The sequence below is a fragment of the Notolepis coatsorum genome (assembly GCF_963971535.1).
Source record: "Notolepis coatsorum genome assembly, chromosome: 8".
NCBI lineage: Eukaryota > Metazoa > Chordata > Actinopteri > Aulopiformes > Paralepididae > Notolepis > Notolepis coatsorum.
The window spans coordinates 53,694,303-53,838,481 of record NC_140172.1 but is presented as its reverse complement, the minus strand read 5'-3'; the positions used below and the strand labels follow the sequence as shown (position 1 = coordinate 53,838,481).

The 144,179-nt window shown below is 41.7% G+C and overlaps 1 protein-coding gene across 1 annotated transcript; it reads left to right on the top strand.

Moving 5' to 3' along the window:
* Nucleotides 1-35,731: 35,731 nt before the first annotated feature.
* On the top strand, nt 35,732-116,132 carry zpld1a (zona pellucida-like domain containing 1a; the record flags this gene model as incomplete). The annotated part of the gene is made up of 10 exons (XM_084319846.1): nt 35,732-35,840; nt 36,036-36,256; nt 37,299-37,480; nt 39,700-39,772; nt 75,176-75,273; nt 98,665-98,745; nt 98,837-99,008; nt 112,918-113,020; nt 114,747-114,776; nt 115,960-116,132. The coding sequence occupies exons 1-10, from the start codon at nt 35,735-35,737 to the stop codon at nt 116,130-116,132; spliced, it is 1,239 nt and encodes a 412-aa protein (XP_084175972.1). The 5' UTR covers nt 35,732-35,734.
* Nucleotides 116,133-144,179: the final 28,047 nt, after the last annotated feature.

Sequence of the window (144,179 nt, the reverse complement as noted above, 5' to 3'; positions counted from 1 at the left end):
TGAGAGGCAGAACACACAGTGAATGTATCCGTTTTGTTTATTGCACTTTTATTACACTTTGCTGAAAAAGAAGTGCTGCATTGGGTAAATAGGCAAAAGATGGCTGCGCCCGCTTGTTGACATTTTCTTTGCAGGAAGTGTATTGGCACATTAAAGTTCTGATTGGTTGAAAATTGCCTTCATGTTCGCGACCTACTGCCACCTACTGCTTTGGCAGTGTACTACATCACTGTGCTCAGGTGACAAAACGAAAGTGTGACTCACCACCCATACGTTGCGACGAAACTCACCAGAAAATGAAACGAAAATAAAACGAAAGTCTAACCGCAGCCTGAGAGACATTGGGGGAGAGAACGAAAGGGGTGGATACCTTTCCTTTTATAGTTGCCATAAGGTAGGGTACCTGGGTGGCTCCGCCTAGAGCGCCCTTTGGTAGGAGCAGATATATACGTATATACAACTAGACCATATGCAGGTAAACAGTTACCAGTGTAAACAGTCATATTGCACAGTTAGACAGTTCCTAACAATCCTATACAGAGCCTCTGATCTCAACACTCCCACTTTTTAGCATACTGGCTGACTTCTTGGAAAAACATTTTAACAAAGGAAATAATATATAAACCCAAAAACATCCATATGGTATCATGACATTCAATATCTTCACATTAAACATGACCTTTACAAACCCCATCAGTTTTAATTTGAAAACAGGTTCCCTCATAGTATCTATTACTGTGTCGTCCGTGGGACAGTAAACCGGTGTCATTCTTTCTTATCTGATGGCATACCTGATGAGATGATATTATTTATAATGGCATGTTTACATCTATATTGACACCTTAGGTTCCTAGTAATCACAATGGTCCCCTGGTTGTCCTTATAAACAACAGTCTCCATATATACACAATGTTCATAATTTTAAACGGTTTTGACAGAACGCCCATTCTTCAAAAACACCATATTTGGTATAGAGGATATGTTTCAATTACCCACTGCATCTTGAACAATACATTCATAACCTTATCTTCATCACTTCGAGCAATTGCTCTAGATAAACACATTTTACGTTGTCGTAGCTAGAAACATATACTCAGCTTCACAGGCTGATAGTATCCCTGTAGGCCCTAAGCCCTTAAACCTTTGTCGTCTTTTCTGAAACACCGCTGTCCGTCTGCAGCACCTCTGTGATAACGAAAAACATATTTTTGACGTAGTTTAATTATTCTCTGTGGGGTCAATAAACATACTCCGACACTCTTACCCACTACAGAACATAGGTCAGGGCGAGTACAGGTTGTCCAACTGAATGAAGCTACCCACAGTTTATCTACACATTTCTTACTTTAGTCAAAAACATCTCAGGACCTTTCCCCACATATCTCTTGTAGGATATTTTTACACAGTTGGCAGACTGTTCGAAGTCCATACCTATAAAATGGTTTAACCTGCCTAGGTCTTTCTTTTGTGCCCTGGAACGATGATCAAATCCTCCACTTCTGTATTTTTAAACATTGAATCACCACTAACATTGTAAACTACCCACCTTTGTACTTAAACATGGGATTAAACATAAGATCCATTTCAGTATTTTAAACCTGGTAACTCATCCACCTCTGTACTTAAACATGGGACCAAACATATGGCTCAATTCTTCAGCATTCAATAAATGTTCTATGAACCATACTTTGTATTTACCGTGGTCTTCAATACCCTCCTGGATCGAATACAATCATTTCCCTCCCACTGTCTGTCTGCCCTCTTTGGGGGACAATGTGGCCTCCTTAAAGGTCGGGTTTATCCCACTGGCTACCCTGTAGTAGTACTCAACGGGGGTAGGTGTACTGTTCTCCTCGTCACTCCCTTTCCTGGCATGGTCTGGCAGATATTCTGGGGGTTTGTGTTCCCTTGGGGGATACCTCCCACTGCTTGAGGCGCTTGACGTCACCCTCAGGTGCTTCTCGTCATCGCCCTTTGGGGGTTGCTGACTGTCTGTCTGCGCAACTGTAATAAGTACACTGGGGTGTTGTGTTTCTATTTCTACACACCTTGTTCTGGAGTCCAGCTCTGGCTCCTCTGTCTGTGTCTCGCCCTCACAGGTTGCCTTCGTGACAAACTTGACTAGCATGTGTTTCAGCACTATCCCTTTACCGGGATGATAAACTAGGAGAGCAGGACTTCCTCTGTCGTGTCCTACGAAAAATCCTTTTACATCCTTGGACTTGGGTTTTCCCCTGTCCTGCAGGTACACATAACACACTTATCCAAATCGGTGCATTCTGGCTAGATTACACTTCTTTCCTGTCAGCGCTGTATACGGAGTGGTGGCTGAGTGCTTATTAAAGCACCTGTTTCTGGTATAAGCGGCTTCTTGCACAGCATAATGCCACAGGCTCTTTGGTAAGTTACTATCTGCTAGCTTACACCTAGCCATTTCGAAAAGGGTGTGCCATTCCCTCTCTGCCACCCCGCTCTGGTGCGTGGGATATGGACGTGACGTCTCGTGTCTTATCTTATACCTTCCCAACAGTGATTGGAACTCTCTGTTTGTGAACTCGGTTTCGTGGTCGGACCTCAAACATCTTACTGTACCATAAGGAGCTACATCTGCCAGGATTTTTTCCGTGGCCTGGAGTGTGTCACTCTTTTCTTTGATAAAGTAAACAAACACTGCCCCTGTGCACACGTCTGTAAAAGACTGTACATATCTAAAACCTCCTATGGACTCGTTGCTTACTGGGCCGGCTAGGTCCATGTCAACTAGTGCAAGTGGTACCCTTACTCCGTCTGTGGGATTTCTGTATCTCGGTTGGGTAAACTTCTCCGTTTTGCACATTGCACAATTTTTGTCAGGTCTACGCTTCTCCCCCTCAATGTGCATACCCTCTGACACTACTTGCAGTTTCAGTAAATCCTCGTAATTACAATGACCCATAATCTCGTGCCATGTCTGAATATCGTGACTGGCCGTCCCGCTACACACATCATCATTATCGTTACACTGGTCGTAGTCATTACACTCCGTTTTCAGATAAAATACTCTCTGGTACATCTTTATGTCAAACGGGGTACCGTCAGGTTCTACAAGGAAATGTTTACCTTTATCGAAGAATACCTTGGCGCCGCTTGCAGTAGCAGCTATTACAGAGAATAGTCCTTGTGGGAACGATGGTACATATAGAGCGTTCTTTAGCGTCACCGTACGCCGGCGCCCCCTGCTGTCCGTGAGGCATACCTGTGCGTCTCCCCTCTCTTGTGCCAATCCGTAGATGCATCTACCATCCACCAGCTCCATGCAGTGCCTCTCTGAGTGGAAAGTGTCGTCAAAGTTCTTGTCTTGCGCCCGTGTCCACGATCAGTCTCCTTCTCTGGGCCCGCTGCATCTGGGCCGGTCCGGCGATGCTCGCTGTCCGCGCTCCAAAAGCGCAGTCTTCTTGTCCCGTTATCCTCCGGGCGTCGTCTCGACTCGCCTCACGTCGATCGTCGCCGCCATCGATTCTCCGGGCGTCATCTCGATTCATCTCACGTCGATAGTCGCCGCCGTCGTGTCCGCTGTCGTCATCCTGTCCACAGCCATTATCTTGTCCATAGTCGTCATTCCGTCCGTGGCTTTCGTCTCGCCTGTAGTCGCCATTTTGTCCGTGGCTTTCGTCTCGCCTGTAGTCGCCATTTTGTCTGTGGCCTCTGTCTCGTTCATGGCCGTCGTCTCGTCCGTAGCCGCCATCTTGTCCATGAGCGTATCGCGTGCTCTGGTTGTGTTTCTTCATGCACACTCTGTCTGTGTGCCCCGTGGATTTGCAGAAGCTACACCAGACAGTCTTTGTGCATTCGCTTCTCCGATGGCCTTTATCTCCGCATCGCCAACACGCCAGGTCCGTCGTGGTCCTGGTTCTCTCTCTTGGCGTCACTCGAGTCTTTAGCACCCTCTCCCATTCCTCCGCGGCGGCTGGGTGGGTGTCTTCTGTGACGACCCCCACTCTACCTGCTAAATGGAGAGTCTGACTCACCAGGAAGCATGGTGGAGTGGGTGGCTCGTTAACTGTATGAGACTCACCTGTGCAGAGCAGAGCTGCCTGCACCTCAATATATGTGTCTCATTCTAATTCCCTCTCTGTCTGCTTTCTCCACTCCCAGGCACAGGTTGTACCAACACCCAAGCTGCATCCTTTAACATATTGTAACACGGATACTTACACCAAACACACACCACAGCATATATTTTTTTTTTTAACAATATATTTATTGGGTTTTAGTTTGCAAATTACAACATGTATATCAGCAGAGCAGTATTCAGCAAACATTTTCACCCCGTTCTCCCTCCCCTAACCCCACCCCACAAAATAATAATTAATTTCAAAAACAGGTTCACATAGGAAGGATACAGATTTAAATAAAAAATAAACATAAATAAATAATAATACAACCAAAATGTTTTACACATTAAGTAAAGGGTGTTTCTTGTCGTTTTTACACAATGATAAGAGTTGTCCCACAGTACTCCCCCTAATCCCGTTCTTGTTGAAGCAAGTTCCCAACATTCGTATTATGCTTTAAGAAGTACACAAATGGTCCCCAGGCATTATCAAAAATGTTTTGTTTACGTCTAACAATATACACCATCTTTTCCATTGACATATTTGAAGCCATTTCTTTAATCCACATACCAATTCTTGGTCCATCAACATTTTTCCAATTAAGAGCTATTACACGTTTTGCTTGTAATATGCACATATCTATAAATCTAAACTCTTTGCGTTGTAGATGTGGGGTGGTAGGATATAAACCAAGAATAAAAAGCTTGGGATTCAATGGCAACTTCTTTGATAAGATTTGATCGATCAGATCAATAACATCTTGCCAGAAGGTTTTCACTTTCACACATTCCCATATGCAGTGGAACAGTGTCCCCCTTTCCTCACTACACTTAATACAAGTATCTGGAATATTATCATTAAACTTATGCAATTTAACAGGAGTTATATATGTACGCATGAGCCATTTATATTGTATAAGTTTTACGTTGCTACTGACTGTCTGACTCTGTGCCTCTTTACATGCCACGCTCCATTCTTCTAAAGATATTCCCTCCTCTATGTCTTCGTTCCATTGATTCAGTTTTGATTCAGATGATTCATCTGAACCAGATACAAATAAGTCGTATAGCATTGAAATTATACCTTTACCATAACAGTGTCTAGTGACTGCTACCTCTAAGATGGAAATGTTCGGTATATCCAATGAATGGTTCTGAGATGATATAAAACTCCTTAGCTGAAGATATTTAAAAAAGTGATGTTTCGGAATATCATATTTTGTAGATATTTCCGCAAAGGACATGAATACTTCATCCTCCTCCCTGTATACGTCTTGCACTTTCCTTAACCCCTTTTCAGCCCATACTTTAAATCCACTATCGTTTTGCCCTGATTTAAAATTGGCATTGCCCCAAATAGGACTGAACCTGGATCGGGACGAATTTATATTCAAATATTTGAGTGCGTCAAACCACACATCTATCATGTTTAAAATAATGGGGTTGTCTGTATTTTTCTTCAGATATTTACGGTCTCCAGAATACAAATACAGGTGCAAGGGTAAGCTCGGTTTAACAGAGCAGGATTCTGAATGGATCCAAGCAGGGGGATTCTCCGATGAGAAGTAAAACATGATCGTCCGCAGTTGTGCTGCCCAGTAATACCATTGGATATTTGGGCATTTCAGGCCTCCTCGGTCATATGGTAGGTAAAGTAGAGATAGACGTAATCTGGGGCGTTTATTTTGCCATATAAAGTTGGTAAACAGTTTCTTGATTCTTGTGAACAAAGACGAGGGGGGGGGTAAAGGGATATTCTGGAATAGGTAGAGAAATTTAGGGAGTATATTCATTTTTAGAATATTAATCCTGCCGATAATTGAGATGGGTAGGGATGTCCAACGCTCTATTGAAGAAGTACTAGCTTCCAGAATTGGGTCATAGTTTATCTGAGAAATCTTATTCACCTCAGGGACAATTTTTATTCCCAAATACGTGAATGTATCTGTTGAGTTGAGAGTAGAAGCACAAACAAGCCCATCCTCCCTCTCTCTTTCATTGAGTAACATTATAGATGATTTGGAGTGATTCACTTTATAGCCAGATATTTTCCCAAATGTTTCAATAAGACTTAGGAGTGCTGGGATAGACCTGTGTAGATTTTTTAGCATTAATATTACATCATCGGCGAAGAGGGCTATCCTATGTTCTATATGACCTTCTCGAATCCCATGAATATCACTGTGCATCCTCACCGCTATAGCAAATGGTTCGATCGCAAGAATGAAAAGTAAGGGCGATAAAGGGCTCCCTTGTGGGCAACTTCTACTAATTTTAAAGGGTTTAGAGACCTTGCTATTCGTCAGAACTTCTGCCGTAAGCCCTGTACAAAGCAATCTAACCCATTTGACGAATGTGTCTCCAAAGCCAAATCGTGTTAACACCTCAAACAGATAAGGCCACTCGACACGGTCGAAGGCCTTCTCTGCATCCAGTGAGAGTAAGGCAGTGTCTGTCGCCCCCTTGTGGTTATATAAAATATTGAGCACACGTCGGACGTTATGAAAACCCTGTCTCCCTTGAATAAATCCATTCTGGTCTTCCCCCACCACCCTAGGTAGAAGGACCTCCAGTCTTCTTGCAATAATTTTACTAATAATCTTGGTATCCGAATTTTGGAGGCTGATTGGACGCATATTTTCACATTTTGTATTAGGTTTCCCTGGTTTTGGAAGTAAAGTGATTAGGGCTCCTCTCATAGATGTGGGGAGAAGACCATTCTCGAAGGATTCCTGAAACATCTCCAAGAGGGGTGATATTAATTTAGTTTGGAATTTCTTATAAATATCTATGGGGATGCCATCTGGGCCTGCTGCTTTTCCAGCCTGCATACAGCCGATTGCATCAGCAATTTCAACGCCAGTTATATTTTGATCTAAAGCCCTACTCTCCTCCTTTGAAATTTTGGGAATATCTAGGTCGTCTAAGAATTGTGTTTGCATGTCCAGGTTAGGAGAACATTCAGAGCTGTATAATTTCCCATAGAAGACTCTAAAAGCCTCATTAATCTCTGTTGGGTCCACTATAGTTCTACCATTTGGGGCTTCAATACAATTGATGGATCTTTCTGCTTGTTGTTGTTTAATGCGCCAGGCGAGAAGTTTTCCAGGCTTTTCCCCCTGATCATAGTAGGACTGTTTGAGTCTTATTAGGTCGGCAGCGGCTTTGTTAGCTGCTAATTCATTGTACTGTGATCTAAGCAGTAGTAGTTTTGAATGAGCATCTGTAGTCGTATGTTTGTTATGATAAATTTCCGTTTCCATTTTTTTTATATCCTGATCTAATTTCTCCATTTCAAGTCTTGTAGCCTTTTTCTTTGAGCTAGTGAAAGAGATTATTTGTCCCCTAATAAAAGCCTTGAAAGCCTCCCACCTTATGCCAGCAGAGGTCTGGGACTTGTTGCATTCAAAATACAGGTCAATCTGTTTCTCCAAAAAGTCTATAAATGTGTGATCCGTGAGCCATCCTGGTTGAAAACGCCATCTTGGTGGGTCATTCACTAGGTTAGTATCTTCATAGTTCAAGGATACCGCTGCGTGGTCCGAAAGAACTATACTGCTATACTGACATTCACCTACTTTGGAGGCAAGCAGTGCTGAGACTAAAAAGTAGTCTATGCGTGAGTGTGTTTTATGAGTGCTGGAATAGCAGGAATACTGCACTGCATTTGGATTGCCATGCCTCCAAATATCCAACAAGTTTAATTCCTTCATAAAATGATGGATTGTCTTTCTCGACTTATTGTGAGTGCCTTCTAGACCAGTTGACCTGTCCTTTGAAGGGTCCAACGTACAATTAAAGTCACCAGCTATTATGTATTGTCCAGGAAGAGTTGAGGCTGTCAAAAATAAATTATCATAGAATTTAGGGTCCTCTTCATTGGGACCATAAACATTTATCAGCGTTAACGTTTCAGACAGTAACCTACCCTGGACCATAATATATCTACCTGCAGTGTCCCTTACTACATTATGTACCTGTAATGGGACAGACTTATGAATTAGTATCATAACCCCCCTGGCATGAGTGGTGTAGGGGGCAGATAACACTTGGCCCTGCCACCTTTTTGCTACTTTAGGAACATCTTCATTCAAAAGATGCGTTTCTTGTAAAAAAACTATTTTTGATTTCAAATATTTTAACCTGCTCATTACCCGTTTCACCTTTGTAATTTTGTTCAAGCCCCTACAATTCCACGAAGTAAATTTCACCTTGCAGTTCTCTGACATTAGTTAATTAATATATATATATCCCTTATGAAAAGGTACACAGACAGCCACACCCATATGAGAGAAGAAAAAATAATAAAACACATCAGGAAAAAACACCCACCCCCCACCCCCTACTAACCTGATGCCCATGCATCTCCCCTCACCCCTCATTTCACTACTGGCCAAACGAGTTTCTCTAACTTGTCTTCCCCCTAAGCTCAAACTAGCTTTAATTTTTTCTAAATACTAATCACAAATAACATATCTAGTGTTGTCTTGAACTGCGCAATGCTTGCAACTTGTAGGTATAGTATCCATTAGGTCAGGGGCTTACTTTAAACGCCAAACACTATTATTACAAATCTGAAACACTTTTAGTACAAACCTGGAACGCGCGCACGCAGGCTGGGAGACGAGGAAAATGTAAAAAGTTAAATGTTTGTAGCCTGCCCCAGAATCTGCAATGCGTTGTAGGAAAAGTCTAAACCAGTGCTGATTTTGTCCATTGAACTAGACTCAGTCCTGTCCGAATAAGAATACAAATAAAAATCAGAGGAAAACTAAACAGTCATAGTCCAACCACGCCTCATTTCGTGGAAATGGCTATTTTTATAACGTAATTTATATATTCACGTATAAGAATACAGTAGGCTCAGTATGACTGTTACTTTCCTTTCGGAGCCTTCCAACGCCGGGACCGTCTCAATAAATCAAATGCTTCGGATAAACTTTTCCACCTCCGCCGGTGTTTGAAAGGTGCGGGCTCTCTCTTGTTGTGAGTTACCAGCAGCCGGTCTGGAAAGATGATTCGGTGCGTGTGGATCCCCCGGTCTCTTAGCTTCTTCCGCACCTCGTCGTATCCGCGCTGCCTCTTGTGCACACCTGCACAGAGGTCTATGTGAAGACGAACCGGCTCGTTATTATAAAGGACCCGTCCCTTGGTCCTAGCCGCCCTCAGTACTCTCTCTCTGTCCTTGAAGTTCATGAACTTCATGATTAGGGTCCTTGGGCGTTGAGAGTCAAGTGGCGCACCGATTCTATGAGCACGCTCCAATACTAAGCCCCCTGGTTCAATATTCAGAGCCTCCGGTAACCATTTCTCCAAAAATGCAGTTGCATCCTGGCCCTCTGCCTTTTCCGGTAGCCCCACCAACCTGACGTTATTTCTTCGACTCCTGCATTCCAAGTCCTCCACTTTGTCGAGAAGGTTTTTAACGGTGTTCTCCAGAGTGCCAACCTTCGGTATCAGCTTATTAACGTTGTCCTCCGCGTCAGAAATCCGTTGTTCAGTCTGCTCTATGCGGCTTATGCAATCTTGTATCTGTTTCTTTATTTCCGTAATTGTTATTTGCATTTTGTCGAATTTCTTATACAGTCCAGTTTTCATAGTCAGTATGGCTTTCATGATATCTTGGTTGTCTGGACTCAACTTTTCATCATCAGATTCGTCGACGTCCTCGTGTGCGTTAGCCATCTTATTTTCACCCGACTTGGTGGCCTCCTCCTCCACCTCAGACTGTTCAGCTTTCTTTCTATCCTTCTTTGCTTTTTCTTTAGCGTTTTTTCCTGACATTTAGATTCCGGATATTCTTATACTTATACTGCGCGACTTTGAGTGATATTTTGATTAGTTTTGTAGGATTAAATTACATGCTAGCAGCTGAGCCTAAAATGTGCGACCTCCTAGTTACTCGTCATGCCCGGAAGTCCACCACAGCATATCTACTCACTCATCCACACACTGCACTCACCACTGATTCTAATACAAAACATTCCAGTGTTCATGTGCTTATGCTTTTGTTTGTTTAGATAGGTTTAAATAAATCATTCTTTGTTAAATTGTTATCACGTGTGGACTCCCTATTTGTCATAAATTACCTGTTTGTGACAAATTGGGGGCTCAGTCCGTTTGTAGGGCCTTTTTGTAGGAGTTGGTGCATTTGTTTGTATTTGGCCTAGTGTGGTTGAATTTTGGTTGGATTCATGCTAGCATTTGGTATTTGTAGTTTGATTAGCATTTGGTATTGTGTATTTGGCTGGCATTTGTATTTAGGTTCCTATGGGGACGATTTGTTTGGGCTCTGTCTGAGTACAGGAGGGCTATTTTGGAAAGTAATTAGGCTGCTTAATTGGGCTAGTGTCTGTGACCTAAGGTTTGCAGCTAGTATTTGTAGCCTGTTGGCTAGTGTTTGTTTGTAGCCTAATTATTTGTATGCCAGTGTTGGGGAGTTAGCACGTGATTTGTTCTTGGGGGTGTTGGTTGTGTAGGATTTGGGAGAGAGTAGCAGTTTGTTTGTGCAGATTTCTTGTAGTAGAGGTTTGTTATTTTGTTTTATTGTTTTGTTTTGTTTTGGTTACAGTTTGTTTGGTTGTTATTGCTTGTGTTGTGGCTTTGGGGTTTGATGCCTTAAATAATACAGTCTGTGTGTTTTGGGAACCAAAAATCCCCAGGTAGGCGAAGAGGGCAGGTTTCCAATAGGGGGACTTGTCTTGGTTTTTTTTCTCTTTTTAGGCGGCCGCAAAAACGTAGGCAGAGACAGGCACTGGCATAGGCGCTTTTGTCCTCTCGGGAGCACGTCTCTGGCTCGGAGGAGTGGCTGTATAACAGGTACTTTTTCTGCCCAGAGAGTTCTAGTGCATAGATACCCCCTACAAGTAGTGGCACGAAGATTGAGGTTTTGAGGTAGTTAGTTAGTTAGTTAGGACCTGTAGTTAGTCAGGGTGGGGAGGTTCATTGGATCAGACTGTCTTATTATTGGTGTTCACGCTTCATGGTCCCGACATAAGTTTGGTTTGTTTGTAGCCACTGGTACATTATGGCCTCTGTTGTGGAGGACTTTGAGCAGTCACCATCAGTGGAACTGATTGATCAGTGTACTAAGGAGCAGTTGTTAGCGATTGCTGAGAAGTATGAGATTGAGATTCCTGTTAGACTGTCAAAAGTGGCGGTCAAGGCCAGTTTGAAGGCAGAGTTGGTGGAGAAAGGTGTTCTCAAGCCAGCTGGGGTACCGCCTCTCAGTTTTGAGCAGCAGAAGGAACTTCTGTTACTGCAGCAGCGTCAAGAGTTGGCTTTGGAGGAACTTAAGCAAAAGACTGAGCTTGCCAAAGTAGAGGTGCAAGCTCAGGTGCAGAATAGAAAGCTAGATTTGGTCGGAGCGGGAAAGTGGCTCAGTTCTGATGTTACTGATTGTAACTGAGGGGTACAATTCCCTGACTGTATTGATAAGTATGGTATCATTAAACCACTACTGAGTTATGTACTTTAATTACTGGCCATACAGTACACAGGTATATGTGATGAACACCCACACAATAACACGGCTTAACAAAGAAAGTCCTGTTTGGAATATTTATTAGAAGAGCAGCAATATTATATTACAGTATTGAGAATTAGAGTCGCGCTTGTAAGGCGAAGAATGTGCATGAATAGGTCAAGAGCGTAAGTCCATGAGCATATTACGATGGGGATAATTAATACCACCTGTAGCATAAGAATTATATAAGGTACACTCGTAGGTCAGCTGGAGATACTAAGGGGGTTCCCTCCGGTTGTAAGCCAGCAGGGGAGAGGAATGTTCGAATGCAAAAGTCTGGATCAACGGGGAATCAATAAGCTCCAGCTATGGGAGTCGGTACATATACTCCCCTCGATCGGCAGACAAAAGCAGCAGCTATAATCCAAGTATGCGGGACAGCATGGATGAAAGCCAGCCAGCCTCTTCCTAGAGACGGGCTCGAGTGATGCTCCTCACGGGTAAATCCCACACAGCAGCGGGGTAGACGGTTCTCTGCTCCAGCAGCCACGGTACCAAAGCAATAATAATCCAGCCGGAAAAGGCTCTGCATTCACCGGTGTAGATTCTCCTGTGCACGGTACTTCACATTTAACTAGGTCGAACTTGACGTTATTTCACTAAGCTCTGATACTTTTACTATCCTATTCGCACGCGGTTCTAAGTGCTCTATTTTAGACGCAAAGTTGCTCACTTCACTTGGTCGTTGACTCGTGATGAAGGCTTTACTTGTTGGGTTAACTCGTTTGAGGGTAACTAACTGCTGTATCCACCTGCAACGTATTTATACGTAAGGTGAATAGTCTAGTGCCAACCTCATTTCTGTCTCGTATTACTGCGCAAACCTGTGCATGTTGAGACATGTCTTAGCGGTGACTTTGAACTAGACATTGGGGGTATGGCCGTTGGCGCCTAGGGGGGTCGCTGTCCAATAGGAGAACAAATATTATGGTCTGGCTTGTGCCTAGGTAAAGGGATATTCCGTGTATATGTACAAAGAATATACAAGGGATATCAGACGATATACAAATATTATACAAGGGATCTCAAGCAATAAATATATATATTCGGTTTAATCTGACCCGCCTCCTAATTAGTCCGCACCTAATTAGATAAACAGAGACAGATTAACCGTCTTGTCCACTACTCAATGTCCGTTGTGAGGAGTAGGGCAATTCACAAAGTCAGGGGGTCATGGTCGTCATTAAGAGAGTCGGGGAGCCTTGGCAACTCTATCAGCCTCGCCACGGGTCGGGTGTATGTCCGTCCCTGGACGAGCACTTCTGCCGCTCTGACCTTTCCGTCGGCACCAGTGATCACTTTGCTTACGCGGCCGGCCGGCCACGCAGCTCGGGGTAGTGACTGGTCTATGATCATGACGACTGTGTCCACTTTTAAGTTGTCCCCGTCCTTGACCCGCTTCTGACGGGCTGGACGGGATGGAGGGGGGCTTAGGAGGAAGCGGGCCTGAGACTGTGGTGATCTGTGCTTGGCTGTGCCTCCACCTCCTCCGTCTGTTTCTCTTGTTTGGTCTGTACCCCGTCTGAGGAGGGGCCGGTTCCGGCCGCCCCATCAAGGAGTCGCTTGGGGTGCTGGGTTCGAGGTCAGCTACGTCTGGAGCGCAGCTGAGGGGGGTGGAGTTCGGAACTCCCTCTTGTGCCCACGGTTCTCTCACAGGCCTCTCGCCTAATGTCAATAGCCTCTCAACGGGCTGTACGGGAGAGTGGCCGGTGTCGCTCACCTTTGTGTGTAGGCAGCGTGTAGACGTGGGTTGACTGTCAAGTCCGTAGAGGGGGCCCTGGAGTGTCCACCCCAGTCGGGTCTGAACCGCGACTGGGCATCCTTTGGGTCCGATGTGGGCCGCCTCAATTGGGAGAATAAGGTCCGCGTGGTTGGAGCCTATGAGCAGGGTCGGTGTGGCGCCGTCGATAAGCGGTATAGGTAGTCTGCGTAGGTGCACGTACTTCGCCATCAGCTGTGGGATGGGGTAGGTGTACTGCGACAGGCCTATGTCGTGGCTGGTGAAGACGTTGGTAATACTATACTGCTTCTCGGGCTGGTCCACCGCTGCTATCTTGAAGGAGACATTTTCACCCTTTATGGTCTTCTGGTCTCTTCTGATGGTACGTATTGTCATTGTTCCTTTGGCACCCCGCAGGCCCAACTGGGCTGCGGCGGAAGCGAGGAGGAGAGTCTTTTCAGACCCATCGTCTAGGACGGCGTAAGTGTCCAGGACCTTGTCCTCGCAGCTCAGGAGCACTCTGACCACTTTGATGAGCACTCGGGGGGTCCCGCTATGCTGGTCTATATGGAGCACTCCTGTTGGTCGGTTGCCTTGGATCTTCTGGAGTGGTGCCGACTCGCGGTCGTCCGAGTAGCACCGTGACTCCCAGTGTCTGCTGTAGCAGTCGGGACACCAGGGGGCGGTCTGGTGGATCTTCGGTACTGGTGCCACCGCCTCGGCCTGGTACATTACTGTGACGGGCCCACTTTGTTGTCCTGGCGGACGCCTGTTGATGTCATGCAGGACCTCCAAGTGGGCGCCGCCGCACCTGCTGCACTTCTTCTTCAAACGGCACTCAGCTGCCATATGGCTGCGCGCACAGCGGAAGCAGCGGCGGTGGTCTTTGATCCACTGACTCACCTCGTCCGTGGTCAGCTTCTTGAAATGGTCGCATTGATACAGCCGATGTTCCCCTTCACAGTACTGGCATTCAATCTTCCACTCCTCTTTCGTCGAGGGGGTGTTGTGGTTCTTGTGCTGCGGTACTGATTCGGCTTGGTGCATAACGGTCACCGACCGGCGGTTATCATTTGATCCCCGAGGTCCTGGTCTTGGGCTTGGTCCACTCCACACGAACGTGTCCAGTCGTAGGCTGCTGACTTCTCTCGCGAGGAAGTCAGATAAGTCTAGGAGGGATGCCTCTGGGCCGTTGGGGTCGCGGTGGTCTCTCTGCCGCCGAAAACGCTCTTGTCGGGCGGGAGGGAGCTTCTCTAATATCCTTTCTACATTAGAGTTAGCGTACAGTTCGTATATCCCTTTTTCCTTTTGGGACCCCAGCATCCCTACCAGGGACTGTACCTTGATAGAGAGGTCATCCAATGCTCTGTTGTCTCTGGCTGGGGGGAGGCGGTCGATATCTCTTATTTCCTGTATCACGTAGTCCCATATGCGTCCATAACGCTGGTCGAGGGCTACTAGAGCCGCGGTGTATGGGGTACTTGAGTTGGAATATGCCAGCGCTATATTGTGCGCTCTGGGCACCTTCAGGTGCTTGAGGAGGATAGCATATTTGTACGTCTCATCGGGGACGTCGGACATCATAGTCTCTAAGCACATCCGTAGCTCCGTGTACTGTGCTCTGTCCTCGCGTGTAAAATCCGGGAACGTCGGTGTGCCAAGGTACGATGCCATGGATGGCTGGCACATTGGTGAGCGTTGGGGAAGAGGCCTCCTGGGCGAGTCTCCCTGTACGTGTTGTCGTGGGTTGGTACTTGGTGGGTACCAGGGGCCGGGTACCCAGGTGCTGTTCCTCGGTGCTGACGGTGCGTCAAACTCACCCGTGAGTTGAGTCGGGGGTTTGTAGCGCAGTGACTCGGGGCTGACGTCTGGGCTGTACTGGGCCTCCTGGTCCAGAGTACGTTGCTGCTGGTCGGGGCTGTACTGGGCCTCCTGGTCCAGAGTACGTTGCTGCTGGTCGGCTTGACATTCCTCCTCTTCCTCTTCCTCTTCCTCTGCTAGGTCCTGGAGTCTTCTGGTCAGTCTCTCGGCGACGTAGGCCGGTTCTTCCCGGTTGCTGGGTCTCGTATGGACCGGCCGGGGAGGGGGTTCGGAGACGTGGACAGGATCCTCCTGTTGGCGGGGTCCCGGGTCTCTTGGTCGGGTAGGGGAATGTGCCCTAGACCCTTGTCGGGATGATCTCCGGGAGCTCCGTGCGGAGAGAGGGGGTGTCGCCATGGCAATCAATTGTTCCATCATCTGCGCCTGCAGCCGGTCGCGCTCTGCCTCGCGCTGGGCATGGGCGGCGTCGCGCACTGCTTCGCGCTGGGCATTGGCGGCGTCGCGCTGTGCATTGGCGCTGGCATGGGCGGCGTCGCGCTGTGCATTGGCGCTGGCATAGGCGGCGGCGCGCTGTGCATTGGCGGCGGCGCGCTGTGCATCGGCGCGGCCTCTTTCAATGTTCTCTTCCGTCTGAAGGCGTCTGGTCTCCAGTCTTATGCGGTCGTCTTCACTCCTTTGTTGCGCCTGGAAGCGCTCTCGCTCGATTGCAGCGTGTTCGCGCTCGCTCGTCTGTTGAGCCTGGAGGCGTTCTCTTTCCATGGTAGAATGTTCGCGCTCACTTAGTTGCTGCGCTTGAAGTCGATCGCGTTCGGTGGAGGCGGCCAGGGTGGCGATGAATGCCTGCGCCAGCATCTTGTCCGCTTCGCTGGGGGAAGACACTGACGGAGGTGATCGGCTTCTGGCAGTGCTCGTTGGAGATTTGTTCTCTGGGCGCGCCTCGAGGTCCGTCTCCGGGGCGCGCTTCTCTTCTGGTAGTGGGTCGGGTTCTGTCCCTGGAGCGCTTTCTTTATCCTGGAGCTCTCCGGGGACCGTCCCGTTGACGTTGTCTGGGGGTATAGTCATGTCATGTCCCCCCTGGTCCCCCCCGTGGGCTTGGTCAGTTTCGTTAGAACCCACTGGGGTTTCTACTGGCAAGGTCGCCTGGTCGGTAGGGTTTGACATGCTTTTACTATCCGCTTTTTCCGCATTTAACGTCTGTATAAAGCTAGGTAGTAGACTGGCAGCGTAGTCCTCTAAGTAAGGAGGTGGCTGCCGTCTGCGCGGCGGGCGTTCTAGCTTAGGAGAGCCGTTTGTGTAGTGTTCACCGCTGGCCATGTCAATATTAATATTATATTAAATATTACACTGATACGCTCCGGCTCGAAGGACCAATTGTAACTGAGGGGTACAATTCCCTGACTGTATTGATAAGTATGGTATCATTAAACCACTACTGAGTTATGTACTTTAATTACTGGCCATACAGTACACAGGTATATGTGATGAACACCCACACAATAACACGGCTTAACAAAGAAAGTCCTGTTTGGAATATTTATTAGAAGAGCAGCAATATTATATTACAGTATTGAGAATTAGAGTCGCGCTTGTAAGGCGAAGAATGTGCATGAATAGGTCAAGAGCGTAAGTCCATGAGCATATTACGATGGGGATAATTAATACCACCTGTAGCATAAGAATTATATAAGGTACACTCGTAGGTCAGCTGGAGATACTAAGGGGGTTCCCTCCGGTTGTAAGCCAGCAGGGGAGAGGAATGTTCGAATGCAAAAGTCTGGATCAACGGGGAATCAATAAGCTCCAGCTACGGGAGTCGGTACATATACTCCCCTCAATCGGCAGACAAAAGCAGCAGCTATAATCCAAGTATGCGGGACAGCATGGATGAAAGCCAGCCAGCCTCTTCCTAGAGACGGGCTCGAGTGATGCTCCTCACGGGTAAATCCCACACAGCAGCGGGGTAGACGGTTCTCTGCTCCAGCAGCCACGGTACCAAAGCAATAATAATCCAGCCGGAAAAGGCTCTGCATTCACCGGTGTAGATTCTCCTGTGCACGGTACTTCACATTTAACTAGGTCGAACTTGACGTTATTTCACTAAGCTCTGACACTTTTACTATCCTATTCGCACGCGGTTCTAAGTGCTCTATTTTAGACGCAAAGTTGCTCACTTCACTTGGTCGTTGACTCGTGATGAAGGCTTTACTTGTTGGGTTAACTCGTTTGAGGGTAACTAACTGCTGTATCCACCTGCAACGTATTTATACGTAAGGTGAATAGTCTAGTGCCAACCTCATTTCTGTCTCGTATTACTGCGCAAACCTGGGCATGTTGAGACATGTCTTAGCGGTGACTTTGAATTAGACATTGGGGGTATGGCCGTTGGCGCCTAGGGGGGTCGCTGTCCAATAGGAGAACGAATATTATGGTCTGGCTTGTGCCTAGGTAAAGGGATATTCCGTGTATATGTACAAAGAATATACAAGGGATATCAGACGATATACAAATATTATACAAGGGATCTCAAGCAATAAATATATATATTCGGTTTAATCTGACCCTTTGTAACACTGATGGTACTGGGGATCCGTCTCAGGGGGGTAAATTTGACGTTTTACGTGAACTGCGTTTGCTTCCTCAGTTTAATGAAAAGGACCCTGATGTTTTTTTTTCATTGTTTGAACGTTTGGCAGATGCAAGGCACTGGAGTAGTGAGGATAGTTGTATGATGTTACAGTGTGTTCTCACTGGTGGAGCCCAGGAAGCGTACTCTGCATTAAGTCCCACGGCCTGTAAGGTTTATGTGCGGGTGAAATCGGCAGTGCTTAAGGTGTACGAACTTGTACCTGAGGCGTACAGACAGCGCTTCCGTACGTGGAAGAAGAGGGACAAACAGTCTCATCTTGAATTTTCACGGGATTTAAGTACCCAGTTTACCCGTTGGTGTGTAGCGTCTGGTGTCGATACCTTTGAACAACTCTCTGATCTGCTGGTATTAGAACAGTTTAAAAACTCTGTTCCTGTAAATGTGGCAACTTACATTACACAGCAGGGTGCGGTGACGCCGGGGGAGGCTGCAGCATTGGCAGATGAGTATGTGTTGATTCACAAGGGTAACTTCGGTGGTTTAGCTATAGAAAAGGCTCATAGCAGAGAGACTTGTTCTCCTCGTCCAAAGTTTGGATCAGAGAGGAGGGGTGATTGTGACACACGGTATAGACAGCCACCTGCGTCTGACACACGGTATAGACAGCCACCGGCGTCTGTCAAAACATGTAACTACTGTAAGCGTTCTGGACATTGGAAGGATGAGTGCCCACTTCTTGGCTCGAGGGGTGGGTTTAAGGCACAAGTAAAACCTGCTCTGCTGGCCAATTCCCTCACCCAAAGGATGGTGTCACCATCTGTACCGTCTGCTAAGACCATAGGACAGACGTGCCTGGAAGAGTATGGTGCGTTTCTTTCTGATGGTTTTGTGTCTTTATAGGGCAGTGACGTTAGGGTGCCGGTCAAGATACTGCGGGACACTGGCTCAATCGATTCGTTTGTGCGTGAGTCGGTGTTGCCTTTTTCAATTGATTCTGACACAGGGGATGTTATCTTGATTCGAGGGATGGGGATGTCTGTGTTCCCTGTTCCTGTGCATAACATTTCTCTTGTTTCAGGTTTGGGGAATGGTGATGTGCAGATAGGTGTGCGTGCTGAGTTGCCTGTTGATGGAGTGGACATCATTTTGGGTAACAATCTGGCCGGGGTACGAGTGTGGGCCGATGGGCCTCTCCCTAATGTAGTCACCCAAAAGTCACCTAGTCCAACTTTGTTAGACACTTGATCTGATGTCATTGTGTATCCAGCCTGTGCCGTTACACGTGCCATGACAGCGGCGGGTGACACACGACGACAGGTGACAGGTGTTGAATCGGTTCATGTGGGTTTGATTCTGCCTGAGCAACTCCAGTCCATGTCAAAGGCTGATTTGGTTGCAGAACAGGTTAATGATCCAGCTTTACGAGAACTGTTTGAGAAGGCCGTGCCGTTTGAAGACATAGGTAGCTCGGCGCAGGGATACTGTCTTCATGACGGTTTATTGTTTCGGAAGTGGATACCGCATGGGGATGCTTTCGTGGGTGACCCCATTTTTCAGTTTGTGGTACCATGCAAATTTCGTCCATTGGTGTTGCAGACCTGTCATGACAATGTGGCAGGGCATCAGGGAGTGAGGAAAACCTATGACCGTGCGCTGAGACACTGTTTTTGGCCCCGTTTAAAGCGTGATATATCCGCATATATCAAAACGTGTCACACGTGTCAGTTAACTGGGAAACCGAGTCAGACCATCACACCGGCCCCGCTCTCTCCTATTCCTGCGGTTGATCAGCCATTTGAACATTTGATTATTGACTGTGTTGGACCATTACCGCGTTCCAAACAGGGACATTTGTATTTGCTTACGGTCATGTGTCAGGTGACCAGATACCCGGCAGCGTTTCCGCTTAGGTCAATAACGACAAAGTCTGTTGTTAAGGCGCTGACACAGTTCATTTCTGTGTTCGGGGTACCCAGGGTCATTCAGAGTGATCAAGGTTCCAATTTCACCTCACACCTGTTTGCGGCAGTTCTCCGGCAACTGCACATCAGGCACAACAAAGCGTCAGCGTATCATGCCCAGTCTCAGGGAGCGTTAGAGCGTTTTCATCAAACGTTGAAGTCGTTGCTGCGCTCCTATTGTGTGGAGTTAGGGGGTGACTGGGAGGAGGGGCTGCCCTGGCTTCTATTGGCCTCCAGGGAGGTAGTCCAGGAGAGCACAGGGTTTAGCCCTAATGACCTGGTTTTTGGTCACAAAGTCCGTGGTCCCATGGCTGTGTTGAAAGACAGCTGGGACATGACAGAACCCCCTCGGAAATTGGTTGATTATGTCAATGGTTTCAGACGCAGGTTGTTTTTGTCTGTTGAGTGTGCGAAGGAGAAGTTGGGGAGGTCTCAGGGAAAGATGAAGTCCCTTTATGATCATCGCACTGAGCTTAGGCAGTTTAAGGCTGGCGATCAGGTTTTGCTTTTACAGCCGGTAGTAACGTCTCCCTTTCAGGCAAAGTTCACGGGCCCTTACACTGTTGTGCGGCGGGTGTCTGACCTGAATTATGTTATTGCCAAAGGCAGGAGGGCAAATAGGGTGTGTCATGTGAACCTTTTAAAACCCTACTACTCTGGCCGTGCTGAAGGGGGGGTGAATGATGGGGTGAATAATGGGGAGACTGAGAAGGTTTCTCTTTGTACCACTACAGTGGACAGGTCCACCTCTCCAGTAGCCGGCCCTGAGGAAGGAGTAAACCCGGATGTGGTGTTGCAAGGGCGGTTGAAAAATTCAGAGTCATTGGGGAGGTTGGATGTGATTTTGTCCGATTTGGATGACTGGAAGCGTGTTGAGTTAATAGCTCTGATTAACCGTTATCCTGCTTTATTTTCAGATGTACCCTCACGCACACATCTAATTGAACATGATGTGGATGTGGGAGAGGCAGCCCCAATAAAGCAGCGCTTCTATCGTGTCTCACCCGAGAAACGCAAGCATTTGGACAATGAGGTTCAGTATATGTTGGACAACCAAATTGCCGAATCATGTTCGTCAAGTTGGGCGTCGCCTTGCCTGTTGGTCGGTAAACCCGACGGAAGCTATAGACCATGTACTGACTTTCGTAAAGTGAATAACATTACCAAACCAGATGTGTTTCCTCTTCTCCGCATGGAAGACTGTGTAGATCAGGTGGGATCGGCTACTTACGTGAGTAAGTTTGACCTTTTAAAAGGTTATTGGCAAGTCCCGCTGTCTAAGCGTGGCCAGGAGGTTTGCGCTTTTATCACTCCCTCTGGGTTGTACAAATACTTGGTTATGCCGTTTGGTCTTCGAAACGCCCCCGCTACTTTCCAGCGCCTTATGAACAAAGTAGTGGCTGGTCTGGATGGGTGTGCCGTCTACCTGGATGATGTGGTGATCTACAGCGACACATGGTCTGAACACCTTCAGCGTATCCGGGCACTGTTCAAAAAATTGGTCTGGGCACGGTTGACTATTAACTTGGCCAAATGTGAATTTGCAAGAGCCACTGTCACCTATTTAGGAAAGGTGGTCGGTCAGGGCAGCGTACGCATGGTTCAGGATAAAGTTGTGGCTATTGTAAATTATCCCCCTCCAGCGACAAAAAAGGATTTGATGCGTTTTCTGGGTTTAGTGGGCTATTATCTGAGTTTTTGTCGCAACTTCTCATCCGTAGTCGAGCCGTTGACTAACTTGTTGAGGAAGGACTCCAAGTATGTCTGGTCAGGCAGATGCCAAGTGGCATTTGAAAATGTGAAGGCCCTATTGTGCTCTGAACCTGTGTTAACGGCTCCACGTTTAAATGACTCCTTTTCATTACAGGTGGATGCCTCCAACGTGGGGGCAGGGGCAGTCCTCCTGCAGGCAGATGTGCATGGGGTGGATAAATCGGTGGCCTTCTTCTCGAGGAAATTTAACACCTACCAACTTAACTACTCAGTTATCGAGAAGGAGGCGTTATCACTGATTTGGGCACTCCAACATTTTGACGTGTATCTGGGGTCAGGGGTGACTCCCCTGGTGGCGTACACGGATCATAATCCTTTGACCTTTTTAAAGTCCCTCCAAAATCCCAACCAGAGGTTGATGAGGTGGGCTTTGTTTTTACAGCCCTATTCTTTGGACATTCGTCACATTAAAGGGTCTCAGAATGTGATTGCGGACGCATTGTCCCGCATACCCTAAGTTGGTCCCATGAGGATACCTTGTTTTGCCTCTCTCTATCTGTTCCCCAATCCCTACTGTCTCCTGCTCTCTTAAATAGCTTCTTAGGGCCCTATGTTGCTGAGAGCGGAGGCAGGATGGTGAGGGGAATGGGTGAAGGGTAAAACAATGTTTATTTTTGATTTGAATATAGGGAACGAAATATTGTGTTACTTAAGTTTATGTATGGATTTAGTTTGGTTAGTCACTTGTATATTAAAATGTGATTTGTTGATAGGGAAGAACCCTTTTCTTTAGGGGGAGGGTGTGACGACCCCCACTCTACCTGCTAAATGGAGAGTCTGACTCACCAGGAAGCATGGTGGAGTGGGTGGCTCGTTAACTGTATGAGACTCACCTGTGCAGAGCAGAGCTGCCTGCACCTCAATATATGTGTCTCATTCTAATTCCCTCTCTGTCTGCTTTCTCCACTCCCAGGCACAGGTTGTACCAACACCCAAGCTGCATCCTTTAACATATTGTAACACGGATACTTACACCAAACACACACCACAGCATATCTACTCACTCTTAGCTTTTACTCTGGTTGGCCTAGCGACTAGCCACGCGGTGCTCCCGGCGCTATCCTAGCCTATAACTTCAGCTAAGCTTGCTACAGTACCTCCACTATTTCGCCCCGGCGTTATCTGGGCCCATAACCTGTTAACAGAACTCAACTTAGGGCGACAATAATGTGGTCAAGAGGCATGTTTTCTATCTTGTGCCTGAACTGGCGTGGCTTCTTTTATTCACATGTAAGCAGCAGTAGTACAACTCTTCTTTCTCTGAGAGACATTGGGGAGAGAACGAAAGGGGTGGATACCTTTCCTTTTATAGTTGCCATAAGGTAGGGTACCTGGGTGGCTCCGCCTAGAGCGCCCTCTGGTGGGAGCAGATATATATATACAACTAGACCATCACTGGTGGAGACAATCACTGCAGGTAAACAGTTACCAGTGTAAACAGTCATATTGCACAGTTAGACAGTTACTAACAATCCTATACAGAGCCTCTGATCTCAACACATTTCATTAGCGGTAAGGTAAACATTCTATGTTTCTCTGAAACTAAACTGGATTCATCAATAGCAGACCCGGAAATAGAATTGGAGAATTATTCAATAGTCCGTAATGACAGGAACAGGCATGGAGGTGGTGTCTGTATGTACATTCATAAAGACACCAAATTAATTAACCGTACGGACCTAGATCATGAGGCTATTGAAACTGTATGGGTGGAAATTCTATTTGAAAGCACTAAATCTGTTCTAGTCGGCACAATTTACAGACCGCCAGACCAAAATGGCTTTTATGATGTGTTGGATGTGTGCTTAGCTGGAGGTGAGGATGCAGAAAAGATTCTTATTGGGGATTGGAACACGGATATGCAACAAAAAGATGCACCCGTCTTCAAATCCTTCAATAGGTTTTGTGATCTGCACGGCCTCAGCCAGCTAATCACCCAACCCACACGTGTATGTGAGTCAACTCAGACTACCATTGACCTCATCCTGACCTCTGACAAGTCCAGGATCTCCAATAAAGGGGTTATAGCATGCAGGTTAAGTGATCATTATATGATATTCTGTACCCGCAAAAAGCTAAAACAAAAGGCTGGCTGTCACAAAACAGTCACATCTAGAGACCTCAAAACCTACTCTAGCAAGGCCTTTAACCTTGAACTGGAGAGCCTGGACTGGTCAGATGAGCTCAATGGTACACTGGTTGAAGAAACATGGCTTGGTTTCAAAACCAAATTTTCAACAATACTAAACAACATGGCCCCCCTAAGAACCACCAGGGTAAAAAATCGCGCTGACCGCTATGAAAACCAGAGACAAAAAATGCTCTGAGTTTCGTCAAAAAGTCAGTCAAAGCTTACCAAAAGCACGAGCAGTGAACTCCAAGCCCACGTGACTGAACTCAAACTGGAAAGAAACAGACTAAGAAATGACGTAAACTCCATGATCAAAACAGCAAAAAAAAATTCATCAATGACAAAACTGAGGAAAACAAAAACAAACCACGTGAACTTTGGAAATTACTCAATAATCAACTAGGCTGCAGTAAAAAACTTAAAACCAGATTCTCAAACATAAACATAAAGACGGACAACACGCTCATCACAGACAAGCTGGATGTAGCCAATTACTTAAACATTTTCTTCACAAAGCTCTGGCTGCAATTGTAGCTTACCACCACCGGTATGACTGTGTATGAACGAATAATGGACTCTGTAAGCGCTCTGGGGTCACTGGGGTGTCATGAAGAGCGCTATATAAATCCAATCCATTATTGCATTCATATGGTGGTGTGAGTGTGGTGTCACTAATTGATGAGTTGTCACTAACACAGTTGATTTTGTAATTAGACACAGGTGCTCCACTCCATATATACACAGACCGGGAGCATCGCCACTGTCTCTCTCACCATTTTTATTTTTGTCCATGTTCATTTCATGTCCTGAACCAAGGAGGCTGGTGTAACCAGTTCTCCACCTTTTGTTATTTAGAAAATGGGTAGTAGTTAATAAATAGTTATTTTTGCTAAAAACGTTGTCCGACTCCATGTGTCCACCTCAGGCTTGGTTGTAACAGTGCTAATGAAGTAGAGTAGCATAGGTCTGAACTTGAGTTGTAGAAAAACTTGTTACTCACGTTTTTCTGTAGTAGTTGCAATATCCAAAAGTAGATTTCCCCAAAAATTGCTATGGCTGAAATAAATAAGATAAAATAAAATAAAAATCCGTTCAGAAATGGGTGATTAGGAGTGATTTTGGTAAAAGGTGAGGGAAAAAAAACACTGCAGAAAACCATTTCCTCATTGACTCTAATGCATTCAGCGGAAATTTCTCTTCCTGTTTGCGCTTGTGACTTTTCACCTAGATTCCTGATTCGCTCATCCCCACGTGGGGTATCATTGAAAAGCCACACTTATTGGTTACAACAACCCTCTAATTTTCGAGATCGCCAAATGTTTGACGGAGCTAGAGCCTCGGGGGTGGTAATATGCTGTGTATTTTGTCGCACACCTCACATATCGGCATATAACTCGAGAACCACTCAACGGATTTTGTTGCCTGAAACGACAATTGACAGACAACAAATAGGGCTTTAATTCTATATATATATGTATTAAAAAATATGCACACCCGGCCGCTAGAGGTCGCCAAAGTGGCGCGTCGCGCCGGTGGGCAAATCGCCCTCAAGAGGTCCCGGGGCCAGGTCACTAAGGTCAGTGCCATTTTAAGAGGTTAGAGAAGTCCCCTGTAGCAGAGTGCTACGGTTTAAATTTGCATCAGCCCGTGCCAATAGGGGCACCGAGGGGGCCAATCAGATTTCAGCAGGGTACGAGCAGTGAATGAATGAATGCATGAATGAATGAATGAATGAATGAATGAATGAATGAATGAATGAATGAATGAATGAATGAATGAATGAATGAATGAATGAAAATGAATGAATGAAAATTTTATTTAACAGATTGCAGAATGGGTACAATACAGTACGGCTCAATACACACAATTGTTAAGGGGATGCAGACCAGAGAAAGACGTTTGTCTTGTTTACATCAGGGTCCCCCATTTTCAATTCATATTGACATTTATGACATACACAACATACATGACATTTTATGGCATAGGGACATACAGGTATTTAGTACTGATACATTTGTGACATAAACGGTATTCAAATATACAGTACTGTTACCCATAGATCCTGACAGAGTATATACATATAATGGGGAGGGGACTGTACATTAGGAGGGGGTGGGTGGGTGGGTGGGTGGGAGAGAAATATACATACGGTGGGGAGGAGACTGTACATTTGGAGGGAGTGGGTGGGTGGGAGAGAAATATACATACGGTGGGGAGAGAATATATACATGCGGTGGGGAGGAGACTGTCTATTAAGAGGGGGTGGGGGGTTTGGACATTTATGGTGGCCAGTTTCGAATTGCAGCCTCCCGTAGGTGCTCTTTTAGAGCGGTTTTGAATGTGGGTAGGGAATGGGATTCACATTCCTTTACAGCTTTGGGTAGGGCGTTCCACATTGATGTGGCATAATTGCGAAACGTGTTTAGTCCCTTGTTTGAACCGAATCTGGGTTTAACATGATTTGTTGAGCTTCCTCTGGTGTTGTGGTTGTGGTATTCACTGACATTTGGGAAGTATTTTGACATGTACATGGGTACCTTAGTTGTATAGTGTATCTTGTAGACCAGGCCCATTGCAAGTTGCTGTACTCTGTCGTCTACTCTAAGCCATCCTAGGTTGTCAAAGTGGGCAGGGATGAGGTGGGTTCTAGGGGTAAGGCCAAGTAGTAGTCTGACCAGTTTGTTTTGTGATGTTTGTAATCTTGTTTTTAGCGCGTTTGAGGTGCTTTGGTACCATGAGGTGCAAGCATAGTCGTAGTACCCTTGAATGAGTGCTCCTGCCAGAGTCTTCAAGGTATTCTTGTTTACCAGAGAGGAGATCCGGTACAAGAATCTAGTTCGTTGGTTGACTTTTTTTTATTACATTGGATGCCATTTTGTCACAGGAAAGATTTGCCTCTAGGATGGAACCCAGGTAGGTAATTTCATCTTTCCTTGTGACAATATTGTCACCCACTGTAACTGAGAAGCCGTCGGTCTTGCTGAGTTTGTTATTTGAACCGAAGAGAATGGACTCTGTTTTGCCCATGTGTAATGATAGTTTGTTATCAGCGAGCCATATGCAGATTTTGCCTAGTTCCGAGCTGAGGGTTTTTTCAACCTGCAACTTGTTCTTGTCAGAGACCAGCAGGGCTGAGTCGTCTGCAAACAGGAACAAGTTGCAGTCACAGGCTGACGACATGTCATTTGCATAAATTAGGAACAGTAGCGGTCCTAGTATGCTTCCTTGTGGAACACCACAGCTCACTGTGAGGGGGGGGGATAGAGTACCGTTTACCTCCACCATCTGTTCTCTCCCCTCCAGGTAGGATTGCATCCAGCTCACTGATAAACTATTGTGGTAAACATTGACTGTATTTCATAACTAATATGTGTGAATAATTAGAGAATCCTGCTTAAAGACAGCACTTGTGTACTGAGTGTGATCTCAGAGCCCTGTCACTGCTTAAAAGCAGAACCTCAGCCTCTCCTGGAATCACTCTGTACTACATTCTGTTGTGGAAGGACGTCAGCTCATTCACTGAGAGACTTACACTGCATCAGGGTAAGACATTTTAAGTAATTTAGTAATATCTTTAAACTGAGACTTGATTGCTGACCTGACCAGCTGACTTGATTAAGGGGCGTGTTTAAAGCGGCCATTTTGTTTCCTTAAGTGACCCATTAAAAGCTGCTTCCTGCTTAAAGACAGCACTTGTGTACTGAGTGTGATCTCAGAGCCCTGTCACTGCTTAAAAGCAGAACCTCAGCCTCTCCTGGAATCACTCTGTACTACATTCTGTTGTGGAAGGACAGCTCATTCACTGAGAGACTTACACTGCATCAGGGTAAGACATTTTAAGTAATTTAGTAATATCTTTAAACTGAGACTTGATTGCTGACCTGACCAGCTGACTTGATTAAGGGGCGTGTTTAAAGCGGCCATTTTGTTTCCTTAAGTGACCCACTAAGGGCCAGGTGTTAGACAGCACTAATTAGTGATAGGGATTTAAAGGCCTGCTGGCTTAGCGTCAGCGAAGCATCGAGAAACGAAGAGGGACAAAGAGGAGTTTTCCTGGAGTTATCTGCCGAAGGATCCGCCGATCCACCTAGTGCTAAGTACACCCTAGTCCTATCTTTCACTCCACTCTGAAAAATCTCCCTTTCCCTCCCACTCTGCTATTTCTCTACTTCCTCCCTGCCACTCTTGACACCACAATGTGTCTCATATCCACAATCTGCTCCTCCAGAACAGATTCAACCCACCCACGGCAGTTTGCTAGCAACCCGGCTAATCTATCCTACCCTCCTACAGCCACTAATACACCTGTCACAGTACGGGGAGGCTTATGGAATTGTCAATCAGCAGTCAAGAAAGCTGACTTCATTACTGCCTACGCCCATAGTCAAGATCTGCAGCTCTTGGCTCTAACTGAGACCTGGATAACCCCCAATAACTCATCAACACCTGCAGCATTATCTACAAACTATAACTTCACTCACACACCTCGACCTTCCAGACGGGGTGGAGGCACTGGCCTCATGACATCTCCTTCATGGACTACAAACTTAACACCCCTCCCAGCACTGTCACTCTCCTCTTTTGAATATCATGCAGTATCTGTCTCTAATCCTTTCAATCTCACCATTGTTACACTCTACCGCCCTCCAGGTCCGCTCGATCACCTCACAGATGAGCTGGACATGCTTCTAAGCTCCTTACCGGAAGATGGTACCCCTCTCCTTCTATTGGGCGACTTCAACCTGCCTGACTCATCTCAGTCAGTCATAGTAGTCTCCCTCCTACAATCATTTGACCTGACTCCCACTGCCATGCCTCCCACCCACAAAGCAGGCAACTCCTTGGATCTCATATTTTCCCGTAACTCCAGCATCATTAACACCACGGTAACTCCCCTACATGTATCTGACCATTCCTTCATATCCTTCTCACTAACTCTCATGCTTAACCGAAAGGTCTTCACCCCAACTCAAACTGTCTCACTCAGACGCAACCTGCCCTCCCTATCCCCCTCCACCCTCTCCTCTGACATACTGTCCGCTCTACCTTTGAGTGACACCTTCTCTGCTCTCTCCACAGAGATGGCAACCTCCACCCTCCTCTCAGCCCTTGCAACCTCCTTCGACAAGCTCTGTCCCCTCGTTGAGAAACCTGCCCGCCGTTCCCCACCCAGTCCATGGCTGACAGATCCAGTGAGAGAACAAAGACAGGTCCTGAGAGCAGCTGAAAGGAAGTATAGAAAGTCACGCCTCACTGCTGACATCGACACATATCACAACCTCTTGTTAACATTCTCCAAAACCATTACTAATGCCAAAGCTTCTTTCTTTCACCATAGGATCGAGGCCTCTGCCAAGAATCTTCGCAAACTGCATGCTACCATGTCCTCCCTCCTCACTCCCCCCCCACCCCCCCCCTCCCTCATCTTTCTCTGCCGAAGACTTTGCGATCTTCTTTGAGGAAAAAGTGGAGAACATCCGCAGCTCCTTCTCCCAACCCCCACCCATTCCAAATGCTGAATCGAGAACCTCATCCTTCACTCTGTCATCTTTCTCTCCCATTACAGAAGCCGAGACCCTGACACTGGTAACGTCGAACCGTCCGACTACATGCCAGCTGGACCGGCTACCTTCCCCACTCCTCCAGACCATAGCACCAGACATCCTCCCATTCCTAACTGCAACCATCAACTCCTCACTCAACTCTGGGGTGGTCCCCACCTCCCTAAAACAAGCCAGAGTCACGCCCCTCATAAAAAAACCATCCCTGAACCCTACCGTCATAGGCAACTACCGTCCTGTCTCTCTTCTCTCCTTCCTTTCTAAAACACTTGAACGTGCTGTATCCAACCAACTTACTGCTTATCTCTTACAGAATGACCTCCTAGACCCTAATCAGTCAGGCTTCAGGACTGGTCACTCCACAGAGACAGCCCTCATTGCGGTCACAGAGGCACTTCACTTAGCAAAAGCGAAAGGCCTCTCCTCTGTCCTGATTCTCCTAGATCTATCTGCAGCCTTCGACACAGTCAACCACCAGATCCTCCTCGCGGCCCTCGCAGGAATGGGAGTGGCTGGCTCTGCGCTGACATGGTTGTCATCATACCTCAATGACCGCTCCTACCAAGTGTCATGGAGAGGGACCCTGTCGGCCACCCGCCCCCTGCGGACGGGTGTCCCCCAGGGCTCGGTTTTAGGACCCCTTCTCTTCTCCCTCTACACTAAATCACTGGGTAACATTATCACGTCTCATGGCTTCTCCTACCACTGTTATGCCGACGATACTCAACTCTTCCTCTCCTTCCCTCCCTCAGATATCCACGTCTCTGAGCGGATCTCGGCCTGTCTGTCCGACATCTCTGCCTGGATGACGACCAACCACCTCAAACTGAACCTAAGCAAAACAGAATTGCTCCACCTGCCGGCCAAATCCTCCCCCCTGACCGACCTTTCCATCACAGTCGAGAATGCAGCTGTGACCGCGTCCCCGACCGCCAAGAACCTTGGTGTTGTCCTCGACGACCAGTTGAACTTCTCTGCTCACATCGCAGCGACAACCAGAACCTGCCGATTCCTCCTGAGCAACGTCAGAAGGATCCGCCCCTTCCTGACAAAAGAAGCCACCCAACTCCTCGTCCAATCAACAGTCATCTCCCGCCTCGACTACTGCAACGCACTGCTCGCTGGCCTCCCGGCCAATGCCACTAAGCCTCTTCAACTCATTCAGAACGCAGCGGCCCGCCTGATCTCAAACCTACCGAAGTCGGCCCATGTCACCCCACTTCTTAGGGACCTGCACTGGCTCCCCATTGCTGCACGAATCCGCTTCAAGGCCCTCGACCTAGAATACCGTGCGGCAAAGGGAACTGCTCCCGCCTACCTCCGGTCAATGGTCTCTAACTACACACCCTCAAGACCTACGCTCTGCATCTTCTGGCCGCCTCAGACCTACTCCTATCCAAGCTCCGGGAGGGTCATCAAAGAGAAGTAGCCTATTCTCAATCCTTGCCCCACATTGGTGGAATGAACTACCCACCCCAGTTAGGACAGCCGAAACACGTCCAATCTTTCGCCGTCGACTAAAGACGCACTTCTTCAACCATTATCAGAATTAAAAAAAGAAAAAAAGAAAAAAAATTATCTAACCCTAACTAACCATACTGTCATGCACTTGTCCTAATAAACTAACCTACACTGTAGCACTCAACACTTTGATGAACATTGTTACTCAGCTGATAGAGTTGTGCCCTTCCTGATGGCTTGTCGTACAGAACTTGTAAGTCGCTTTGGATAAAAGCGTCAGCTAAATGACTAAATGTAAATGTAATGTAAATGTAATGTAAAAGCAGGCCTCAGCCAAAGGTGATATTATTGGAGTTACAAGAGACAGACATTCCAAACCAACCCCCCACTCTAACAGATGTAATCAGTGGAGAACAAAGACTGTATGTAAATATAAGTCACACCCAGCGTCTAACAGAATACAGGCAGAGAAACACAGACCAAACTTGCTTTTGCTAAGAGTTCATGGAAACTAATTCACAAACAAGTTATCTATTAATCAACTGTTTAGTATCAAAATGCACGCAAAATAGTAGAAACTGTGATAATACTGGAAGAAGTGTAATTCATAATCCACTAGAGATATTTGGGTAAAATGTTTAGCTAGGAGATGTCTCTGTGGAAGAAAGCCACAGACCCCCTACTGAGAAAATACCTGAGCAGCAAAGGAGGGGGGGGGGGGTCAAAAGTAGGGATGCACGATATTGATTTTTTGACACCGATAACTTTATGCTCCTCAAGCCGATAACCGATATCGATAACCGATATTTATTGTATTATAATTTTTCTTTTAAATGTATATACCGGTATATATATATATATTTTTTATATATAGGGAAAGGGAGCGCTGGATTTGTGAAAAACTCCCTGTTCCTAAACCACACGCTGTCAGTCGTACCACAGTACTGGCAAAATGGGAGGAGGCTATAATAAAAACAAGCGCCCTTCATCCAAATCCACCCACACCGGATTTCTTTTAACCAAAAAATGTATTATATATTATCGGAGCTATCAATAACGTTATCGGGTTTATCGGGATGACGTCATAATTGCTGATATCGGCCCGATAATTATCGGCCCGATAATTATCGTGCATCCCTAGTCAAAAGCAGACCCCTCAGTTTACTGAAGGAAGACACCGACAAGGAGATCGAGGAGGGGGGGGGGCAGCCAGCCCCCACAGAGGAAACCAGGGGGAGGGGGGGATAGCCCCCAGAAGACCACCTGATTGGACCAAAACGTACTACTAGACTGTTATGATTGGGGGAAAAATTATAGTATTTAAGATCGAACACAGTGTTAATTCAGGAAGCCCAGACACCCCAGGTCTGCCGCTCCCCGACCCATCCAGAGAAGACTGTCTGCTGATTTTTCATGTGAGTAAGCTGGATGGAGCATTGGAGTAGTCACTGGTTGTGATATATAGATTTAGATGTTTATCTTAGAAACCAGGCTTACTCATGTGTAAAATGCTTACAGTAGATTCTCTATTTTCATTGATGTTAACGTGACTGTTTGTATGTACATGTTGGGGTTTGAGATGCAAACCTTGTTGATCCTTTGTACAAACATGTGTTCAATGTCCTCTGATAATCCTTGTATGAGAAAGCAAACTTCTAATTCACTCTGAGCCCCTGAGGCAAATAAATGGGTTTGAACTATAGTTCTTCTTTTGCCTGGCCTAAACAGTTATTTTCTCTATCAGTAGAGAAAGACCATTTGAATCATTGATGACCTTCTTTCCTCCTTCCAGATAGCAACCTCATTGTACTGTAAAATCACCTTAGATATTGAGTAAGAATATACCACACTATCAAAACCAATTGCTTTTAGCTTGTCAATCAGAATGGAGTGATTGACAGTGTCGAAGGCCTTTTGTAGGTCCAGCATGACCATGCCGCAGTATTTGCCCGCGTCCACCTCTTGTTTGATGTGGTCGTTCAAATAGAGAAGGCATGTGTCAGTGGAGTGGGATGTTCTGAAGCCAGATTGGAATTCGTAGATTAGATTTTTTTCCGCCAGGTACTTTTCGACCTGTTCGTAGACAATTTTCTCCATGACTTTTGAGATGGAGGTAAGAATAGAAACAGGGCGGTAGTTGCCTGGGTCTAATTTGCTGCCCTTTTTGTGCAGAGGGGTCACTCTCGCAATTTTTAAGTCGTTGGGGACGTGTCCCTGTTTTATGGAGAAGTTTATTATGTGTGTGATGACTGGGGTGATGGCGGCTGCTGAGTCTCTGATCAATTTGGAGGGGATGTTGTCATGGCCAGTGGCCTTGTTAGGTTGGAGGGCGCTAAAATTTTTTACCTCGTCGGTTGTTACCATTTCTAGTTTGAAGTCGTCTTTGCGGACCCCTAGGTTTTTGTAGTATGCTACTATGTGTTCTACCCCATAATGCCCTGAGTGGGAGGGTAGTTTGTTTACCAGTGTTGTGGCTATGTTTGTGAAGAAGATGTTTAAGTAATTGGCTACATCCAGCTTGTCTGTGATGAGCGTGTTGTCCGTCTTTATGTTTATGTTTGAGAATCTGGTTTTAAGTTTTTTACTGCAGCCTAGTTGATTATTGAGTAATTTCCAAAGTTCACGTGGTTTGTTTTTGTTTTCCTCAGTTTTGTCATTGATGGAATTTTTTTTTGCGGTTTTGATCATGGTGTTTACGTAATTTCTTAGTCTGTTTCTTTGAATTTTTTGTTCAACCACGTGGGCTTGGAGTTCACTGTTTGAGCTTTTGGAAAGCTTTGTCTGACTTTTATGAAGTTCAGAGCATTTTTTTTCTCTGGTTTTCATAGCGGCCAGTATTTCAGTGGGGCTTTTGTTTTCCATTTACATGATCTAAATTAAGAGGTTTGGTCTGAACTCTCATTGCCAAATCCTCTCTATCTCATGTTCCATATTCACAGAGGAGTAATCCTCTGTCTGGTTCTCATTGCATCAAGCCCATCCCCTATACTGCTGTCCATATGGAAGACGGGGTGCAGAACGAGAGTCAACTAATCCCTTGAAAGTGAGGTTTGCTTTCCCTTCATTTCCTCTCCCTGTGTGTGTGGGGGGGGGGGGGGCCTGTGAGCAGGAGTCAGAGTTGAGAGATCAGACGGGAGGCACGGCAGTGGCCCACAGCCCCACTGACCAGATTGCCTGCTGCTGTGCTGAAGGAGGTGGGGCGGACACAAAGCACTGAGAGTGTGGAGTCTCTGGGCCAAAGGCCTGTGTGATGTGCTCTACACTCCCCTCGCTGGGGAGAAAGGAACGGCTCAGTCAGCACGCCAGGGCCACTGAAGCGATGAAAAGATAATTCTCCCCCCTCCCCGCCGTGGACCTCATGCAGCGTCAAACCGTTTGTGAGCAGTGACAGAGCCAGATTGGGCCGAAAGGATATGAGTGGGAAACTTCAAAACCTGCTCATGTTTCTCTGGCTGTGAAAGGATTTGTATAACACATTCAGATTTGATGGACTTTCCCATGTTCACTCCAGACAGCCCTTTTTTGTTGACATGTTCAAATAAAGAAACTCTTATGTGTAGGACCCCTTTTTCCCCCCTGCTCCCATGGTTCTGTTTCTAGTCATCGGGTAGGGATGCTGGGCGAACCATTCTATCACCTGCGGCGGTCCCGAGCACATGGAGAACCACTGGCTCGCCAGCTTCCAGGAACCAGGGTGAGTGGCACGAGCATGAACCATGCTGGGTTTAAACTTTGTTCTTCTAACCACACCGGACAGCACCATCTGCTGTTAGCCAGAGATGCTAACCGGTAAGATTTATTACAGAACATTACTTTGATTTAGCAATTTCGCCACAGCTGTGACTCTAATGTGATACTGACAAGATACAGGAATCTCATGATTATTATCTGATAATGTGCATCTCATAATGATAATCTGATTATGTGCATCTCATAATGATAATCTGATAATGTGCATCTCATAATGATAATCTGATAATGTGCATCTCATAATGATAATCTGATAATGTGCATCTCATAATGATAATCTGATAATGTGCATCTCATAATGATTATCTGACAATGGGCATCTCATGATTATTATCTGATAATGTACATCTCATGATTGTTATCTGATAATGTGCATCTCATAATGATGATCTGATAATGTGCATCTCATAATTATTATCTGATAATGTGCATCTCATAATGATTATCTGATAATGTGCATCTCATAATGATTATCTGATACATCTCATAATGTGCATCTCATAATGATTATCTGATAATGTGCTTTCACAAGACAATGAGATATACATAGAGATACGCCATCATATTTTCAAATGATTGCCATTATCTTTACATTGTCCAGTGTAAATTGGTCAGTTTGATGCCAAGTGTGCAGGCTTTAAAATAGCATTAATTCAAACTCACACAGTTGGATAGTTATACCAAGAGATTCATGTTATGATCTACAATGCAATAATGATTTGGGAAGATTCTCTCTACAGACACCAATACGCCAGAGGAATATCTTCACTTTTTCTGAACAAAAACAAGGATTTAAGAAATTCTAAATGTTGTTTTCTACACTCCGTACCTTTAAAGTTCCACATTTTATTAATTTATTTTTGTTTTTGTGTGGATGGAAGTCCTGAGAAGAAAATGTAGCCTTTTTTTCTTTTTTCTTGAATGTTACCTTGCTCTAACCAGCATCTGCCTTATTCTGGATGTACACATGGATTCTATTGAGCACCTCAGACGAAGAACCATGTAACTCCGTTTTGAGTTTTCAGAGGGACAATGTTTTCAAACTTTATTATCTAAAGATGGTAAGTTAGAATGTTGTGTTCATTTATATCTAAATACAGTAGAGGTATATGAGTAGATGTTCTTGTGATAAATCACATTCACAATCCAAGTGATTTGGATTGACTTTACAAATGCAAAAACAAATGGGCTGTCCAAAGAATTTAAAAACACTGTTATATGGTTCTTTGGCGCAAAGGTTCAATAAAATTTGCCAAATCTTTATTTTATATCTTGTACATAATTCTAAAATACAAGTGTAAAGTATAGACAATTTACAGTTTTTTCCCCATATTCCTTTTTAGGTGCTGAAATGGAACATATATGTTTAATTATTTTGCTATTTAGTAAGGCACTATCAGTTGGAGCTCAGTTCAATGGATACAACTGTGACGCCAACTTCCACAGTCGCTTCCCCGGTGAGGAACTCAACTTTATTTGATTTTTTTTTAAATTTACATTCACACACAATTTTTATCCACACACAAACTCCTGTGTGGACCTGAATTATATTAAATCTCAGCAATAGCTATTTTCTAGCTACACGGTCAGGATCAGTGACTTGACGTTTTTCTATATCTTAGTAAGAGATGTGTGTGTGTTGTCTTTGCCAGCGGAGAGAGACATCAGTGTGTACTGTGGGGTGCAGACCGTCACCCTCAAGATCAACTTCTGCCCCGTGTTGTTCTCTGGCTACACCGACAGTGACCTGTCCCTCAACGGGCGCCATGGCGACTCCCACTGCCGCGGATTCATCAACAACAACACTTTCCCCACGGTCGTCCTGTTTAGCATCAGCCTGACAACGCTGGAGACCTGTGGCAATTCCCTAGTGGTATGGAGACTGGGAATGATGTAGTTCAACAATACAGTATGTCAATATAAAAAAAATATCCTGGAAATGCTTCTTCGAGTCATTGTAAATCCACCGCTGTTCAAATCCCAACTAACTATACTTCCTCCTTTAAATTTCTGTTGAAAAATCAGTCAACCGATAATATTGGCTGCCCTGGACATACGTAGTATTTCACAAGCTTGCTTTCATTTTGAAAAATATTATAATTTTTAAGACAAAATCTTGCCTAGTCATTATTATCCTCATGTCCCGGTTTAGCGTAACATAATTTAAATAATTGAAAACCTTTGAATCTCTACTTTAAAATCGAAATAGAGTATAGGTGTGCTTTTAATTATGTTACAATGCATACCTATATAGAAATATGGTTTAAGGGTAAAGAATGATCAAAATTGCATTTTGAAACTCGGAAATAAGGCGGGCATTATGGACATTAACATAGTACATGCTGAATGAGTCTTCAATTCTGTTTGATGTCTTAGACAGTAACAGACACAGAAGGCATGAGCTATGACAGAGGCTGAAAGCTTTCGAATGGGCAATTCATGCTCACAACTTGTATTTATCCTTCATGGGAGTGAGGTCCAGCAGTATAGGGGGGGGGGGGGCTAGAGGCCCTGCTGAGGTGACTGTCTGCTCTTGGAACAAACTGTTCTACAGAAGGTTAACCTTTCACTACCACACTACAGACGGTTAACACGTTGCCGTGTGGCAGTGAAAGGGTTAACCTTCTGTATTCCCACAGTGAAAGGGTTAACCATTTGTTAGTGTGGCAGTGAAAGGGTTAAAGAGGGAGAGATGGCAGCACATCTTTCTCTCTCCCCATTGAGCTAAGTGCCGAGCTGGACTGAGGGGAAGTGCTCCTGGAAGGGTGATGTTGAGATAATGGGTGGACTGAAGTGGGGATTATCAAGCAGCAATAGTATAATCAATAGTATGGGTGATGTTATCCACTCTGGTCTAATTTCAGTGAGCAAAAAAAAAACTAAAGTGTCACTCACACAGGTTTGGTTTGTTGCAGGTCTCCACGGCCCATGGACCCAATGCTTATGGGAACATGTCACTGGTGCAGATTGGGAACATATCAGGGTACATTGACACGCCAGACCCCCCCACCATCGTCAGCTATCTGCCAGGTCTGCTCTACAAGTTCAGCTGTAGTTACCCTCTGGAGTACCTCGTCAACAATACGCAGCTGGCATCGTAAGTCTTTAAAGCCTAAAAGTGCTGTTTGTCCGTCAACAAACAAGAGTGGAGGATATCCACGCCTGTATGTTAAACTTAAAGGAATACAAGTCGATTTAATCATTCTTACACTTTAGCCGTATATGCTTGTGTTTTAAATGTTCCTGTTATTGTCGGATAACCACTCACCCTTAGGGCCCGCGTCCACCTAGCGCATATTTCTCCGTGAAACATGCTGGGAGTGCGCCGGCAGAGCTGGCTTGACGCGCATCTTGTAGATGACAGAAAGAAATCTACAGCCATGCCGCGGTTTTGCACATATTATAGCATATTTGAATAACTTTATTGTATATTAATTATATATATAGTTATTGCCTGACACCACAGTTCGCCCTTTGCTTTTTATTAGCTTTTTAGTAGTGTATTCGTGTAGTTATTATTATTAGTTTTGTCGCGGATCTCAATGGTCTGTGTGGAGACAGCCAGACAGGCAGGCAGCTCCGGTGTCAGGTTACAAGCAGAGTGGTAGATGACTGGCTGTGATTGGTTGTTTGAATATGCGCTCGGCGCACCGCTCTAGAAAAGTTCAGCCAGTTTCAACTCTTGGCTTGTGCGGCCGCATAAAGGCGCTGAAAAAAGAAGCCGACGGCAGCGCACTTCCTAGAGGCGGCCGCATGGGGCCGCATGCGCTCCCTCCCCATTGTAATACATTGAAAACAGACGCGTGCGGTCCTAAATATGCGCTAGGTGGACGCGGGCCCTAGTCAGTGAAAAGGAGATGGTTTAAAAAGTAGCATCCTAAATCATCAAGATCTGATCTATGGTATGGGTATATAATATGACTCATATTCAGTTTACAGTTCTCATTTGCCTTGTCATTTACGAACCAATAGACTATGAAGCAGCTATGACCTAACTGAACCTTGAGAAAACTATTGGGGTCTAAAAGATGGAAACTCGAATGTTATTAACATTTACAATAACTTACAAATTGTGTTCAACAAGTCAGCAGGAGGGGCAGCTAAGGGTCAGTGGTATTGTTTATCTTCGAACTTCAGTGCTACACTCTAGATATATTAGCATAGTATACACTATAGACATATTAGCATAGTAGGTAGTAGTATAGGCATAATACCATAGTCATAGTACATAGTAGCATAGTGTTATTGTGATAAACAAGGCCAGCAAAGCCCACAAAGGTTGCCCTGTTGGCTAATATGAAGAGTAGGCCAAGAGAGGGATGTAGTGGACGGTAAACATCACAATTTCCGTTTACCTAATTTTTTCTTTGTGAGTTAGAATAGATAATAGAGTTGATTAAGCCTAAGTCTTTATCAGTATAGATTATAGTACTGTAAGTAGTATCAGATTGATGCTTTCAACATGACACCATTTAAAATTTGACCTCAATGTATAAAATTATCTATTTTGACATCTAGGATAATAAGTCTTGTGAAGAAACTAGAGACGTAGTCCATTCAGATGATATGGTTGCCAAGGTACATTCACAAGAAATGTGATTTTATAAACTATTTTCAGAAAGGAGTGTCCAATTGGCCAATTGTTTGAGGTCCAAAAACCTATTTAGTGTTTTAAATTTTTTTATTATTCCCCCAAAGTCTTTGAATCTACATGTCAATATGCAGGGATTGCATTGTTATTAAAAAAAACCCACTCCCACTCTAATACACCTCTCACCGGTGATGTATTTCCAGCTGCTCCCGTCTCTGCATTATCTCCTGAAGCTGTAGGAAAATGTGTGGACTATTAATAGATCGCTCCTTCGTCTGTGGTTCACGCAGGCTGGTTTCAAGGCCTTCTAATATACATTTCTCTCTCTCTGATAAGGCAGGCGATTTAGAATTTCTAAGTGATAGTTAAAATCACCAGCCAAAAATAGCTTAGCAGGTCAGGTCAGGTCACATTCGGTTATTCGGTCATTTAGTGTTAGCAATTTCTTGCTTGTAAAAATTGGAATGTTAATAAAACATAGATTCCATTGGTGAAATGCATTTTTCCCATTAACCCCACATTCAGTATCAAGGACAACATTACTGGTAAACAGGAAAAGAAAACAATTTGAAAAAAGGAATCGGGGGGTTTGTCATAATGACGAAATCGCGTGGTAGGTCTATTGTGCCATGTCAACCCCTCCCCCCAACACACCATTTTGGCTTACATGACACACCTGATAAAGGCTATAATATATGTTCAAAAACTTTTATTTTTTAATGAAGGTCAGCTGCTGCAATCTCGGTGAAGGACAGCAATGGTACTTTTGTCAGCACATTGAGTCTGGTGCTCTACAATGTAAGTTCCCATCACTTTTACTATAATTTAGTGCAAAGGGTAAATTAAATGGAAAAAGTGGAGACATACTGTATACTAAGTGAGTTGTATTTGCGCAACGTTACTGAGAGTCAGAATTATACTAGAATGGGGAGGTACCAAAGGCTCAGAAATTCTTTGTATGCTACTTTGAGTGCAGATAAATGACCTGTAATCCGGTAATGGCGACTGATTATACTCAATTTACCCTCAATTCATTTCAGCCCATGAAGAAAATTCACTGACCAATTTGAATAAATTACTCTATATGGGGAACTATAGAAAGCAGATTATATCATAGGAAATGGGAGATGGCCAGAACTTGTGGGAAAAGGTCTGACTATCTGATGCATATTTAAAATAGATTTGATTAGAGACATAGATTACACAAACGACTTCTCTCAATGGTGTATTCAATTCTAGTATTGTCATATTTCATGACAATTTTACATAATAAGGCTGTGACGTTATGACATAACCGCCAACCAATCAATGATTAGTAGTGGTACATACTGTATGATGACAAGATAATTATTGAATTGGAGAGACTGAATTAATTGGTACCCAGCTCTACTATAAAATAGCCTGTTTTTATACAGAATGAGTTCTAAAAGTAGCCTGTTTTTATACAGAACAAGTTCTAAAAGTAGCCTGTTTTTATACAGAAAGAGTTCTAAAAGTATAGCCTCTTTTTATACAGAATGAGTTCTCTAAAAGTGGCCTGTTTTTATACAGAATGAGTTCTAAAAGTAGTCTGTTTTTATATAGAATGAGTTCTCTAAAAGTAGTCTGTTTTTATACAGAATGAGTTCTCTAAAAGTGGCCTGTTTTTATACAGAATGAGTTCTAAAAGTAGTCTGTTTTTATACAGAATGAGTTCGCTAAAAGTAGTCTGTTTTTATACAGAATGAGTTCTCTAAAAGTAGTGTGTTTTATGAGTTCTCTAAAAGTGTCCTGTTTTTATACAGAATGAGTTCTAAAATTGGCCTGTTTTTATACAGAATGAGTTCTAAAAGTAGCCTGTTTTTATACAGAATGGGTTCTAAAAGTAGTCTGTTTTTATACAGAATGAGTTCTCTAAAAGTGGCCTGTTTTTATACAGAATGAGTTCTAAAAGTAGTCTGTTTTTATACAGAATGAGTTCTAAAAGTGGTCTGTTTTTATACAGAATGAGTTCTAAAAGTAGTCTGTTTTATACTGAATGAGTTCTTTAAAAGTAGTGTGTTTTATACAGAATGAGTTCTAAAAGTAGTCTGTTTTTATACAGAATGAGTTCTCTAAAAGTGTCCTGTTTTTATACAGAATGAGTTCTAAAATTGTCCTGTTTTTATACAGAATGAGTTCTAAAATTGGCCTGTTTTTATACAGAATGAGTTCTAAAAGTAGCCTGTTTTTATACAGAATGGGTTCTCTAAAAGTAATGTGTTTTTATACAGAATGAGTTCTCTAAAAGTGGCCTGTTTTTAAACAGAATGAGTTATAAAAGTAGTCTGTTTTTATACAGAATGAGTTCTCTAAAAGTAGTGTGTTTTATACAGAATGAGTTCTAAAAGTAGCCTGTTTTTATACAGAATGAGTTCTCTAAAAGTAGTGTGTTTTATACAGAATGAGTTCTAAAAGTAGCCTGTTTTATACAGAATGAGTTCTCTAAAAGTAGTGTGTTTTTATTACAGAATGAGTTCTCTAAAAGTGTCCTGTTTTTAAACAGAATGAGTTCTAAAAGTAGTCTGTTTTTATACAGAATGAGTTCTAAAAGTAGTCTGTTTTTATACAGAATGAGTTCTCTAAAAGTGTCCTGTTTTTATACAGAATGAGTTCTAAAAGTGTCCTGTTTTTATACAGAATGGGTTCTAAAAGTAGTCTGTTTTTATACAGAATGAGTTCTCTAAAAGTGGACTGTTTTTATACAGAATGAGTTCTAAAAGTAGTCTGTTTTTATACAGAATGAGTTCTAAAAGTAGTCTGTTTTTATACAGAATGCGTTCTCTAAAAGTGGCCTGTTTTTATACAGAATGAGTTCTAAAAGTAGTCTGTTTTTATACAGAATGAGTTCTAAAAGTAGTCTGTTTTTATACAGAATGAATTCTAAAAGTAGCCTGTTTTTATACAGAATGAGTTCTCTAAAAGTAGTGTGTTTTATACAGAATGGGTTCTCTAAAAGTGGCCTGTTTTTAAACAGAATGAGTTCTAAAAGTAGTCTGTTTTTATACAGAATGAGTTCTCTAAAAGTAGTGTGTTTTATACAGAATGAGTTCTAAAAGTAGTCTGTTTTTATACAGAATGAGTTCTCTAAAAGTGTCCTGTTTTTATACAGAATGAGTTCTAAAAGTGTCCTGTTTTTATACAGAATGAGTTCTAAAATTGGCCTGTTTTTATACAGAATGAGTTCTAAAAGTAGCCTGTTTTTATACAGAATGGGTTCTCTAAAAGTAGTGTGTTTTTATACAGAATGAGTTCTCTAAAAGTGGCCTGTTTTTAAACAGAATGAGTTCTAAAAGTAGTCTGTTTTATACAGAATGAGTTTTCTAAAAGTAGTGTGTTTTATACAGAATGAGTTCTAAAAGTAGCCTGTTTTTATACAGAATGAGTTCTCTAAAAGTAGTGTGTTTTTATACAGAATGAGTTCTCTAAAAGTGGCCTGTTTTTAAACAGAATGAGTTCTAAAAGTAGTCTGTTTTTATACAGAATGAGTTCTCTAAAAGTAGTGTGTTTTATACAGAATGAGTTCTAAAAGTAGTGTGTTTTTATACAGAATGAGTTCTCTAAAAGTAGTCTGTTTTTATACAGAATGAGTTCTCTAAAAGTGTCCTGTTTTATACAGAATGAGTTCTAAAAGTGTCCTGTTTTTATACAGAATGAGTTCTAAAATTGGCCTGTTTTTTTTATACAGAATGAGTTCTAAAAGTAGCCTGTTTTTATACAGAATGGGTTCTAAAAGTAGTCTGTTTTTATACAGAATGAGTTCTCTAAAAGTGGCCTGTTTTTATACAGAATGAGTTCTAAAAGTAGTCTGTTTTTATATAGAATTAGTTCTCTAAAAGTAGTCTGTTTTTATACAGAATGAGTTCTATAAAAGTGGCCTGTTTTTATACAGAATGAGTTCCAAAAGTAGTCTGTTTTTATACAGAATGAGTTCTCTAAAAGTAGTGTGTTTTTATACAGAATGAGTTCTAAAAATAGTCTGTTTTTATACAGAATGAGTTCTCTAAAAGTAGTGTGTTTTATGAGTTCTCTAAAAGTGTCCTGTTTTTATACAGAATGAGTTCTAAAAGTGTCCTGTTTTTATACAGAATGAGTTCTAAAATTGGCCTGTTTTTATACAGAATGAGTTCTAAAAGTAGCCTGTTTTTATACAGAATGAGTTCTCTAAAAGTGGCCTGTTTTTAAACAGAATGAGTTCTAAAAGTAGTCTGTTTTTATATAGAATGAGTTCTCTAAAAGTAGTCTGTTTTTATACAGAATGAGTTCTATAAAATTGGCCTGTTTTTTTATACAGAATGAGTTCTAAAAGTAGCCTGTTTTTATACAGAATGGGTTCTAAAAGTAGTCTGTTTTTATACAGAATGAGTTCTCTAAAAGTGGCCTGTTTTTATACAGAATGAGTTCTAAAAGTAGTCTGTTTTTATATAGAATGAGTTCTATAAAAGTGGCCTGTTTTTATACAGAATGAGTTCTAAAAGTAGTCTGTTTTTATACAGAATGAGTTCTCTAAAAGTAGTGTGTTTTTATACAGAATGAGTTCTAAAAATAGTCTGTTTTTATACAGAATGAGTTCTCTAAAAGTAGTGTGTTTTATGAGTTCTCTAAAAGTGTCCTGTTTTTATACAGAATGAGTTCTAAAAGTGTCCTGTTTTTATACAGAATGAGTTCTAAAATTGGCCTGTTTTTATACAGAATGAGTTCTAAAAGTAGCCTGTTTTTATACAGAATGAGTTCTCTAAAAGTGGCCTGTTTTTAAACAGAATGAGTTCTAAAAGTAGTCTGTTTTTTATAGAGAATGAGTTCTCTAAAAGTAGTGTGTTTTATACAGAATGAGTTCTAAAAGTAGTCTGTTTTTATACAGAATGAGTTCTCTAAAAGTGTCCTGTTTTTATACAGAATGAGTTCTAAAAGTGTCCTGTTTTTATACAGAATGGGTTCTAAAAGTAGTCTGTTTTTATACAGAATGAGTTCTCTAAAAGTGGCCTGTTTTTATACAGAATGATTTCTAAAAGTAGTCTGTTTTTATACAGAATGAGTTCTCTAAAAGTGTCCTGTTTTATACAGAATGAGTTCTAAAAGTGTCCTGTTTTTATACAGAATGAGTTCTAAAATTGGCCTGTTTTTTTATACAGAATGAGTTCTAAAAGTAGCCTGTTTTTATACAGAATGAGTTCTCTAAAAGTGTCCTGTTTTATACAGAATGAGTTCTAAAAGTGTCCTGTTTTTATACAGAATGAGTTCTAAAATTGGCCTGTTTTTTTTATACAGAATGAGTTCTAAAAGTAGCCTGTTTTTATACAGAATGGGTTCTAAAAGTAGTCTGTTTTTATACAGAATGAGTTCTCTAAAAGTGGCCTGTTTTTATACAGAATGAGTTCTAAAAGTAGTCTGTTTTTATATAGAATGAGTTCTCTAAAAGTAGTCTGTTTTTATACAGAATGAGTTCTATAAAAGTGGCCTGTTTTTATACAGAATGAGTTCTAAAAGTAGTCTGTTTTTATACAGAATGAGTTCTCTAAAAGTAGTGTGTTTTTATACAGAATGAGTTCTAAAAATAGTCTGTTTTTATACAGAATGAGTTCTCTAAAAGTAGTGTGTTTTATGAGTTCTCTAAAAGTGTCCTGTTTTTATACAGAATGAGTTCTAAAAGTGTCCTGTTTTTATACAGAATGAGTTCTAAAATTGGCCTGTTTTTATACAGAATGAGTTCTAAAAGTAGCCTGTTTTTATACAGAATGGGTTCTAAAAGTAGTCTGTTTTTATACAGAATGAGTTCTCTAAAAGTGGCCTGTTTTTAAACAGAATGAGTTCTAAAAGTAGTCTGTTTTTTATAGAGAATGAGTTCTCTAAAAGTAGTGTGTTTTATACAGAATGAGTTCTAAAAGTAGTCTGTTTTTATACAGAATGAGTTCTCTAAAAGTGTCCTGTTTTTATACAGAATGAGTTCTAAAAGTGTCCTGTTTTTATACAGAATGGGTTCTAAAAGTAGTCTGTTTTTATACAGAATGAGTTCTCTAAAAGTGGCCTGTTTTTATACAGAATGATTTCTAAAAGTAGTCTGTTTTTATACAGAATGAGTTCTAAAAGTAGTCGGTTTTATACAGAATGAGTTCTCTAAAAGTGTCCTGTTTTATACAGAATGAGTTCTAAAAGTGTCCTGTTTTTATACAGAATGAGTTCTAAAATTGGCCTGTTTTTTTTATACAGAATGAGTTCTAAAAGTACCCTGTTTTTATACAGAATGGGTTCTAAAAGTAGTCTGTTTTTATACAGAATGAGTTCTCTAAAAGTGGCCTGTTTTTATACAGAATGAGTTCTAAAAGTAGTCTGTTTTTATATAGAATGAGTTCTCTAAAAGTAGTCTGTTTTTATACAGAATGAGTTCTAAAAGTAGTCTGTTTTTATACAGAATGAGTTCTCTAAAAGTGTCCTGTTTTATACAGAATGAGTTCTAAAAGTGTCCTGTTTTTATACAGAATGAGTTCTAAAATTGGCCTGTTTTTTTATACAGAATGAGTTCTAAAAGTAGTCTGTTTTTATACAGAATGAGTTCTCTAAAAGTGTCCTGTTTTATACAGAATGAGTTCTAAAAGTGTCCTGTTTTTATACAGAATGAGTTCTAAAATTGGCCTGTTTTTTTTATACAGAATGAGTTCTAAAAGTAGCCTGTTTTTATACAGAATGGGTTCTAAAAGTAGTCTGTTTTTATACAGAATGAGTTCTCTAAAAGTGTCCTGTTTTTATACAGAATGAGTTCTAAAAGTAGTCTGTTTTTATATAGAATGAGTTCTCTAAAAGTAGTCTGTTTTTATACAGAATGAGTTCTATAAAAGTGGCCTGTTTTTATACAGAATGAGTTCTAAAAGTAGTCTGTTTTTATACAGAATGAGTTCTCTAAAAGTAGTGTGTTTTTATACAGAATGAGTTCTAAAAATAGTCTGTTTTTATACAGAATGAGTTCTCTAAAAGTAGTGTGTTTTATGAGTTCTCTAAAAGTGTCCTGTTTTTATACAGAATGAGTTCTAAAAGTGTCCTGTTTTTATACAGAATGAGTTCTAAAATTGGCCTGTTTTTATACAGAATGAGTTCTAAAAGTAGCCTGTTTTTATACAGAATGGGTTCTAAAAGTAGTCTGTTTTTATACAGAATGAGTTCTCTAAAAGTGGCCTGTTTTTAAACAGAATGAGTTCTAAAAGTAGTCTGTTTTTTATAGAGAATGAGTTCTCTAAAAGTAGTGTGTTTTATACAGAATGAGTTCTAAAAGTAGTCTGTTTTTATACAGAATGAGTTCTCTAAAAGTGTCCTGTTTTTATACAGAATGAGTTCTAAAAGTAGCCTGTTTTTATACAGAATGGGTTCTAAAAGTAGTCTGTTTTTATACAGAATGAGTTCTCTAAAAGTGGCCTGTTTTTATACAGAATGAGTTCTAAAAGTAGTCTGTTTTTATATAGAATGAGTTCTATAAAAGTGGCCTGTTTTTATACAGAATGAGTTCTAAAAGTAGTCTGTTTTTATACAGAATGAGTTCTCTAAAAGTAGTGTGTTTTTATACAGAATGAGTTCTAAAAATAGTCTGTTTTTATACAGAATGAGTTCTCTAAAAGTAGTGTGTTTTATGAGTTCTCTAAAAGTGTCCTGTTTTTATACAGAATGAGTTCTAAAAGTGTCCTGTTTTTATACAGAATGAGTTCTAAAATTGGCCTGTTTTTATACAGAATGAGTTCTAAAAGTAGCCTGTTTTTATACAGAATGAGTTCTCTAAAAGTGGCCTGTTTTTAAACAGAATGAGTTCTAAAAGTAGTCTGTTTTTTATAGAGAATGAGTTCTCTAAAAGTAGTGTGTTTTATACAGAATGAGTTCTAAAAGTAGTCTGTTTTTATACAGAATGAGTTCTCTAAAAGTGTCCTGTTTTTATACAGAATGAGTTCTAAAAGTGTCCTGTTTTTATACAGAATGGGTTCTAAAAGTAGTCTGTTTTTATACAGAATGAGTTCTCTAAAAGTGGCCTGTTTTTATACAGAATGATTTCTAAAAGTAGTCTGTTTTTATACAGAATGAGTTCTCTAAAAGTGTCCTGTTTTATACAGAATGAGTTCTAAAAGTGTCCTGTTTTTATACAGAATGAGTTCTAAAATTGGCCTGTTTTTTTATACAGAATGAGTTCTAAAAATAGCCTGTTTTTATACAGAATGAGTTCTCTAAAAGTGTCCTGTTTTATACAGAATGAGTTCTAAAAGTGTCCTGTTTTTATACAGAATGAGTTCTAAAATTGGCCTGTTTTTTTTATACAGAATGAGTTCTAAAAGTAGCCTGTTTTTATACAGAATGGGTTCTAAAAGTAGTCTGTTTTTATACAGAATGAGTTCTCTAAAAGTGGCCTGTTTTTATACAGAATGAGTTCTAAAAGTAGTCTGTTTTTATATAGAATGAGTTCTCTAAAAGTAGTCTGTTTTTATACAGAATGAGTTCTATAAAAGTGGCCTGTTTTTATACAGAATGAGTTCTAAAAGTAGTCTGTTTTTATACAGAATGAGTTCTCTAAAAGTAGTGTGTTTTTATACAGAATGAGTTCTAAAAATAGTCTGTTTTTATACAGAATGAGTTCTCTAAAAGTAGTGTGTTTTATGAGTTCTCTAAAAGTGTCCTGTTTTTATACAGAATGAGTTCTAAAAGTGTCCTGTTTTTATACAGAATGAGTTCTAAAATTGGCCTGTTTTTATACAGAATGAGTTCTAAAAGTAGCCTGTTTTTATACAGAATGGGTTCTAAAAGTAGTCTGTTTTTATACAGAATGAGTTCTCTAAAAGTGGCCTGTTTTTAAACAGAATGAGTTCTAAAAGTAGTCTGTTTTTTATAGAGAATGAGTTCTCTAAAAGTAGTGTGTTTTATACAGAATGAGTTCTAAAAGTAGTCTGTTTTTATACAGAATGAGTTCTCTAAAAGTGTCCTGTTTTTATACAGAATGAGTTCTAAAAGTGTCCTGTTTTTATACAGAATGGGTTCTAAAAGTAGTCTGTTTTTATACAGAATGAGTTCTCTAAAAGTGGCCTGTTTTTATACAGAATGATTTCTAAAAGTAGTCTGTTTTTATACAGAATGAGTTCTAAAAGTAGTCGGTTTTATACAGAATGAGTTCTCTAAAAGTGTCCTGTTTTATACAGAATGAGTTCTAAAAGTGTCCTGTTTTTATACAGAATGAGTTCTAAAATTGGCCTGTTTTTTTTATACAGAATGAGTTCTAAAAGTACCCTGTTTTTATACAGAATGGGTTCTAAAAGTAGTCTGTTTTTATACAGAATGAGTTCTCTAAAAGTGGCCTGTTTTTATACAGAATGAGTTCTAAAAGTAGTCTGTTTTTATATAGAATGAGTTCTCTAAAAGTAGTCTGTTTTTATACAGAATGAGTTCTAAAAGTAGTCTGTTTTTATACAGAATGAGTTCTCTAAAAGTGTCCTGTTTTATACAGAATGAGTTCTAAAAGTGTCCTGTTTTTATACAGAATGAGTTCTAAAATTGGCCTGTTTTTTTATACAGAATGAGTTCTAAAAGTAGTCTGTTTTTATACAGAATGAGTTCTCTAAAAGTGTCCTGTTTTATACAGAATGAGTTCTAAAAGTGTCCTGTTTTTATACAGAATGAGTTCTAAAATTGGCCTGTTTTTTTTATACAGAATGAGTTCTAAAAGTAGCCTGTTTTTATACAGAATGGGTTCTAAAAGTAGTCTGTTTTTATACAGAATGAGTTCTCTAAAAGTGGCCTGTTTTTATACAGAATGAGTTCTAAAAGTAGTCTGTTTTTATATAGAATGAGTTCTCTAAAAGTAGTCTGTTTTTATACAGAATGAGTTCTATAAAAGTGGCCTGTTTTTATACAGAATGAGTTCTAAAAGTAGTCTGTTTTTATACAGAATGAGTTCTCTAAAAGTAGTGTGTTTTTATACAGAATGAGTTCTAAAAATAGTCTGTTTTTATACAGAATGAGTTCTCTAAAAGTAGTGTGTTTTATGAGTTCTCTAAAAGTGTCCTGTTTTTATACAGAATGAGTTCTAAAAGTGTCCTGTTTTTATACAGAATGAGTTCTAAAATTGGCCTGTTTTTATACAGAATGAGTTCTAAAAGTAGCCTGTTTTTATACAGAATGGGTTCTAAAAGTAGTCTGTTTTTATACAGAATGAGTTCTCTAAAAGTGGCCTGTTTTTAAACAGAATGAGTTCTAAAAGTAGTCTGTTTTTTATAGAGAATGAGTTCTCTAAAAGTAGTGTGTTTTATACAGAATGAGTTCTAAAAGTAGTCTGTTTTTATACAGAATGAGTTCTCTAAAAGTGTCCTGTTTTTATACAGAATGAGTTCTAAAAGTGTCCTGTTTTTATACAGAATGGGTTCTAAAAGTAGTCTGTTTTTATACAGAATGAGTTCTCTAAAAGTGGCCTGTTTTTATACAGAATGATTTCTAAAAGTAGTCTGTTTTTATACAGAATGAGTTCTAAAAGTAGTCTGTTTTTATACAGAATGAGTTCTCTAAAAGTGTCCTGTTTTATACAGAATGAGTTCTAAAAGTGTCCTGTTTTTATACAGAATGAGTTCTAAAATTGTCCTGTTTTTTTATACAGAATGAGTTCTAAAAGTAGCCTGTTTTTATACAGAATGGGTTCTAAAAGTAGTCTGTTTTTATACAGAATGAGTTCTCTAAAAGTGGCCTGTTTTTATACAGAATGAGTTCTAAAAGTAGTCTGTTTTTATATAGAATGAGTTCTCTAAAAGTAGTCTGTTTTTATACAGAATGAGTTCTCTAAAAGTGGCCTGTTTTTATACAGAATGAGTTCTAAAAGTAGTCTGTTTTTATACAGAATGAGTTCTCTAAAAGTTGTGTGTTTTTATACAGAATGAGTTCTAAAAATAGTCTGTTTTTATACAGAATGAGTTCTCTAAAAGTAGTGTGTTTTATGAGTTCTCTAAAAGTGTCCTGTTTTTATACAGAATGAGTTCTAAAAGTGTCCTGTTTTTATACAGAATGAGTTCTAAAATTGGCCTGTTTTTATACAGAATGAGTTCTAAAAGTAGCCTGTTTTTGTACAGAATGGGTTCTAAAAGTAGTCTGTTTTTATACAGAATGAGTTCTCTAAAAGTGGCCTGTTTTTAAACAGAATGAGTTCTAAAAGTAGTCTGTTTTTTATAGAGAATGAGTTCTCTAAAAGTAGTGTGTTTTATACAGAATGAGTTCTAAAAGTAGTCTGTTTTTATACAGAATGAGTTCTCTAAAAGTGTCCTGTTTTCATACAGAATGAGTTCTAAAAGTGTCCTGTTTTTATACAGAATGGGTTCTAAAAGTAGTCTGTTTTTATACAGAATGAGTTCTCTAAAAGTGGCCTGTTTTTATACAGAATGATTTCTAAAAGTAGTCTGTTTTTATACAGAATGAGTTCTAAAAGTAGTCTGTTTTTATACAGAATGAATTCTAAAAGTAGCCTGTTTTTATACAGAATGAGTTCTCTAAAAGTAGTGTGTTTTATACAGAATGAGTTCTCTAAAAGTGGCCTGTTTTTAAACAGAATGAGTTCTAAAAGTAGTCTGTTTTTATACAGAATGAGTTCTCTAAAAGTAGTGTGTTTTATACAGAATGAGTTCTAAAAGTAGTGTGTTTTATACAGAATGAGTTCTCTAAAAGTGTCCTGTTTTTATACAGAATGAGTTCTAAAAGTAGCCTGTTTTATACAGAATGGGTTCTCTAAAAGTAGTGTGTTTTTATACAGAATGAGTTCTCTAAAAGTAGTGTGTTTTATACATAATGAGTTCTAAAAGTAGCCTGTTTTTATACAGAATGAGTTCTCTAAAAGTAGTGTGTTTTATACAGAATGAGTTCTAAAAGTAGCCTGTTTTTATACAGAATGAGTTCTCTAAAAGTAGTGTGTTTTTATACAGAATGAGTTCTCTAAAAGTGGCCTGTTTTTAAACAGAATGAGTTCTAAAAGTAGTCTGTTTTTATACAGAATGAGTTCTCTAAAAGTAGTGTGTTTTATACAGAATGAGTTCTAAAAGTAGTCTGTTTTTATACAGAATGAGTTCTCTAAAAGTGTCCTGTTTTTATACAGAATGAGTTCTAAAAGTGTCCTGTTTTTATACAGAATGGGTTCTAAAAGTAGTCTGTTTTTATACAGAATGAGTTCTCTAAAAGTGGCCTGTTTTTATACAGAATGAGTTCTAAAAGTAGTCTGTTTTTATACAGAATGAATTCTAAAAGTAGCCTGTTTTTATACAGAATGAGTTCTCTAAAAGTAGTGTGCTTTATACAGAATGAGTTCTCTAAAAGTGGCCTGTTTTTAAACAGAATGAGTTCTAAAAGTAGTCTGTTTTATACAGAATGAGTTCTCTAAAAGTAGTGTGTTTTATACAGAATGAGTTCTAAAAGTAGTCTGTTTTATACATAATGAGTTCTCTAAAAGTGTCCTGTTTTTATACAGAATGAGTTCTAAAAGTGTCCTGTTTTTATACAGAATGGGTTCTAAAAGTAGTCTGTTTTTATACAGAATGAGTTCTCTAAAAGTGGCCTGTTTTTATACAGAATGATTTCTAAAAGTAGTCTGTTTTTATACAGAATGAGTTCTAAAAGTAGTCTGTTTTTATACAGAATGAATTCTAAAAGTAGCCTGTTTTTATACAGAATGAGTTCTCTAAAAGTAGTGTGTTTTATACAGAATGAGTTCTCTAAAAGTGGCCTGTTTTTAAACAGAATGAGTTCTAAAAGTAGTCTGTTTTTTATAGAGAATGAGTTCTCTAAAAGTAGTGTGTTTTATACAGAATGAGTTCTAAAAGTAGTCTGTTTTTATACAGAATGAGTTCTCTAAAAGTGTCCTGTTTTTATACAGAATGAGTTCTAAAAGTGTCCTGTTTTTATACAGAATGGGTTCTAAAAGTAGTCTGTTTTTATACAGAATGAGTTCTCTAAAAGTGGCCTGTTTTTATACAGAATGATTTCTAAAAGTAGTCTGTTTTTATACAGAATGAGTTCTCTAAAAGTGTCCTGTTTTATACAGAATGAGTTCTAAAAGTGTCCTGTTTTTATACAGAATGAGTTCTAAAATTGGCCTGTTTTTTTATACAGAATGAGTTCTAAAAGTAGCCTGTTTTTATACAGAATGAGTTCTCTAAAAGTGTCCTGTTTTATACAGAATGAGTTCTAAAAGTGTCCTGTTTTTATACAGAATGAGTTCTAAAATTGGCCTGTTTTTTTTATACAGAATGAGTTCTAAAAGTAGCCTGTTTTTATACAGAATGGGTTCTAAAAGTAGTCTGTTTTTATACAGAATGAGTTCTCTAAAAGTGGCCTGTTTTTATACAGAATGAGTTCTAAAAGTAGTCTGTTTTTATATAGAATGAGTTCTCTAAAAGTAGTCTGTTTTTATACAGAATGAGTTCTATAAAAGTGGCCTGTTTTTATACAGAATGAGTTCTAAAAGTAGTCTGTTTTTATACAGAATGAGTTCTCTAAAAGTAGTGTGTTTTTATACAGAATGAGTTCTAAAAATAGTCTGTTTTTATACAGAATGAGTTCTCTAAAAGTAGTGTGTTTTATGAGTTCTCTAAAAGTGTCCTGTTTTTATACAGAATGAGTTCTAAAAGTGTCCTGTTTTTATACAGAATGAGTTCTAAAATTGGCCTGTTTTTATACAGAATGAGTTCTAAAAGTAGCCTGTTTTTATACAGAATGGGTTCTAAAAGTAGTCTGTTTTTATACAGAATGAGTTCTCTAAAAGTGGCCTGTTTTTAAACAGAATGAGTTCTAAAAGTAGTCTGTTTTTTATAGAGAATGAGTTCTCTAAAAGTAGTGTGTTTTATACAGAATGAGTTCTAAAAGTAGTCTGTTTTTATACAGAATGAGTTCTCTAAAAGTGTCCTGTTTTTATACAGAATGAGTTCTAAAAGTGTCCTGTTTTTATACAGAATGGGTTCTAAAAGTAGTCTGTTTTTATACAGAATGAGTTCTCTAAAAGTGGCCTGTTTTTATACAGAATGATTTCTAAAAGTAGTCTGTTTTTATACAGAATGAGTTCTAAAAGTAGTCGGTTTTATACAGAATGAGTTCTCTAAAAGTGTCCTGTTTTATACAGAATGAGTTCTAAAAGTGTCCTGTTTTTATACAGAATGAGTTCTAAAATTGGCCTGTTTTTTTTATACAGAATGAGTTCTAAAAGTACCCTGTTTTTATACAGAATGGGTTCTAAAAGTAGTCTGTTTTTATACAGAATGAGTTCTCTAAAAGTGGCCTGTTTTTATACAGAATGAGTTCTAAAAGTAGTCTGTTTTTATATAGAATGAGTTCTCTAAAAGTAGTCTGTTTTTATACAGAATGAGTTCTAAAAGTCGTCTGTTTTTATACAGAATGAGTTCTCTAAAAGTGTCCTGTTTTATACAGAATGAGTTCTAAAAGTGTCCTGTTTTTATACAGAATGAGTTCTAAAATTGGCCTGTTTTTTTATACAGAATGAGTTCTAAAAGTAGTCTGTTTTTATACAGAATGAGTTCTCTAAAAGTGTCCTGTTTTATACAGAATGAGTTCTAAAAGTGTCCTGTTTTTATACAGAATGAGTTCTAAAATTGGCCTGTTTTTTTTATACAGAATGAGTTCTAAAAGTAGCCTGTTTTTATACAGAATGGGTTCTAAAAGTAGTCTGTTTTTATACAGAATGAGTTCTCTAAAAGTGGCCTGTTTTTATACAGAATGAGTTCTAAAAGTAGTCTGTTTTTATATAGAATGAGTTCTCTAAAAGTAGTCTGTTTTTATACAGAATGAGTTCTATAAAAGTGGCCTGTTTTTATACAGAATGAGTTCTAAAAGTAGTCTGTTTTTATACAGAATGAGTTCTCTAAAAGTAGTGTGTTTTTATACAGAATGAGTTCTAAAAATAGTCTGTTTTTATACAGAATGAGTTCTCTAAAAGTAGTGTGTTTTATGAGTTCTCTAAAAGTGTCCTGTTTTTATACAGAATGAGTTCTAAAAGTGTCCTGTTTTTATACAGAATGAGTTCTAAAATTGGCCTGTTTTTATACAGAATGAGTTCTAAAAGTAGCCTGTTTTTATACAGAATGGGTTCTAAAAGTAGTCTGTTTTTATACAGAATGAGTTCTCTAAAAGTGGCCTGTTTTTAAACAGAATGAGTTCTAAAAGTAGTCTGTTTTTTATAGAGAATGAGTTCTCTAAAAGTAGTGTGTTTTATACAGAATGAGTTCTAAAAGTAGTCTGTTTTTATACAGAATGAGTTCTCTAAAAGTGTCCTGTTTTTATACAGAATGAGTTCTAAAAGTGTCCTGTTTTTATACAGAATGGGTTCTAAAAGTAGTCTGTTTTTATACAGAATGAGTTCTCTAAAAGTGGCCTGTTTTTATACAGAATGATTTCTAAAAGTAGTCTGTTTTTATACAGAATGAGTTCTAAAAGTAGTCTGTTTTTATACAGAATGAGTTCTCTAAAAGTGTCCTGTTTTATACAGAATGAGTTCTAAAAGTGTCCTGTTTTTATACAGAATGAGTTCTAAAATTGTCCTGTTTTTTTATACAGAATGAGTTCTAAAAGTAGCCTGTTTTTATACAGAATGGGTTCTAAAAGTAGTCTGTTTTTATACAGAATGAGTTCTCTAAAAGTGGCCTGTTTTTATACAGAATGAGTTCTAAAAGTAGTCTGTTTTTATATAGAATGAGTTCTCTAAAAGTAGTCTGTTTTTATACAGAATGAGTTCTCTAAAAGTGGCCTGTTTTTATACAGAATGAGTTCTAAAAGTAGTCTGTTTTTATACAGAATGAGTTCTCTAAAAGTTGTGTGTTTTTATACAGAATGAGTTCTAAAAATAGTCTGTTTTTATACAGAATGAGTTCTCTAAAAGTAGTGTGTTTTATGAGTTCTCTAAAAGTGTCCTGTTTTTATACAGAATGAGTTCTAAAAGTGTCCTGTTTTTATACAGAATGAGTTCTAAAATTGGCCTGTTTTTATACAGAATGAGTTCTAAAAGTAGCCTGTTTTTATACAGAATGGGTTCTAAAAGTAGTCTGTTTTTATACAGAATGAGTTCTCTAAAAGTGGCCTGTTTTTAAACAGAATGAGTTCTAAAAGTAGTCTGTTTTTTATAGAGAATGAGTTCTCTAAAAGTAGTGTGTTTTATACAGAATGAGTTCTAAAAGTAGTCTGTTTTTATACAGAATGAGTTCTCTAAAAGTGTCCTGTTTTTATACAGAATGAGTTCTAAAAGTGTCCTGTTTTTATACAGAATGGGTTCTAAAAGTAGTCTGTTTTTATACAGAATGAGTTCTCTAAAAGTGGCCTGTTTTTATACAGAATGATTTCTAAAAGTAGTCTGTTTTTATACAGAATGAGTTCTAAAAGTAGTCTGTTTTTATACAGAATGAATTCTAAAAGTAGCCTGTTTTTATACAGAATGAGTTCTCTAAAAGTAGTGTGTTTTATACAGAATGAGTTCTCTAAAAGTGGCCTGTTTTTAAACAGAATGAGTTCTAAAAGTAGTCTGTTTTTATACAGAATGAGTTCTCTAAAAGTAGTGTGTTTTATACAGAATGAGTTCTAAAAGTAGTGTGTTTTATACAGAATGAGTTCTCTAAAAGTGTCCTGTTTTTATACAGAATGAGTTCTAAAAGTAGCCTGTTTTATACAGAATGGGTTCTCTAAAAGTAGTGTGTTTTTATACAGAATGAGTTCTCTAAAAGTAGTGTGTTTTATACATAATGAGTTCTAAAAGTAGCCTGTTTTTATACAGAATGAGTTCTCTAAAAGTAGTGTGTTTTATACAGAATGAGTTCTAAAAGTAGCCTGTTTTTATACAGAATGAGTTCTCTAAAAGTAGTGTGTTTTTATACAGAATGAGTTCTCTAAAAGTGGCCTGTTTTTAAACAGAATGAGTTCTAAAAGTAGTCTGTTTTTATACAGAATGAGTTCTCTAAAAGTAGTGTGTTTTATACAGAATGAGTTCTAAAAGTAGTCTGTTTTTATACAGAATGAGTTCTCTAAAAGTGTCCTGTTTTTATACAGAATGAGTTCTAAAAGTGTCCTGTTTTTATACAGAATGGGTTCTAAAAGTAGTCTGTTTTTATACAGAATGAGTTCTCTAAAAGTGGCCTGTTTTTATACAGAATGAGTTCTAAAAGTAGTCTGTTTTTATACAGAATGAATTCTAAAAGTAGCCTGTTTTTATACAGAATGAGTTCTCTAAAAGTAGTGTGCTTTATACAGAATGAGTTCTCTAAAAGTGGCCTGTTTTTAAACAGAATGAGTTCTAAAAGTAGTCTGTTTTATACAGAATGAGTTCTCTAAAAGTAGTGTGTTTTATACAGAATGAGTTCTAAAAGTAGTCTGTTTTATACATAATGAGTTCTCTAAAAGTGTCCTGTTTTTATACAGAATGAGTTCTAAAAGTGTCCTGTTTTTATACAGAATGGGTTCTAAAAGTAGTCTGTTTTTATACAGAATGAGTTCTCTAAAAGTGGCCTGTTTTTATACAGAATGATTTCTAAAAGTAGTCTGTTTTTATACAGAATGAGTTCTAAAAGTAGTCTGTTTTTATACAGAATGAATTCTAAAAGTAGCCTGTTTTTATACAGAATGAGTTCTCTAAAAGTAGTGTGTTTTATACAGAATGAGTTCTCTAAAAGTGGCCTGTTTTTAAACAGAATGAGTTCTAAAAGTAGTCTGTTTTTATACAGAATGAGTTCTCTAAAAGTAGTGTGTTTTATACAGAATGAGTTCTAAAAGTAGTGTGTTTTATACAGAATGAGTTCTCTAAAAGTGTCCTGTTTTTATACAGAATGAGTTCTAAAAGTAGCCTGTTTTATACAGAATGGGTTCTCTAAAAGTAGTGTGTTTTTATACAGAATGAGTTCTCTAAAAGTAGTGTGTTTTATACATAATGAGTTCTAAAAGTAGCCTGTTTTTATACAGAATGAGTTCTCTAAAAGTAGTGTGTTTTATACAGAATGAGTTCTAAAAGTAGCCTGTTTTCATACAGAATGAGTTCTCTAAAAGTAGTGTGTTTTAATACAGAATGAGTTCTCTAAAAGTGGCCTGTTTTTAAACAGAATGAGTTCTAAAAGTAGTCTGTTTTTATACAGAATGAGTTCTCTAAAAGTAGTGTGTTTTATACAGAATGAGTTCTAAAAGTAGTCTGTTTTTATACAGAATGAGTTCTCTAAAAGTGTCCTGTTTTTATACAGAATGAGTTCTAAAAGTGTCCTGTTTTTATACAGAATGGGTTCTAAAAGTAGTCTGTTTTTATACAGAATGAGTTCTCTAAAAGTGGCCTGTTTTTATACAGAATGAGTTCTAAAAGTAGTCTGTTTTTATACAGAATGAATTCTAAAAGTAGCCTGTTTTTATACAGAATGAGTTCTCTAAAAGTAGTGTGCTTTATACAGAATGAGTTCTCTAAAAGTGGCCTGTTTTTAAACAGAATGAGTTCTAAAAGTAGTCTGTTTTATACAGAATGAGTTCTCTAAAAGTAGTGTGTTTTATACAGAATGAGTTCTAAAAGTAGTCTGTTTTTATACATAATGAGTTCTCTAAAAGTGTCCTGTTTTTATACAGAATGAGTTCTAAAAGTGTCCTGTTTTTATACAGAATGAGTTCTAAAATTGGCCTGTTTTTATACAGAATGAGTTCTAAAAGTAGCCTGTTTTTATACAGAATGGGTTCTCTAAAAGTAGTGTGTTTTTATACAGAATGAGTTCTCTAAAAGTGGCCTGTTTTTAAACAGAATGAGTTCTAAAAGTAGTCTGTTTCATACAGAATGAGTTCTCTAAAAGTAGTGTGTTTTATACAGAATGAGTTCTAAAAGTAGCCTGTTTTTATACAGAATGAGTTCTCTAAAAGTAGTGTGTTTTTATACAGAATGAGTTCTCTAAAAGTGGCCTGTTTTTAAACAGAATGAGTTCTAAAAGTAGTCTGTTTTATACAGAATGAGTTCTCTAAAAGTAGTGTGTTTTATACAGAATGAGTTCTAAAAGTAGTCTGTTTTTATACATAATGAGTTTTCTAAAAGTGTCCTGTTTTTATACAGAATGAGTTCTAAAAGTGTCCTGTTTTTATACAGAATGAGTTCTAAAATTGGCCTGTTTTTATACAGAATGAGTTCTAAAAGTAGCCTGTTTTTATACAGAATGGGTTCTCTAAAAGTAGTGTGTTTTTATACAGAATGAGTTCTCTAAAAGTGGCCTGTTTTTAAACAGAATGAGTTCTAAAAGTAGTCTGTTTCATACAGAATGAGTTCTCTAAAAGTAGTGTGTTTTATACAGAATGAGTTCTAAAAGTAGCCTGTTTTTATACAGAATGAGTTCTCTAAAAGTAGTGTGTTTTTATACAGAATGAGTTCTCTAAAAGTGGCCTGTTTTTAAACAGAATGAGTTCTAAAAGTAGTCTGTTTTTATACAGAATGAGTTCTCTAAAAGTAGTGTTTTATACAGAATGAGTTCTAAAAGTAGTGTGTTTTTATACAGAATGAGTTCTCTAAAAGTAGTCTGTTTTTATACAGAATGAGTTCTCTAAAAGTGTCCTGTTTTTATACAGAATGAGTTCTAAAAGTGTCCTGTTTTTATACAGAATGAGTTCTAAAATTCGCCTGTTTTTTTTATACAGAATGAGTTCTAAAAGTAGCCTGTTTTTATACAGAATGGGTTCTAAAAGTAGTCTGTTTTTATACAGAATGAGTTCTCTAAAAGTGGCCTGTTTTTATACAGAATGAGTTCTAAAAGTAGTCTGTTTTTATATTGAATGAGTTCTCTTAAAGTAATGTGTTTTTTTACAGAATGAGTTCTAAAAATAGTCTGTTTTTATACAGAATGAGTTCTCTAAAAGTAGTGTGTTTTATGAGTTCTCTAAAAGTGTCCTGTTTTTATACAGAATGAGTTCTAAAAGTGTCGTGTTTTTATACAGAATGAGTTCTAAAATTGGCCTGTTTTTATACAGAATGAGTTCTAAAAGTAGCCTGTTTTTATACAGAATGGGTTCTAAAAGTAGTCTTTTTTTTTATACAGAATGAGTTCTCTAAAAGTAGTGTGTTTTATACAGAATGAGTTCTAAAAGTAGTCTGTTTTTATACAGAATGAGTTCTCTAAAAGTGTCCTGTTTTTATACAGAATGAGTTCTAAAAGTGTCCTGTTTTTATACAGAATGGGTTCTAAAAGTAGTCTGTTTTTATACAGAATGAGTTCTCTAAAAGTGGCCTGTTTTTATACAGAATGAGTTCTAAAAGTAGTCTGTTTTTATACAGAATGAGTTCTAAAAGTAGTCTGTTTTTATACAGAATGAATTCTAAAAGTAGCCTGTTTTATACAGAATGAGTTCTCTACAAGTAGTGTGCTTTATACAGAATGAGTTCTCTAAAAGTGGCCTGTTTTTAAACAGAATGAGTTCTAAAAGTAGTCTGTTTTTATACAGAATGAGTTCTCTAAAAGTAGTGTGTTTTATACAGAATGAGTTCTAAAAGTAGTCTGTTTTTATACATAATGAGTTCTCTAAAAGTGTCCTGTTTTTATACAGAATGAGTTCTAAAAGTGTCCTGTTTTTATACAGAATGAGTTCTAAAATTGGCCTGTTTTTATACAGAATGAGTTCTAAAAGTAGCCTGTTTTTATACAGAATGGGTTCTCTAAAAGTAGTGTGTTTTTATACAGAATGAGTTCTCTAAAAGTGGCCTGTTTTTAAACAGAATGAGTTCTAAAAGTAGTCTGTTTCATACAGAATGAGTTCTCTAAAAGTAGTGTGTTTTATACAGAATGAGTTCTAAAAGTAGCCTGTTTTTATACAGAATGAGTTCTCTAAAAGTAGTGTGTTTTTATACAGAATGAGTTCTCTAAAAGTGGCCTGTTTTTAAACAGAATGAGTTCTAAAAGTAGTCTGTTTTTATACAGAATGAGTTCTCTAAAAGTAGTGTTTTATACAGAATGAGTTCTAAAAGTAGTGTGTTTTTATACAGAATGAGTTCTCTAAAAGTAGTCTGTTTTTATACAGAATGAGTTCTCTAAAAGTGTCCTGTTTTTATACAGAATGAGTTCTAAAAGTGTCCTGTTTTTATACAGAATGAGTTCTAAAATTCGCCTGTTTTTTTTATACAGAATGAGTTCTAAAAGTAGCCTGTTTTTATACAGAATGAGTTCTAAAAGTAGTCTGTTTTTATATTGAATGAGTTCTCTTAAAGTAATGTGTTTTTTTACAGAATGAGTTCTAAAAATAGTCTGTTTTTATACAGAATGAGTTCTCTAAAAGTAGTGTGTTTTATGAGTTCTCTAAAAGTGTCCTGTTTTTATACAGAATGAGTTCTAAAAGTGTCGTGTTTTTATACAGAATGAGTTCTAAAATTGGCCTGTTTTTATACAGAATGAGTTCTAAAAGTAGCCTGTTTTTATACAGAATGGGTTCTAAAAGTAGTATTTTTTTTTATACAGAATGAGTTCTCTAAAAGTAGTGTGTTTTATACAGAATGAGTTCTAAAAGTAGTCTGTTTTTATACAGAATGAGTTCTCTAAAAGTGACCTGTTTTTATACAGAATGAGTTCTAAAAGTGTCCTGTTTTTATACAGAATGGGTTCTAAAAGTAGTCTGTTTTTATACAGAATGAGTTCTCTAAAAGTGGCCTGTTTTTATACAGAATGAGTTCTAAAAGTAGTCTGTTTTTATACAGAATGAGTTCTAAAAGTAGTCTGTTTTTATACAGAATGAATTCTAAAAGTAGCCTGTTTTATACAGAATGAGTTCTCTAAAAGTAGTGTGCTTTATACAGAATGAGTTCTCTAAAAGTGGCCTGTTTTTAAACAGAATGAGTTCTAAAAGTAGTCTGTTTTTATACAGAATGAGTTCTCTAAAAGTAGTGTGTTTTATACAGAATGAGTTCTAAAAGTAGTCTGTTTTTATACATAATGAGTTCTCTAAAAGTGTCCTGTTTTTATACAGAATGAGTTCTAAAAGTGTCCTGTTTTTATACAGAATGAGTTCTAAAATTGGCCTGTTTTTATACAGAATGAGTTCTAAAAGTAGCCTGTTTTTATACAGAATGGGTTCTCTAAAAGTAGTGTGTTTTTATACAGAATGAGTTCTCTAAAAGTGGCCTGTTTTTAAACAGAATGAGTTCTAAAAGTAGTCTGTTTCATACAGAATGAGTTCTCTAAAAGTAGTGTGTTTTATACAGAATGAGTTCTAAAAGTAGCCTGTTTTTATACAGAATGAGTTCTCTAAAAGTAGTGTGTTTTTATACAGAATGAGTTCTCTAAAAGTGGCCTGTTTTTAAACAGAATGAGTTCTAAAAGTAGTCTGTTTTTATACAGAATGAGTTCTCTAAAAGTAGTGTTTTATACAGAATGAGTTCTAAAAGTAGTGTGTTTTTATACAGAATGAGTTCTCTAAAAGTAGTCTGTTTTTATACAGAATGAGTTCTCTAAAAGTGTCCTGTTTTTATACAGAATGAGTTCTAAAAGTGTCCTGTTTTTATACAGAATGAGTTCTAAAATTCGCCTGTTTTTTTTATACAGAATGAGTTCTAAAAGTAGCCTGTTTTTATACAGAATGGGTTCTAAAAGTAGTCTGTTTTTATATTGAATGAGTTCTCTTAAAGTAATGTGTTTTTTTACAGAATGAGTTCTAAAAATAGTCTGTTTTTATACAGAATGAGTTCTCTAAAAGTAGTGTGTTTTATGAGTTCTCTAAAAGTGTCCTGTTTTTATACAGAATGAGTTCTAAAAGTGTCGTGTTTTTTATACAGAATGAGTTCTAAAATTGGCCTGTTTTTATACAGAATGAGTTCTAAAAGTAGCCTGTTTTTATACAGAATGGGTTCTAAAAGTAGTCTTTTTTTTTATACAGAATGAGTTCTCTAAAAGTAGTGTGTTTTATACAGAATGAGTTCTAAAAGTAGTCTGTTTTTATACAGAATGAGTTCTCTAAAAGTGTCCTGTTTTTATACAGAATGAGTTCTAAAAGTGTCCTGTTTTTATACAGAATGGGTTCTAAAAGTAGTCTGTTTTTATACAGAATGAGTTCTCTAAAAGTGGCCTGTTTTTATACAGAATGAGTTCTAAAAGTAGTCTGTTTTTATACAGAATGAGTTCTAAAAGTAGTCTGTTTTTATACAGAATGAATTCTAAAAGTAGCCTGTTTTTATACAGAATGAGTTCTCTAAAAGTAGTGTGCTTTATACAGAATGAGTTCTCTAAAAGTGGCCTGTTTTTAAACAGAATGAGTTCTAAAAGTAGTCTGTTTTTATACAGAATGAGTTCTCTAAAAGTAGTGTGTTTTATACAGAATGAGTTCTAAAAGTAGTCTGTTTTTATACATAATGAGTTCTCTAAAAGTGTCCTGTTTTTATACAGAATGAGTTCTAAAAGTGTCCTGTTTTTATACAGAATGAGTTCTAAAATTGGCCTGTTTTTATACAGAATGAGTTCTAAAAGTAGCCTGTTTTTATACAGAATGGGTTCTCTAAAAGTAGTGTGTTTTTATACAGAATGAGTTCTCTAAAAGTGGCCTGTTTTTAAACAGAATGAGTTCTAAAAGTAGTCTGTTTCATACAGAATGAGTTCTCTAAAAGTAGTGTGTTTTATACAGAATGAGTTCTAAAAGTAGCCTGTTTTTATACAGAATGAGTTCTCTAAAAGTAGTGTGTTTTTATACAGAATGAGTTCTCTAAAAGTGGCCTGTTTTTAAACAGAATGAGTTCTAAAAGTAGTCTGTTTTTATACAGAATGAGTTCTCTAAAAGTAGTGTTTTATACAGAATGAGTTCTAAAAGTAGTGTGTTTTTATACAGAATGAGTTCTCTAAAAGTAGTCTGTTTTTATACAGAATGAGTTCTCTAAAAGTGTCCTGTTTTTATACAGAATGAGTTCTAAAAGTGTCCTGTTTTTATACAGAATGAGTTCTAAAATTCGCCTGTTTTTTTTATACAGAATGAGTTCTAAAAGTAGCCTGTTTTTATACAGAATGGGTTCTAAAAGTAGTCTGTTTTTATACAGAATGAGTTCTCTAAAAGTGGCCTGTTTTTATACAGAATGAGTTCTAAAAGTAGTCTGTTTTTATATTGAATGAGTTCTCTTAAAGTAATGTGTTTTTTTACAGAATGAGTTCTAAAAATAGTCTGTTTTTATACAGAATGAGTTCTCTAAAAGTAGTGTGTTTTATGAGTTCTCTAAAAGTGTCCTGTTTTTATACAGAATGAGTTCTAAAAGTGTCGTGTTTTTATACAGAATGAGTTCTCTAAAAGTGGCCTGTTTTTAAACAGAATGAGTTCTAAAAGTAGTCTGTTTTTATACAGAATGAGTTCTCTAAAAGTAGTGTTTTATACAGAATGAGTTCTAAAAGTAGTGTGTTTTTATACAGAATGAGTTCTCTAAAAGTAGTCTGTTTTTATACAGAATGAGTTCTCTAAAAGTGTCCTGTTTTTATACAGAATGAGTTCTAAAAGTGTCCTGTTTTTATACAGAATGAGTTCTAAAATTCGCCTGTTTTTTTTATACAGAATGAGTTCTAAAAGTAGCCTGTTTTTATACAGAATGGGTTCTAAAAGTAGTCTGTTTTTATACAGAATGAGTTCTCTAAAAGTGGCCTGTTTTTATACAGAATGAGTTCTAAAAGTAGTCTGTTTTTATATTGAATGAGTTCTCTTAAAGTAATGTGTTTTTTTACAGAATGAGTTCTAAAAATAGTCTGTTTTTATACAGAATGAGTTCTCTAAAAGTAGTGTGTTTTATGAGTTCTCTAAAAGTGTCCTGTTTTTATACAGAATGAGTTCTAAAAGTGTCGTGTTTTTATACAGAATGAGTTCTAAAATTGGCCTGTTTTTATACAGAATGAGTTCTAAAAGTAGCCTGTTTTTATACAGAATGGGTTCTAAAAGTAGTCTTTTTTTTTTATACAGAATGAGTTCTCTAAAAGTAGTGTGTTTTATACAGAATGAGTTCTAAAAGTAGTCTGTTTTTATACAGAATGAGTTCTCTAAAAGTGTCCTGTTTTTATACAGAATGAGTTCTAAAAGTGTCCTGTTTTTATACAGAATGGGTTCTAAAAGTAGTCTGTTTTTATACAGAACGAGTTCTCTAAAAGTGGCCTGTTTTTATACAGAATGAGTTCTAAAAGTAGTCTGTTTTTATACAGAATGAGTTCTAAAAGTAGTCTGTTTTTATACAGAATGAATTCTAAAAGTAGCCTGTTTTTATACAGAATGAGTTCTCTAAAAGTAGTGTGCTTTATACAGAATGAGTTCTCTAAAAGTGGCCTGTTTTTAAACAGAATGAGTTCTAAAAGTAGTCTGTTTTTATACAGAATGAGTTCTCTAAAAGTAGTGTGTTTTATACAGAATGAGTTCTAAAAGTAGTCTGTTTTTATACATAATGAGTTCTCTAAAAGTGTCCTGTTTTTATACAGAATGAGTTCTAAAAGTGTCCTGTTTTTATACAGAATGAGTTCTAAAATTGGCCTGTTTTTATACAGAATGAGTTCTAAAAGTAGCCTGTTTTTATACAGAATGGGTTCTCTAAAAGTAGTGTGTTTTTATACAGAATGAGTTCTCTAAAAGTGGCCTGTTTTTAAACAGAATGAGTTCTAAAAGTAGTCTGTTTCATACAGAATGAGTTCTCTAAAAGTAGTGTGTTTTATACAGAATGAGTTCTAAAAGTAGCCTGTTTTTATACAGAATGAGTTCTCTAAAAGTAGTGTGTTTTTATACAGAATGAGTTCTCTAAAAGTGGCCTGTTTTTAAACAGAATGAGTTCTAAAAGTAGTCTGTTTTTATACAGAATGAGTTCTCTAAAAGTAGTGTTTTATACAGAATGAGTTCTAAAAGTAGTGTGTTTTTATACAGAATGAGTTCTCTAAAAGTAGTCTGTTTTTATACAGAATGAGTTCTCTAAAAGTGTCCTGTTTTTATACAGAATGAGTTCTAAAAGTGTCCTGTTTTTATACAGAATGAGTTCTAAAATTCGCCTGTTTTTTTTATACAGAATGAGTTCTAAAAGTAGCCTGTTTTTATACAGAATGGGTTCTAAAAGTAGTCTGTTTTTATACAGAATGAGTTCTCTAAAAGTGGCCTGTTTTTATACAGAATGAGTTCTAAAAGTAGTCTGTTTTTATATTGAATGAGTTCTCTTAAAGTAATGTGTTTTTTTACAGAATGAGTTCTAAAAATAGTCTGTTTTTATACAGAATGAGTTCTCTAAAAGTAGTGTGTTTTATGAGTTCTCTAAAAGTGTCCTGTTTTTATACAGAATGAGTTCTAAAAGTGTCGTGTTTTTATACAGAATGAGTTCTAAAATTGGCCTGTTTTTATACAGAATGAGTTCTAAAAGTAGCCTGTTTTTATACAGAATGGGTTCTAAAAGTAGTCTTTTTTTTTATACAGAATGAGTTCTCTAAAAGTAGTGTGTTTTATACAGAATGAGTTCTAAAAGTAGTCTGTTTTTATACAGAATGAGTTCTCTAAAAGTGTCCTGTTTTTATACAGAATGAGTTCTAAAAGTGTCCTGTTTTTATACAGAATGGGTTCTAAAAGTAGTCTGTTTTTATACAGAATGAGTTCTCTAAAAGTGGCCTGTTTTTATACAGAATGAGTTCTAAAAGTAGTCTGTTTTTATACAGAATGAGTTCTAAAAGTAGTCTGTTTTTATACAGAATGAATTCTAAAAGTAGCCTGTTTTTATACAGAATGAGTTCTCTAAAAGTAGTGTGCTTTATACAGAATGAGTTCTCTAAAAGTGGCCTGTTTTTAAACAGAATGAGTTCTAAAAGTAGTCTGTTTTTATACAGAATGAGTTCTCTAAAAGTAGTGTGTTTTATACAGAATGAGTTCTAAAAGTAGTCTGTTTTTATACATAATGAGTTCTCTAAAAGTGTCCTGTTTTTATACAGAATGAGTTCTAAAAGTGTCCTGTTTTTATACAGAATGAGTTCTAAAATTGGCCTGTTTTTATACAGAATGAGTTCTAAAAGTAGCCTGTTTTTATACAGAATGGGTTCTCTAAAAGTAGTGTGTTTTTATACAGAATGAGTTCTCTAAAAGTGGCCTGTTTTTAAACAGAATGAGTTCTAAAAGTAGTCTGTTTCATACAGAATGAGTTCTCTAAAAGTAGTGTGTTTTATACAGAATGAGTTCTAAAAGTAGCCTGTTTTTATACAGAATGAGTTCTCTAAAAGTAGTGTGTTTTTATACAGAATGAGTTCTCTAAAAGTGGCCTGTTTTTAAACAGAATGAGTTCTAAAAGTAGTCTGTTTTTATACAGAATGAGTTCTCTAAAAGTAGTGTGTTTTATACAGAATGAGTTCTAAAAGTAGTGTGTTTTTATACAGAATGAGTTCTCTAAAAGTAGTCTGTTTTTATACAGAATGAGTTCTCTAAAAGTGTCCTGTTTTTATACAGAATGAGTTCTAAAAGTGTCCTGTTTTTATACAGAATGAGTTCTAAAATTGGCCTGTTTTTTTTATACAGAATGAGTTCTAAAAGTAGCCTGTTTTTATACAGAATGGGTTCTAAAAGTAGTCTGTTTTTATACAGAATGAGTTCTCTAAAAGTGGCCTGTTTTTATACAGAATGAGTTCTAAAAGTAGTCTGTTTTTATATAGAATGAGTTCTCTAAAAGTAGTGTGTTTTTATACAGAATGAGTTCTAAAAATAGTCTGTTTTTATACAGAATGAGTTCTCTAAAAGTGTCCTGTTTTTATACAGAATGAGTTCTAAAAGTAGCCTGTTTTTATACAGAATGGGTTCTAAAAGGGCGGCTAAGTGGCGCAGTGGGCAAGGCGCTCGCCACTAGTGCAGGAGATGCTGGGTTCGAGCCAAGCTCTCGGCATTGCTACCAGCTTGGCTGGTCGTTCATACTAACACAATTGGCAGTGTTAGGGGTGGGAAAGCTGGTGGGTGGGTCCTGGTCGTTGTAAACAGCGACTCCTACAGTTCGGTCGGGGCGTCTGCTCAGCGAGGAAAGGATCTAAGGGGGGTAGATCCTTCCACACGTTACACCCTCTCAGTGAGAGTCCGCGCTGCCAGGTGAAAAGAAGCGGTTGATTGGCTACACATGTGTCGGAGGAAGCATGTGATAGCCTCCACTCTCCCAGACCGACCGTAGGGGGTAGGTGCGCAGCGACAAGGAAGGGGATTGGGAATTGGCATAACGACTAATGGGATGGGAGAAAAACTGAGGAAAAAGGAGGGGGGAAAAGATTAAAAAAATAAGAAAAAAGAATGGGTTCTAAAAGTAGTCTGTTTTTATACAGAATGAGTTCTAAAAGTAGTCTGTTTTTATACAGAATGAGTTCTAAAAGTGGTCTGTTTTTATACAGAATGAGTTCTAAAAGTAGCTTGTTTTTATACAGAATGAGTTCTAAAAGTAGTCTGTTTTCATACAGAATGAGTTCTAAAAGTGTCCTGTTTTTATACAGAATGAGTTCTAAAAGTAGTCTGTTTTTATACAGAACAAGTTCTAAAAGTAGCCTGTTTTTATACAGAATGAGTTCTAAAAGTAGTCTGTTTTTATACATAATGAGTTCTAAAAGTAGTCTGTTTTTATACATAATGAGTTCTAAAAGTAGCCTGTTTTTATACAGAATGGGTTCTCTAAAAGTAGTGTGTTTTTATACAGAATGAGTTCTCTAAAAGTGGCCTGTTTTTAAACAGAATGAGTTCTAAAAGTAGTCTGTTTCATACAGAATGAGTTCTCTAAAAGTAGTGTGTTTTATACAGAATGAGTTCTAAAAGTAGCCTGTTTTTATACAGAATGAGTTCTCTAAAAGTAGTGTGTTTTTATACAGAATGAGTTCTCTAAAAGTGGCCTGTTTTTAAACAGAATGAGTTCTAAAAGTAGTCTGTTTTTATACAGAATGAGTTCTCTAAAAGTAGTGTTTTATACAGAATGAGTTCTAAAAGTAGTGTGTTTTTATACAGAATGAGTTCTCTAAAAGTAGTCTGTTTTTATACAGAATGAGTTCTCTAAAAGTGTCCTGTTTTTATACAGAATGAGTTCTAAAAGTGTCCTGTTTTTATACAGAATGAGTTCTAAAATTTGCCTGTTTTTTTTATACAGAATGAGTTCTAAAAGTAGCCTGTTTTTATACAGAATGGGTTCTAAAAGTAGTCTGTTTTTATACAGAATGAGTTCTCTAAAAGTGGCCTGTTTTTATACAGAATGAGTTCTAAAAGTAGTCTGTTTTTATATTGAATGAGTTCTCTTAAAGTAATGTGTTTTTTTACAGAATGAGTTCTAAAAATAGTCTGTTTTTATACAGAATGAGTTCTCTAAAAGTAGTGTGTTTTATGAGTTCTCTAAAAGTGTCCTGTTTTTATACAGAATGAGTTCTAAAAGTGTCGTGTTTTTATACAGAATGAGTTCTCTAAAAGTGGCCTGTTTTTATACAGAATGAGTTCTAAAAGTAGCCTGTTTTTATACAGAATGAGTTCTCTAAAAGTAGTGTGTTTTTATACAGAATGAGTTCTCTAAAAGTGGCCTGTTTTTAAACAGAATGAGTTCTAAAAGTAGTCTGTTTTTATACAGAATGAGTTCTCTAAAAGTAGTGTGTTTTATACAGAATGAGTTCTAAAAGTAGTGTGTTTTTATACAGAATGAGTTCTCTAAAAGTAGTCTGTTTTTATACAGAATGAGTTCTCTAAAAGTGTCCTGTTTTTATACAGAATGAGTTCTAAAAGTGTCCTGTTTTTATACAGAATGAGTTCTAAAATTGGCCTGTTTTTTTTATACAGAATGAGTTCTAAAAGTAGCCTGTTTTTATACAGAATGGGTTCTAAAAGTAGTCTGTTTTTATACAGAATGAGTTCTCTAAAAGTGGCCTGTTTTTATACAGAATGAGTTCTAAAAGTAGTCTGTTTTTATATAGAATGAGTTCTCTAAAAGTAGTGTGTTTTTATACAGAATGAGTTCTAAAAATAGTCTGTTTTTATACAGAATGAGTTCTCTAAAAGTGTCCTGTTTTTATACAGAATGAGTTCTAAAAGTAGCCTGTTTTTATACAGAATGGGTTCTAAAAGGGCGGCTAAGTGGCGCAGTGGGCAAGGCGCTCGCCACTAGTGCAGGAGATGCTGGGTTCGAGCCAAGCTCTCGGCATTGCTACCAGCTTGGCTGGTCGTTCATACTAACACAATTGGCAGTGTTAGGGGTGGGAAAGCTGGTGGGTGGGTCCTGGTCGTTGTAAACAGCGACTCCTACAGTTCGGTCGGGGCGTCTGCTCAGCGAGGAAAGGATCTAAGGGGGGTAGATCCTTCCACACGTTACACCCTCTCAGTGAGAGTCCGCGCTGCCAGGTGAAAAGAAGCGGTTGATTGGCTACACATGTGTCGGAGGAAGCATGTGATAGCCTCCACTCTCCCAGACCGACCGTAGGGGGTAGGTGCGCAGCGACAAGGAAGGGGATTGGGAATTGGCATAACGACTAATGGGATGGGAGAAAAACTGAGGAAAAAGGAGGGGGGAAAAGATTAAAAAAATAAGAAAAAAGAATGGGTTCTAAAAGTAGTCTGTTTTTATACAGAATGAGTTCTAAAAGTAGTCTGTTTTTATACAGAATGAGTTCTAAAAGTGGTCTGTTTTTATACAGAATGAGTTCTAAAAGTAGCTTGTTTTTATACAGAATGAGTTCTAAAAGTAGTCTGTTTTCATACAGAATGAGTTCTAAAAGTGTCCTGTTTTTATACAGAATGAGTTCTAAAAGTAGTCTGTTTTTATACAGAACAAGTTCTAAAAGTAGCCTGTTTTTATACAGAATGAGTTCTAAAAGTAGTCTGTTTTTATACATAATGAGTTCTAAAAGTAGTCTGTTTTTATACATAATGAGTTCTAAAAGTAGCCTGTTTTTATACAGAATGGGTTCTCTAAAAGTAGTGTGTTTTTATACAGAATGAGTTCTCTAAAAGTGGCCTGTTTTTAAACAGAATGAGTTCTAAAAGTAGTCTGTTTCATACAGAATGAGTTCTCTAAAAGTAGTGTGTTTTATACAGAATGAGTTCTAAAAGTAGCCTGTTTTTATACAGAATGAGTTCTCTAAAAGTAGTGTGTTTTTATACAGAATGAGTTCTCTAAAAGTGGCCTGTTTTTAAACAGAATGAGTTCTAAAAGTAGTCTGTTTTTATACAGAATGAGTTCTCTAAAAGTAGTGTTTTATACAGAATGAGTTCTAAAAGTAGTGTGTTTTTATACAGAATGAGTTCTCTAAAAGTAGTCTGTTTTTATACAGAATGAGTTCTCTAAAAGTGTCCTGTTTTTATACAGAATGAGTTCTAAAAGTGTCCTGTTTTTATACAGAATGAGTTCTAAAATTCGCCTGTTTTTTTTATACAGAATGAGTTCTAAAAGTAGCCTGTTTTTATACAGAATGGGTTCTAAAAGTAGTCTGTTTTTATACAGAATGAGTTCTCTAAAAGTGGCCTGTTTTTATACAGAATGAGTTCTAAAAGTAGTCTGTTTTTATATTGAATGAGTTCTCTTAAAGTAATGTGTTTTTTTACAGAATGAGTTCTAAAAATAGTCTGTTTTTATACAGAATGAGTTCTCTAAAAGTAGTGTGTTTTATGAGTTCTCTAAAAGTGTCCTGTTTTTATACAGAATGAGTTCTAAAAGTGTCGTGTTTTTATACAGAATGAGTTCTCTAAAAGTGGCCTGTTTTTAAACAGAATGAGTTCTAAAAGTAGTCTGTTTTTATACAGAATGAGTTCTCTAAAAGTAGTGTTTTATACAGAATGAGTTCTAAAAGTAGTGTGTTTTTATACAGAATGAGTTCTCCAAAAGTAGTCTGTTTTTATACAGAATGAGTTCTCTAAAAGTGTCCTGTTTTTATACAGAATGAGTTCTAAAAGTGTCCTGTTTTTATACAGAATGAGTTCTAAAATTCGCCTGTTTTTTTTATACAGAATGAGTTCTAAAAGTAGCCTGTTTTTATACAGAATGGGTTCTAAAAGTAGTCTGTTTTTATACAGAATGAGTTCTCTAAAAGTGGCCTGTTTTTATACAGAATGAGTTCTAAAAGTAGTCTGTTTTTATATTGAATGAGTTCTCTTAAAGTAATGTGTTTTTTTACAGAATGAGTTCTAAAAATAGTCTGTTTTTATACAGAATGAGTTCTCTAAAAGTAGTGTGTTTTATGAGTTCTCTAAAAGTGTCCTGTTTTTATACAGAATGAGTTCTAAAAGTGTCGTGTTTTTATACAGAATGAGTTCTAAAATTGGCCTGTTTTTATACAGAATGAGTTCTAAAAGTAGCCTGTTTTTATACAGAATGGGTTCTAAAAGTAGTCTTTTTTTTTATACAGAATGAGTTCTCTAAAAGTAGTGTGTTTTATACAGAATGAGTTCTAAAAGTAGTCTGTTTTTATACAGAATGAGTTCTCTAAAAGTGTCCTGTTTTTATACAGAATGAGTTCTAAAAGTGTCCTGTTTTTATACAGAATGGGTTCTAAAAGTAGTCTGTTTTTATACAGAATGAGTTCTCTAAAAGTGGCCTGTTTTTATACAGAATGAGTTCTAAAAGTAGTCTGTTTTTATACAGAATGAGTTCTAAAAGTAGTCTGTTTTTATACAGAATGAATTCTAAAAGTAGCCTGTTTTTATACAGAATGAGTTCTCTAAAAGTAGTGTGCTTTATACAGAATGAGTTCTCTAAAAGTGGCCTGTTTTTAAACAGAATGAGTTCTAAAAGTAGTCTGTTTTTATACAGAATGAGTTCTCTAAAAGTAGTGTGTTTTATACAGAATGAGTTCTAAAAGTAGTCTGTTTTTATACATAATGAGTTCTCTAAAAGTGTCCTGTTTTTATACAGAATGAGTTCTAAAAGTGTCCTGTTTTTATACAGAATGAGTTCTAAAATTGGCCTGTTTTTATACAGAATGAGTTCTAAAAGTAGCCTGTTTTTATACAGAATGGGTTCTCTAAAAGTAGTGTGTTTTTATACAGAATGAGTTCTCTAAAAGTGGCCTGTTTTTAAACAGAATGAGTTCTAAAAGTAGTCTGTTTCATACAGAATGAGTTCTCTAAAAGTAGTGTGTTTTATACAGAATGAGTTCTAAAAGTAGCCTGTTTTTATACAGAATGAGTTCTCTAAAAGTAGTGTGTTTTTATACAGAATGAGTTCTCTAAAAGTGGCCTGTTTTTAAACAGAATGAGTTCTAAAAGTAGTCTGTTTTTATACAGAATGAGTTCTCTAAAAGTAGTGTTTTATACAGAATGAGTTCTAAAAGTAGTGTGTTTTTATACAGAATGAGTTCTCTAAAAGTAGTCTGTTTTTATACAGAATGAGTTCTCTAAAAGTGTCCTGTTTTTATACAGAATGAGTTCTAAAAGTGTCCTGTTTTTATACAGAATGAGTTCTAAAATTCGCCTGTTTTTTTTATACAGAATGAGTTCTAAAAGTAGCCTGTTTTTATACAGAATGGGTTCTAAAAGTAGTCTGTTTTTATACAGAATGAGTTCTCTAAAAGTGGCCTGTTTTTATACAGAATGAGTTCTAAAAGTAGTCTGTTTTTATATTGAATGAGTTCTCTTAAAGTAATGTGTTTTTTTACAGAATGAGTTCTAAAAATAGTCTGTTTTTATACAGAATGAGTTCTCTAAAAGTAGTGTGTTTTATGAGTTCTCTAAAAGTGTCCTGTTTTTATACAGAATGAGTTCTAAAAGTGTCGTGTTTTTATACAGAATGAGTTCTAAAATTGGCCTGTTTTTATACAGAATGAGTTCTAAAAGTAGCCTGTTTTTATACAGAATGGGTTCTAAAAGTAGTCTTTTTTTTTATACAGAATGAGTTCTCTAAAAGTAGTGTGTTTTATACAGAATGAGTTCTAAAAGTAGTCTGTTTTTATACAGAATGAGTTCTCTAAAAGTGTCCTGTTTTTATACAGAATGAGTTCTAAAAGTGTCCTGTTTTTATACAGAATGGGTTCTAAAAGTAGTCTGTTTTTATACAGAATGAGTTCTCTAAAAGTGGCCTGTTTTTATACAGAATGAGTTCTAAAAGTAGTCTGTTTTTATACAGAATGAGTTCTAAAAGTAGTCTGTTTTTATACAGAATGAATTCTAAAAGTAGCCTGTTTTTATACAGAATGAGTTCTCTAAAAGTAGTGTGCTTTATACAGAATGAGTTCTCTAAAAGTGGCCTGTTTTTAAACAGAATGAGTTCTAAAAGTAGTCTGTTTTTATACAGAATGAGTTCTCTAAAAGTAGTGTGTTTTATACAGAATGAGTTCTAAAAGTAGTCTGTTTTTATACATAATGAGTTCTCTAAAAGTGTCCTGTTTTTATACAGAATGAGTTCTAAAAGTGTCCTGTTTTTATACAGAATGAGTTCTAAAATTGGCCTGTTTTTATACAGAATGAGTTCTAAAAGTAGCCTGTTTTTATACAGAATGGGTTCTCTAAAAGTAGTGTGTTTTTATACAGAATGAGTTCTCTAAAAGTGGCCTGTTTTTAAACAGAATGAGTTCTAAAAGTAGTCTGTTTCATACAGAATGAGTTCTCTAAAAGTAGTGTGTTTTATACAGAATGAGTTCTAAAAGTAGCCTGTTTTTATACAGAATGAGTTCTCTAAAAGTAGTGTGTTTTTATACAGAATGAGTTCTCTAAAAGTGGCCTGTTTTTAAACAGAATGAGTTCTAAAAGTAGTCTGTTTTTATACAGAATGAGTTCTCTAAAAGTAGTGTGTTTTATACAGAATGAGTTCTAAAAGTAGTGTGTTTTTATACAGAATGAGTTCTCTAAAAGTAGTCTGTTTTTATACAGAATGAGTTCTCTAAAAGTGTCCTGTTTTTATACAGAATGAGTTCTAAAAGTGTCCTGTTTTTATACAGAATGAGTTCTAAAATTGGCCTGTTTTTTTTATACAGAATGAGTTCTAAAAGTAGCCTGTTTTTATACAGAATGGGTTCTAAAAGTAGTCTGTTTTTATACAGAATGAGTTCTCTAAAAGTGGCCTGTTTTTATACAGAATGAGTTCTAAAAGTAGTCTGTTTTTATATAGAATGAGTTCTCTAAAAGTAGTGTGTTTTTATACAGAATGAGTTCTAAAAATAGTCTGTTTTTATACAGAATGAGTTCTCTAAAAGTGTCCTGTTTTTATACAGAATGAGTTCTAAAAGTAGCCTGTTTTTATACAGAATGGGTTCTAAAAGGGCGGCTAAGTGGCGCAGTGGGCAAGGCGCTCGCCACTAGTGCAGGAGATGCTGGGTTCGAGCCAAGCTCTCGGCATTGCTACCAGCTTGGCTGGTCGTTCATACTAACACAATTGGCAGTGTTAGGGGTGGGAAAGCTGGTGGGTGGGTCCTGGTCGTTGTAAACAGCGACTCCTACAGTTCGGTCGGGGCGTCTGCTCAGCGAGGAAAGGATCTAAGGGGGGTAGATCCTTCCACACGTTACACCCTCTCAGTGAGAGTCCGCGCTGCCAGGTGAAAAGAAGCGGTTGATTGGCTACACATGTGTCGGAGGAAGCATGTGATAGCCTCCACTCTCCCAGACCGACCGTAGGGGGTAGGTGCGCAGCGACAAGGAAGGGGATTGGGAATTGGCATAACGACTAATGGGATGGGAGAAAAACTGAGGAAAAAGGAGGGGGGAAAAGATTAAAAAAATAAGAAAAAAGAATGGGTTCTAAAAGTAGTCTGTTTTTATACAGAATGAGTTCTAAAAGTAGTCTGTTTTTATACAGAATGAGTTCTAAAAGTGGTCTGTTTTTATACAGAATGAGTTCTAAAAGTAGCTTGTTTTTATACAGAATGAGTTCTAAAAGTAGTCTGTTTTCATACAGAATGAGTTCTAAAAGTGTCCTGTTTTTATACAGAATGAGTTCTAAAAGTAGTCTGTTTTTATACAGAACAAGTTCTAAAAGTAGCCTGTTTTTATACAGAATGAGTTCTAAAAGTAGTCTGTTTTTATACATAATGAGTTCTAAAAGTAGTCTGTTTTTATACATAATGAGTTCTAAAAGTAGTCTGTTTTTATACAGAAGGAGTTCTAAAAGTAGTCTGTTTTTATACAGAAGGAGTTCTAAAAGTAGTCTGTTTTTATACAGAAGGAGTTATCTAAAAGTGGCCTGTTTTTATACAGAAGGAGTTATCTAAAAGTGGCCTGTTTTTATACGGAATGAGTTATCTAAAAGTGGCCTGTGTAGAAAGGTTCTATGATTCTATGATTGATTCTGATCGCCTCCCTATCTGTTGTCTGTTTGCACAGGACTCGTCGTACGTTCAGCAGCTGGCCATCCCTGTGGCTGGACTCACACTCAAGACTCGGGTCTTTGCAGCTGTAAGAGCCACCAACCTGGACAGGAGGTATTGCTCTCTAACTAATAAATGTGGATTAGTGATAGACCAATTCATTGGTCCAGCCCATTAATCGGGCCAATATCTGGCATTTTAAAATAATCAGCACCCTTGTGTCAATCCATGTGTCAACTTTTTTTTTATTTTTTTATTTTTACATCTGCAGAGTGCAGATATACTAAAGAAAATAAGGTATTGGCTATTGAAAGACCTTTGAAAATACATGTGAATGATACGCATGATGTAGCAGAAGCCATGTAACCAGGTCATTCTGGTACCATTTTGTATGGAAAATAACTGAATAATGAATCCCTTGAGTTCTTAGAATGCTCATTTATTATTATATAATTATATAAAATAATACACATTTTCATCACATCATACATCTAAATGAAATAGAACCAAACATGAGCTTGGAAGAGTTGTTGTTGTTTAGTAATGTTAATGTGAATTGTAAACAAAAGTGTAGGACCTGTGCATGTGAACAACTCAGTGAAACAGTAACTGGTGAGCTAGCTTTCTAGCTTCAAGCTTTTGCCAGGGATTACATTTTCTCCTGAAGACAATTTGTTCATTCAGTTGATGTGAAAATGACCATAGATTTTAGATGGATATTACTTTTGAAGTTCATAGTAATGACATGTCCCTCCAAAACTCTATAGGGTAGATTAAAGGTAGATTCTGTAATGTCGTCAAACAGTGCCCTATAGGCAAAAGAGCCACACTTGGTATTGCACTTTTTTTTATTATTAAATTGTTGGTCTTATGTGTGGGGTTGGAGTTGAATGAGGATAGGGGAGAGGTTGCTATTGCTGGCCACACCTCAGGCTCTGCCAGACAGGGGCATTCAGAGATATTTTGGAAGGCAGGTGCTCAACCAAAATTAAAGGGCACACAAGGACATTTTTGGGGTATGTTTCGGCTGTGCCGTCTGGCATTTACCTCATAATCAGCCTCTCTCTTTCTCTTCCTTACTCTCCTTTGCAACTTGTCTTGCAGTGTTGAGCCCTCAATGTCTAAATTATGGTCAAAAGCATCACATAATTGGAGACAACAGACAACATATGAGTTGCATAAATCAATCAATAACTTAGTAATATAGAAGTCAGCACCCAAGCAGCAGGTGCACACACAGGGTTTCATTAAACAATTTAATCAATAAATTGCCAAACAATAGAGAAGTCACTCCAACAAGAAGCACGCTTACCGTTTATATTTTTCATTTATCAAGATGAATAGGTCACTCAACAGCAGGCGCACTTACAAACACTTATAACACCAACACTTCACAAACACTGGTCTTATCATGTATCACGGCAGATGGAGGCTTCATACAGTATGCAATATCAATGTCATCATTATTTATTTAACTGGAATGTAACTCAACATAGTTTCAAATGAGGATAACCAAACTTTTTTTTTGTTAGATTAAAGGTTTGAAATTAAATGAAATTAAATCTTCCGGTCTTCATGTCCGGTCTTCCTGTCAAGATGTTCTAATCTACACTGGTGCCACCTGTCTTCACGGAGGGGAATTGTAGCCTTTTTTGTAAGAAGTGCAAAATACGGGAAATTTACAGGACAATATTGAAACGGAAGGACGGCGGGAAAGAAGGGTCAAATAAGGGAGAATCCGGGGGAAAATGGGAGGGTTGACAGGTATGGTTCTAAGACAGTTTAGGGACCTGCGAAAATATAATTAGTACCGAACTGCATGGTTTTGGAGCATACTTTAGCCTCTTAACACTAGCACAGCCGACAAGGGGTCAAATGACCCCTAGGCATTTTCAATAAATGTATCCTCGTCACTCGGTCGAGCTCCAGCTCTGTCACTCAATGACTTTTCCTAAAAGTACCCGTTTTATCTGGCACGGTTTCTGAAATTTCAAAATGACTTCAGGAAAATGTAATTAGAACGTTATTCCACATAATGGGCCGTTATGAAAGTCACAGTACTTTGTGAGCATCTAGCGCAGGGGTGGCCAACCCATGGCTCGCAAGCTGCATGTGGCTCTTTGCCCGTCAATGTGTGGCTCTTCCATCCAAAAAATTAAAAATAATAATATATATTTTTTTATAACATCTTTTTTTAAATGTCACTCAAACCTACATTTCATTGTGGTAAACCTCATATTTTTATATTCAGAGGTAATTATATAGTTTACACTGTTTATTTTTCTCATATTTCTCATATACCCTGCCTACTTTTATACACTGCCTATCAAATTCATGTGTCGGTTATCACACTTTTTACTTCTTACTGATGACTATTTTTAAACTGAATCATTTTAAACAATTTTTTATTTTTTGTATTACTGAATCAAACTGTAAACAGAGAGCCTATTGGGATGCTAGATCTTAATGTGAAACACTGTGCTGTTGTATGTTAAATACCCTGTTGTATGTCCGTGCTATTTTATAATTTTTAGACAATTTTTTATTACTGAATCAAACTGTAAACAGAGAGCCTATTGGGATGCTAGATCCTAATGTGAAACACTGTGATTTACCATACCTTGCTATATTCTTACCCTACCTACTTTCATACACTTCCAATGAAATTCATATGTCGGTTCTATGATGTTAAAGTGATGCTCTGTTGTGAGGAGAGGATGACTTCTGACCTAAATCTTTTCCTCTGCTAGCAAAGTTGTTTAACATTCCAGTTAGGTACATCGTGAACATCACCACCTAGCCAAGGTTGATTCTCCTAACTGGGCCATTTTCATCATCATATCTGATGTATTATGTTAAGAGCGATGGAAACTCAAAGTACTAAGAGCGATACACTGCTCTGTTGTTATATATTTTTCGTTATTGAACAATCTTATCACACTTTTTACTGTCCGTTCTATCTTATTATTTTTAGCCTATTTTAAACTGAATCAAACCGCACTTTTTTACTCTATCTAATCTATTCTATTTTATTATTTGTATTGCTGAAGAACTGTGATTTGCCTAACCTTGCTACCTCTCTATCTCTTTGTATTTACATTTTACATTTTTATGCTCGCTTATGGCTGTATTTTTTACTGTTGTTGTATGTCCATTCTATTTTATAATTTTTAGACTATTTTTAAACTTAATCATTTTAAACTACTTTATTATTTGTATTACTGAATGAAACTGTAAACAGAGAGCCTATTGGATGATAGATCCTAATGTGAAACACTGTGATTTACCATACTTATGCTCGCTCATGCCTGTATTTTTTACTGTTGTGAAGCATTTTGAACTGCAACCTCTGTATAAAAAGTGCTATACAAATAAAGTTTATTATTATATTATTATATTATATAAGCTGTCGGGTCATCTGACCCGTTCCCGGCGGGAATCAGTGACATTTTCTCCATGGCTGTGCTAGTGTTAACTGGCGCCCAGAAAAGTGGCCATTTTTAAACTTGAACTTGAGGACTGCATACTTTTTTTGAAAAGCGTATCTTTATACTTTATACGTATAGCACATGCATAAGCCTGGTCTCTTTTGAAAGATAACATTCAGAAGTTTCTGATACAATAATCACTTGTTACTCACGTTTTTCTGTAGTAGCAATATCCAAATATAGAAATGAAAAAGAAAAAAATGGGTATGAGCTGGAAAACACAGTGGGTCCTGACGTCTTATGTAGTATGTCCGAATTTCATAAAAATCCGTTCAGAAATTTGTGATTAGGAGCGATTTTGGTAAACTGCGGTTTTGGTAAACTGCGGTTTTTTGTCTTCCTGTTTTCGCTCATGACTTTTCCCCTAGATCCCTGATTCACAGAACCCCACGTGGGGGATCATTGGAAAGCCACACTAATTGGCTATAACCATGTCCAATCATTTTCGAGACCGCCAAATGATTGACGGAGCTAGAGCCCTGGGAGTCGGGGGTGGTAATAAAAAGAATAAAAGCTCTGCCATGTACTTTGGCGCACACCTTAAGGTGCTCCCATAGTCAAGTGGACCGTACACGGAGCGGACTCGCACGGACCCAAAGCGGACTCAATGCAGACTCAAAGCGGACTCCAAGTGCGAAGCTCCTATTTTCTAATGCGTGGACGTCCGCGCCGCTCACTTTGTGTCACACAAAATGTTGCTCTGTGTTTTGGTTGACATCAACCTGTGACGCCGATCTGCATTTTACTCTGACCACTCGCTCCACGCAATGCGTGTTTACCATTTCAGCACCACGCGCTGTCCACCTCGTTGAGCAAGCCTATACGGTACGTTGCACCTCGCTGCCTATATACCTGTTATTCAAGTGTGTAAAACTGCCTGTTTTATTATCGAAATATTGGAAACGGAGATAACAGACTCTTTATTTTGACATCGGATGACACGACATGACAGAAGTTGAACAGCGGGGGGGAAATTGTGTAAACTGGCGCGAGACATGTAGGAAATTGGTCTGCGGAGGTCCGCGGAGGTCCGCTCGACTATGAAAGCTCAAAGAGTCCAGCGGACCTCCACGGAGTCCAGTCCGCGTAGAGTCCGCTCGACCATGGGAGCACCTTTACATATCGGTATGTAACTCGAGAACCGCTGAACGGATTTTGTCTCCTGAAAAGGCAATCGACAGGCAACAAATAGGGCTATAATTCTGTATATATTGCATTAAAAGAAATGCACACCCGAGCCGCTAGAGGTCGGCAAAGTGGCGCATCGCGAATCATCCTCAAGAGGGCCCACATGTGGGCCGTTTGAGGTTAGAAAAAAATACTTGTAGTATCAACTCAAGTTGGTATCAACATTTAATATACTTAAAATGAGGGCTGTCAATCGATTCAAATATTTAATCGTGATTAACTGTTTCGCCTGTTTTATAGCAACACTACTATCACCGACATCTAAGAAGGGAGATCCCCCCTTGAACGGCCCTTCTGTGGTTTCTCCCCTCCACATTGCCTGTGGTGCTTTTTTCCTATTACTAGATTCTTAGTGAGTTTTCTCCTTACCTTCGCATGGGGTATGTCTGGGAGTGTTGCATTTATTTATTTTACATTTTATTTTTGATTTCATGGTGTTTTTGTTTTGTTCTTCAAGTCAAGTCAAGTCAAGAGTTTTATTTGTCACGGCATACAAGTATACAATGAAATGCGGGGGGTCTTGCCCGCAATGATGTGCATAATACAATAGTAATATATAATAAGAATCCAATAGAACGACATTGTGCAATAAAACAAGTAAACAAAGTAGGGCATATCGGTATATCTACATGAGTTATTTACAGAGCATGGTAGGACATGCTAGGTCCTGTGGTAGTGCAATACACTGTTGGCTACGGATGAGGCAAACACTTGTTAGATCCTGATCAAACTGGCCAGTATCACATCTTCGTCTGGTTGGTTCTCCATCCAATTCCTCTGCGTTGTGTCATTTTAATGGTCCTGACGTCTCCGATACTGGCAGATAAGATCCTTATCTCACCCCGTTAGTACAATCCGCAAACCATAATAATTCTCCACCTCCGTAAGAATTCGACACTCCGACAACGTGAAATACCTTACAAGGAAAAGTGTGGTTTTATTGCTATAAACAGAAACCTCAGCTCAGATGTTAACAGATTGTATTGTCCTTGAAGAGTCTATTCTAATGATCTCTCGGTGTGTTCAGATTGTCCTTTCAGTCCAATAGTGGTCAGGCCTAGTCGTTAGCCAAGACCATCCTCGCGGTAGCCGAAGCTAATGATGATGTGGCATTCTTCCTCCCCCCCCCCCCCCCCCTCTCGATGAGAGGAGAGAGTGTCTTCTGTGTGATCTCAGTCCTACTCGCTCTTGGTCAGATTCTAGTCTGCCTTACACCCGGAAACACCGTTCGACTTATAGATCTTCGTCGTAGAAACGATAGCCCCGCCCCTCTTCTGGTTGTCAGGGCGACGCGCTGTCATGACAACCGCGTTTAACCTTTACACACACTTCAAAACGTCTCATTCACTGTTGCATTAAAGAGGTCACCCCTCTCCCTCGCTCTGTTATCTTTGTTCTTACAAGGAATTCATAACAAACACCCTCGCTGACACGGCCTGTGCCTGTGAAACCACTGGTTCCACCACCGTCAATATCATCCCGTGATGATAATGATATTACCCTCTTAAAGCGTCTCTTTATATCAGTTTTATAAACCAAATATACATTGAAAAAACCACCATTTTCTCTCAATCCCCCCTTGATTCTTATCACCCCTTCAGAATCATAAATCATTATTTGTTTTTTTTATTAATTATGCCAAAAATAGCCTGTGGTTGAAGCAAACCCACCTCATCTCTCGTGCACAAGAAATGAAGACGGCCCACGGTCAACCCAGTGATCTTGCTGCCTGATGTCTGTTTGCGCCCCCCCTTCGTGCACAAAGGGAACCGAAACCGACCACCAAAACCAACAACATCCAACGACTCATAACCATTGGAGCCCCCCTGTCTGCTCCCAATAATTATATCCTGTTGTTTTACTGTTCTCCCTCTTATCTACCTTCTATATATATATCCTTCTATACATATATCTTATATATGAATCCTCCATTTATATCTCATACTCCTAATCAATGAACACAGGACTTCTCGCTGTTGTCTCGTCTCTCGATCTCCTGATTGACTCTGAAAGGAAGTCCCTGTTTTGTCCATGATTCACCGCCCATGCTCTGTTGTTTCAAAACGCTCTCTAAACAGCGTCTCGACAGGGAAGCCCCCTCCGATGTCCGCCTCGTTCTCCCCTGGGCAACAACGCCTGCGACCGCTGGACTCCGCCCCGTCGGCCGTCTCCGCCCCGTTGGCTGTCTCCGCCCTGTTGGCCGTCTCCGCCCTGTTGGTCATCTTGGTTGAGGCTCATCTCCACCGCCGTCGGCCCTCTCCAGACTCTGAAAGCAGAAACACCACGCCGGCAGTTTTTCTGTACACTCGACCCTGTGTTTTCTTTTTTTTTTATCCACTTTTTCTCCCATTTTTCTATATTTTCTCCCATCCCAATTTCGTATCATCCAATTCAACCCTCCCCTGTCACGAACGCTGTTTCTTGCCTCCCACAAGCCGGCTGCAATGTGGACTAAGTCATACATAGCACAAGTCCCCTCCGGTACTTGAGGTAACAGCAGTCGCATCTTTTCACCTGCGCAGCTCGATCTCTCAGTGTCGAGGAGTAACGCGTGGGAGGCTCACGCTGCCCCCGACACTTCCTGATTCTACTGCGCAGGCGCACCAACCGACTCGTAGGAGTCGCTTGTTCACAACGTTCGATCCCCACCCTTCAGTTTTCCCTCCCCGTAATACGGCCAATGTGTATTACTGCGGACGACCAGCTAAACTGAAAACAATGTGGAGAGCTGGATTCGAACACGCGAATCCTAGCGTCTCCACACTGGTGGCGAGTGCCTTGCCCACTACACCACCTAGCCGCCCGACCCTGTGTTTTCTATTAGTCTACCGTGGCTTTGGGCCTGCAGCTCGTTCTCTATATATTTCTCCTGCAAGCCCCTGCCATGGCCACGCCCTTTCAGACTGTTGGACGGTGTGAGTGTCCTATAGCCCATGGCGCTATTTGTTCTCTATTAGTCCCCCACCTTCTCAACACCCATATCTAATCCTACAGGGCTGTTCCCTGTTTTGTTGTCTTCCGGCGTGAGACCAGCAGCTAAACGATACCCACTCCGCGCTCTATCTGTTCGTCCCACGGGTGACCCCCAGCGCGCGCCAGTTCTTTCTGGTGACGTGTCCCCTCAAGACTCTGCCTATTTATTAGGTGTGAGAAGGCCCCACTGGAGATCGAACTCCCTCTTATTTCATAATTAAACGTATTTAATTAAACCTGTATATCGATATTATTATTATGATAATAACATACAACAGAGCATCGCTCTAACATACAACAGAGCAGGTTGGTTCCCTGCCCCTAACTCACATACACGTACTCGTACTATTATCTAACATACAACAGAGCTGTCCGTTGCTCTACCCTACGGGGCTGTCTACCGTCGCCCTGGAGCTGTCACGTCGCTCTATACCCTACGGGGCTGTCTACCGTCGCCCTGGAGCTGTCCCGTCGCTCTATACCCTACGGAGCTGTCTACCGTCGCCCTGGAGCTGTCCCGTCGCTCTATACCCTACGGGGCTGTCTACCGTCGCCCTGGAGCTGTCACGTCGCTCTATATACCCTACTTTGAGTTCCTTTACAAAGTTCTCACATACACCACCGTGTATACACACAAGCAGTTGGTAATTTTGAAAAAATTAAACTCCTTAATTAACTTAAACTCTAAATATTCCCCTATGGGTAATGGAAACTCCCCAGCACTACCCCCCCCCCCCTCCGCAATTAAACTCCTTAATTGAATTAAACTCTAAATATTCCCCTATGGGTAATGGAAACTCCCCAGCACTCCCCCCCCCCTCCGCAATTAAACTCCTTAATTGAATTAAACTCTAAATATTCCCCTATGGGTAATGGAAACTCCCCAGCACTACCCCCCCCCCTCCGCCACTAGGTGGCGACCTACTCCTCCTCCATTTGCCTGTATTATCCCACTGCCCCCCTAGATGGCGGCCAAACTCAGTCTAGAGGATTGTAGCTGACGTGTCACTTCCTGGTTCTAAACCCCTCGTGGCTCTGCTCCATTGTCTGCTAAATTTGTTTCCCTTTTTTTTTTTTCACCGTCCCTTTAATGCCTCAAACATTCTCTCGCTACCGACCACACCCGTAACGTTTGTTCACTGCTCCCTTCACGTCACAGTCCCGCTTCCCGCTTTCTGCATTTTGAACAGTAATCAAACTAAATACGATGTTGCCCCTTTAATTGAATGAACATCTCCCCTTTGCCTTCCTTCCCATCTCCTATACAGTGGCTTCTGTGCTCTGTAGATAAGACTCTCGATTTTCAAAACAAAACCCGGTGCCGCTCTGCTGTTATTCAAACACACTATTACAGCTGGCATTCTCTCTGTTTCAAACTAATTACGTTTACGGATACACTATTGTTCGTTTTCTTATTGGCTTGTGAAGTTGTTGAGACTCACTTTATCTTTTCACCGTCAGTTGTTCTGGTCCATGGCGCTGTTTATCTCTCCGGCCTTGCTCGCTGGGTCCATGGCGCTGGCCTTGCTCGCTCGCTGGCTTGGCTCGCGTCCATGGCTACCCCTTCACGCCTCGGCACTGCACACAGTCTCTTCCTTTCAAGCAACTTCAAAGCAAGCAATAATCCGGGTCACGGCACCAACTGTTAGATCCTGATCAAACTGGCCAGTATCACGTCTTCGTCTGGTTGGCTCTCCATCCAATTCCTCTGCGTTGTGTCATTTTAATGGTCCTGACGTCTCCGATACTGGCAGATAAGATCCTTATCTCACCCCGTTAGTACAATCCGCAAACCATAATAATTCTCCACCTCCATAAGAATTCGACACTCCGACAACGTGAAATACCTTACAAGGAAAAGCGTGGTTTTATTGCTATAAACAGAAACCTCAGCTCAGATGTTAACAGATTGTATTGTCCTTGAAGAGTCTATTCTAATGATCTCTCGGTATGTTCAGATTGTCCTTTCAGTCCAATAGTGGTCAGGCCTAGTTGTTAGCCAAGACCATCCTCGTGGTAGCCGAAGCTAATGATGATGTGGCATTCTTCCCCCCCCCCCCCCCCCCCCCTCTCGATGAGAGGAGAGAGTGTCTTCTGTGTGATCTCAGTCCTACTCGCTCTTGGTCAGATTCTAGTCTGCCTTACACCCGGAAACACCGTTCGACTTATAGATCTTCGTCGTAGAAACGATAGCCCCGCCCCTCTTCTGGTTGTCAGGGCGACGCACTGTCATGACAACCGCGTTTAACCTTTACACACACTTCAAAACGTCTCATTCACTGTTGCATCTGTTATCTTTGTTCTTACAAGGAATTCATAACAAACACCCTCGCTGACGCGGCCTGTGCCTGTGAAACCACTGGTTCCACCACCGTCAATATCATCCCGTGATGATAATGATATTACCCTCTTAAAGCGTCTCTTTATATCAGTTTTATAAACCAAATATACATTGAAAAAACCACCATTTTCTCTCACACTGTTATACAATGCTATATTATACAATCTCAAGTTATACTATACTATTCTTAAAGTGACCTTTCCTTTTGTAACGTGAACATAAGTGTGAGCGTGTGCAGCATGAGTGTGTGTGTGCTCATGTTAAAGTGGCTGCTAGTGTGTGCGCGTGTACAGTGTGTGTGTTGTGTGTGTGCTCATGTGTGCTTGTGTGTGGAGAGTTCAGTGTTCAAGGCTCTGATGGCCTGGGGGAAGAAGCTGAGCCGAAGTCTCTCTGTCCTAGTTGCTGGTGTTCGCAGGCGTTTGCCTGACCGCAGCAGCATGAACAGGCTGTTGTTGGGGTGGTGAGGGTCTTTCATTATTCTGCAGGCTCTGGATTTGCACCTCTTGTTGTATAGGACCTGCAGAAGTGGTAGTGTAGTACCCGTGGTACGCTCGGCTGAGCGCACCACTCTCTGTAGGGCCTTCTTGTCCTGTGCCGTTTCCATACCAGGCAGTGATGTTTCCAGTCAAGATGCTCTCTACAGCTCCGGAGTAGAAGGACTGGAGTATCTTCCCAGATACTCTGAACTTCCTTAACTGTCTCAGGTGGTAGAGGCGCTGCTTCGCCTTTTTTACGACTCAGTCTATGTGTGTTGTCCATGTCAGATCCTCTGAGATGTGGACCCCCAGGTACTTGAAGCTGCTCACCCTGTCCACGGTAGCCCCGTTTATCCTCAGTGGTGTGTGTGTCTCCTGCTGTCTCCTCCTAAAATCCACAATCAGCTCCTTGGTTTTACCAATGTTCAGGAGCAGGCTGTTGTCCTGGCACCAGCGTCCCAGTACCTCAACCTCCTCCCGGTAGGCCTTCTCGTCGTTGTCCGAGATCAGCCCCACCACCACTGTGTCGTCCGCAAACTTCACTATGGAGTTGGAGCTGAACTTCGCCACACAGGTCTCAATGACTACAGACCGGTGGCACTCACCTCTGTGGCCATGAAATGTTTCGAGAGGCTGGTCAAGGATCACATTTGTGCCTCCCTCCCCAGCGATATGGACCCTATGCAATTTGCATACAGGCCAAACCGGTCCACTGACGATGCGGTCTCCCAAGTACTGCACAGCACCCTCTCTCACCTGGACCGTCAGAAGGGGGGCTATGTGAGACTGTTGTTCATTGACTACAGCTCAGCGTTCAACACCATAGTCCCCACCAGACTGGTGGACAAGCTGATCGAGCTGGGTCTGAGCTCCGCTCTGAGCGCCTGGGTACTTGACTTTCTGAGTGAAAGACCCCAGGCGGTCAGGGTGTGGGGTCAGACCTCCAACACCATCACCCTGAGCATCGGGTCCCCCCAGGGCTGTGTTCTGAGCCCCCTGCTGTACTCACTATACACACACGACTGTGTGGCCAAGTTCAGCTCCAACTCCATAGTGAAGTTCGCAGACAACACGGTGGTGGTGGGGCTGATCTCGGACAACGACGAGAAGGCCTACCGGGAGGAGGTTGAGGTACTGGAACGCTGGTGCCAGGACAACAGCCTGCTCCTGAACATTGGTAAAACCAAGGAGCTGATCGTGGATTATAGGAGAGGACAGCAGGAGACACACACACCACTGAGGATAAACGGGGCCACCGTGGACAGGGTGAGCAGCTTTAAGTACCTGGGGGTCCACATCTCAGAGGATCTGACATGGTCAACACACATAGACACAGTTGTAAAAAAGGCGAAGCAGCGCCTCTACCACCTGAGACAGTTAAGGAAGTTCAGAGTATCGGGGAAGATACTCCAGTCCTTCTACTCCGGAGCTGTAGAGAGCATCTTGACTGGAAACATCACTGCCTGGTATGGTAACAGCACGGCACAGGACACGAAGGCCCTACAGAGAGTGGTGCGCTCTGCCGAGCGTACCATGGGTATTGCACTACCTCCCCTGCAGGTTCTATACAACAAGAGGTGCAAATCCAGAGCCTGCAGAATAATGAAAGACCCTCACCACCCAAATAACAGCCTGTTCCAGCTGCTGAGGTCAGGCAGACGCCTGCGAACACCAGCTACTAGGACAGAGAGGCTTCGGCTCAGCTTCTTCCCCCAGGCCATCAGAGCCTTGAACAATGAACACTGAGGATCACAGAACACTGAACCCTACACACACAAGCACACATTAGCACACACACGACACACACGCTGTGCACGCTCGCACACTAGCAGCCACTTTAACATGAGAAAGCACTCACTCATGCTGCACACGCCCACACTTATGGCCACAAAGAAAGGTCACTTTAAAAATAGTATAGTAACAGTGTATTGCACTACCAAGGGACCTAGCATGTCCTTCATGCTCTGTAAATAACTATGTACAAATACCGTGATGTCCCACTATGTTACCTGTTTATTGCACAATGTTGTCTATTGGATCTATTATATGTTGTACTACTGTATTGCACATCGTTGCGGGCAAGACCACCCGCATTTCATTGTATACTTGTATGCCGTGACAAATAAAACTCTTGACTTGACAGTCATGTGTGTATAGTGAGTACAGCAGGGGGCTCAGAACACAGCCATGGGGTGACCCGATGCTCAAGGTGATGGTGTTGGAGGTCTGACCCCCCACCCTGACCGCCTCGGGCCTTTCACTCAGAAAGTCCAGTATCCAGGCGCTCAGAGCGGAGCTCAGACCCAGCTCGATCAGCTTGTCCACCAGTCTGGTGGGGACTATGGTGTTGAACGCTGAGCTGTAGTCAATGAACAACTGTCTCACATAGCCCCCCTTCTGACGGTCTAGGTGAGAGAGGGTGCTGTGCAGTACTTGGGAGACCGCATCATCAGTGGACCTGTTTGGCCTGTATGCAAATTGCATAGGGTCCATATCACTGGGGAGGGAGGCACAAATGTGATCCTTGACCAGCCTCTCAAAACATTTCATGGCCACAGAGGTGAGTGCCACCGGTCTGTAGTCATTGAGACCTGTTGGGGAGGATTTATTTGGTACCGGGATAATGGTAGACATCTTGAAGCAGGCAGGGACCACTGACTCCGCCAGGGATCGATTAAATATGGTGGTGAACACAGGGGCTAGCTGGTTAGCACAGGACTTAAGTATGCATCCTGTTATTCCATCTGGGCCAGCAGCCTTTCTGGTGTTAACCTGCATAAATGCTCTTCTCACACTGTGTACCGTCAATGAGAGAGCGTCCCCGCCCCCCCGCGGATGCCCCCCCCCCCTCCACAACAGCCGGCGCGCCAGTGACGTCACTAGCCGTTGAGCTAGCGGCGCCACTGTTTGCACCAAACCGCGCGTAAAAGGAGTTGAGCTGGTCCGCGACAGAGGCGTCGTCGCTCCCCATTGAGGGGGCGCTGACTTTGTAGTCAGTTATCATCCTCAGTCCCCGCCATAAGCCTCTTGTGTCATTCTGTGCCATTTGTGCCTCCATTTTGTCAGCATACGTCCTTTTTGCAAGTTTAACAGCCTTGCGCAGAGTGTAGACTGTCACGCCGTCGTGTCACGTGATCTCTGCCTGTAAGCAGGATAGAGGAAAATAGAGTCATGATCAGATGTGCTTGTAGCTCCCGCTAATGGCGGAGCCGGTACCGCTTTATAGCCGGCTCTGAACGGGGTGTAGCAGTGGTCGAGCGTGTTTCCCCCTCTGGTGGAGCAGGCGATGTACTGAAAAAAGGATGGCATCACTTTCTTCAGATTTGCCTGATTGTTCTTGATTTATTGTGATGTTTCTTCTTGACTTGTTTAAAGAAGACGTGTCCGGCCCATGGGGACATTAACGTGTGTTGTCGGGCGTTCTGATAGTTATCTGTGATTAATCACATATTAATACAAATTTTTTATCTATTCAAAATGTACCTTAAACTTAAAGGGATATTGTGTTTAATACTCTTATCAACATGCACTCTACCTCCTGAGCCACTGTCGCCAGGCTTCTGTGTACCATTACACCCCTAATATATACTGCATCATGAGAACATTTATGTTCTTTATCTTCTCATTATTATTCTGGTATCCATATTCTAACCCAATCTATCCTTATTCTCTATACAGTATTTATTCACACTATCCCAGGTTTTCACCCCCACAGAGTTTCATTAATCTGTTGCCAGAGTACATCCATCACTGGCACTGGTAGAGGCTTCCCTGTCAGCAGCAGGTTTCTTATGCGTCAATTTTCACATTGTCAGATGCTTCATCAAATTAGATTTTTTGCGGTTGCAAACTTTTTGCTACCTCCACATAGTTAACAATGGACAGCTATTGAATGCGTAACGTTACCCATCTTCCTCACCCTACATGCATGCTGCTTTTTGGCTTGTAGCCGGCGTGACCTCGCTCTGACCTGCCGGTCCGCAAGCGTAAGACGTCATCAACTGAATACCGCGTAAATCGTAATATAATGTTATAGGAGGACATAAAATGCATTGCATTCTGGCAACGATGTAACGCAGTAATGCAGCGTTACTTTGATTAGTAACTGTAATATGATTAGTATTTTAGAAATTGTAAAGCCTTACTTTAGTCATTAAATTAAGCGATACAATTACAGTAACATGCCCAACACTGTTAGTTCTAATGAAATAGAATAACATAGGTCTGAACTTGAGTTGTTACTCAAGTTTTTCCGTAGTAGTTAGTAGTCCAGAGGTAGTATTTCCCCAGAAGGTGGTATGGCTTAAGAAAAACGCCCGAGATCCATAGCCTGAAGCCTTGTAGTAGTACATGTCCAAATTTCCTAAAGATCCATTCAGAAATGAGTGATTAGGAGTGATTTTGGTAAACTGTGTACAATGAAAAACTCAGTTTTCTCATAGACTTCAATTCATTCGGCTGTTTTTCTCTTCCTGTTTTCGCTCATTAGTTTTTCACCTACAGTAGATCCCTGATTCATACATCCCCACGTGGGGTAGCATTGGAAAGCCACACTCATTGGCTACAACCCTCCACAATAAATTATTGACGGAACTAGAGCCCCAAGAGTGGTATTTTGCGCAATACGTGTACTTTGCACAAGCCTAAAATACCGGCATGTAACTCGAGAACCGCTGAACGGATTTTGTCACGTGAAAGGGCTATCGACAGGCAACAAATAAGCCTTCAATTCGATATATTGTATTACAAAATATGCACACCCGAGCCACTAGTGGTCGCCAAAGTGCCGCTGATTCAGGAAAAAGGATTTATGATCAAAGACCATCAGTTCACTATTTTGCTTCATCAATGAGCCAAGACATAATTACTTCTCTTCCACATTCTCACGAGTGCCTCAACCACTACCTCAAGTCAAATGAGCAAATTCTCTCTTGCATGGCCAAATTCTCACATGGGCCCATTACCTCTGATTACTCTCAGGCATTCAACTCTGATTAACACCAGGTGTTCCTCATCAGCTAAGATATAAACCCCACTCACCGTTCACTCCTCCACCAGTTCCAAGCTTTAGCTTTGCACGTCTCACCTCCACCCCAGCCCTTCAGGCCCCAATGAATCAAGACTCTGCTTCCCTCCAACCACGCAGGCCAGGGACAGCCCTGAGTCAGCACCCATGCCCTGAGTCCCCCCTGGAGCTCCCCTTCCTCAAAATCCATGGGCCTTGTCTGGGAGGACCATACCCACTGGGGGCCCCCTCCTCCTTCTGTGCAGGCCAGGGACAACGGCGCCGATGTCTAATGTCTACAGTAGCTAGTATGTCTAACCTCTAGGGCTATCCAGCCCAAACTTGCCTGTTTGGCGAGGGGTTCGGCCACACAGGCTGTTCCTTTAAGCGAGGGGGAGTAAGTTCTCCGGTACACGGCCAGTACGTTCAGCTGGCTCCACCTTCATCTACGCCAAAGACCCTTGAGTACACCAAACCATCCTTCTAGACATTCTAAAACACACAATCTCCTCCTATGACTCCAATTATTTATTGATCATAGAATACTGAACACATGAACCACTTCTAAAAGCTGTGGCCCTCGCTGTAGACTTCATGTTTCTTTGCTGTGGCTATGTCTTCTACATAGCCGGAAATGTTTGTTGCTAGGCAACCGTCCACTTGCTTGTTTACCATCTATTTATGAAACATTAGTTCTGCCTGTGTAGTTCCTACGTGGTTAACACCAGCCAAGCCAAGGGGCACTTTTTCACTGAGGGAAAAGGGTCAGGTGCTCAAGCATCCTTTGGGCCCTATGTGTGGATGTGCCTGCTGCCAAGAGAGGACTGGAGTTTAGTATAATAAGTTGCTAAACTCCAACCACTACATCACACCAAGACAAAGAATGTAAACAATGCATTACCAAATGGGCCTTTTTTGCCTAGAGCAGGGGTGGCCAACCAGTCAGAGACTAAAAGCCACAAAAATTACTGTGGTACCACAAAGAGCCACACCATATACCAGCGTTTCTCAACCTTTTTTTTCAGTCACGGCACCCTTCATGTGTTTATAGGTCTCACCCTCTGGCCTTAATGTATTTTTTATTTGGGCCTCACAGGGTTAAAAGTACCCTGTGAGACCACGGTTGCAAAATTACAAAATCACTTTTAGCTAGGGATGCTCGATATTGGCTTTTTTACCTATACCGATATTGTCCAACTCTTAATTTCCAATACCAATATCAACCGATACCGATATATGCAGGGCCCCCCCCCCCCCCCCCCAAAACGGAATCATTTCAGGTAATTAACATTACATATCTCTTGTCGTGGAATTAACACAACATTATGCATACTTTTGACAATAAATAAAATCAGAATCTGTTCTTACTTGCTTGCCTGGGTAAATAAAGGTTAAATCAAATGTAAAAAATTAAATAAAATAATTTTTTTTAACCGATACCGATATTTTCCGATATCACATTTTAATGCCAATATTGGCCGATAATATCGGTAGGCCGATAATATCGGACATCCCTACTTTTAGCCATTTAAAAAAAGAATGTTTATTTAAAAAATGTTAAGCACATAAGATAAGATAAGATAAGATATTCCTTTATTGATCCCCTTGGGGAAATTCAGGCATCATAGCAGCATGGGGGGGAGGGGGGGGGGGGTACAGGTAAGAAGTAAAGGGGGTGGGAGCTGCTATGAAAGGCTGCCACTCAACTCGGCGCCACTACTACTTCTACAGTATATATATAGTCAATTGGTCCTGTTGTTCAGCCTCACAATGCTATTTGATAGTAAATGTGTTTATACGTCCCACCCTCTGGCCTCTGAAGTTGCTAATGTCTTTTTAATTTAGGCCTCACAGGGTTAACCTCTTAAGCCCGAGATATACAGTAAAAGTGTATATTTTCAGCATTACGTTTGTTTACCAATTATTTTAACTGTTATTAGTGAAATATACGATTATAGATATATCTATAATATATCTATAATCGATATATAGTCGGGAACCGGCACATATTGACAGGAGGAAGTGGCACAGCCAAAAGTGAGTGTAGTCTTTTGAAGGAAGAGACTCGGGGCTTTCGAATTTCGAATAACTACCCTACCCAGCTCACACCAGCCCCTGTCAATCATCTGACTTCTGTATTTACTTTTTTATTTCTCTTATTTTTGGGGATTATCTCCCACAAACCTGAACGTTATTGCCATAAAACAGAATGCAGTTAGTTTCTCTACCTTTCTGTGAACGTCTTGCAAAAAACGGTGTTGCAATACGATGAAAAATGGTGGAGAAATTTACATTATAAAAAAGATGGCAGAATTCAGTACTGTATCTACAAAACCTTCTGTTTAATCATCTTCCCTTTATTCATTTGCTTAGATTTTTCAGGTCTGGTAAATTTTAGCATCGTGTTATTCACAGTCAAAGAAAATTTAATTTTTTTTTAAATGGAATTGATATTCTCCTTTGGTTCATTACAATTTACTCAAGCCTAGTAACAGACACACTATTTCTGACACTGATCCATATATGTCCATAGATTCAGATACCAAGAACATGCAAATGGTCCATTTTATTTTCTTAAATGTTTATTCTACGTTCTTATGAAATGAGTGGCATAAAAAAAAAAAAGTTAAAAAAAATAAATAAAATAAAAAAGTATGGATGGAAGAGCCGCACATTGACGGGCAAAGAGCCGCATGCGGCTCGCGAGCCGCGGGTTGGCCACCCCTGGTCTAGAGGGTGCTGTTTGACAGCATTACAGATTCTACCTTTTAAAGCTTAGATGTGCTGACCTAGGATCACTGACCATATGTCTCATTCATTATACTATGAAGGGCAGAGCTGTCCCCAGGCCTTCTACTTTTACAATCGTGTGCAAAGTTACAAGATTCTTTTAACATGTGACAATTATAAAACCTGAAATCAATCTAGTGCAAAAAAAGCACAAGTAATGAAATTATTGAAAAGAACCCTCCACACCCCAGAGTGTACAGTTTCTGAAATGAAACAATAAGTGGTGGTACAGTAAGATGACACGTTGCATTACTGTTCAATGAGAAGAACAATACCAATGGCCTACATTTCGTTTTATAAGTAGACACATTCTGAACGTGAAACAAACATGCATTTCTTTTATGCTTAGTTTGTATTTCTGCTCTGCATGACAAATGTAGGCAGTGTAACAGTATTCGCTTTTACAGCAGCTACATTTATGAATGCACATGATGGGCAGGAAGGCATAGGCCAAACAATAACATAATGACCATTATCTGTGTCACTTGGTTCACCTTGTGTCTAATGATGAAGTGACCCTGTTATTGGCACACTATGGGCAGGGCTGTAGTATTCAATATCTTGGTATTATCTTGGATATTTGTTGTGGTCTAATTCTGCTCAATACCAATATACCACACTTGTGCTAGTCTTGGTCTTAATTTGGAATTGACCTAGCTCTATTGACATGTTTTTTATACATTACATTCTGAGGGTCAAAACGAATAAAAAGATTAAAGATTCAAAGGTCGATTTGAAAACAAAAATCGCTGCTGAAATATAAAAAATTACCCCTTTCTCTCCGAAATCTCCTTTAAAATCGGTAATGGTGCCTTCTGTGTTTTTTTGGGAAAGCTCAATGAACACTCAGTGTTGCCACCACTGGTTGCCAATAAATGGTAAATGGCTGCATTTATTTAGCGCTTTTATCCAAAGCGCTTTACAATTTCTTCCTCACATTATTACCATTTCACACACCGACGGTGGAGGCAACCATGCAAGGTGCCAACCTGCTCATCAGGAGCAATTAGGGGTTGAGTGTCTTGCTCAAGGACACTTCGACACACAGCCCGGAAGGAGCGGAAATCGAACCGGGAACTTCCCGATTATCAAACGACTGCTCTACCTCCCAAGCCACTGTCGCCCCTATAACACATTACTATCACTGTTAACCTGTCAGGTCAAGGTGCTGATTGTATTGGCGACCAGTGGTGGCAGCACCAAGTGTTCGTCAACTGGAAGATTTGAAACAAGACGTTGGAGCGTAAAGGGTGATTTTATACTGCATTTCAAACTTCCACCAGCCTTCATCGAGATTCTTTGAGCTTTCTGTTGATTCCTTCGAAAACACAATGCAAACTTGCAATAATTCGTTAGGACGAGTTTTGACTTAACCCTCAGAAACCTCAGAATTTTGTAAATATGTAATGCATACAAAGCTCATCAATAGAGCTAGAATTGACTTTGGCCTTGGTTTTGATATGGACTATGTGGGGGTTTTGTTTTTCCAGCAGTCTTCCTGGCTTGTCTTGACTATAGGGAGGTGTAGTGGTTAGGTCATTTTTGTTTTTTTCGTGTTCCACCCTCTGTCCAACGCAATGTATTTCCCCATTGCCCATTTCTAAATCGTCTTGTTTAAAACAAATAAAGCATGGACATTTGCATGGTGTACCTTTCTGTGTGTATTCATCCACAATCTATAGCTCAACATGAAAATATTCACAATTAATCGTAAAGGTAGCAAAATGACAACGTTTATGTTTTCGTTCACTGAGAAACTACACTCACTTTGGCGCTGCTGACTGGCGTCACCACAGCGTAGACTCCTGGCTTTAGTCGCAGACCTAGGATCAGATTTCCCTTACATTACATAAGCTTAACAATTCGTACATTGGGAAAATAACTGACCCTGAATCTGTGGCTAGTATCTCTCTGGCGATCATAACCATAACCACCATTTTTAAAACCACGTTACCTATTTGTATAAATATTTTAAATCGTATAACGTTATTTCGCTGCATATTAAATCACTGTAAATACTAATGTAAATCATTGTTTCGTTGTACATATTGTGTATAGTTTATAACGTTATTGTTTTTTACGTAACGTTAGTAGCTACAGTAGTGCTAGCTAACTTGCTAGCTGTCATTCCCGAAACTCCTCGACATGCCCCGATTTAAAATGGTTCTCTCCTCTTTGTATACTTTTGTCCTCACCAACAAAGTATTCTGCCAGGGAACTTATGGACACGACAGTAGACATTGCTAATGTCTAGTACGTTAACTTTATCTAGGTAACGTTAGCTAGCGTGGTATCAGCTGGCCGTGACGTGTATTAGGCGACAACACTGAACGACAACACTCCTGCCGTACTGCCTGGTAATTGTAGTTATTTTTTAACAACAAATTAAAAACCTTATAACTACCTTTATTTCAACCAAAAATGCTTAAACAATAATGTTAGTGGTAGAAGGGAACTCGTTTTGTGCAAACATTTTAGCTTTTCAATTTCCATGCAGCAGAATTGTTACAATAGCCGATAATCCATTTTCCCAATGATGAATCCATATAGGCCTACGAGTGGAACAACCAGTGACGTCAGACTGCTCCCTATAGCCTGAATGGTTGGTAGGAGAGGTACAGACTGTGTCCAGGACCCTTGAGAAAATGTATCATACCTGTAGTATGAATGAATGAATGAATGAATGACTTTTATTTATATAGCACCCTTCACAGCATGAATGCACAGGGTGCTTTACACTACAGCTTAATATAAAAAACACAACAAGACAAAATCAGAAATAAATGACAACAACAGACAGCAGTTAAAAAACAGTGAAACCAGATAAAAAAATGTAGAATAAAAGAATTTGGATAAAATCATGAGTCACTAATTAAAACAAAACTATAGGAACAGTGAGGACAAGAAAAAGTGCCTATGTATGACCAAAGGCCTGTCTGAACAAATGTGTTTTTAGTTGTTTTTTAAAAGAGTTTTCAGAGGGGGCAGTTCGCAGGTCCAGGGGGAGAGCGTTCCAGAGCCTTGGTGCTGTCACCTCGAAGGCTCGATCACTCCTTGTTTTCAGCCTGGACCTGGGGACCACCAGGAGGTGCTGATCGGCAGATCTGAGTGAGCGGGTGTTGGTGTAGGGATGGATGAGTTCAGTGATGTAGATAGGGGCCTGACCGTGGAGTGCTCTGAAAGTGAAAGTGAGGACTTTGAAGTGAATTCTATAGTGTACAGTTGCCAGTGCAGGGATACCAGAATGGGAGTGATGTGACATGATTTTTTTTACCTTGTGAGTAGCCTGGCTGCAGCATTTTGGACCATTTGTAGTTTGTCTGTGGATGATTTGGTGAGACAGGTGAAAAGTGAGTTGCAGTAGTCAAGCCTAGAGGAAATAAAAGCATGCACGGACAGTTCTAGTTCAGAGTGAGATATGATGGTGCGTAGTTTTGCAATGTTTCTGAGGTGAAAGAAGCAGGTGCGTGTGAGTGTTTTGACATGTTTGTCTAGGTTCATGGCCTGGTTGAAGACAACACCCAGGTTTCTCAGGTGGGGACGTATGTTGTCTTTAAGGGACCCCAAGTGAGTGGCCACTCTAGCTGCAGTCTTTTCAGCTGCTACGATCAGCACCTCCATTTTTTTTTGCATTTAACTGGAGGAAGTTACTCCCCATCCAGCTCTCAATGCCGAGCAGGCACTCCTGGAGAAGGCTGAGTTTCTCCAAATTGTCGGGCTTAAAAGATGTGTATGTAGTATTTCCAAAAAAGGTGGTATTCATCTTTTTTTTGTATTTTATTTTTTTATAATTTTTTAAACAAACACATAAACAAACATGACAACACACGATAAGATATACAAGCATTAGTTGTCAGTGCACATCCAATGAAATCACATTTTAGTTAATTGTCTTATATAGGATATACCCCTAATACCTGTTATCTAAAAACCTACACACATATGCTCCAGCTCGTACCCCCCCCTTCCGGACCCCCCATTGGATAATCCATCCATTTTCCCTCGCTCCTAACCAGACATTACCATTATATGCTAGCTTTTATTTTCTCCACCACTTCTAACCACAATGTAATTTTGGATTCATTGAGACCCAAAATTCTAGCTGTAGATATTTCTTGAAAGATCACATCGAGATATGTAATAATCCAGACCTTTCGGCACATTTTTTCCGGTTGGAACCATTGTGATGCTATCAGCTTTTTAGCCACTGTGATACCCGATAAAACCAATCTCTTTAGCTGTGGATGTACTGCACACTCAAAAACATCATTCAGCAGTAGTACAGAGGGGTGTACAGGTATATTCCAATTTAAGAGGTTTGATAGTTGCTGGGTCACTTCTTTCCAGAATATCTTAACTGGTGGGCAGTCCCAGTACATGTGCATAAATGTCCCCTCGTCCCCATTTGTACATAAGGAGCATTTGGAGTCTTGTATAAGACCCATTTTTTTCAGTCTTATAGGAGTCAAGTATGTCCTGTGAATATAGTTAAGATTGATTTGTCTTGACTATAGGAAAGTCAAGACTTTCCAGGTCTGGTATATCCCTCCTCCAGACGGAGTCTAGGTGGAGGGTTTCATATGAGGACGTTAGTAATGGATCATAAAAATCTGAAACAAAACCTCTTGATGTCTCTCTTTCATAGAAGAATTTGTGGTATCTGTGGTGTACAATTGGTATATTTAATCGAACACCGTGAGCCTTCAAACATGCCAATAGCTGTGCGTAAAAGTAATATGTGGACTTGGCGAGATTACATTTTTTGCGTATTTCATTGAAACTACAAAAACCCTGTATTCATGGTATTTCTATAATTTTGTGACCAAAAAGGGTGGAAATACCATGATGTTGCCACCAGTATCATGGTTTAAATGAGATTATACAATTTAAGTACAAAATTGGTAGCATGATAATACATGACATTTACCATGGGGCAGGAGGGTGAAAACATTCACCATTGCTATGGTGATCTTACATGATCACACTGGTGTGCAGACTTTACCAATGGCAGCGGCAAAAAATTATAATTTGCTCATGGTATCTGGCTCTGGTCCTTATGAGTGCCCATAATAACATACTAAGAATTCTGAAGCATGTGTGCCTCTGGTGTAACTGTGTGGTTAAATTACGTATATTAAATTACATAAATTACGTAGCAATGTGCAAAATTGTAGTCTGCACTACTGCATGACCACACATAATAGAATGATCCTAAACTCTGGCTTTGAACCCTTATCAAAATAGATGGAACGTTCTCATGGACTACTGCTACACCACTCCCTCTGGAAACCCTAACGATGACATCCGCTATGACCTTTTCTTTAGGTAACTCTGAAGTATGAGAAATATCTATACATTTTTCTTGTTGTTCTTGCTGTCCCTTCTAATAACCCTCTATCTTCCCCACCTGAGGTAGCTGTGAAAAAGACCCCCAGACCACGGTCTTTGAGAACGGGAAAAGCCAAATGGGACGCTTTGCCTTTGAAGTGTTCCGCTTCGTCAAGCACAAGAACCAGAAGATGTCCACCGTCTTCCTGCACTGTGTCACCAAGCTGTGTCGCGCTGATGACTGTCCCCTGCTCATGCCGGTGAGGCTCATGTAGGGTAATTTAATGTTTTCTTTTATTTAATTTTCTAAACAAACAAACAGAAGCAACACAAAAAAATAAGAAATAACAAACAAGATACATGAAAATATCACAAAACTAAAAGGGCCATTCACCTGAATTGGCCTCACCAATTCACACCATCTCCTCCTTTGTATCATCAAAAGGCCAAAACGAACACCGCGACTGGGAGTCGAACCAACAATGATTGTGGCACTCTCTTAACATTTAACAGTTAGGGTTTGGGTGTGTCTCGGTAGACTTGAGGTAAAGGCACCTCCCACCTCCATCGCAAGCGCCTGGGGTGAGAGCCTTTTTGGTTTGCCATCCTCAATATTTTGACATTTTCATCCAGTTTTCATCCAGTATGTTACCAGTCAAAATGACTAAAAGCTAGCAGCCCCTTGGCTCCCTTTTATTACCTTCATTCAGTTTCATCCTTTACAGGCAATGCTGGGCAAATTACTCTGTAGGGCCAGTTATTCGAAAATACCTCACAATACAGTTCCCTTTGTTTTGATTTGATTTTGACTATGGTTACCAATTTGATTCGATTTTGGTTACAATTTGGTTTTTGCATCCATGCACCTACACAACACATACAGTACAGTATCTATCTAATAATTCACATGCATAAAAACACATAAATATTATACAGATTGTATATAGTGTGACTGAAATGTTGAGAATTTATGCAAACTATATTGTGTATCATCTGTGTGTATTCTGATATGGACAAGTTGGAACAAAGATTCTCTTGATCTGGCCGGGTGTGGTGCACTCAGAGTCCCCCAGAGAGTTCACTGGCTCCGGGCAATAGCTGGCAAACAGAATGTCCATCTAGAATATTGAATCCTCTGTTTATCTCTGTTTATGTTGTTTCAGTAGATTTTTGTCAATACTTTACTTTTGCCTAGAAGAATTTATGTTCTTCCTCTCTTCCTCTACGCCTGCGGTGTGTGGTCCTTTGTTTTTCTCTGTCAATGGCCCAATCCCACCCTGAACACCTGGCCACCCCAGTCTTTATCAATTGCCCACTTAGCGTGAACATTGCAAGGTGATCAATCACTGCATTTGCATTTAGGTTAGGATGAGATATGAGATAATGAGCACTCCGATTTCTAATGGTCATATAGTAATATTCTCAAACTACTGTACTGTATGCGTGACTTTTGCTTCAAAACAGTATTCCATAATATGGGATGAATATTGTCCCTAGGTTCGAGTGCTAAGACCAGCGGATGGCCACTCAGTATTGAGGGCTGATAGAAGGTGCAGAAGGACCAGTCACCACCCCTTGGTGACTTGCATTTGAGATGCCTTTTGATTGATTGATTGATTGATTGATTGATTGATTGATTGATTGAAAATGTTATTAACAGATTGCAGAATGGGTACAATACAGTACAGCTCAATACACACAATTGTTAAGGGGAGGCAGACCAGAGAAAGACTTTCGTCTTGTTTACATCAGGGTCCCCCATTTTCAATTCATCATAACATGACATACATGACATACAGATAGACAGTACTGCTACATCTAGACATTTATGACAAATCAGATCTACAAATACATTACTGTTTGTGATACAAAAAGGGTCTAAAAAAGAGAGTATATCATTTGAGGGGGAAGAAACTGTACATTGGAGGAGGTTGGGTAGGTGGGGTGGGGGGGGGGGGGGGGACTGTACATTGGAGGTGGTTGGGTGGGTGGGGTGGGGGGGGTCCCTTCACTGTTACGAATGGAACGTTTCGTTGGCATGGTGGAATGTGGAACCCAATTGCAGCAGATAAACGGAGAGAGAATTGACAGTTGGCGGAATGCATGGTTGGCTCTTTCAAAATAACGTGCACTTTATTTGTGATACACGGAGCATAATATATAAAAGAAACACTTGAAACTAGGAAAGAAAAGAGAGACCGTGGTCTCCAAAAACGATATAAACACAACTACACAGAGTACTCACGACGGTGAACAGCAAACAAAAGTAATGACCCAGCAAAGGACTGCTGGGCCGACAACACTTAAATACAAGGACTAATTAGAGACAAGAGGATGATTAGTGAATGACACACAGCTGGGGAGATGACTAAACAGAAAACATAACAAGGTACATATACAAAACATGACAAGACCAAACGCACATAGATACAACACAAGGGAGACAAAACTAAATTAGACAATGGTGCACAGCACCGACAACAGATGAACACACAACAGATTAGTGATGACAGACAGGACATTAATAAGTAAAAGACAACAAAGATGAATACACTGAACTAGGCCACCTGGTGGTTGAGAGCCGTAGTTCAGGTATGGGAAATGTGCATGGACAGATGGGGGTTGTGGAGCAGGACCGGGGGGGAAATGTCCATAGACAAATGGGGGTTGTGGAGCAGGACCGCGGGGACGTTACACTTTACAGCTGTGGGTAGGGCGTTCCACATTGATGTGACATAATTGCGAAATGTGTTTAGTCCCTTGTTTGAGCCGAATCTGAGTCCCACATTCATCCATGTCATCAAGTGGTGAAGTCGGCAGAAGTGGTCAATTTTAGATTCGGCCAATTACTGGAGTGATTGCTATGTATGGACAGTTGAATGTGACAAAGTGTATCTTACTCACTCTGCACACTTCTCGTTACCATTGGTTTGTGGGATGTAAAACGTATGTGTTAATATATTACTTTTCTGTCTGTCAGACAAACAAAAAGAGCCCAACATCCTTCTTTTCCTCTTTCCCTACCCAGCTTGAGTGAGTTTTATGGTCGGAAGCCTGAAGGTTTGGAGCCCACAAGCAAAGTCCCACCACAACACATGTTCTTGGGACCTTGACTAAACAAAGAACTTTCTTTGTGAGCAGCTCTTCCCTGATAACAAAGTGCCAAAGAGAGCCCCTTTCTTCTCTCTTTGAATTGTGTGGTTGCTAGAACTAATGGCTGCAGAACTCGAGAACTATTAGGAATGTCTGACCACTAGGTTTGTCTGACACCAAAACCTGCACGGACTACAACTTATGTTACCAGTTAGGGTACCTTGTACTTGGGCTGGGCGATATAACAATAATGATAATTATCGCGATATATTTTAATAATCGATATCGCCTGCAACTTAAAGTAATGGCTTTGCTTGTCCAAATGACAATACTGACCAAATTGAGATTTATTTTTCTCTTGTCCATTTATTTTGTTTGCTTTCTAATTTAAAATACAGTTTGAAACCGTCTGTACACAGTAGGCTATGTGTGCTAGCAGAGCTAGACTCCAGTCACGAGTCACGGTGCACATGTGCGGTGGTTTGTCCACAAAAAAAGCGCCAAAAGATAGAAAAGAAACTAGCAGAGCCAGAACTGTTCAACTCCCCTGGAGCCACAGCCAGCAGAGAAGCCGGTTTACTTTCGCTTTCAAACCAGCTGCAGCCTGAGAACTGGAGTGTGAGGGGATGTAACACTAAAGATGGCGGCAACGACAAAGAATTGCTGCAAAATAAACATACATCTGTTGTTTAAAAAAAAAAATATATATATATATATATATATATATATATATTTATACTTATAACAATATCGATAATATCGAATATTGAGTGATATGATATTGTTATCGATATCGTTATTGTAACTGAGGGGTACAATTCCCTGACTGTATTGAGAGTATGGTATTATTAAACCACTACTTAGTTATGTACTTTAATTACTGGCCATACAGTACATGAATATATATGGTGAACACCCACACAAGAATACGGCAATGACACAAAGTTCTATTTAGAGGGTATTTATTATTATCAGAGCAAGCAACGTTAGGTTACAGATTGAGAATTATACTCGCGCTTGTAAGGCGAAGAACACACGTAAAGTAGGTCAAGAGCGTAAGTCAATGAGAATAGTAAGATGGGTCTAAACTGACGCCACCTGTAGCATAGCAATTACATAAGGCACACTAGTACCAGCTGGAGACACTGGGGGGTTCCCTCCGGGTGTAAGGCCGGCAGGGTAGAGGAATGTTCGGGTGCAAAGTCTGGGTCAACGAGGAATAACGAGGTTCCAGATACAGGAACCAGTGCAGTACTCCCTTGATCGGTAGACAAAGCAACAGCTATAATCCAGTATGCTCGACAGCATGGATGAAAGCTAGCCAGCCTCCTCCTAGAGGCGGGCTCGAGGGATGCTCCTCACGGGGGTAGATCCCACACGATAGTGGGGTAGACGGTTCTCTGCTCCAGCAGTCACGGTACCAAAGCAATATAATCCAACCAGAAAAGGTTCTGCAGTCGCCGGTGTAGGTTCTCCGGTGTACATATCCAACGGTTCTCGTCTAGGACTCCTCGGGTGGGGGCACGAGTTTAGGCCGCCCAGCCTGGATAAGTGCACTAGCTATATACACGACGAACCGGTGGTAATGCTGGTCACTGAAGAACGGTAGCCGCACGATACACTATAAATGATAGACTATTACTTCACATTAGAATAAGTCGAACTCAACGGTACTGCGTTAAACTCTGACACTTTAGCAATCTATTCGCACGCGGTTCTCAAGGCTCTATTCAGGGGCAAAGTTGCCCACTTCACTACACGTTGTCTCGTGGTGAAGGCATCAACGTTTTAGTGCTAAGTGATGCTGTATCCACCTGCGCCGTATTTATACGTAAGGTGAATTATCTAGTGCCAACCTCAGTTCTGTCTCGTATTACTGCGCAGACTTGGACATGTTGAGACATGCCTTGGCGTTGCCTTTGAACTTGCCATTGGGGGTATGGTCGTTGGCGCCTAGGGGTCGCTGTCCAATAGGAGAGCGAATATTATGGTCTGGTTTGTACCCAGGTAAAGGGATATTCCGTGTATATATACAAAGAATATACAAGGGATATCAAACGATATACAAATATTATACAAGGGATCTCAAGCAATAAATATATATATTCGGTTTAATCTGACCCTTTGTAACAGCCGCCTCCTAATTAGTCCGCACCTAATTAGATAAAGCAAAGACAGATTAATCGTCTTGTCAACTACTCAATGTCTGTTGTGGGGAGTAGGGCAATTCACACAGTCAGTGGGTCATGATCGTCATCAAGGGAGTCAGGGAGCCTTGGCAACTCTATCAGCCTCGCCACGGGTCGGGTGTATGTCCGTCCCTGGACAAGAACTTCTGCCGCTCTGACCTTTCCGTCGGCACCAGTGATCACTTTGCTTACGCGGCCGGCCGGCCACATAGCTCGGGGTAGTGACTGGTCCACGATCATGACGACTGTGTCCTCCGTCAAGTTGTCTCTATCTTTTACCCATTTCTGGCGGGTTTGTAGAGACGGTAGGTAGTGGAGGAGGAAACTGTTCCAAAACTTGTCAGCCAATACTTGACTGTACCTCCACATTCTTCGGCCGTTCGCTTCTTCGGGTCTGTACACCGTCTGTGGGAGCGCGGGGTCCAGCCGCACCATCAAGAGAGTGTTGGGGGTGACTGGGTCGACATCAGCTACATCACTTGAGACGTAACCGAGGGGCTTTGAGTTCAATACTCCCTCGATCTCTGTGAGGACTGTCGTGAGGACTTCTTCAGCCACGGTCTGGGCCCCAAGCACGGCGTACAGGGCTGTCTTTATTGAACGTACTTCTCGTTCCCAGGTTCCCCCGAAGTGAGGGGCGTTCGGGGGGTTAAACTGGAAGTCAATATGAGAGGGAGCGAGGTGGGTCTTAAGTTCTGGGCCCATGGCTTGGAAGCTCTCTCTCAGCTCTCTTTCTCCGCCTTTGAAGTTTGTCCCGTGATCAGACAATAATATAGACGGTTTTCCTTTTCGCGCTGTGAATCTCCGGAAGGCCATGAGGAATGAGTCCGTACTCATGGTCGGAAGGAGTTCTATGTGTATTGCTCGGGTGGTCATGCATTTGAATACAATGCCCCACCTCTTCTCCGTCCCTCTTCCTTTCTTCACGTACAGCGGGCCGAAGCAGTCCATGCCGGTGGAGTGAAAGGGCTTGTCGCCAAGTCGGAGGCGACAGGGAGGCAGGTCAGCCATCCTGGGTATACTGGGCTGTGCTCGCCACTTGCGACAGTCTAGACAGGTCCGCTGGAAGCGTCGTACTGCTTCTCTTCCATTCAGTATCCAATAGCGACGTCGGATCTCAGCGAAGACTCTCTCTGCCCCAGCGTGGTGCACATCCTCATCGTATTTCTTTATGATGAGCTCGGTGACCTTGTGTCGGCTGTTGAGGACATCCGTTAAGTCCGGGGCTCGTCTCAGACGACCACCCACTCTGATGAGGTCATGGGCGTCGCGCTCAGTAGCCAGGTGGAGCAGTCTGCTGTCTGACGGGACTGGCTTTGATCCCTGCAGACAGTCTAGCTCCTCGGGGAACGAGTCTCTTTGGGCTCGCTGTAGCAGAAGGAGTTCTGCTTCTTCGTAGTTAGCGGCGTTAATGTCAGTAGTGGAGGGAACCTCAGGGTGGTGCCACAGGAATGTCTCCTACTGCGCACTCTCAAGGGTGGGGCAGTCGTCTATGTTAGGGTCGGTGGGGACTGGTGTGTGCGTCAACCCACAGAACATAGATTTCTTCATCTCTGCCTCCTCTTGACTAGCCTCCCGTGGGGTGGGGTTAGGCCACTCTTCTTCCGGGAGCTTGAGGAACTCAGGACCGTCACTGTAGATATTGTGACGTGTGAGGTCATCTAGGGACATCCCCCGTGTGATGACATCTGCTGGGTTCTGTTTCGTGTCCACGTACCTCCAGCATGCTGATTCTGTTAAGTCTTGGATCTCTGTGATTCTGACTCCCACGAAGACCTTGTATCTACACGAATCGGACTGGATCCATGTGAGTACGGTCATGGAGTCTGACCACAGGATTGTTCTTTGCACCGGGATGGTGAGTTCACGTTGGATTAACGTGGCGAGTTGCGCGCCTACCAGGGCTGCGCAGAGCTCTAGACGCGGGATCGATTGTTGCTTGCGGGGGGCTATCCTTGAGCGAGCCAGGATGAAGGCTGTGTGTATTTCTCCTCCCTCCTCTCGGGCCCGCAAGTAAGCCACCGAGCCGTAGGCTACTTCTGAGGCATCGCTGAAGACGTGCAGGTCCATCTGGCACGTCTCCAGCCGCACTGTGGGTGGGAAGTAGCTGCGGCGTATGTTCACATTTGGGAGCGAGTTGAGTTCTTTTTCCCACTCTCTCCAGGTGGAAGCGAGGTGTTCGGGTATGGGGTCGTCCCAGCCCTGTTCCTTGTCCCACAGCTCTCGTACAATCATTTTTGCCCTGGTGGTGTAAGGTAGGATACATCCCAACGGGTCATATTGTCTGGCGAGTGTTCTGTATACACTCCGTCTGGTGGTCGGTAGAGAAGTCGGCCTTCCCTGCTCCGTGGTCAGGGGTGTGTATCTGTAATGGAGCGAGTCTGTTTTGAAGCGCCAGACTAGTCCTAATGTCATTTCTTGGGCTTCCCCTGGGATGGTCGCCATCCAGGTCTCGCTGCTTGCTGCCTTGTTCTCTGGGGAGAGGCTGCGAAGTACTTGAGGGTCGCTGCTGGCCCACTGCCGGAGATCAAAGCCGCCTTTGATCAGGGAGGCGCGGAGCTTGAGTAGGAGGGCTTTGGCTTCTTCTGGCGTCGAGACGCTTTGCAGACAGTTGTCCACGTAGAAACTCCTCTCTACACTTTGTCTGACCTCCTCGTCAGCTGCTGGGTCCTCTGCGACATGTTTTTGCAGTGCGAACGTAGCACAGCATGGGCTGCATGTGGTTCCGAAAGGGAGGACCTCCCATTGGTAGATGGATGGTTGCTCATCCCCGATCCTCTCTCTCCATAAGAACCGCAGCAGGGGCTTGTCCTCTTCCACTAGTCGCACCTGCAGGAACATCCCTTTGATGTCGCCGCTGATGGCCACCTTGTCTTGGCGGAAACGTAGCAACACGCCTAGTAGAGAGGGGCCAAGTGTTGGGCCGGGCAAGAGTTCTTTATTCAGATTCTGTAGTCCGATCTGGTAGCTGCAGTTGAACACAATACGATCCTTGCCGTTGTGGTGGACCTTGTGGTGGGGCACGTACCATGATTCGGTCGTCTGATCGGCCTCTTGAATGTCAATTTTCTTTATGTGTCCCGCTGTGATTAGCTTGTCAATCTCAGCGCGGTACACAGTGGCTTGAGTGGGGTCTTTGGCTAGACGCCGCTCGGTGTTCAGTAGATATCGCTCCGTCGCTTCTTTTGAGGCGCGGAGGGTGGGCATACCCTCTCGCCTCAAGAGTGGAGTTGCGTATCTCATCACTCCATTGACCTCGACTCTCTTTGTCCTCTGCTCGAGGAGGGTTATGGCATAAGTGTCTTCCTTTGATCGAACGAGTTTCTTTTCATTCTTAAAGGGCATTGCGTCTAATGTCCATAGCCTCTCGACGTGCTGTAAGAGGGTGGTGTCTTCTTCTTTTATTCTTGAGTGGAGGCAACGAGTGGCTGCTGGTCGGTTGGGAGACCTAGAGAGGGGGCCTTGTAGTGTCCATCCTAGGCGGGTCTCGACTGCTGCTGGACAGCCTCTGGGCCCGATGTGGACCCGGTCCGTTGGGACGATGAGGTGTGCGTGGTCGGATCCTATGAGCAGGGTCGGGGTGGCGCCGTCGATGAGCGGTATAGGTAGTTGACGTAGGTGCACGTATTTTTCCATCAGCTTGGGGATGGGGTAGGTGTACTGTGACAGGCCTATGTCTTGGCTGGTGAAGGCGTTAGTAATCCTATACTGCTTCTCGGGCTGCCCGACTGCTGCGATCGCGAAGGAGACATTTTCACCCTTTATGGTCTTCAGGTCTCTTCCTATAGTACGGATTGTCATTGTTTCTTCGCTCCCCCGCATACCCAGCCGGGCTGCGGCGGATGCGAGGAGGAGAGTCTTTTCTGACCCATCGTCCAGGGCGGCGTAAGTGTCCATGACCTTGTCCTCGTAGCTTAATATCACTCGGACCACTTTCAAGAGCACTCGGGAGCTCCCGCTGCTGGCGGGGTCGATATACATGACGTTCACTCTCGAGCTACTTGGGGGTGCGAGTTTCTTCTTGTTGCTGTCATGCAAGACATCCAAGCGGGCGCTGTCACACTTGCTGCATTTCTTCTTTAAACGGCACCCGGCTGCCATATGGCTGCGCGCGCAGCGGAAGCAGCGGTGGTTGGCTTTGATCCACTGACTCACCTCGTCAGCGGTCATCTTCTTGAAAGTGTCACATTGAGACAGCCAATGTTCTTTCTCACAGTACTGGCATACAATCTTCCACTTCTCTTTCGTCGAGGGGGTGTTGTGGTTCTTGTGCTGCGGTACTGATTCGGCTTGGTGCATAACGGTCACCGACCGGCGGTTATCATTAGATCTCCGAGGTCCATCTCTTGGGCTTGGTCCACTCCACACGAACGTATCCAGTCGTAGGCTGCTGACTTCTCTCGCGAGGAAGTCGGCCAGGTCTAGGAGGGATGGCTCGGGACCGTCGGGATCACGGTGGTCTCTCTGCCGCCGAAAGCGCTCTTGGCGGGCTGGAGGGAGCTTCTCTAGTATTCGTTCTACATTAGAGTTAGCATATAGTTCATTTCTCCCTTTTTCCTTTTGGGACCCCAGCATCCCTACCAGGGATTGTACCTTGATAGAGAGGTCATCCAGTGCTCTATTGTCTTTGGCTGGGGGGAGACGGTCAATATTCCTTATTTCTTGTATCACGTAGTCCCATATGCATCCATAACGCTGGTCGAGGGCCACTGGAGCCGCGGAGTATGGGGTGCTTGAGTTGGAATATGCCAGCGCTATATTATGCGCTCTGGGCACCTTGAGATGCTTGAGGAGGATGGCATATTTGTACGACTCATCAGGGACGTCGGACATCATAGTCTCTAAGCACATCCGTAATTCCGTGTACTGTGCTCTGTCCTCGTGCGTAAAGTCGGGGAACGTCGGTGTGCCAAGGTACGATGCCATGGATGGCTGGCACATCGGTGAGCGTTGGGGAAGAGGCCTCCTGGGCGAGTCTCCCTGTACGTGTTGTCGTGGGCTGGTACTTGGTGGGTACCAGAGGCCGGGTACCCAGGTGCTGTTCCTCGGGGCTGACGGTGCGTCAAACTCACCCGTGAGTTGAGTCGGGGGTTTGTAGCGCAGTGACTCGGGGGTGAAGTCTGGGCTGTACTGGGCCTCCTGGTCCTGAGTACGTTGCTGCTGGTGGGCTTGACCTTCCTCCTCTTCCTCTTCCTCTTCTAGGTCTTCTAGGTCTTGAAGTCTTCTATTCAGTCTCTCGGCGGCGTAGGCCGGTTCTTCCCGGTTGCTGGGTCTCGTATGGACCGGTCGGGGAGGGGGTTTGGAGACGTAGATAGGATCCTTCTGTTGGCCGGGTTCCGGGTCACTTGGTCGGGTAGGGGAAGGTGCCCTAGACCCTTGTCGTGATGATGTCCTGGAGCTCCGTGCGGAGAGAGGGGGTGTCGCCCTGGCAATCAATTGTTCTATTATCTGCGCCTGCAGCCGGTCGCGCTCTGCTTCGCGCTGGGCGTGGGCTGCGTCGCGCTCTGCTTCGCGCTGGGCATGGGCTGCGTCGTGCTGTGCATTGGCGGCGGCGCGCTGTGCATCGGGTCTCTTTCAATGTTCTCTTCCGTCTGGAGGCGTCTAGTTGTTGCGCCTGGAAGCGCTCTCGCTGGGTTGCAGAGTGTTCGCGTTCACTAAGGGCTTGCGCTTGGAGTTGCGCGTGAAGGCGCTCTCGTTGGTCTGCTCGCTCGTCTGTTGAGCCTGAAGGCGTTCTCTTTCCATGGTAGAGTGTTCGCGCTCACTTAGTTGTTGCGCCCGGAGGCGCTCTTGTTCCATGGAAGAATGTTCGCGCTCACTAAGCGTCTGTGCTTGGAGTCGATCGCGTTCAGTGGAGGCTGCCAGGGTGGCGATGAATGCCTGCGCCAGCATCTGGTCCGCTTCGCTGGGGGATGACACTGACGGAGGTGATCGGCTTCTGACAGTGCTCGTTGGAGATCTGTTCTCTTGGCGCGCCCTGAGGTCCATCTCCTGGGCGCGCTTCTCTTCTGATGGTGTGTCGGGTTCTGTCCCTGGAGCGCTTTCTTTATCCTGGAGCTCTCCGGGGATTATACCGTTGACGTTGTCTGGGGGTATAGTCATGTCATGTCCCCCCTGGTCCCCCCCGTGAGCTTGGTCAGTTTCGTTAGAACCCACTAGGGTCTCTACTGGCAGGGTCGCCTGGTCGGTAGGATTTGACATGCTTTGACTATCCGCTTTATCCGCATTTAACATCTGTTTAAAGCTAGGTATTAGACTGACAGCGTATTCCTCTAGATAGGGAGGTGGCTGACGTCTGCGCTGCGGGCGTTCTAGCTTGGGAGAGCCGCTTGGGGAGTGTTCACCGCTGGCCATGGTTAATATCAATATTATATTAGATATTACACTGATACCCTCCGGCTCGAAGGACCAATTGTAACTGAGGGGTACAATTCCCTGACTGTATTGAGAGTATGGTATTATTAAACCACTACTTAGTTATGTACTTTAATTACTGGCCATACAGTACATGAATATATATGGTGAACACCCACACAAGAATACGGCAATGACACATAAAGTTCTATTTAGAGGGTATTTATTATTATCAGAGCAAGCAACGTTAGGTTACAGATTGAGAATTATACTCGCGCTTGTAAGGCGAAGAACACACGTAAAGTAGGTCAAGAGCGTAAGTCAATGAGAATAGTAAGATGGGTCTAAACTGACGCCACCTGTAGCATAGCAATTACATAAGGCACACTAGTACCAGCTGGAGACACTGGGGGGTTCCCTCCGGGTGTAAGGCCGGCAGGGTAGAGGAATGTTCGGGTGCAAAGTCTGGGTCAACGAGGAATAACGAGGTTCCAGATACAGGAACCAGTGCAGTACTCCCTTGATCGGTAGACAAAGCAACAGCTATAATCCAGTATGCTCGACAGCATGGATGAAAGCTAGCCAGCCTCCTCCTAGAGGCGGGCTCGAGGGATGCTCCTCACGGGGGTAGATCCCACACGATAGTGGGGTAGACGGTTCTCTGCTCCAGCAGTCACGGTACCAAAGCAATATAATCCAACCAGAAAAGGTTCTGCAGTCGCCGGTGTAGGTTCTCCGGTGTACATATCCAACGGTTCTCGTCTAGGACTCCTCGGGTGGGGGCACGAGTTTAGGCCGCCCAGCCTGGATAAGTGCACTAGCTATATACACGACGAACCGGTGGTTATGCTGGTCACTGAAGAACGGTAGCCGCACGATACACTATAAATGATAGACTATTACTTCACATTAGAATAAGTCGAACTCAACGGTACTGCGTTAAACTCTGACACTTTAGCAATCTATTCGCACGCGGTTCTCAAGGCTCTATTCAGCGGCAAAGTTGCCCACTTCACTACACGTTGTCTCGTGGTGAAGACATCAACGTTTTACTGCTAAGTGCTGCTGTATCCACCTGCGCCGTATTTATACGTAAGGTGAATTATCTAGTGCCAACCTCAGTTCTGTCTCGTATTACTGCGCAGACTTGGACATGTTGAGACATGCCTTGGCGTTGCCTTTGAACTTGCCATTGGGGGTATGGTTGTTGGCGCCTAGGGGTCGCTGTCCAATAGGAGAGCGAATATTATGGTCTGGTTTGTACCCAGGTAAAGGGATATTCCGTGTATATATACAAAGAATATACAAGGGATATCAAACGATATACAAATATTATACAAGGGATCTCAAGCAATAAATATATATATTCGGTTTAATCTGACCCTTTGTAACAGTTATCGCGATATCATTTTTGGCCATATCGCCCAGCCCTACCTTGTACACTGCACCTTGTGTATATGGTTTACTTTTACTCTTACTCATAATATATATTCAGATAAAAAATGTGTATTGCCTATATTTATTATTTATTTATGAGTAACGTATATTATAACCGATAGGTCATACAGACCCTGATCTGCATATTTGTTTACACTGTTACACTGTTTTTGTCTCATATTTTAATATTAAGATGTAATTATATTGTTTACACTGTATATTTTTCTCATATTTTTATATTCAGATCTAATTGTATTGCCTATATTTATGTCTTTCTATTACCCTGCCCATACCTGTACCTCTTATCTTGTCTTATCTTATCTTATATTTGGCTTGAGGGTTGACAGTGCACAGTCAAACGTGCACATATTTCTATCACCTTAGCTTAGGACAGGCAGCTACGGGCGGAGGTGCAACTATTGATGGTAATAAATTACCTCTGGATTTGGGAGCAAGTGAAATTCCAAATATCAAGGCCCTTCACACCGTGAGCCTAGAGAACATCAACCAACCTCATGTCAAGGGGCAGAGCCCTTGTTACTGGAACTAGGCTTCGTGGCTTATAGCTCCACAATTCAGATGTTACCATAAGAGCATATAGTATGAAAGGTTAGCATCCAGCTAATGGCGAAACGACACACTGCCTTGCATGGCTCTCTGTGTGGACCACTGCTCTAGAATCCAAGAGAAAGAACGGGTGCAAATTAAGATTGGCCAGAATAATTTCACTGTGCATCATAGAAGCCCATGGATCTCTGAGATTGTAAAACAAATGTTACTTTTAGCTTTTCTGTAACCAGGAAACAGCGATTATAAATGGCAATATTAGATGTGGTTAAAACTGTACATTTGGGATACAATAGGCCGTGCATGAAAACAACCCATTGCAGGCCCACATTAGGCATGCTCTCTCCCATCTGTTGGTATACAACCATGACTCGTGAGGCCAACCCCGTGATCCAAATTGATCGCATGATAAAATTATAATGTGTTGAATGTCATATCATGTAAGTATCATGTAAAAGTTTAAAATGGGAACAGACTATATGGGGCCTCGGTCTGACATAATACAAAATGTCTTGATTTGCTTTCCTATCAGATCTGTGGCAGCAGGAAAAAGAGAGATGTTTCAGAGGTGGGAGAAGCAAATTCTGCGTCTGGAAAGGCTGTCATCACAGCCGGGCCCATCATCACCCGGAGTGGTAGGCCTTCATTACACATCACCCTGCACCCAGACCAACCCTGCACCCAGACCAAACCTGCACCCAGACCAGGGGTGTAAAAAGTATCTGAGTAAAAAAAGTTAAATAGTATCTGGCTAAAAACACACTTGAGTAAAGTCAAAAAGTTTCTACTTTTAAATGTACTTAAGTACTAAAAAGTACTAAAAAGTTCAAACTTTTTTTCTGACTGTCTATTCTTCTGCAGGTGTTTAATCAAAGATCCCCTAGTCTTTCTAGTCTTGCATAAGGACCAATCAGCATGGGTATGGGCTGGTTAATTTTTCATTGATGGGGATTTGATTGGCTGTTTTTAAATAAAGTGCAGCCGCAGGATTAATAACGTTAACGTTAGTTCGGCCAGAGAAATAAATATACAAATTAAAATAGTTGGACCTGCGAGATTTGTACTTTGTAGGTCTGCATTTTAAATTTAAGGAGTAAAAAGTATGTTTTTTTTCTCTGAAATGTAATTGAGTAAAAGTACAAGTATACAAACCTAATAATACTCGAGTAAAGTACAAATCCCCCAAAACAGTACTTATTGTAACAAAGTACAATTACTCAAGTACTTTACACCCCTGCCCTGCACCCAGACCAACCCTGCACCCAGACCAACCCTGCACCCAGACCAACCCTGCACCCAGACCAAACCTGCACCCAGACCAACCCTGCACCCAGACCAGCTCCTCAACCTTGTCCTGCCATGAAGTTCTCCGCACTTTGATTCTGTCTGTGTAGCATGCCAGCCTATAATCCCGATCTTGAATATGTAAATAAAGTACTAATCGACCACAGGAAAAAGGTACATAATTATGTATGTTATGTTATGGCCATAGGTAATAATACAGACAAAATTATTTACGAAAATGTACAATGTGAAATATCTTCAGAAAACCTTTGAGTTCCCCTACTGTGGAACGAACCACAGATGCTTGCATGGGAGGTGGGAGGTGCCTTTACCTCAAGACTACAGAGACACACCCAAACCCTAACTGTTAAATGTTAAAACAAACCATCATCATAGTATTGCTGTGTTTGTATCTTTTAGCAGTGGTGAGAGAGTCACAATCATTGTTGGTTCGACTCCCAGTCGCAGTGTTTGTTTTGGGCTTTTGCTGATCCGAAACGTAAATATAATACTTATATAAGACGTAAATTACTTATGGCTATAACATAACATACATTATGTACCCTTTTTCCTGTGGTCGATTAGTACTTTATTGACATTTTCTGATGAGACATGTTGAGCATTCTCTCTAAACTCTTAGTATTTACATTAGAGCACTGTAAACTCTATTAATCACTCCCTTTGAACTTATGTTCATGCGCGCTGCTCATTCATCTCCTCCGCTCTGCTTTCCAACATGCCGCTCTGCTTTCCAAGAAATATGATGCCTTTCCAACGACCGCCTGACCCAAATGAAGATGATGATTTTAAATGTAATTAACTATAATTGATATTAGGTCAGGTAGGTCATACCAAGCCCCTTGTCTTCAGACAATCACAAGGCATCAAATTATTATGAGAACGTATGGGTGACCTAGATTATGCATACTGTACATAAGTCGCCTTTCATGCAAGTGCCTGCAGGCATCCTGCTCGCTCATTCACTGTATGGGAAATCACTCTCAAGCTAAGAGGCCTCTGCTGTGTCTATATGCACTGTACAGTTGGAGCCTTAAATGACCTTTCTATGTTTTACAGATGAAACACCTACCAACAACTCACAACTGGGTAAGTGGCCATCCATGTTCTACAAATAACAGACATGATATGAAATGATGACAATGTGAATGTTGTGACTTTCTTTCTTTTTTATTATTGTTATTATTTTCAGACCAGTGTCATGGACAGTGAACTGTGTTGTCCCAGATATCTGAGTGAACTGGTCTCCGATTTAACAAACAAAACACAAACAACAATACTGTAATCTTTTTAAAAATAGAACACATCAACCAACCCCTCACATACACACCAACCCTTCCAAATCAAATCAAATCAAATCAAATCAAATCAAATTGATTTGTAAGGCCCGACAACACACGTTAATGTCCCCATGGGCCGGACACGTCTTAAACAAGTCAAGAAGAAACATCACAATAAATCAAGAACAAAGACAAAATGCTTCCAGTGCAGATTCCACAAATCATCCCACTAGCTGTGGAAAAAAACGAATATTAAATGAGCGTTACTTCCCTTAGACACTAGTGAGAGGAAAAGGAAAGAAAGAAAGAAAGAAAGAAAGAAAGAAAGAAAGAAAGAAAGAAAGAAAGAAAGAAAGAAAGAAAGAAAGAAAGAAAGAAAGAAAGAAAGAAAGAAAGAAAGAAGATGGAAGGTAGCTTTTCTGGCAGGTCTTGTCAAATGATTTACTGGCGTCTGAAAGTGAAAGTGAAAACCCTTTTTTTTTGTATCTCCTTGAGCCAGCTATTGTGACGGTGGAAGAGTGTGAAAATTGGGTGCCTCTGGTGGTGGGACTCCAGATAGGGCCATGAGATGTCACTTTCTCAGCTTTGCTTTGCCACAGTGACTTTTTAACATGTTTATCTTACGATGTGAATACGATGTCTTTGTCTAATCATCATTTGGAAACAACAGTTTCAATACAAAAATAAGTAAGTTAATGTGTAGCTACTGTATTCTGAACCTGTGTATTTGGGCCAATGACACTCAATGACACTCAATCTTTTTTATTAATATGTCAAAAACAATATGTCAAATGGAAATACAGTATGTCAAGAGCAGAAGTTGGCATTCCAAACACAGCTCATTCGGTTGTCCTGGATGACTATGTGCAGTTATCTGTCATTGACACATTTACAGTAAGGATTCTATATACAGTTGTTCTTGCTACGTTGCACAGATCAGATGACTATGAATAGGTTGGCTTGTCTTCTTCGTGTCGTTCTCTCTATTACAGCCCAGCTAAACAGTCCAGTATTTCGTATGAACACGGTGACCAGCGCGCTCATCTCCGGCGTGATCATCCTGGGTGTCATGAGCCTGTGTTTCTTCATCTTCTCCCTGACCCTCCTCAAGGGCAAGAGCGCCTCGCCCGTCCTGTCCGGCGTTCGCAACCCAGCCTTCAACTGACCGCACCCTTCCACAACCTGCTATGGAACATACTTAGTAAGGGGGAAAAGAGGGTGTTTACATGCCATAATGTGTATGTATTCATATAAAAGGGGCAACAAAAGAAGCCTCAAGTGTTCATTTAGATAAATGCTAACAATTCTGTACAATGTACAATTAGCATAGGACCAGCAGTGGAATCTGTATGTGTGTTGTACTGTACTTGTGTTTGTGGTTTTGTTGCAGCCCTGTGACCTGCCAGACTACTGCTTCTCTGCATGTCTTAATTTGTCATGCAGACTTAACCCAGTTTAACTGGGACACACATAACATTTAATTCAATACCTCAGCTATACAGCTTCCAATTGCAGGGTGTAGGATCAATTACATGCAATACGTAGTAGTGTATAAAGGACTGGTCAAACTCGCACTTCTTGTTTAGAGGGGGAAATGTAAGCAGGAGACCTTCAATGGATGCATGACAATGGGGGGCTTTGACACTGAAAGGCTGTATACAATATTCTGTAAAATAATTAGGGTAAGATTAAGAAAGATGACAAAAGGCCTTAGTGGTCAAGTTGTAAAGACTCCAAGACCAGTATGTTTAAGGACTGTCATGAAAACCTAAATAACTATATTGATATTCTAGTTAATTATACAAATCTTTAATTTATTAATGTTGCTTTTCATTAGAAGGGTAATGTAATGAGCAATGTTAACAGACAGTTACCTACCTAAATACTAAAAATATATAGCTTTGTAGGCAATGTATACAATGTGGCAATAAAATAGTCATATAATGTACCCCTATAATATAATGTATACATACATAATTTTTTGTTTTAACTTCATCTTATTAGAATGCGTTTCATAAAATGTTGATAATACTCCATTCTTTAATAATGTTCAAAGTGTGTGCATATAGCAAAAATTGCACTTTCATTTGTGATTAAAATGTGCAGAGTGCTGAGTTTCTAAACAAATGGTGTACTCATTGAATTTCCTTTCTAACTCCTGCTGTGGTTCATTCATTTGTAGGCAATATCCGTATAACTTTCAAATGTGTGCTTTATTGGACTGGGTTCTTTAGATTGATACAGAGGCTAAGCACAGTGTCACACTTTCTTTTTTTTATTGTTTTTGTAGATTTGTATTGTTTTTACTACCGGGCAGTCCGGTAGAGAGAGAGAGAGAGAGAGAGAGAGAGAGAGAGAGAGAGAGAGAGAGAGGAAGAACGGGAGACAGAGTGGGGGGGAGATATTCGGCAAAGGACGCCGGGTCTGGGAATCGAACCTGGGTCGGCCGCTTCGCAACGCGTTACATGGTTCGCCACTTGGGCGCCCCGCAGTGTTTACATTTACATTTAGTCATTTAGCTGACGCTTTTATCCAAAGCGACTTACAAGTTCTGTACGACAAGTCATCAGGAAGGGCACAACTCTATCAGCTGAGAAACAATGTTCATCAAAGTGTTGAGTGCTACAGTGTAGGTTAGTTTATTAGGACAAGTGCATGACAGTAAGGTTAGTTAGGGTTAGATCTTTTATTTTTATTTTTTTTATTCAGATAATGGTTGAAGAAGTGCGTCTTTAGTCGACGGCGAAAGATTGGACGGGTTTCGGCTGTCCTAACTGGGGTGGGTAGTTCATTCCACCATTGTGGGGCAAGGACTGAGAATAGGCGACTTCTCTTTGATGACCCTCCCGGAGCTTGGATAGGAGTAGGTTTGAGACGGCCAGAAGATGCAAAGCGTAGGGGTCGTGAGGGTGTGTAGTTAGAGACCATTGACCGGAGGTAGGCGGGAGCGGTTCCATTTGCCGCACGGTATGCTAGGTCGAGGGCCTTGAACCGGATTCGTGCAGCAATGGGGAGCCAGTGCAGGTCCCTAAGAAGTGGGGTGACATGGGCCGACTTGGGTAGGTTTGAGATCAGGCGGGCCGCTGCGTTCTGAATGAGTTGAAGAGGCTTAGTGGCAGTGGCCCGGGAGGCCAGCGAGCAGTGCGTTGCAGTAGTCGAGGCGGGAGATGACTGTTGATTGGACGAGGAGTTGGGTGGCTTCTTTTGTCAGGAAGGGGCGGATCCTTCCGACGTTGCTCAGGAGGAATCTGCAGGTTCTGGTTGTCGCTGTGATGTGAGCAGAGAAGTTCAACTGGTCGTCGAGGACAACACCAAGGTTCTTGGCGGTCGGGGACGTGGTCACAGCTGCATTCTCGACTGTGATGGAAAGGTCGGTCAGGGGGGAGGATTTGGCCGGCAGGTGGAGCAATTCTGTTTTGCTTAGGTTCAGTTTGAGGTGGTTGGTCGTCATCCAGGCGGAGATGTCGGACAGACAGGCCGAGATCCGCTCAGAGACGTGGATATCTGAGGGAGGGAAGGAGAGGAAGAGTTGAGTATCGTCGGCATAACAATGATAGGAGAAGCCATGAGATGGGATAATGTTACCCAGTGATTTAGTGTAGAGGGAGAAGAGAAGGGGTCCTAGAACCGAGCCCCGGGGGACACCCGTCCGCAGGGGGCGGGTGGCCGACAGGGTCCCTCTCCATGACACTTGGTAGGAGCGGTCATTGAGGTATGATGTCAGCCATTTCAGCGCAGAGCCAGCCACTCCCATTCCTGCGAGGGCCGCGAGGAGGATCTGATGGTTGACTGTGTCGAAGGCTGCAGATAGATCTAGGAGAATCAGGACAAAGGAGAGGCCTTTCGCTTTTGCTAAGTGAAGTGCCTCTGTGACCGCAATGAGGGCCGTTTCTGTGGAGTGGCCAGTCCGGAAGCCAGACTGATTAGGGTCTAGGTCTCTAGGAGGTCATTCTGTAAGAGATAAGCAGTAAGTTGGTTGGATACAGCACGTTCAAGTGTTTTAGAAAGGAAGGAGAGAAGTGAGACAGGACGATAGTTGTCTATGACGGTGTGGTTCATGGTTGGTTTTTTTATGAGGGGCGTGACTCTGGCTTGTTTTAGGGAGGTGGGGACCACCCCCGAGTTGAGTGAGGAGTTGATGGTTGCAGTTAGGAATGGGAGGATGTCTGGTGCTAATGGTCTGGAGGAGTGGGGAGGGTAGCTGGTCCAGCTGGCATGTAGTCGGACAGTTCGACGTTACCAGTGTCAGGGTCTCGGCTTCTGTAATGGGAGAGAAAGATGACAGAGTGAAGGAAGAGGTTCTCGATTCAGCATTTGGAATGGGTGGGGGTTGGAAGAAGGAGCTGCGGATGTTCTCCACTTTTTTCGGCAGAGAAAGATGAGGGCGGAGGGGGTGGGGGGGGAGTGAGGAGGGAGGACATGGTAGCATGCAGTTTGCGAAGATTCTTGGCAGAGGCCTCGATCCTGGGTGAAAGAAAGAACCTTTGGCATTAGTAATGGTTTTGGAGAATGTTAACAAGAGGTTGTGATTATGTGTCGATGTCAGCAGTGAGGCGTGACTTTCTATACTTCCTCTCAGCCGCTCTCAGGACCTGTCTTTGTTCTCTCACTTTGTTCTCTTTGTTCTCTCACACTTAACCCTTTCACTGCCGCACTACCAAAACGGTTAATCCTTTCACTGTGACAATACACAGAAGGTTAACCCTTTCACTGCCATACGACAGCATGTTAACCATTTCACTGCCACACTACAGAAGGTTAACCCTTTACTATCACACTACCGACGGTTACTGTGATAGTAAAGGGTTAACCTTCTGTAGTGTGGCAGTGAAAGGGTTAATGTGTTGAATGCATTGCTCCCTGATGAAAGGGAATTCATTTCAAATGAGATAATCCTTTGCCGCTGTATCAGTACATTGCAGCTGCGTCACTTTGTGTTTTACGTGTTGGATATAGGCTTTTGCATGGAAATGCATGTACCTAATGTACCAAACCAGATGGTTTAACTAGCTTTTATGTTATATTTTAATGATGAAAAAATGGCATCAGTCTAAAGAAATGTTATTTGATCAACGTTCAATCAAGCTGAAAATGGGCTGGATAGTAGCCGATATACTGAATCGATTTAACTGGTTTAGTCATTTATAATATATAATATAATAAATAGTAATATAAAGCTAGAATAATGCAGACCCCTGCCATGGCCTAACAATGATCACATGCAACATTTTACCGGGTAGATGACAGAAACAAGAGTTGCTGATGTTGCCTGTCTCAACAGACCCAGGCTATAAATCCACATGTTGGCCATAGAGGAAAGGCCATGGGCTCATCCAAATCAACAGGTACCTCTCTCTAGGGGTCATACATATTCACAATATATGGACAGGTCAGGGGATACACTCATTTGAAAATGGAAAGTTTGATCTGATGGGGGAGCTAGAGGAAAGGTTAACCCTTTCACTACCACACTACCAAATGGTTAATCCTTTCACTGTGACAATACAGAAGGTTAACCCTTTCACTGCCACACAACAAAGGGTTAACCCTTTCACAACTACACTACAAAAGGTTAACTCTTTCACTACCACACTACATAGTGTGGTAGTGAAGGGGTTAACCTTCTGTAGTGTGGTAGTGAAAGGGTTAACACATTCCCGGCCAACCACGGACATGTCCATGTTTCGGATCCAACGGTTGAGGGCCAACCACGGACATGTCCGTGGCAAGGTTGTTTTGGCTTTTATTCCATTTTAATAACCTACTCAATGTCACCGAGCGGCACTGCAGAATTACCCTACTCTTGGAATTAGGAAAAGTGCATTACCGGCCAGATCCTTGTAGGGGCGCTGTCTCGATAATGCAGTGTTCCCTGTGGCAGAACGGTGTTTTATTTTTTTTTATCTTGAATGGACTTTCCTGTTAGGCTGAATCTATGCGTGTAGCATGTAGCATGGAATGCGTTTTGGGAGCTGAATTCAATGTGCAGTAAAGAAATATAGCATCAGCCAATGGACATATGGATCTACCAGATGGCGATCGATAACTGGAAAACCTTTTTGCAGTCCAACCGGCCCACGGTACGATCTTTTTCATGTAAATTACAGCCCAATCGGGCCTTGCTTTGATAGCCATCCACCCGGTCAGCGAATACGGCTACTGAGGCTAATGCCGTTATTGGTAATCAATAATCAGAAACGACGTCCCCCGCCCCTCCCCCCCCCCTTTCATGCATTCATGGTGGAACATGATATAGATCATATGCATTTAGATTTTTAGCTCTAGCTTCTGTAGGGCCGAAACGCCATTCGATTTAACGTTATTAGCTTAGCAGCCTGTATCTCGTTTTGCAGGAAATATACCAGACCAATCCCATATAACGCTTATATTCAAGACGCTATAAAATGGGAACGTATTGATGAACAAATTATTTCTTAAAGCCATTTTGAAGGGACGGTTTATAGTGTCATTGACAATGAGAATGGACAGATAGCAATAATATAAAGTATTGATTTAGCTCTACAAACAGCCTCACGCACAATGAAACCTTATTATGATATGCTGGCCTTATAGAGTGGGGCTGTCTAATACCCGTGGCCGTCAATGTGTTAAGGGGTCACCAAATAATACATTCTTCCTCTTGGCGTCATAAATGTCCATAGCAAAATGTATGGCAATCCGGCCATTGCTTTTCGAGATTGGGGTCACCAAAATCAATAGGTTTGCTTCTTTGGGGTCACAAATATTCACAGCAGTGGAAATAAAGTAATTTCTTTTTTTATAATTTTTTTTTATTTTAACAACAACAAACAACACAATATCAACATCAACAGTAACAATAACAATAACAATAATAATAATAATAATAATAATAATAATAATAATAATAATAATGACAAAACAATAAGAAATAGTAAATACAGATCTAAACTTAACTAATAAATACAAAATACAAATATACAAAATAAAAACAAAAAACACCACAAACACAAAGGACATTAGGCATTAGACAAACCCCCCCCCCCCCCCCCCCCCAGGGACGCCGGATTCCCCAGGACCCTACCCCCACTTCGCCGCTACATGGAGCCCGAGCAGTCGACATCTCCAAATAAATAATGTCCAGCAATGTCAGGGACCAGTGAATTACCGTAAGATTCTCAGGTTCTTTCCATCTCATAGCGATAAGTTTTTTGGCTGCTGTAACGCCTGCTAAAATAATTATTTTCTGTTGTATGGATGTTGGTAATAAAGATATATCGTTTAGAAGTAATGTTGCTGCCATGAGTGGAATTGATATATTACAGATGCTTGATAGTTTAGTTGCTATAGATTTCCAAAAATGGGCTACTGGTGGGCATTTCCAGACCATATGTGCCAGGTATATCATAAAACTCCTTTAGGTCCTGAAACGCTCGAAGACCGTTTTTATCGTATATATCTTCCAGAGTATTAACTCCCCTCCATTGAGGAATATTAACCGGTTTGTGCCCAACAAGTAGTTGCTGGTTATGAAAAAGTCGAGGTGCGATGGGCATTTAAACGCACAGGACCTCTCAACATTACTCCATGTTTGAATCACGTGGGATATGATTGTTTCCTACGTTGAGTGGTAGTTATTTTTATTCTCTGGCGTTTATTATTCCAAATGAATTTGGATATCATAGTTTGCGTCTTACACCAGTGGTCTATTCGGAGGAGGAAGCGGGAGTGTTACGAAGGATCAGATTAAACCGAATATATATATTTATTAATTGATATATATTGCATAATATTTGTATATCGTTTGATATCCCTTGTGTATTCCTTGTACATATACACGGAATATCCCTTTAACCTAGTACAGACCATAATATTTCGTTCTCTTATTGGACAGCGGTCCCTTAGGCGCCATTACCATACCCCCGGGGTCTAGTTCAAAGTCACCGCCAAAGACTTGCCTGGACATGAACGGCTCTGCGCAAGGATACGAGACAGGAATAAAGCTGGTACTAGTTTGTTCACCTAACGTATAAATACGGCGCAGGTGAATACAGAAGTTAAGTTACCCAATAAGTTGAAGCCTCACCCACGATACAACGTGCAGTGAAGTAAGGCCTGTTTGGCCCCAAATAGAGCATTGAGACCGCGTGCGAATTAATAACTGAAGTATCAGAGTTTAACGCTGTACCGTAGAGTTCGACCTATTCTATTAATTCAGTAATAGTCTATTTATGTATAGTGTATCGTGCGGCTACCGTTCTACAGTGACCAGCATCACCAACGTTTCCTCGTACCAGCTAGTGTGCTTATCCAGGCTGGGCAGCTTACCCTGGCGCCTTCACCCGAGGAGCCCTAGACGAGGACCGTGTGGACATGTACACTGGATGACCTACCCGACGACTACATAGCCCTTTTCGGATTATTTTTGCTTTGGTCCTGTAATTGATGGAGCGGAGAATCGTCTACACCCACAATTGTGTGGGATTTACCCTGTGAGGAGCAACGTCGAGCCCGCCTCTCAGAAGCCTGAGGCTGGCTAGCTTTCTTCCATGCGGAGCTGCATGCCGGAGAACAGCTGTTATTCGTCTGCGGATCAAGAGATTATTGCACCGTCTCCTGTACTTGGAGTCTCCCTATTCTTCGTTGACCCAGACTCTGCTACCGACAAATCCTCTCCCCTTGCTGGCTTACGACCGGAGGGACCCTACCAGTATCTCCCGCTGCCTTACTAGTGTACCATAGATATAATTCCTAAGATACAGGTGGTATTCATTATCTCCTGCGTAATATGATAATGGACTTACGTTATTGATTTACTCACGCACATTCTTTCGCCTTATAAGCGCGACCCTACGTAAAGTATTGTTATATACTATCATTGCTGCTAATAAGCGGAGAGGCTAAATAGACGATTACAGGATCTAGATGACCTGGCAGAGGAAGAAGAAGAGGGAGAGGAGGAGAGTCAAGCCCAACAGCATCACCGTACTCCACAGGACCAGGAGGTCCAGTACAGCCCAGACTTTACCCCCGCGGCTCTGCGCTACAGACCTCCGACTCAATTCACGGGTGAGCTTGACGCACGACCAGCCCCGAGGAACAGCACCTGGGTACGCGGGCCTTGGTACCCGACAGGTACCAGCCCACCACGACAAGTAAGAGGAGACTCGCCTAGGAGGCCTCTCCTCCAACGCTCACCGATGTGCCAGCCACCCATGGCATCGTACCTTGGCACACCGACGTTCCCGGACTTCACACACGAGAACAGAGCACAGTACACAGAGCTATGAATGTGCTTAGAGACAATGATGTCCGATGTAACTGATGAACCGTACAAGTATGCTATCCTACTCAAGCACCTGAAGGTGCCCAGAGCGCACAATATAGCGCTGGCATATTCCACCTCTACTACCCCATACACCGCGGCTCTAGCAGCCCTCGACCAACGATATGGACGCATATGGGACTACGTAATACAAGAGATAAGGAATATTGACCGTCTACCCCCAGCCACAGACAATCGCTCACTAGATGACCTGTCTATCAAGGTACAATCCCTGGTAGGGATGCTGGGGGCGCAAAAGGAAAAGGGTATGCACGAACTGTACGCAAACTCTAATGTTGAGAGGATTTTAGAGAAGCTTCCGCCCGCCCGACAAGAGCGCTTCAGGCGGCAAAGAGACCACCGTGATCCCAACGGTCCTGAGCCATCCCTCCTAGACCTAGCCGACTTCCTGGCGAGAGAAGTCAACAGCCTACGGTTGGATACGTTCGTGCGGAGCACACCAAGCTCCAGAGAGGGACCTAGGAGAGCAAACGATGGCCGCAGGCTGGTGACCGTCATGCACCAAGCCAAATCAGTACCGAGCAACAAGAACCACAGCACCCCCTCGATGAAAGAGAAGTGGAAGATTGTATGCCCGTACTGCGAAAAGGAACACTGGCTGTCACACTGTGACACGTTCAAGAAGATGACCACCGACGAGGTGAGTCAATGGATAAAGTCCAACCGACGCTTTTACCGATGTGCGCGCAGTCACATGGCAGCCGAGTGCCGCCTAAAGAAGAGGTGTAGTCGGCTTGACGGAGCCCACTTGGACGTCCTACATGACAGTAACAGAAGAAAGCCTGCACCCTCAAGCAGCACAAAGGCAAGTGTTATGTACATTGACCCCGCCAGCAGCGGGGGCGCCCGGGTGCTCTTGAAGGTGGTCCGCGTAACATTGAGTTACGAAGACAAGGTCATGGACACCTACGCCGTCCTTGACGACGGGTCAGAGAAGACCCTTCTCCTCGCGTCCGCTGCGGCCCAGCTGGGGCTGCGGGGGAGCGAAGAAACGATGACGATTCGGACAATAAGAAGAGACCTGAAGACGATAAAGGGCGAGAATGTCTCCTTCACTATCGCAGCAAGCGGGCAGCCAGAGAGACGGTATAGGATCACTAACGCTTTCACCAGCCAAGACATAGGCCTGTCGCAGTACACCTACCCCATCGCCAAGCTGATGGATAAATATGTGCACCTGCGTCAACTACCTATACCGCTCATAGACGGTGCCACCCCGACCCTGCTGATAGGATCCGACCATGCACACCTCATCGTCCCGATGGACCGGGTCCACACTGGGCCCAGAGGCTGTCCAGCAGCAGTCGAGACCCGCCTAGGATGGACACTACAAGGCCCCCTCTCTAGGTCTCCTAACCGAACAGCAGCCACTAGCTGCCTCCACTCCAGAGTGACAGAAGAAGACACCACCCTCCTACAGCACGTCGAGAGGCTATGGACACTAGAGACAATGCCCTTTAAGAACGAAAAGAAACACATTCGTTCCAAGGAAGACATTTATGCTATAGCCCTCCTCGAGCGGGGGACAAAGAGAGTCAAAGTCAACGGAGTGATGAGATACGCAACTCCACTCCTGAGGCGAGAGGGTATGCCTACCTTCCACGCCCCAAAAGAAGCGACGGAGCGGTATCTATCGAACACAGAGCGGCGCCTAGCCAGAGACCCCGCTCAAGCTACTGTGTACCGCGCTGAGATTGACAAGCTAATCACAGCGGGACACATAAAGAAAATTGGCATTAAAGAGGCCGATCAGACGACCGAATCATGGTACGTGCCGCACCACAAAGTCCACCACAACGGCAAGGATCGTATTGTGTTTAACTGCAGCTACCAGATCGGATCACAAAATCTGAATAAAGAGCTCTTGCCCGGCCCAACACTCGGCCCCTCTCTACTAGGCGTATTGCTACGTTTCCGCCAAGACAAGGTGGCCATCAGCGGCGACATCAAAGGGATGTTCCTGCAGGTGCGACTAGTGGAGGAGGACAAGCCCCTGCTGCGGTTCTTATGGAGAGAGAGGATCGGGGATGAGCAACCATCCATCTATCAATGGGAAGTCCTCCCTTTCGGAACCACATGCAGCCCATGCTGTGCTACGTTTGCACTGCAAAAACACGTCGCAGAGGACCCAGCAGCTGATGAAGAGGTCCGACAAAGTGTAGGAAATAGCTTTCTTCCATGCGGAGCTGCATGCCGGAGAACAGCTGTTATTCGTCTGCGGATCAAGAGATTATTGCACCATCTCCTGTACTTGGAGTCTCCCTATTCTTCGTTGACCCAGACTCTGCTACCGACAAATCCTCTCCCCTTGCTGGCTTACGACCGGAGGGACCCTACCAGTATCTCCCGCTGCCTTACTAGTGTACCATAGATATAATTCCTAAGATACAGGTGGTATTCATTATCTCCTGCGTAATATGATAATGGACTTACGTTATTGATTTACTCCCGCACATTCTTTCGCCTTATAAGCGCGACCCTACGTAAAGTATTGTTATATACTATCATTGCTGCTAATAAATATTATTATAACCCAGTTTTGTGTGGAACGTGTCATTGTGGGAAGTGTTCATCTGATATACCTGTGTACTGTATGGCCAGTAGTAATGTACATAAGACAGTAGTGGTTTAATGATACCATACTTATATAATACAGTCAGGGAATTGTACCCCTCAGTTACAGGGAGCATTGAGCTGACAAAATGTATCCTAGGTACTAGTATGTTCATTTTAATTATGGATGCTCGGGCCTGTAACGAATTAGGAAGACTCAACCATCTATCCAGGTCCTGATGTATTTTATTATATGTGCCTGTATAGTCAAATTTAGTTGTCTGATTCAGTGTGGGAAAGATCTCTATGCCTAAGTACTTAAAATGTTCAACTATGGGGATGTCAGCTGGTAGTTGCACCGCTTTGGCTAACTCATTAAGAGGAAGACAAGCTGATTTGGGCCAATTCATCTTTTTTTTATCCACTTTTTCTCCTATTTAAATTTTTTTTTCTCCCATCCCAATTCCATTGTGCCAATTCTTCCCTCCCCTGTCTTGAACGTTGCTCGCATATGCCCCCCACAAGCCGGTTGTAGGGAGGATATAAGCCTTGCATCACATCTCCCCTCCGGTACACGAGGAGGCAGCCTGTCACAACTTTTCACCTGCCAGTGCGGACTCTCATTGACGAGGTGTAACGTGTGGGAGGCTCACACTACCCCCGCCACTTCCTGTCTCTGCTGTGCAGGCGTCCCCAACCGACCTGTAGGAGTCGCTGTCCACAACGTCCAGATTACCACTCATCGACTTCCACCCTCTAACTCTGCCAATTGAGTTAGTATGACGGCTGGCCCAAGCCGGAGGCAGCGCCGACAGCCGGAGTCGAACCCGGTGTCTCTTGCGTTGGTGACGAGCGCAATGTCCGCTGCGCCACCCAGCCGCCCGGCCAATTCATCTTGAAGCCCGATAATTTACCGAAGTCATCGATTATATTAAGTAACTTTGAGGCTGATTTGGAGGAGTCTTCCATGAAAATGAATAAGTCATCCACATATAGAGCAATTTTGTGTGATGTCTCATTGATTATTATAGGGGCGATTTCTTCTGATTGTCTAATGAATTGGGATAATGGTTCGAGGGAAAGCGTGAATAGTCCGGGGCTCAGAGGACAACCCTGTCTGGAAGATCTAGACACCGGGAAGAGTGTGGAGCATAATTTGATAATGTCATTATCATTGCTGACGGTGAGGCATAGAGAACCTTAATCATGTGTATAAATTCCTTTCCAAGTCCCATGGCCTCCAGTACCGTCCAAAGATATGACCAGATTCTAGTCTATCGAATGCCTTCATGGCATCATGGCATCTAAAGACAGAATAGTGGCCGGAGTTGTATTGTTCTTACTGTTGTCAATTACATGTAACAGTCTCCTAAGATTATCTGCAGCTAATTGACCTTGAATAAATCCAGTTTGATCACAGTGTACCAGCACCGCCATATACTTCTGCAGACGACAGGCTAGTATTTTGGCAAACATTTTAAGATCGGCCCGAGGGTCATTAGGGTCCTTATCTTTTTAAGTAGTAAGTAACAAGGAGATCAATGCCATGTTAATGTCTCTCGAGAATTCCCCTTGTTCAATAGCATGCTGAATCATCTCGAACAGCAATGGGCCCAACTGGTCCCAGAATGCCAAGTAAAACTCAGGAAGGATCCCATCCCAACCCGGTGCGGTACCTCTCTGCATTTCAGCAATTGTCTCTCTGAGTTCTACAAGAGTGATTGGTCTCCCCAATTCCCCAGCCTCTTCCTCAGATAATTTAGGTATTTCAAGACCACCAATAAACATCTCAAATATTTTATGGTCAAAGTTGACATCTGGGCTATAGGCCTACAGCTGTGAATAAAACTATCTAAAAGTGTCATTAATCTTTTTTGAGTCAGTGGTGACTGCTCCTTGTTGTGTCCTGATTGAGTGGCTATCCGAAAATTTATCATTTGAGCGTATTTTCATTGCCAGTAAGTGGCTTGGTCTGGAGCCATGAAAGTAATAATTTTGCCTCGTCCTATGTATTAAAAACTAAAGCTGCTGTAGAGGATTGCATGGAGTAGCATATCCACCAAGGTTAAACCTGAGTTGAGCTCAACCATTTACCTGGAGAAAAAAATTACATTTCACTGAAGTAACGTTCAGTGTAAATGGTAAATGGCTGCATTTATATAGCACTTGTATCCAAAGTGCTTTACAATTTGTTCCTCACAATTTACCAGTTCACTCACACATTTACACACTGACGGCAGAGGCAACCATGCAAGGTGCCAACCTGCTAATCGGGAGCAGTTAGGGGTTAAGTGACTTGCTCAATGACCAGAAAATATCTCAAACCAGGAACCTCCGGATTACCAGACGACTGCTCTACCTCCCGAGCCACTGTGGCCCCAGTGCAGGGGACTGGTTAAAGGAGGCAGTGTGGATGACTGATTAAAGGAGGCAGTGTAGGGGACTGGTTGAAGGAGGCAGTGTGGGGGACTGTTGAAGGAGGCAGTGTAGGGGACTGTTGAAGGAGGCAGTGTAGGGGACTGTTGAAGGAGGCAGTGTAGGGGACTTTTTAAAGGAGGCAGTGTGGGGGACTGGTTAAAGGAGGCAGTGTGGGGGACTGGTTAAAGGAGGCAGTGTGGGGGACTGGTTAAAGGAGGCAGTGTGGGGGACTGGTTAAAGGAGGCAGTGTGGATGACTGGTTAAAGGAGGCAGTGTGGGGGACTGGTTAAAGGAGGCAGTGTGGGGGACTGGTTAAAGGAGGCAGTGTGGGGGACTGGTTAAAGGAGGCAGTGTGGGGGACTGGTTAAAGGAGGCAGTGTGGGGGACTGGTTAAAGGAGGCAGTGTGGGGGACTGGTTAAAGGAGGCAGTGCAGGGGACTGGTTAAAGGAGGCAGTGTGGGGGACTGGTTAAAGGAGGCAGTGTGGGGGACTGGTTAAAGGAGGCAGTGTGGGGGACTGATTAAAGGAGGCAGTGTAGGGGACTGGTTAAAGGAGGCCGTGTAGGGGACTGGTTAAAGGAGGCAGTGTGGATGACTGGTTAAAGGAGGCAGTGTGGGGGACTGGTTAAAGGAGGCAGTGTGGGGGACTGGTTAAAGGAGGCAGTGTGGGGGACTGGTTAAAGGAGGCAGTGTGGGGGACTGGTTAAAGGAGGCAGTGTGGGGGACTGGTTAAAGGAGGCAGTGTGGATGACTGGTTAAAGGAGGCAGTGTGGGGGACTGGTTAAAGGAGGCAGTGTGGGGGACTGGTTAAAGGAGGCAATGTGGGGGACTGGTTAAAGGAGGCAGTGTGGATGACTGGTTAAAGGAGGCAGTGTGGGGGACTGGTTAAAGGAGGCAGTGTGGATGACTGGTTAAAGGAGGCAGTGTGGGGGACTGGTTAAAGGAGGCAGTGTGGGGGACTGGTTAAAGGAGGCAGTGTGGGGGACTGGTTAAAGGAGGCAGTGTAGGCGACTGGTTGAAGGAGGCAGTGTGGGGGACTGGTTCAAGGAGGCAGTGTAGGCGACTGGTTAACTCTTTGACTGCCACCAGCTTTCGCCATCTTTACTAAATGGCGCTAGCGTTATTGACCATTTTAGCGATGTTTGCAGACCCATTGTGTGTTCTGTATTATAGCTATGGAGACAATAGTATGGCTCATTTTACAGGCATATTGTTCATAGTCCATTACTGACTAATCAGTTAATTTCTACACACTGTAGTTTGTTACACGCTACACGCTAAACATCGCCCCATTTCCAAAAGAATCCAGTCTTTTTCCACAGATCGCAAGATATGACGCGTTTTATGCAATAAGCCCAAATCATTCTGGTTGATCGCCTGAAGCCCCAAATACTCCCAAATCAAAGGCATATACCATGTACATATGTGCCTTCACAAAATCATCAAGTCTTACCCCGAAAATGTGATTGTTACAAAAAGCTTGGTTTAGGTCCGGTAAGATACGACACTGTAATCGTTACAGAAACATGTTTCAGGTTCGGTAAAATAGACATAGAATATACCTTACCTTAGCCAGAAGGTACTCCAAAAAGAATAATTCCAATGATCCCATCGGCGATTGCGATTACTCATGTATATGTGTGACGTACATGGGTACGTGGGTTGGTCATTACCATTATTACTGTATTTATGACACCATCTGAACATCAGGTTAGTATATGTAAATGTGTTATGTTTTGTATGTGATGTGTGTGTGTGCCATGATAGCTAATGCTGTCCCTTTCTCTTTCTCTGTCAGGTGCCGCCCGTCCCTACACTGAAGAGTGCTGATTGCCTAATGAATGACAGCTGATGGCAATCACCTCGAGAGGGACGGGTGAACAAATACCTGACAGCACACACACATCCTGGCGCCTCATGCTGTGTCAGTTGCCAGTGACCAGAGCGTTTGGAGGTTGCCCTTGTTTTCCACTGTGTGTGGCTTCATATATATTGTTGGCCTCTGTGCCGTTTACCACTCTTAAGTGGATCTTCACATATATATTTATACTGCCCTTTGTTTCCACTTTGTGTGGGTTTGTATATGTAGTTGGCCTTTGTGCCTATTTTCTTCCCTGTTAATGGATTACTATCTATTTACATATTGTTGGCTTTTAGGCCATTTTTGCCACTGTTTCCCCGTGGGAACTTTATACTGTGTTGGCCCTTGCCAACACTTGTGTCTACCTACTGTATATTACTTGTTTGTTCTCCCCTTACCCTTCTCCCTGTTTGTTAATTGTTTGTGGGTTGTTGTTTTCCTTTCTTTATATATACATATTGCATGTGGAGGTTTTAATCCCTGCCACAGATAATAAATATCATTTACCTTTTGAAAGCGCATTTGTGTTGTTTCCTACCTGCCCGGGACTGTGCTTTAAAAGCATCTACTGAGAGGGGCTGTTTTTTTGTTCATGTGCAGCCTGCTCCAGTTTCTATTCTATGTGGTCATCAGACCTTTGTACATGACCATATGTAATTACTCGTGTATACGGGAAACTATAGGTTTTGAGGCGAGGAGATCTCCTAGCCATCGCTCTGCTAGAGCTCCTCCCCCTCAGAGCGAGTCAGGAAATAAAGATTTCAGGACAGACAGTTTAGTTCAGACAATCAGAGTTCAAAAGGTAGGCGATACTGCAACCTGGTGAGATTCCATCGTCATTGCAATTCCAACGTAGGCAGATGAATCAGAGACACCTAGAGGGCTCCGGCTGACCGTATAGAACAGGGATCAAAGGAAAAGATCAAAGGACCAAAACCTGAGAATACTCATTTCTGGCGCTCAACGCATGGCGAGATAACCCGAATTTTCTCGGGTATGACGCTGAATGAGTTAAAGGAGGCAGTGTGGGGGACTGGTTAAAGGAGGCAGTGTGGGGGACTGGTTAAAGGAGGCAGTGTGGGGGACTGGTTAAAGGAGGCAGTGTGGGGGCTGGTTAAAGGAGGCAGTGTAGGGGACTGGTTAAAGGAGGCAGTGTGGGGGACTGGTTAAAGGAGGCAGTGTGGGGGACTGGTTAAAGGAGGCAGTGTGGGGGACTGGTTAAAGGAGGCAGTGTGGGGGACTGGTTAAAGGAGGCAGTGTGGGGGACTGGTTAAAGGAGGCAGTGTGGGGGACTGGTTAAAGGAGGCAGTGTGGGGGACTGGTTAAAGGAGGCAGTGTGGGGGACTGGTTAAAGGAGGCAGTGTGGGGGCTGGTTAAAGGAGGCAGTGTAGGGGACTGGTTAAAGGAGGCAGTGTGGGGGACTGGTTAAAGGAGGCAGTGTGGGGGACTGGTTAAAGGAGGCAGTGTGGGGGCTGGTTAAAGGAGGCAGTGTAGGGGACTGGTTAAAGGAGGCAGTGTGGGGGACTGGTTAAAGGAGGCAGTGTGGGGGACTGGTTAAAGGAGGCAGTGTGGGGGACTGGTTAAAGGAGGCAGTGTGGGGGCTGGTTAAAGGAGGCAGTGTGGGGGACTGGTTAAAGGAGCCAGTGTAGATGACTGGTTAAAGGAGGCAGTGTGGGGGACTACATCGTATATACCTTAACATGTTGTGACCTGTGTATTTACCACGTGGAGAAATAATAAAAAAAAATCCACATTTTCATTTTCTAAGCAGATATAACTTGGAACTATTTTTTGCCGAACCACTGCTGCCTGGGCACAGTGATATCACCTCAAAAGCCCTGTTTTTCAAAAACAATTTAGTTTTTTATTTATTTCTCCACGTGGTAAATAAATACACAGGTTTACAGGAATGTTTTGGAGTTGTATTTGGAGTGTAATGGGGGTGACTGTTGGGAACTAGGCTACACTGGCACACCTACTTCTAGTGAATGATGCTAAGCTAGGCTAATGGTTCGGCTGTTCCCTAAGCCTAATGCATGCACAGAGAAGAAAATGGTATGTAATCTGCTTGTCTGCTCCAGGGTAGATGGCAAATAAGCAAATTTCCCAAAAAGTTGGCATGTTCCTTTAAATACTGTGTTAAAAGTATATTCTTACGCATGTATACATAAAGGTACACAAAATACACAAAGAATTATAAAATATGCTTAGGCTGGTATGTCATAAATGTATAGATGTAGCAGTACTGTCTATCTGTATGTCGTGTATGTCATATATGTTATGATGAATTGAAAATGGGGGACCCTGATGTAAACAAGACGAAAGTCTTTCTCTGGTCTGCATCCCCTTAACAATTGTATGTATTTTATTTTTTTGATCCACCTTTTTCTCCCATTTTCTATTTTTCTCCCATCCCAATTTTCGTATCGTCCAATTCAACCCTCCCTTATCTCGAACGCTGTTTCATGCCTCCCACAAGCCGGCTGCAATGTGGACTAAGTCATACATAGCACGAGTCCACTCCGATACTCGAGATAACAGCAGTCGCATCTTTTCACCTGCACAGCGCAATCTTTCAGCGTCAGGGGTCTGCGCTTTGGAGGGACGCCGCCCCCGTCGCTTCTTGATTGTACGACTCATGTTTACTTTTTGTCTAGTGTTAGTCCTTTCTTAGTTCGTATTATTGGTATTATAGGTTGATCCTTAACTGGTCCTTGAACTAGAATGAATTACCATAAAATGCACAACAGTATCATGAACATAGAAACATTAAAAGGCACATAAAAAAATATAAACACCATAAAATCTGTTGACCTGAGGCGGCTACGTGGCTTAGTGGGCAAGGCGCTCGCCACGAATGCAGAGACGCTGGGCTCGCCTGTTCGAGCCCAGCGCTCCACATTGCTTTCAGTTTAGCTGGTCGTTCATACTAATACACATTGGCCGTATTAGGGGGTGGGAAACTGATGGGTGGGGATCGGGCTTTGTGGACAGCGACTCCTACAGGTCGGTTGGTGCGCCTGCGTAGTAGAATCAGGAAGTGTCGGGGGCAGCGTGAGCCTCCCACGCGTTACTCCTCGCCACTGAGAGATCGAGCTGTGCAGGTGAAAAGATGCGACTGCTGTTACCTCAAGTACCGGAGGGGACTTGTGCTATGTATGACTTAGTCCACATTGCAGCCGGCTTGTGGGAGGCAAGAAACAGCGTTCGTGACAGGGGAGGGTTGAATTGGATGATACGAAATTGGGATGGGAGAAAAATATAGAAAATGGGAGAAAAAGTGGATCAAAAAAAAAAATCTGTTGACCTGAATAAAGCTTGAAAGTTACTGTAAAGGTAATTCCGTTCAGCTGAAGTGTCATATAAGCCAATCGTGTGATTGTGTGTAGTAACTAGTTTTTCTATAGGTCAATGGTTATATCTCCTAAGGAAAAGCTTACTTTCCCTTAAGTGTTAAAATACAAGTTACTCTGCAAAGTAGTAGGGTCTCCGTTGCAGATATGTGTCTAATGCCAGTGTACACTATGGCACCAGTGCACCACGTATTCTTTTGTGAAATTGTCTGGAAAGGTCACAGATGCCAGGTTATCCATCCGACGGCAACGCCCAGTGACATGCTTTCCAAGAGGAATTATGGGCGATATTACTCAGGGTGTGTTTCCTCACATTGTCCTCAGTGTAATCTCAAGTCACGTTTCTGACATTTATGGGGAGCTTAAGTAAACATTTGATCAAAATCGTATGCAAAATACAGAATATGTAGTCAATATCTGCCTCTAGAGACTGATTGAATTGATTGATTGATTGATTGAAAACTTTATTAACAGATTGCAGAATGGGTACAATACAGTACAGCTCAATACACACAATTGTTAAGGGGATGCAGACCAGAGAAAGACTTCCGTCTTGTTTACATCAGGGTCCCCCATTTTCAATTCATCATAATATGACATACAGATAGACAGTACTGCTATATCTATAAATTTATGACATACCAGATTTGCAAATACAGTAGGCTACTGTTTGTGATACAAAAAGAGTCCAGAAAAGAGAGTATATACATTTGACGTAAAAACTGTACATTGGGGGAGGTTGGGTAGGTGGGGTGGGGTTGCGTGGGTGGGGGGCTGTACATTGGAGGTGGTTGGGTGGGGGGGGTTGGGTAGGAGGGGGGGGGGGGGGGTCGGAGGGGGGGGGGGGGGGACACTGTACAACTGTACAAGCAAAACTGTACATTGGAATATTGACAAAACCATACATTGGAGGGGGTTGGGTTAGGACATTTACAGGGGCCAGTTTCTAATTGCAGTCCCCCATAGGTGTTCTTTGAGAGTGGTTTTGAAAGTGGGTAGTGATTCACATTCCTTTACAGCTTTGGGTAGGGCGTTCCACATTGACGTGGCATAATTGCGAAATGTGTTTAGTCCCTTGTTTGAGCCGAATCTGGGTTTAACATGATTTGTGGAGCTCCCTCTGGTGTTGTGATCGTGGTATTCACTGACCTTTGGGAAGTATTTTGACATGTACATGGGTACCTTGGTCGTGTAGTGTATCTTGTAGACCAGGCCCATTGCAAGTTGCTGTACTCTGTCGTCTACTCTAAGCCATCCTAGGTTGTCAAAGTGGGCAGGGGTGAGGTGGGTTCTAGGAGTAAGGTCAAGCAGTAGTCTGACCAGTTAGTTTTGAGATGTTTGTAATTTTGTTTTTAGCGCCTTTGAGGTGCTTTGGTACCATGAGACTTCAGGAAGACATCTACTAAAGTGGACCACACCAAAACGTTTGTCATACAGTATCTATGTTTACGTAGTGAGGTTAAGCCTATACAATATTTCCAGTTGACTTACATAATTTTACAACTGACATGCAGGTAAAGCGAAAAGCGAAAAACTGAAAAAACTGAATTTAACCCCTCCACTTCCTGTATTGACCCACAGCATTTTCTAAGCGAATATTTCAAGTCATGTCCTAAAGATTATAAATACATTGCTTTGGCAGGCATTTCCCCAGATGCATTCAAAACAGCCGTCGTAAAACCCTTACTAAAGAAACCCAAATTAAACAGTAATGTACTGATCAACTATAGGCCGATATCCAACCTTCCATTCATCAGCAAGATACTAGAAAAAACTGTCTCAAACTCCTTTCTCAAAGAAAACAACATCATGGAGGAATTTCAATCAGGCTTCAGAACACACCACAGCACCGAAACTGCTCTCTGCACACATAATTAGTGAACTCAGACTAAACGCAGATGCAAATAAAGTCTTAATTATCATCCTAATAGATATAAGCGCAGTGTTCAACACGATTGGCCATGATATCCTAATAAATTGTCTAGAAAAGTTAGTTGGTCTTTCTGAACATATATCAAAGGGAAAAAATATTACGTCAGGCTTCTGAGAAACATGACACCTACTTCGGAGATCCACAGGGAGCTGCCTTGGTCCATTATTATTCTTACTATACATGCTGCCACTTGGAGACATTATTAGAAAACACAATGGTCCTCATTCTCGAATGGACATACGTAAAACTTACCAATGAATTCCTTTGTAACTCGATTTACGTACTTATTCGGCATTCTCGAACGGCTTCGTATTGTAAATTATTTTTAGGATTTAAGTAGGATTTACGTACTTGAAAAGGCAGTCGTAAATCGGACAGCCCGGTGTGTGCCCGTGGTTTCAACAACTTTCTCTGGGACAAATCATTGGGGAATCGGGATTGTCGATACTGTTGTAGCTTCCACCTCGTCACCTCCCATGGAGGCTAATCAAGCACAATGCGGAGCAGTTGGACGCGTCCTGAGGCAGAGACACCTGACATAAAATACCTGACAACTCATCTCTCAGTGCTTGATCATACTGACCATTGTGGTTAGTGTAACAAGACGTCTCTTCAAGTCTTAGCATAATGTTTCTCTTGTGTTTGATTATTTCCGTTTTCTGTTTTTTTTTTTTTTTTTTTTTTGTTCTTGGACTAACGCTCGTTGTCTTCTCCTCTCTCCCCATCAAGGAACCGTATCTCCACCCCGGAATTCCCCGCGCCGCTCCCCGTTAATTTTCCTCTCATACTCGCTCCCCTGGACTGGTTAGAACACGCACATGAAAACAACAGTCTATCACATTTACATTCTACAGTCTACACCACATGCATTTTTGCACGCTAGACACACGCATCCATACACATACTGTAATTGAAAGACATCTCATTCACATGGACTGTGGACATACACACACTTCCCCCACTTAGGCCCTGTTCGTTTTGTACGTTCAATGATTTCATTTACTTGTCTTTATTTATTAAATATCATTGTATTCCGTCTGGCTGTCCTAGGGATCTGCCACACTTGACTCTCTTTTGTATTAGCATAACAGCACTACAGACATCCGTGAAATTAAATAATTATAATGATAATTAATACAACAATATTTGTATCATTAATAATTATGTTTTGCATTTATAGTCCTGACTCAATGCGATATAGTTTTTTTGTGAACAATGTTTTTTTTTCTTTTTTTTTGACATGACATAAAACTAGACACACAAACATTAACAGTAAATATCCACAATAAATCACAGACAGGACTATACAGTCCAGTATTTGAATCAATATAAATGTAGGTTACGAGATATATACATAATACTTACAATACAATACAATACAATACATACATATGCTCTTGCTCGCTCTTCTCCCCCCCCCCCTCAGGACCCCCCTTGGATAATCCACCCATTATTTCGTTTCTAACCAAGGATTACAAATTCATATGCTATGCTTTATCTTCTCCGCCACAACTGACCAAATTGCTATGCTGGCTTCATTAACACCTAGGATTTGTGCGATAGATATCTCTAAATAAATCACATCAAAATAGGTAAGAATCCAAACCTTCAGGCACATTTTATCTGGCTGAATCCAACGTGATGCTATTAGCTTTTTGGCAGCCGTAATACCGGACAAGATTAGCCTCTTTACATGTACAGAGTGTGATAACTGAGAGACATTATTCAGCAACAATACCGAAGGAAGTACAGGTATGGTCAGAGATAAAAATTCTGATAATTGCATGATTACTTCTTCCCAGAATATCTTAACAGGGGGGCATTCCCAATACATATGCATAAATGTACCGATATCACCCTTTAGACACAAGGAGCATAGAGAGTCTTGTTTAAGCCCCATTCAGTTCAATCTTATAGGAGTCAGGTAAATCCTATGAATAAAATTAAGATTAATCTGTTGATGATCCGGGTTGCGTGACGCTAGTCGAATGTTTGCCCAGACTTCAGGCCAATCAAAATCTACTTCCAAGTCTGGTATATCCTTCCTCCAAACTGAGTCTAGGGGAAGGATTCCATATGAAGACGTAAGTAAGTGATGATAAAAGTCAGAGACGAAGCCTCTCGATGTCTCCCTTTCATAAAAGAATTTGTGATATCTGTGGTGCTCAAGTGGTATCTTTAATGGGACTCCATGAGCCTTCAAAGTTGCTAATAACTGTATATAGAAATAATAAGTGGAGCTGGTGAGGTTAAATTTGTTATGAATATCTTGATAGCCACAGAAACCCTGTTCGTTGAAGATATCTCCCAGTGTATGTATGCCCTGCTTTTCCCATTTGGGATATCTGATAGGTCGTTGTGCAATAAGGAGTGCATTGTTATTAAATAGGGGAAAATGGCTATGCCATTTATGTTGGTTAGTAAATTGTTTCTGTGTGTCACGCCATATCCGGATCACATGTGTAATAAGAGGGCCAAATTTCAAGTCGCATTGCTTAATTGATCATTTGGTGTATACTATATCCTGCAGTCTATGTGGTGCCACTATGTTTTCTTCTAATGTTCTCCAGGATACAGATGCTTGAGAATCAAACCAGGTGATCAGTGGTCTTAAAGAGAACGCTTTAAAATAGTGGTAGAAGTCTGGAAATGCTAAACCTCCGTCGGCTTTGTTTCCCTGTGTGGTGGATCTTTTTATTCATGGAGGTTTGTTGTTCCAAATAAATGTATATGCGGCGGAGTGTAATTTTTTCCAGTAACCAGCAGGGTAACGGCAACATTGAGCTAAAGAAGTTGATTCTAGGTAAAACATCCATCTTAACTATTGATACTCGGGCCTGTACTGAGTTTTTAAGTTTTGACCACCTGTCAAAGTCATTTGTGAGCCTATCTTGGAATCTTGTATAATTATACTTTACCGTTTGGCATATAGTAGGGAATATTTCAACTCCAAGACATCTAAAGTGTTCTACCATTGGTATATTTTATGGAAGGAAGGTAGCCTTCGCAGAGACATTAAGTGGAAGGAAGGCCGACTTTGGCCAGTTTATCCTAAATCCCGATAGATTGCCAAAATCATCAATCAGCTTGAGAAGATGAGGCAGTGAGGTGGTAGGGTTTTGCATGAACAATATTACGTCGTCCGCATATAAACTTATATGATGCTGTGTGCCCTTAATTGAGATTGGTTCTATGGATTGGGATTGTCTTATATACTGTGCTAAAGGCTCTAAGGATAGAGCAAATAGTCCGGGACTAAGAGGACAACCCTGTCTGGACGAGCGCGACACAGGAAAGAGTGTGGAGGTGAATTTACCTGTTATAATCATGGCCGATGGCTCTTTGTATAGTACTTTTATCATATTAATGAATCCGTTTCCTAACCCCATCCTTCCGAGTACTGCCCATAAATAAGACCATTCCAACCTATCAAAGGCCTTCATCGCATCCAAGGATAATACAGCTGTAGGTGGCACGGCATCCTTGCTGGCGTCTAACACATGTAGTAACCGTCTAATATTATCCGTGATCAGGCGGCCTCTTATGAAGCCAGTCTGATCAGGATGAACTAAAGATGTCATATGCTTTTGAAGTCTGATGGCTAGTACCTTAGCATACAACTTGATATCGGTTCCGAGGAGGCTTAAGGGTCTATAACTACCACAATCGGTGGGGTCTTTGTCTTTTTTAAGGAGGACAGTTCCTTATTGATTGTCCAATTATCTAGCAGTCTCAGTCAATGAGTCAACTAGATGTCCCCCTTGGAAGGGTGTGGGCGAAATGACTTTTCTTACACCATAGAAACAATTCGGACTTTATAAGAATGTTCGTTTATTTGGACCTTGAAGCCCAGCATCCAGCTTATCCTCTGTTACAATAATCACCAGGTGGTCAATTAACAAGGGGTTTAGCTTGTAGCTTGGTAGTTGGTAGTAGCTTACATCCAAGCATTAGTGGATAATGTTAGTAGAGGGCGAAGTGGTATTGGTAATGTTCAACCAGGTCGCCTCTGTTGATAGTTCGTTAATAGTTAAGTTGCCATTTAGCAACCAGTTCTGGTTAGTGTAGTCAGACATTTAGTTAGTCTGTATGTTCATTCAGTCTGACATTAGTCAGTTTATAGTCAGACGTCAGTCAGACGATAGTTAGCATTTAGTCAGTGTTCATTCCAATGCTAGTCAGCGTTTAGTCAATAGTAGTCAGACGTTAGTCAGACGTTAGTCAGCGTTTAGTCAGATTATTTACCTATACAAAAGAAAGGAAAACAGACAGCATTAATCAATAACTAGATATATGAATTAAAGAGAATGCGGATATTAACGGCGCATATAATGCTACGTACCGTTGGCCAGTCACGAGTTCGCCCACAGGGCTTTTCACCTTACAGTCTAGACTGAGAGTGTCACTTAAATAGCGCGACGCGCCTGCGCAGAGAGAGCTTACCTGCTCAAAGTCGCAATACGTACTCCAAAGTGCGTCCACTAGGCGGCACCAGATAATAATTAACTCATGCAATAAATGTATACAATAAATGTTACACATGATAATAATGAAGGATAATAATGATAAATATATTGGGAAAAACGTCGGATAATTCTCCACCTCCCACTTAGTTTTCTGAACGTCAGGCTCCTAAAACTATTCAAACTATATAAGTGATCCCGGTCTATAGTATTATTCCTTCACAGGGGTACGAAGAATTAAACTATGCCGCATTCACGGTGGTAGCACAAGTGGCTCCCGCGAAAACTACTCAGGTACCACCGGCATCGGGTGATTCTTCACGTTCTCAATCCTGCCAGAAACAGGCGACTTTCGACGTCCTTTGCGCCAGAAACAGGCGTCTTCCGATGTCCTTCTTTGTGCCAGAAACAAAGCGACTCTAGACGCCCTTTTTTGGTCATTGTTCCTCGAAAGGTAGAAGTACCACCAACCTCCTGACGTCCCTGTGGAGGACGGTGGTGGGGCACACCCCGACGTGACGATCACGCTTGGGATGACCGGCGGTAACGGGAAGGCTATGGCAAGTCCTTACTTCCACGTCCCTGATGACACCCTTTGGGTCAGGGTGAGTCTTTATCACTCGGCCCAGTCGAAACTGGCCTCTGAGTGCGTTCTGGTCCGCAAGCCAGACCAGGTCCCCTTCAGTGACATTCCTAGCGGGAGTGTGCCACTTTTTTCGGACGAAGAGTTCTGGTCCCGCCAGTTGGCTCCATCGTTTCCAGAACCTGTCCACTTCAATCTGGATTGCCCTCAGACGGACGAAGGGGTAGCTAGCGGACTCGAAACCTCCGGGGTCTCCACGGGGCCTTGCACGTCCCAGTAGGAGAGTGTTGGGGGTGATGACCTCAATGGTGCCATCCCGAAGCTGGGCATTGGCGCCAATAGGCCTCTCATTTGATAGATTGGCAGCAAGGTATAGGAGGGTTTGGAACTCCAGGGCCGTGAGGCTCCCTTCTTCGCCTATGCTGCTTAGTGCTCTTTTCAATACTCGCACAGCTGCTTCAGCCGCACCATTCCTATGAGGAGAGTCAGCGGGGTGGAACACCCAAGTCCAATCTGTACCAGACTCTGCGGCTTTCTTCTGTATTTTGTTATTGTCGATATTTGCTAGGAACTTATACAGTTCTTCCAGCGCTGGCTTTGCTCCCATGAAATTAGTCCCTTTATCGGACCAGAGCTTCTTAGGATGACCTCTCAAAGCAGTGAAGCGTTGGAATGTTTTTAGGAAACCTTCAGTCGAGAGGTCTGCCACTATGTCGGCATGTATTGCTCTGGATGCCATGCAGCAGAAAACTACGCCCCAGGCTTTCTTACTTGTTCTCCTTTTCACTGAGTCTTTGATCCTGTAGGGACCAAAGAGGTCCAACGTGGTATACTCGAATGGTGCGGCCGATTCTGTGCGCTCCGGGGGGAGTTCGCTCATGATTTGACAGCACATTTTCGCCTTGTTCTTTCGGCAGTGTATACACAGGTCAATTGTGCTTCGGGCTACTCTTGGCCCCTGCACGACCCAGGCTTTATCTCTCATGCGCAAGAGGGTTCCTGCAATGCCCTCATGGTTTGCCCTGTGAGCTTCCTCTGCCAGGAGGATGCTCACCCATTCCCTGTAGGGAAGTAAAGGCACCCCAGGCCATTCTTTGGCCATGGCTTGAACTCTGCCATGGCACAGCAAAAGTTTGGAGTCCTCCTCTTTGTGGACCACAAGTCTGTCTAGTGTGGTCACAGGGAATTCTGCGCCTTCCTGGGCGGCCAGGCATAGTTCTCTGAAGGCGCTTTGCAGTTCATTCACAGTTAATGCCTCCCACTTTAACAATGTGTGGGTTGGCGAACGAGCTTTCGTCGTTTGGGCCTTTCGGGTTTTTACTGTCACCCAGAACTTCAGTGCCCTTCGGATGAAGCCGACGACGTTGCAGAGTGTCTTGAGAGAACTGTATCTCCTTGGGTTTATCTGGCCTACGAGAGCCCCGCCCCAAAGTTTGTCAGGGCTTCTGTTTGGCGAGATAATGATATCTGATTCTTCTTTTGTGGCAGGTTTCTTCCCTTCCTCTGAGCTGGCAAGGGGAAGCATTGTCTTTGCTTGCGCTCTTGTGATAGCAACTGTGAAGGCCTTTCTTTGAAGCCTGCTTACTGCGTCTCTCGCAGCGGTAGAAACTTCTGAGGCTGATTTCATTTGCCATTCCTCTTCGGGGTAGGCGAGGAAGTCAGGGCCGCACTGCCACGCAGAATTCTCTCCGAGTAGCTCTGGGGAGCAGTGGCCTCTTGTGACCAGGTCAGCAATATTGCGTTCTCCTGGTACCCACCACCAATCAGTGACGGGGACCAGCCTTCTGGATCTCTCCGACCCGATTCGCGAAGAATGTCTGAAAGCCATAGCTTTCTCTTTGGATGGCTCCCAGCACCGTCTGACTGTCGACGAAGTGGAACCACCTTTCGATTTTGATTCTTCCATGTTTGAGCACATACTTCTTTAGACGGGATGCGAACACCGCCCCGCAGATTTCCGCCTTTACTGGATCACCTCTAAGATCAAGAGGGGCCAGTTTTGCTTTTGACTCCACTAGCCGGGCAACTGCTCCCCCAGACGTCTCCCATCGTAGATACAGTACTGCGCCATAGGAATCACAGCTCCCGTCTGAGAACGTGATCCCCCATGGCTTGCCCAACCAGCCGGCGGGCGTGATACTTCTTGGGAATGTGACGCGGCTCAGGCGAGCATATTCCTTGAACAACTCCACTGCTTTCTCTCGGAGCTCCTCTGATAGTGGCTGGTCCCAAGTGTCCTTGGTAATTTTTCCAGCCTCCTGGAATGCTCTTCTCACTAGGATCACTCCCTTCTGCTTGAGTGGAGTTGCGAGACCAATCGGGTCATACAGTCCTGCGACTTGGCTGAGTAGAACTCGGCGCGTCAGAGGGTTAGGCGTCCTCTCTATGATATTTTCTTCGGCTAGATCTGCTTCCATCCTCATCTTTTGCCTTCTCCGGGAAAAGTTGATGGACGCCATTACGAAGAGCTTATCTTCTTGAACAAGGTAGCCGACTCCTAAAGCCTTGTTATCTTCCTCCTTAAGTTGGTTCGGTAGAACTAGTGTCTCTGGCTTGGCCTCCAGGGTGTCATGCCTCCCACTGTGACCAGATCGGACCCAGGGTTTGAGGTGGAAGCCGCCTGCCTTCAAGATGACTTCGACCCCCTTAAGGATCTTTTCCAGTCTGTGAGAGTCATTATGTGATACGAGGAGATCGTCCACGTAGCTGTTGTCCACGATGACA